General features: G+C 36.5%; 5 protein-coding genes across 9 annotated transcripts; 4 read left to right on the top strand and 1 right to left on the bottom strand.

Annotated features, from left to right (window-relative positions):
- Position 1: 1 nt before the first annotated feature.
- Positions 2-1,518, bottom strand: LOC132110071 (neurogenin-1). The gene is made up of 2 exons (XM_059516660.1): positions 1,373-1,518; positions 2-1,262 (listed from the first exon to the last, which is right to left on the bottom strand). The coding sequence occupies exon 2, from the start codon at positions 1,250-1,252 to the stop codon at positions 626-628; it is 627 nt and encodes a 208-aa protein (XP_059372643.1). The 5' UTR covers positions 1,253-1,262; positions 1,373-1,518; the 3' UTR covers positions 2-625.
- Positions 1,519-9,751: 8,233 nt separating this feature from the next.
- LOC132110072 (DNA-directed RNA polymerase II subunit RPB7) lies at positions 9,752-11,968 on the top strand. The gene is made up of 8 exons (XM_059516661.1): positions 9,752-9,909; positions 10,390-10,499; positions 10,574-10,733; positions 10,833-10,883; positions 10,963-11,028; positions 11,108-11,179; positions 11,284-11,317; positions 11,503-11,968. Exons 1-8 carry the CDS (start codon positions 9,898-9,900, stop codon positions 11,514-11,516), a joined length of 519 nt encoding a protein of 172 aa, XP_059372644.1. The 5' UTR covers positions 9,752-9,897; the 3' UTR covers positions 11,517-11,968.
- A 1,148-nt stretch (positions 11,969-13,116) lies between these two features.
- Positions 13,117-19,859, top strand: LOC132109442 (elongation factor 1-gamma). Of its 2 annotated transcripts, none has more exons than XM_059515506.1 (10): positions 13,117-13,211; positions 13,917-14,075; positions 14,153-14,216; positions 14,808-14,950; positions 15,035-15,178; positions 16,673-16,802; positions 17,560-17,779; positions 17,869-18,041; positions 18,235-18,359; positions 19,575-19,859. In XM_059515506.1, the coding sequence occupies exons 1-10, from the start codon at positions 13,200-13,202 to the stop codon at positions 19,731-19,733; spliced, it is 1,329 nt and encodes a 442-aa protein (XP_059371489.1). In that variant the 5' UTR covers positions 13,117-13,199; the 3' UTR covers positions 19,734-19,859. The 2 variants fall into 2 exon arrangements, with proteins under 2 accessions (XP_059371489.1, XP_059371490.1); XM_059515507.1 differs by lacking the exon at positions 13,117-13,211 and adding an exon at positions 13,822-13,844.
- A 15,110-nt stretch (positions 19,860-34,969) lies between these two features.
- LOC132109444 (neuroblast differentiation-associated protein AHNAK-like) lies at positions 34,970-67,851 on the top strand. Its single transcript, XM_059515512.1, has 10 exons — positions 34,970-35,242; positions 42,636-42,684; positions 45,832-45,893; positions 46,205-46,361; positions 46,618-46,823; positions 46,990-55,653; positions 55,810-57,759; positions 57,916-58,461; positions 58,618-63,835; positions 63,998-67,851. Exons 4-10 carry the CDS (start codon positions 46,205-46,207, stop codon positions 66,790-66,792), a joined length of 19,536 nt encoding a protein of 6,511 aa, XP_059371495.1. The 5' UTR covers positions 34,970-35,242; positions 42,636-42,684; positions 45,832-45,893; the 3' UTR covers positions 66,793-67,851.
- A 141-nt stretch (positions 67,852-67,992) lies between these two features.
- LOC132109443 (kelch-like protein 4) lies at positions 67,993-103,730 on the top strand. 4 transcript variants are annotated; one of them, XM_059515509.1, is made up of 12 exons: positions 70,422-71,114; positions 71,218-71,895; positions 86,243-86,410; positions 87,602-87,738; positions 87,958-88,154; positions 91,966-92,178; positions 92,330-92,501; positions 94,558-94,782; positions 97,575-97,737; positions 100,525-100,737; positions 101,387-101,558; positions 102,858-103,730. In XM_059515509.1, the coding sequence occupies exons 2-12, from the start codon at positions 71,477-71,479 to the stop codon at positions 102,915-102,917; spliced, it is 2,139 nt and encodes a 712-aa protein (XP_059371492.1). In that variant the 5' UTR covers positions 70,422-71,114; positions 71,218-71,476; the 3' UTR covers positions 102,918-103,730. The 4 variants fall into 4 exon arrangements, with proteins under 4 accessions (XP_059371494.1, XP_059371491.1, XP_059371492.1 ...); XM_059515511.1 differs by lacking the exons at positions 70,422-71,114; positions 71,218-71,895 and adding an exon at positions 67,993-68,313; XM_059515508.1 differs by lacking the exon at positions 102,858-103,730 and having other exon boundaries at positions 70,414-71,114; positions 101,387-101,760.
- The last annotated feature ends 40,449 nt before the right edge of the window (positions 103,731-144,179 follow it).

Consider the following 144,179-nt stretch of genomic DNA (forward strand, 5'->3'; position numbering starts at 1 on the left):
ATTTGTACAAACACGTTTGCACCAGATTTATATTTTGAGGTAAATACATAATAGAATAAATCTCTTTATATACAATAAAAATACAATAGCATAAGAAAGTAACAGGTTGAATAAATAAAACAAAAAGAAAGTGGTGGGAAAGCAGTCGTAACTGTACTCTGCTTCGCATCAGCCAGACAGGAGAGGTTTCTTCGGGTCAAAATATATAATGAGTAAGGCCAGATCTTTGTCTTGTCCATTCAGTCTATTGTCACAGCGTTGAAACTGAATTTTCACGCTCGTTTTTCTGCTTTATCGCTCTACAAATTGTAATATTGACTTTTCACCTTGGACTGCAAAGGCCAATCTGTCTTGGTTTAAATTATCATTTTCTCTAACAGACGTTTAAGGTCATGCTCCAAAGAATGCGCAAAAGTGCAAAGGTATCGGAAAAGGCATCAATATCGGTGACAAAACGTACAAAAATAAGAACATTCTGATCTGTGAACTGTCGTTAAGGCAAACAGTGAACACCTAATGTTGTGTGCTCTTGGTTCTATTAGAAAAGTAACAGCAAAGTCCTCTGATTTTACTTTACACGCTTCTGCAGACTCTATACAGACATGATAAGAACGTTTGAGTCACATTAATAGACGCCAGGCACGAAGTTGTGGTAGCTGTAAATTACATCGGTCTGCAAGTATCCAAAATCGTCCATGGCTGCAGGGCTGCCCGGGTCTGAATTGCAGTAAGACGGGGATGAAGACGAGGAGGATGCTCCGGATGGCCAGGAGCAAGAGTCACCTCCGGGGCTGGGCGCATCTTTCATGCAGCTTAGTCCTGGCAGCAGCAGCGCAGGGTCTCTGGGCTTGCTCTGCCGCTGGTCTGCGATCCGGATGGTCTCGGAAAGCGCCCAGATGTAGTTGTGAGCAAAGCGCAGAGTCTCGATTTTGGTCAGCTTCGTGTCGTCGGGAAAGGCAGGCAGCACGCTTCTCAAAGCATCCAGGGCGTCATTGAGGTTGTGCATTCTGTTCCTCTCGCGGTCGTTGGCCTTCATCCGGCGGTTCTTCTTCACCACGTGCACTGTGGCTTCGTTCCTGGCCCGCCCCCTGCGCCTCTTTTTTTGCTGGAGCTCGGCTGGAGACGCAGGCGGCTTGCCGCAGGAGGACGCGGGGGACGCGGAGTGGAGGCTGCTGCGCGAGTCCTCATCATCCGTGTGCGTAAAGGAGTAGTCGCAGCTTGAGGTGTCCATGTCGGAGTAGACAGTCTCCATTATTGGTAACCTGGTGAAATAGCAAGATTCAAGTTAGGAATACGCGAAAAACAAACTCAGAAAGTTATTCCAAGTTCTCTGCGTGCAGCACTGAGGCTACTTAGTCCTGCCAATACACACCTTATGTGGACTGGGAGATGAAACTGGGTGCTCGAGGTCTTGCAGAGTCCTGCAGATAGTTTGTGTTGAAGTTTAAGGCACGCGTCTGTCTTGCTCTTACCCCTCAATCAGCTCGTGCGAGCTTGTGAGCTTGGCACACGACTGGCCTCACCTGCCTTATATACCCTGGTGAGACAATGGACGTGCCCCCCTCGCTTTGGCATTTTTGTTAAGGATGAATGAATGGTTTGCATCAGGTCTGCCCCGTGCCGCACGACCATCTCATTAGCATAATTTATGCCCGTTGTTTGTTCGCCCCTATGAAGCGTGCCTGTAATCACCGCTGGCCAATCAGAGTGCCGGAGAGCTGGCCAGCCACGCGAGCAGAGCTGTTGCTATCTATCCAGCAAGCCCAGTTTAACTTAAATCTCTGGAGGAAAATTAAAAGAAATGACAACACGGAGTGGCCCGAGGATAGATGACAAGGTTTTTTTTTATTTATTTATTGTATTTTGTTCGCTAAGCAATACACAATTATTTTGGTTTGATGCAATATTATAAATGTGACTTTTTAGAAACACATTGTTTATTCCACACAATTAATACAAGGTCAAACGTGCTTATATTTTAATAGGCCTACTTCGACATACAAACTTTTTTTTATTAGTTTGCAAAAAGTGTACTTTACTCAGTGTTGCATATGTTACCCAACCGTTTATGTCATTATGATATGTTAACATACCAACCTATCAGAGTTGATAAATATTTTACAGAATATAGGAAAAAGGTCAATATATGATAAAGTCGATCAGAATATGCCTCTCTGCACACAGCACAGTTTTACCCACACAAATAAAACACTAACTATTTTATACTAAACAATATATGTACAATATGTACATAATATACAATGTATTAAGAACAGAAATGTAAAATTAAGTTAAGCTGGTTTGGGCAAAGCGTTCTGCAAAATGTAATATATCTGCTCATAAATTTTACTAAAGAAACAAAAACCATAAACCATTCTATAATAAAAGGTATTATTTTAATGCACAATGTTTTACTTCTAAAATGTTTTTTAAAACGTTAATACAGTTGTATATATATATATATATATATATATATATATATATATATATATATATATATATATATATATATATATATATATATATATATATATATATATATATATATAATACAACATTAATCTTTAAATTACATTATTTCCCCATTAAAATAACGTTTTCTGCTGTATATTTCCCTTTATTCCACCCTGCTCGCAGCGTGCATCTTGAGTAATAACTCATAAGGAGAAAGATGCAGTTCAGTCAAACTGCTTCACTGTGCCCAGTGCCTTAAGTTTTATTTAAAGACATCTTTATGAGACAGCCATACAATTGTTCATTAATTATTCAATTTATTCAATTGCAAGCAGCTCGCCCCTCTTTGGAAAAAAAAATGAAGAGGCACTATTTAGAAATAGTTTGGGGAGAGACCTGCGGCGCCTTTCTCCGTGCGGTATTATGGCGATAGAGGCACAGTCATTTATAAATAATTACACAATGTTTAAAGTCTCCAGGCATGTATGATATATCAAAGCGATTATAAGGTGAATTGTTCTATTGTGCGACTCTCCTCTCTCTTCTTTTCAGCTCTATACGTCTTGTCCCCCGTCCAAATTCTGCGCCTCTGAGCTTTTGTCACTCTTTTTCTCGGCCTGCGACACTCCAATAGCATTATTCTTATTCAAATAGTCCCAGCGTGAACAAAAACACCCCGCTTCTGAGGCACGTTTGTGCTTTCGCTGGCATCAAGTGAAGCACAAGTGACTAGATGCATCATTTTGGATGCATAAACTCACATGGACTCCTAAAACTTCTCAGAGACCCATCAGAACGTGCTTTGAATTTAAACAGTATATTTAAATATGTATTTTTATTCACATTTGTTAGATGTAATGCATTATATATCGGCGTGCTCTTTCTTGATCTGTTTACGCTTTTATGGCGAATGCATTGGTTTTAAAGCCCCTCTGATGGAGGTCCAGATTGGGGTGATGGGGGAGATCGATTTTACTATTACAACACCAACCTGTCAGTAATAACTTCAAAGAGGGAAAACAGCTTGGATGGCTATTTTGCTTCCAGTCAGAGCATTAGCGTTCTGGTCTGGACCTGGCACTTATTGCTCTTATAAAGTCATAAAAAAGTTATTGTTTTACAATGTTACTTAACATTACTTATTTCCACAGAAGTGATGGATGTGTCAGGGTTTTTTTTCTTCCTCCCTAGAAAGTGGGCGGTGGGGAGGAAGAAGGGCTTCGCCCACAGCTGAGAGATGTTGCCAAGGAGATTTTGACAGGATTAGGCACAAGTGCACGAGACCTGATTGCATTTCAATGGGAGAAACACGTGAGAAAATGAAACAACTGAATTACTTAAAGAGGGTCTGATCTGGACCCCGAAACAATCGTGCACGCTGCACATTTGAAAAAGAAAGCAACGCAACGCACGCGGTTAAGGGTCTGCTGCGAGTAAAGTGAAATATGCGAGCTGAATAGACGTGATATATCAATGCACAATGGCTATTGCAACATTAAAAAGCGAGCAGCATTAAAACGCGCAAGATTTGCATGGCAGGTGTGGAAAGGTGCATTGCTCTTGGATTGGCATGTGACGTGTGAGGCGCAGAACTCTCTTTATTCGCCGGGAGAATGGTCTTTTAGTTTATTTTATATCTGTTTATGCAATTCGAATTAAAATTCAATTTTGCATTCGGCCCAGCATTAATCCCCGGGTATTAACGCGATTACTGTTCGCAAAAGATCTTTGAGTCAGAAAGTCTGATAGAAGTTTTCACATGGTAATCCCCGGAATAATCCTTTCCCCTGGCGCTGAGGCAGGACCGGGGCCAGAGGACCTTTTCTCCTTCTTCAGAATTCAAGCAGGGCAGAATAGGGCCATTACTTTTGAATGATAATTAATTCCTTACTCCAGTGCTTCAATTGTACGGGGATACCACACCCCAAATAAGAAAATCACCCCCACGGCCTCGAGAAGGCCTTCAGAGACTGAACATAAATTCTAGGGTTACAATATAAAGAAACTCCCTGTTCTAATAGTCTTGGAACTTTAATCAAATCTCCATTTATTATTATAATTTTTTTTTTCATTAACTGCAGTACATTTTGTGCAAACAAAATATATTTTATTTTTCAAATGTTGGGAATTGGCAACTCTATTTATTCTTTCTTTCTTTCTTTCTTTCTTTCTTTCTTTCTTTTTTCTTTCTATGTAAACATTCATTCATCCAAATTGTCTTTCTTTTTTTTAAATAACTGGGTGGTTAGCTACTGCATTTTGTGCTGTATTTGCAAGTAAAATTCTAAATTTGTCATATTTCGTCAAAAATGTCTAAGTAAATATGCAGTGATTTATAATATTAATTACTTTACAAAATTACTTTTTATATTTTATTAATTTAAAATACGTAAAATATTTGTAAACATCAAAAACAACATATTACATTGTATTAAATTATATTACATTGTATTATTTACTAAATGAATATTTGTATTTTATTCAATTTAAAATACATAAAACATTTATTAAATAACATTAGGTATTAAATTATATCATTGATTTACAAAATGAATTTTTGTGTTTTTATTTAACTTAAAATAACAACAACATTGTTTACATTTAATGTTATTTTTATGATTTAGACATTTAGAGTGGAATGTGTCCTTTGTCTGAAATGCATTTACACTCTTAAAAATAAACGTGCCTAAAAGGTTCTTCACAACGATGCCATAGAAGAACCATTTCTGGATTTTTCAGAGGTTAAAGTTTCTTTATGTAACCATTTAGACAAAAGGGTTCTTCTATGGCATCGTGAAGCACTTTTATTTTTAAATGTGTATGAAAACTAAAAGCTACATTTGAGAAACATTACATTCCTATATTTAAAATGTATAAATGAACCTGTTTGTCAAATACACACACACACACACACACACACACACACACACACACACACACACACACACACACACACATATATATAGTATTTATTTACAAGATTTCAGAACAGGTGCTATTATAAAAATGCAATGGAATCTCATTACAAGCGCTGTGAATGTAAATTTTCGTCTCTCTTTGTGAGTCAGACACATAATGTACCAGTTCGTGAACCTAGTACTATCAATCAGATGTCCAAGTCTAAATACAAACCCTACGGTGGGGCATTCACTTGTCTTGGTGTGTTTGTGCAAGTGCATAATTTACCTCTAGTTTACCCTGCATCAGCGCTAACAATGAAAGCTGTGTCTCTAAAGACTTTATATTTGAAAGTAACCAGGGCAACTCTTTGGTAAAATGAGAAGAAGCTTTGCACAAGCTACATCAACGTAAAAGGGAGGAAGTATACAGCCATTCCTTGACTAATGATAAGTTCATACACCTGACCTCACCAGACTGTTCCATGCATTTGACTTTTCGCTTAGCAGACCGACTTTCTTTTTTTTTTTTTTTTTGCAACAAATATTAGGCCTATTCATTGACGCATATCAATTTTTTAAACAAGATTTTTTTTTTCTGTTTCTACTTGTATTTCTCAGAAACATAGGTTGAGTTGATGGCATCACTTGTAGGTGTTCAAATCAGCCATATGGTTTTGAGTGCAATAACTTGAATCTCTGGCCAACAATGGAGTAATTGAGAAGGGGAAGAAGTCTGAGCTTGACTCGACAAAGCTGCAAAAACTCCTTCTTTCACTCTAATGAAGCTGTTGTCTGGAGATTCTGTGTGGGGTTGGGAGGGTGGTAGTGGACGTGATTTGTCATACAATCTGAATCTTTAGGAGGGCTGGAGAAAGACCTCCTCTCCATATGTCTGCTTATTTTGCATCTGAAAGCTACCTTTGGCGAGAGCAGGGAGAGGGGGAAGGAGAGTAGTGCGCTGAAGCTCAGGAACAGGGCTTTCTTTCCTTCAGATCAACACCGGAGAAACTACGGCTTTGCTCTCAAAAAAAACAAACAAAACAGAAATACATTTCAAACAGTGTTTTGGTTGAAACACATGACAACTGTTGTAAGTTTGCTTAGAAATGGTTTGTTTCTTTCACATAGTTGTTAAAAAATGACACATAAAAACCAAAAAAAAAAAAAAAAAAAAAAAAAGGCAAAAATATTATTCAATATCACTAAATCAACCTAAATACATTATACCAACAAAACTACATTTTATGGGTTAATCGAAGTCTAATTCAGTTGCAGGTCAACAATTTTTTTCACAGTGTATAATATTTGTTCTATGTTATAAATCAGTCCGAGATAATTAAGGAGAAAAAAGCAAACGAAAAAGGTATATGAGAGTTTTGCATTATGTACTTGTTTCCTTTGAAGGCAGCACTTACTTCTGTGTTGTATGAAGTGATTAAAATATTAAATTATACTGTAATAATATATATATACTTTTTTAAGTATATATGTATATTTTATATATTTATTTATGCATTATGTGTTTTCAAAGCGGAATATTTTTTATACATTTACTATAATTTGTTGATGTGTTTACAAAAGTGATAATTATTTATTATATAAACAATTATATATTTCATGAAATATTATATATACATACATATATATATATATATAGTTTTCTTTGAAATCTGAATTTACTTCTGTGTTGCAGAAAGTGATGAAATATAAATACAATAAAATCTTAAAATAATGCACTTTATGCATTTATTATTTATTTGGCTCAGAAATTACTATACATTTTTACTGATATGTTGTTGTGTCCATAAAAGTAATAATATAATAATATTCTAATAATATATATATATATATATATATATATATATATATATATATATATATATATATATATATATATATATATATATATATATATATATATATATATATTATTTCATGGATTTATTTATTTATTTAGTTTCCTGAAAATGTTGCATATAATAATATATTTTATTAAATCATATATTTTATTCATTTATTATTTATGCATATGTGCATATATTATGCATATATATATGTAGCTGTGGTTCTTTTAAATGCATAATTCATTTCTGTTTTGCCGAAAAGTGATTTAATACAATGTCAGTGTTATTCTTAGAAATAAAAATAAATATAATATGCTAAACTACATTTAATAGCCAAAAACATCTTTGCTGTTACTTTAAGCAACTTACAGAAAATTGCTACATTTCACAGCACAGTTGTTATGTTTCTTTGTATTTGAATGATAATAGATACTCAGTCAGTCCAGCTTCAACGGAGAACAGGTGCAATATTCCGTCTAATGCAGACCTCTTTATAATTTAGATTTTCAGCATGGACTGGTGCTTTTATATACCATTAATATCTGATATATAAGTATGCTTTCACAGAGCTTGTCCAAAATGACTTAATATCTGTAAAATATTTTCTGTGCATTAAGTGAATTATATTTGCACTTCAAAGCACCAATTTGAAACTGATGAATTACTATATGAGTTGATTTATAGGTATGGCAAAATTCCTCAGAAATAGAAAGAGGGACTATGAAGGCTTTGATTAAATGAAGACACCAGGAATGCCATGAACTTGTGACTGTGAGGACATCTGCAACCCTTTTATAATATCAAGGCTTATGTGATGAGTGCCAGCTCTCTGCAAGAATGTGATGTGGACAAAATGAAGAAATCCCCAAGGACCGTCTTGGATTTGGACTGTGTGCATGATGCAAACCCCATCCAGCGTGCTCAGATATTTGTGGACATCTGCCCATGCTCATCAACATGCATGGCTTTAGTCCTCGGCTATCTGACCTGCCTCTGCAACAATAGTGAGACAGTCTGATCTATAGCACTCCACTGCATTTGCTTTTATTTGCTTGTGAAAAGAAGCTTTTAAAATTTGCTATTAAAGATAAACAGCAACAAAACTGCAAGGATACCTTTCAGAAATCTTTTCCTGGATTTGCACATATAAGCTTTATTTGTCACATAACATTTAGGCCAAGGGACCCCTTTACACGTCACACGTTTCATTGCTGGCTTAGCCTTTTATGTTACAATGATCTAGAAGTATATATTAAAGTAATAATTACAGTTACATCTAGTATAATACTTTATTTATTTATTTAAACAAGTTTATTATTGTCAGTCTTTTTCTTAGTTCTGTTCTTATCATACTACAACGAAACCAGTCATTAGTATTTCTTATTTTAATAAGGACATGGGAAAATGAAGAGCATGAAAAGCCAAAAATGTGTTGCTTGGCACAATTTCCGCACTAGTTTCACTTTGGAAGACAATTAACTCAAGTTTAAGGGTACATATATAATCCTTTCTACATCTACAAACTGCTCTCTGTGTCTTCATAGGAGGCATTCATATAAAACCAGACCCTAAACTGTTCGTCCCGTTAAAACAAATAAAAAGTTTCTATAGTCTCACATTGCGTAGCTTTGGAACTGCAGGGACCTCTTGTGGTCATGTTCTGCCTTGCATCGTATGTGTAAGCGTTAAAAAACAAGTCTTGAGATAAAGTTTTATTTTATGACAAAGTTTTGATTGAGTTAAAATCGAAAATAATTGGGAACAAAACAATTACAGTTTACTTATGAAAATCGGTTGCCATATATTCAGATAATATTAGAATGATTATCACTGTGTTTATTTATTATTATTATTATTATTATTATTATTTATTTTTTATTTTTTTAGATAATAGGCTTAAATAAAATATTTTATATTGCAATTCAGCAAACGTCACTATCATGTTTTGTAATATGCATATTCCACTTATCTTTTTCAGGGGTACTATAGTGGGGAAATAAAAAGGGTTTTGCTGTGAGACCTAACTAATATGTAAAATAATAATAATAATAATAATAATAATAATAATAATAATAATAATAATTCATCTCAGCGGTCTCGACCTTTTTTCACTATATCTTACAATCAATGTAGGCTCCTTTACAAAAGTGTCATAATTTTTTACATAATTTGTTGAACTGATTTTAAAATATTTAGTTAAAATAAATAATGATTTTAATGGAAAAAAAACCCCCACAATATTCAGTTGTGCCACATGGCAACATGTTAATAAAAAAATATTAAATTATTAAATGTAGCATTAAATAAAATGTATGAAATGACGGACGGAAATATTAATTAAAGGGGTGACAAGCAAGAAGTAATATCCTTTCGGCCTTAACGCAGCATGAGAGAAAAACATTTAAATAAACTTATTTATAATCATGTTTATTGCTAGAAAATTACAAAATACGGGTTTTTTAAAATGTATTTTTCAAAATTTGAATACCTAAAATAAAAAGTTGTTTTATAAAATAAATATCTCAAGAAATGTTTTGTCTCTTCGAGGAAATTTACTTTTAATTTGAAAGGTCAACCGGAAACACTCTTGTGGCTGGATTCATGCTTTTGAGTCTCGGCGCCTGAACACTCAGAAATTAATACCCGCCGCTTTTTAAAATTAAAATCGAGATATCTGGAAGATAAAAAACTGTTAAGAGATGTTTTATCACGTAAGTTCGTAATTTTTTCGATTTTACGTGAAAAAAGTACATCAGCATGCAGTGTTCTGTTTGTTTTTGTCATGTACAGTATGATGCTGTTTTGTCTCGGCTAACGTTACCTGCACACTCACTAGGATTAGAAAATATTGGATGTAATAAAGCTAAGCTAGCTAGTTAAATCTAGTCATTTTGGAGATTGTGGGATATTATGTTGATATTTTTGTTATTTGATAAGAAAATACGAATCAGTCAATGTAATTGTTAACGTAAACAGATTCTATATACGTACGTTAATGCATTAATTGCATTTACTTTCATGTGACTTGATGTCATGATAGTTATGAACTTCTCTCTCAAAAAAAAAAAATTATATATATATATATATACATACATACGTGTGTATATATATATATATATATATATATATATATATATATATATATATATATATAATATTTATTGTTGTTTTCGAAATATCCATCACAATAGATCTCTTTGGAGCATGAGATTCTCCTGCATCCACGATACTTTGGACCGAATCTTTTGAACACAGTCAAGCAGAAGCTGTTCACTGAGGTGGAGGGAACATGTACGGGGAAGTAAGTCCGACAGAAAGTACCAGATCAGGGAATATTACGAAATATGAATCTCACGTTTCTCTTTTGTTCCACAGGTATGGCTTTGTTATCGCAGTAACCACAATCGATAATATCGGAGCAGGTGTTATACAGCCTGGCAGAGGTTTTGTGCTGTATCCTGTCAAATACAAAGCCATCGTGTTCCGTCCCTTTAAGGGAGAAGTTGTGGATGCTGTCGTCACACAGGTTAACAAAGTACGGTCCATCTTATTTTCATTCTTAGTTCTTGGAGAGCCTTACTTGCACAATGATGTTGAATGAATATAATGTTTTTCTCTCTTTCTTTATTCCCAGGTTGGACTCTTTACAGAAATTGGCCCCATGTCTTGTTTCATTTCTCGTCATGTAGGTTGTTTATATATGTAAATATATATGTAAATCTCAGTCGTAATTGTTTAACATCTGTGTTTTCTTTTATATCTAGTCTATTCCCTCTGAGATGGAGTTTGACCCAAACTCAAATCCTCCGTGTTATAAGACAGTCGATGAGGTAGGATTCAATAAATCAGCTTTAGGAAACGCTTCATTGAGGATAATTCTTCGAGTCCTCCATTTGTTTTCTTCAACAGGACATTGTGATCCAACAAGATGATGAAATTCGACTGAAGATTGTGGGAACTCGAGTGGACAAGAATGATATTGTAAATCACTGTCACTTTGTTGATATTTAGACATTTTCAATTTGGATATAATTCTAAATGTTATTTAATTATTCAAATACCTTTTTTTGTTTCTTTTTTATTAGTTTGCCATCGGATCTCTCATGGATGACTACCTGGGTATGTATTTCTTGTAATGAAAACATCTGTCACAGCTGTGTTTACAGTGCCATATCTTTATTGATTTATAATTTACAATAAACCTTGTACCTGTAATATCAAAAATATATCAAAACAGATTCTTTCCAATTTATTTATAATTTATGTTGTACTATTGTCTAAGAGTTTTATTCTCATTCTTCTAGGTCTTGTGAGCTGATTCTTCTGCCAAGAATATAAGAAATATGAAACTTGATGCTGTGGGGATCCTAAATAGTTTATGTATATACTGTAATTATTTTCCCATTGATTTGAAGTTGTGTTTTTGTCTCCCCCCTTTTTATTGTTATTTTTATCCCCATATGTTAGTATATCCATAGTTTTCCCATAGCAAAAGTTCAGTTGTGGAGAACCATCAAGTTAAATGGGAAGAGCATGTAGCTCTATGTGATGGAAAGGCTTTGAATTGTTTCATTTAAATCTCATCAGCCAGGATCTTCAGATATTGAAAAATCCTGTGAGCAAAAGCAATTCTCAAGCATGTTATGTAAAGTCAAAGGTATCATTCATTACATTTTATCATCTCTTTATTATGCAAGGTCATTTTAGAACATATTTTTCTAAATGCCAGGCTGTCTGTCCTTGAATATATTTCTCTTTTGTAATACAGCACTTCTTGTCTCCGTCTGGTTTTCTTGTTTAAGTTATCGCTTGTTCTGTGATTAATACACAGTACGCAGTGAGCATTGCTGATTTTTGTAAATATTTTGATATCGGTACCCCACTCTGAAAACGATATTATTGCAACAGCTTTGGCAGGAACATTTTTGTACTTCAAACTTTCTTTCATGATAGTCACACAGTGGCTGCCTACTGAAATATTTAAAAATATTTAAATATTTCACCCCATTAAATTAATAAAATAATATTTACTTACCCCTCAGGCTTTTCAAGATGAGTGTTTCTTCTTGGAAACAGAATTTGGATAAATTTAGCATTACACTTGCTCTCCGGTGGATCCAAACGTAATCATCAAGATGCCTAATGAGTAAGTCATAGGCTGCTTTGAGACTGAATATAAACTGTGGTCCTCTGGGAAGGCCTTTATAAATATCAGAGCAACTGCATTTACTTCCCTTAAAAAGGACATTTACAGGCTTTGCTGAGTTGTATAGTGTCCATGCCAAGAGGCTCATGTGATATGGCTACGCTCTTTTTAATATGAAAAAGTAATTAAATCTGCCAAATATGTTTATTTTGTTTTTTTCTAATTCTAAACGGTAGGATATAGTTTGTTATTAGGTGGTTTTTCACTTTTATAAAAATAATTTTACATTTTATTTCCTTACTTTTTCGGATTGGAATACAATGCAGTGAATAAGCTTTATAAACAAAACTTAGAATGACAATATTCTATTAATTCATTCATTCATCCATTTATTAATTATATTTATTCCAAAATGAGACTTCTACCTGAATATCGAAAACTATCACGATGTTCCCTAAAAATAAAAACACGTTTATAATTATTAAACAAGTTAAAAATGAGTCCATATATTTCACAACAGGTGTTAACAAAAAGGAACAAGAAAATTACAATTTATAATACATTCTAAAGAAGTGCACGACATGTCTATTTTTTAAGCTTCTTACGTAATTCAAAGGAGATTCATATAATTTAATTTGTTTTATAAATATCCTTAAAATATTGCTTATATTTAGTTAATTTTCTCACAAGATTCTGATACTTTAAAAACAAAATAAACAAATGTATAAAGAAAAAAGAAAGAAAAAAACACGTCCAGCTCTCACTTTTACGGCTTTATTACGAGTTATTTCTGCGACAGGCCTGGCCTATACGTCAGTACCGCGCGACCCGTTCCTCCTTTCTCTCGTCCTGAAGATGGCGGCAGGGGTGAGTAAGATGGGAGAAAACCCTCAGATGCCTTATATCAGCACATCTCCATCCACAATCACCTCATTATCACGGCAATCCGTGTATTTTTGTACGCGCTTGTTGAGCCGTATTGTTTTAAAGCCTCTTTTGAAGCTCTTATGATGATTATTTTTGCTGTAGCTATTCCCCACACCCCTTTATAAGGTGGTAAGAGTGATGACGGACATAGTGCCACGTTTCTCTTTCTTCCCCGTCCACGCCTTTAACTCTCCGCTTTAAACATTGTTTAGATTCCAGAGTGTCATGTAATGTGCAGTTTCACATTAAATACACGAAAGCGAAGCGCGTGTATCAACAGCGCGAGCTGGTAGAAAAGCGTAGCGAGCTGAGAAGCATTCATTGTGCGGCCGTCAAGACAAAACGAGACATTTTTAAACTATTGACATCCAGTTCTGAAATCTAATGTTGATGTCAAATAGTTTTAGAGTTTTAAAAGTCTTAATCTGAGGTTTCAAAACTTAACAGTATCATATGGTTTACGAATAAATGTACTGAAACATTCAATGTTAGCTGTATATGTGTAAACAAGCCGTTAGGTAATTTATTTCAGGTAAAGTGCTGTGTAATTCTCTGAGAGTGGTCATAATGAAGGCACAGAGCCTGTTATGGATGACGAGCAGCATCAGTTTCAGCAGTGTGATATCAAAGCTTGTGTTTCTGCAGACTCTCTACACATACCCAGAGAACTGGAGGGCCTTCAAGGCTCAGATCGCTGCCCAGTACAGTGGGGCTCGTCTGAAAATTGCCAGTGCCTCCCCTGCCTTCACCTTTGGGCAGACGAACCGATCCCCTGCTTTCCTCAGCAACTTTCCCTTGGGCAAGGTTAGTATTCTGCCTTTTTTTTGCACATGTGTTCTTGATGTAGAATGAATGAATTAATGTTGTTCCTGTCTATTTAGGTTCCTGCTTACCAGGGTGATGATGGCTTCTGTCTGTTTGAGAGCAATGCCATTGCTCACTTCTGTAAGTATGCTTTATAGGGCCTTTTTTGTGCTTGACCACTTCATGCATTTCATTTGATTGGGTAGTGATTTGTTAAAAGGGCTCCATTTGCACTTACACAGAAATTTTTATCCTCAAATGAATATAAAACCATACATTGCATACATCCTCTGATTTCAAAATCTGTAATAGGAGAGTGTGTGCGTTCAGCTGTTTTGATGAAGATGACTGTGTGTTGAGCTTTGGTATGCGATGCTGAATATTACGTTCTCCTAAACTGATCATAAATTCTATTGTTTTTAAATGAGGGTGTATTATAATAATTTATGATCCATAAATATGTTTTATAGGCGTTAATGCACTTGTACATATTGCATTTGAATTTAATATGACCTGCAGTTTTCCTTTTTGTGTGTACATTGATTTAAAAAAAAATATATTTTATCAACCGTTAAATGCCTTTTTAAATGAGGTCTCAGGTCCTTCTCCCGATTAGAGGAAATCCCTGAAGTGGCCAAGTGCAAAGAGACGTGTATATGAACTATTGTGATGCTTTAAAAAACGTTTAGTGTTTTATTGCACACAGTTAATGCTGCTGTTTCCTCCTGACAGTGAGCAATGATGCCCTTCGTGGCAGCACGCCCCAGGCCAGTGCCCAGGTGCTGCAGTGGGTCAGTTTTGCTGACTCTGAGATCATCCCTCCAGCTAGTGCCTGGGTGTTCCCCACCCTGGGTATCATGCAGTTCAACAAACAGGTTAGCTTTGAATATATTTGTGTAACAGTTTCATCTCTCAGGAATTGAATGGTTTTTTTGTAAGTCTGCATGTCTTGTTTGTAGGCCACAGAACAGGCTAAGGAAGAGGTGAAACGTGTCCTCGCTGTCCTCAATCAGCATTTAAACACCCGCACTTTCCTGGTTGGGGAGAGAGTCAGTCTGGCCGACATCACTGTTGTCTGCTCTCTGCTCTGGCTTTACAAACAGGTGAGTCTGCAGGGGGCCAGTATTAATGTATTAATTAGGGCTGTGGATTCACAAAATAGACCCATGTATATCTGATCTTGTCTTAGTTCACCTGAAGCCAGTTTTATAAAAGCTTTAGGCTAGTTTTAAAAGCTAATTAGATTTTTTTTTTTTTTTTAGACGGTCCATTTCTTTAAATTTATTTGTATTACATCGTATGTTAGTCTGATTACCCCATTGCTAATTGCATGTAAATAAAACAGTCTTAACACAGAGGTTTATTTGCAGCTGGCCTCTGATATTAGTGATTTTTCATTTTCAGAATATATTTATTGAAAATTTAAAGGGACAGTTCACCCAAAAATTAAAATGGTCATTACTCGCCTTCATTTCATTCCAAATCTGTAAGACCGTCATTCGTCTTCGGAACACAAATTAAGATATTTTTGATCCGAGCCTCCCATAGATAGCAAGGATCCAAAAATTATCAAGATCCAGAAACTTAGTAAGGTCATTGGAAAAATAATTCTTGTTGATATCAGAATACAATTTGTGCGCAAAGAACATTTTTTATTTTTTATTATTAAACTGTTTGTCTCCTCCGCGTTAACCTTGTGCCATTTTGGAGAGTATCACATACGTAAACAACGTAAGCTGTCCGTGTCAGCAGCACCACACACGGATATGTTTACGCTTTGATCTGAACGTAAACAACGTATCTGTGTACATTCGTTGTTTACATGGGTGATGGGAATTATTATGCGAATTCGGAGACTAATTATTGAATAGTCATTTTCTTTGTGCTCAAAAGGTATTCTCGTGGCTTCATAAAATTACAGTTGATTCATATTTAAATCAACTTTTGCGGCTTAATATTTACAGAAACTATTGATCCATATCATGATTTGATTTTAGTGTAACGATCTGTTTTTGATTAATTCAAAATTTGACAAATTCCATGACATTCCGTATTAAACTGTAAATTCAGTTTTTATGACTGGATTCATCCGTGTTTTCCGCATCGCGGAAATCATAGGGCCCTACACATGGATTATTTTAATGATGTCCTCATGTTTCTGAGCCTTGATTGTGTTGGGATCCTTGCTGTCCATGTGAGGCTCAGAGAACTCAGAATTCATCAAAAATATATTAATTTGTGTTCTGAAGATGAATGAAGATCTTACAGGTTTGGAACAACATGGGGTGAGTAATGACACAATTTTCATTATTGGGTGAACTAACCCTTTAAAACTGATTTCTTCCCATTTAAGCTTACTGAAGAGGCATGAAGATTTAATTTTAAATGGTGTTGTCCTGTTATTATGAAGTTAACTTTTTTTTTTTTAAGGCAATAGTGTCTTAATAGTTTTTTTGTGAATGTCATCTGTTCGTCACTCATTGGCTTGTTGAACCGTTTTAATTTTCATCGTTTCATTGTTCAGTGTTTATTTGGTCCTCAGTAATCTGTACAGGTTTGCTGTTTGCTGATGTCATATTTTGTCTTTCATCTTCTAGGTTCTTGAGCCTGCTTTCCGTCAGCCCTACCCCAATGTCACTCGCTGGTTTTTGACCTGTGTCAACCAGCCTCAGTTCAAGGCTGTTTTGGGCGAGGTCAAGCTCTGTGAGAAAATGGCTCAGTTTGACGGTATGTTTCTCAAACCTCCTTGTGGTGTAGTCTTTGCATTTCAGCTTGAATTACAGGGCAGAAAATAGGTCTGGTTTCAGGGTTTCATCAGCACCAATGATGTTTAATAAATCCATAATACATAGGTCTTCCTAAAATTGACACATACTGTGAATCACTGCAGAACATTATTTAGGCTAAGTAAAATATTAATAAACCCTGTAAAATAATATAATTGTGTGTATTCTAAAAGCAACTTAGAAATGCATTTAGAATATAATCTTGATGAATATATAATGTATAAAATATATAACTTTCCCTATTACCCAGAAGAAAAAAAAAACTATCATTTAAAATGTAGGCTTTTATTTTTTTCTATAGGCTTTACATGAGTTATCTTATCAGTATTTGTAGTGCAACAGTCATGTCATATCCCTCTTTCCTTTTTTCTCACATTTTAACAAAGATAACGTGATATTGAAGCCAGTAGAGCCTTAGGCAAAATTAACCTGAAGCTCTACATACCTCAGCTTCCTCCAAAATAACTGAATGCACAAAACTGACACGGCTTTATTTTGGAAGTTGAAGTGTGCATAGAAATGTGGTTGAGTGTTTTTTTTCTGCTTCAGAGAAGATAAAAACTTGCATAATGAAACTCAAATAATATGCCTTATGTCTTCTAGAAGCATGAATAATAGTGCAGCAGTTCTTGGCATTTTAATATCTTTCTCTTCATGGAGTGTAAATGTGCTTTTATTTAACATCGTCGTTTCCTTAGCTAAGAAGTTTGCTGAGATGCAGCTGAAGAAGGAGGCTCCTGCCAAGAAGGAGAAGGCTGGTAAGGAAGGAGGCAAGCAGCAGCAACCGCAGCAGGAGAAAAAAGAGAAGAAAAAGGAGGACAAGAAAGCCGCCCCTGCTGAAGAGGAGATGGACGAATGCGAGGCCGCATTGGCTTCTGAGCCGAAAGCAAAGGACCCATATGCTCACCTTCCAAAAAGGTACTTTTGACACCTTCACTTTAGAAATAGCTGCTCTCTGAGAGTTTGTTCGCGCTCTAATCAGTCTGCCTTTGTCCTCTTGTCACTAGTTCTTTTGTCATGGATGAGTTCAAGAGAAAATACTCCAATGAGGACACCCTGACCGTGGCGTTGCCTTACTTCTGGGATCACTTTGATCGCGAGGGCTTCTCGATCTGGTATGCCGAGTACCGCTTCCCTGAAGAGCTGACCATGTCCTTCATGAGCTGTAATCTTATCACCGGTACGGTCGGGTCACATTGACTTGATTTCATTTTGTTTGATGTATTTCTCTCTAAACAAAGTGACGGAAGCATTCTTACTTGTTCTTCCAAGTTTGTTCTTTTCAGTTCAGCATGTACTAGTTGCGCAAGAGTGTAGCATTGCATAGTTTTTCCCCACAGTATGTGCAAGTACACTCTTGCTCTTTTTCTCAGGAATGTTCCAGCGACTCGACAAACTGCGTAAAAATGCCTTCGCCAGTGTCATCCTCTTCGGTGCGAACAATGACAGCTGCATCTCTGGTATCTGGGTCTTCAGAGGCCAGGAGCTTGCATTTACTGTGAGTGATTTACATGCATCCATAACCATGTATTTTGTGGATTTATGTTTATAGATAGACTCGGGGGCAATCATCTTATATAAAATGGAAATGTAAGATAAGGTATTGCAACAGCTGCAGATGTCAGATTGTGTAGTATTTCCCAATCAGTGGGACTTGTGTTCCTTTTCTTCAACAACAACGCAAAAATGTTACTGGTTTGCTTTTAAAACCAAAGCTTCCTTTCCCTTAGAGACACCTGAGCTTTTGACAGTCCTGCAGGTGATTTTGTGAAGTTTTACTATCCACATTATTAACACTTCATTTTTTCTGAATGAACTGAATGTTAACATCAAAGAAATTCAATATTCATAATTGAAACCTGTTTATAATAGTTTTGATCAAAATCAGTTTTTTTTTTTTTTTTTTTATAAATTGAATGCATCACATTGATCAGATCAGGTTTTAAAACTGCCAGCCAGATTAGAAGCTTTTATTCCAAGGCGCATGTTGAAAATTGAACTCCAGTGCCTTGCATCATATTTGGGCAAAGCACAGAGTAAGTGGAACATTAGCTGCTTTGAGTTTTGGCCAAATGGGACCAAATAATCTTTCCATCTCAACACAGCTGTAGTGATCGCAAACAACCTGAATATCTTAAGTCTTTCACATAATCTAGTGTTGGTAAATAAAAACCAGCACACCACCGAAGCATATGTTCTCCGAGGAGGAAAACATTCCCTGAATCGTTTGTTGATGATGATGATTCCAATCAAAGAAGCCAATCTGAACGCATTCCTCTGACCATGAACATTAATGCTACATTTTGCTATATAGTCAAAAATATTATTTTTAAATAAAGGACATGTATTACTCTTGTGTGGTTAACATTGGGATTGTTTGGTTGCCAGACAGCACCCTTAATGTCCAGTATGAAATATGGCGCTGAAGCAAAACTAGATTCATTGATTTGTCTGTTCATTTGCAAAATTTGCTTCTTTCAGTCTTGTGCATTTACATCAAGTAGATGGTGAACTGTGTATATTTTGATATGGTTAGTTTGCTTGTTTTTATTAAAAGTTGACCGAGCAAATCAGTTGTCTTCAGCATGCAACTACAAACAAAATGTAACATTTTCAAGTATTACTGGCATTGTTTCAAATAATGTTAAGCAGGTTTTTTTTTTTCTCCGCAAAAATGATTTAATGTGTTCTTTTTTTCCTTGTCTCTTTACAGCTGAGTGAGGATTGGCAGATCGACTATGAGTCCTACACTTGGCGTAAGCTGGATGTGGACAGTGAGGAGTGCAAGACCATGGTGAAGGAGTACTTTGCATGGGAGGGTGAATTCAAGCATGTAGGCAAACCTTTCAACCAGGGCAAGATTTTCAAGTGAGAACATCTTGCACCTAGTATTTATCATCAATCAATGGACATGAAAATTGTTTGCGAATCCCATGTAAAGGCTTTGAGCTGTGTTTGAACGAAAGACTTGAGTTAAGAAAAATAAAACTTTTTTTTTCCACAACCCCACTTGTGTTGGTTTATTTGTGAGGAGTGTTTATATAAGAGACGATTTTTTTGTTGGTTTTACTCGCAAATCTTGTTTTTCTTAAATGCTTAAGCGTGTTTCACTTCACTAGCAGTTATACAATGTTTTATAAATGGTTAATGGTGCAATTCTGCAAGCTTTGAACAAGGTTGAAAGTATAAAACGTGCTTTTAATTTGGTAGCGCTGGTTTTAATGTTCTCGGAAAGTCTTTTTCCACAGTGCGTGATGCTCTCCTGGGATCTGCGATTGAGAAAGCTTATAAATTTTGATGCTCTCCTTGAATCTGGAAGTCATTGAAACTCTGGAAACAAAATGGCGTCTCAGCCATTTAATTAAGAGAATGTTTGCATATTTGGACTTTTGCATTTGGGAACAAAAATGGAAAGATTACTAAAAACCACCAGAGGGCGCCTCAGGTCACGTATAGCATTTATGATTTGATGCCCTAATAGGGACCTAACAAAGCCTGTGGAATGTTAAGCATAATTTAATTACACTTTAGATGGGCTTTTTTTCGTGTTCGTGTATATATTATGTGTGTGTGTATATGTATGTGTATCTCTATCTCTCTCTCTCTCTCTCTCTCTCTCTCTCTCTCTCTCTCTCATATATATATATATATATATATATATATATATATATACACATACTTAGACACACACACACACACACACACAGAGAGAGAGAGAATGTATGAGCGAGATGTATCTCAAATACAATTTTTAGCATTCTGCACCCTGAACTCTATTCAAAATACTTGGCATATTTAATTCCATTTCAAAGTTATGTGAACTTATAAAAATAGATAGTCATAGCTCAATGTATTTAATTATCAGTGCATGAAAGTACATTACATTAAAGTCTTCAGGACATATAAAATCTGGCTCTTTACCATGGGTATTTATTTGCAAGCATCTATTGCCATAGGCTAGACTTTAAGTTGCGAAATTGCTGTAACTAAGGAAAATGATTGGGAGCATAAGCTGTTCAAACATGTCTATCTGTTCTAATGCACCACTAGAATTGCAGTTTTTCTTTTTCTTGTGACAGGATGTGAAATTACTCATTTGCTATTGTCCTTGCACACACTTCTGTTGGCATAGAAGTATGCTGGGTTGTCATGTTCGTTGACACACCTGAAGTAAGACTGTATAAACTTCAGAAGAAAAAAAAAAAAAAAAGAGCCACACCTTACTCATGGGTGTAACTGGTAACTTATCCTTTTATTTTGTTTCCAACGCTTCAGTGATTTCATGTGCTTGAATCTGGTTACTAATCCTCTGTATTTCATATTTGAAAAAGGAAAGGAAAACAAGCTTGATCCGTGTGGGAGAGGTAAATAACATGGCCTGAAATTTGCTGTAAGTACATTAAGCACACACATGGGGGAGCAACGTAATCATATCTAAGAGAGATTGATTGAGCCTAAGTAAATATTTCAGCAAGTAGGTTTACTCTGAAAACAAAAGATGTGATCACTTTAGTGCTAAAGAGTTGGACTGATAAAATTCCTCAGGAGTGGTTCATCTGCTCAATGGTGAGCACTCACTCAGGGTGTGGCCTTGGCTCAAGCACAGCTGAATGCACTGCCCTCACTTAACCTTGTACAACTAGGAGTGTGTTTGCAGGACGTTGTCACATACTCATCGCTGATTCTATTGCATGCCTTTGAAGAGTACAGACATTGATTTCACCCCCATGTTCTCAGATAAAAGCAGTTCTGTGGGCATTTTGTATCATGTGATGGATGCCTGATATTGCAACTCCCTGGAGTGCATGCGTTTTGTTTTAAGGTGCGTATATAGTATCCACTGCCCATTAATTTCACAGACATTTGTAAAATCCTATAACACAATGCAATGAATTTAAAATACAAGTAAAACACCTGTTAAAAATACATATTGTAAACATGGTTCGGCTTGTTAGCATGAGTTAACTAAATTAGTTAACGTGAACTAACAATGGAAAATACTTGTGAAGCATTTATTCATCTTAATGTTAATTTTCAAAATACATTATAAAATTTAAAAGTTGTATTTAATAGTATTTATTTATATATATATATATATATTTATATATTTATATATATATATATATATATATATATATATATATAATAGTTTTCTTTGAAATCTTTTATATACTAACCTGAAGGAAACGCGCTTGTGTTAAGCAATCTTTTTTGGATATGATTTTTATCGATGTGCTATTTTTCTGTGTTGTATTATGTGTTTGATCGGACTAAAAAAGGCATGTTAAAATAATGAATCCGCGCTAACATGAACAGTTCTATTTTCATTGACTCATGTTAACAAAGTGTATATCAAAATGTATTTGAAATATGTTTTTAAAATGTGATTTATTCCTTATGCAAAGCTGATTTTTCAGACTATAGTGTCATATGATCCTTATTTGCTGGTCAAGAAGCATATTAACATTTAAAACAACTATGCTTATGCAAATACTTTTATAAAAATTATTACACTTTTTTTTTGTTGTTATTTTGTTTCTTTAGAATTCCTTGTTGAAAAGAACAGCACTGATCCTAAATGTAAATCTTTTGTAACATTACTGTCACTTTTGGTAAATTTAATCTGTCCTTGCTGAATAGGAGTATTAATCTAAAAAGGATATTCTTTTTCATCATGATCACCTAGTTCTTTATTTGTAAACCTTTAATTCTGTCTTTTCAATAAATTACGAGTCTTACAAGGGAAAATAGGATCCGTGTTAGGAAACACGCAGAAACATGAGAGTAGGGAACTGGAATGTTTGCCAGAAAACCTCCTCTTCCTTTGTATTGGTTGAGAGTTTCTGGAGTTTGAAGGGTCAAACTAAACCAGATTGAAGAACAATATGTGCTGTAATGCCAACAGCAACTGCCAGCTCCCCCTGAAGTTCCCCAGCGCTGTTGCTCCCTCCCCGGCTCTCACAACTCCTTCCGGATTGATTTTATTAGGCTACACCAAGTACATGTGACAGAATGTTACAGAAACCACGAGGCACCCAAGGTCTTATTGTGCATCAAAAAAAAGCCTGGTATGCCGCTGTTTCACACATCTGGAACGAGTGAGGTCTAACAGCAGTTAGGAAAGCAGACTGAGAAACACTCAGCCAGTGTTTGCAGAGTTTTTGAACATGCATCACAATGGTAACTCGAGAGCATTGTCCTGATACAACAGTAGTGCCATGGCAACAATGAGTCAGTACTGAAACCTCAATTTAAGATGAGGAACATAAGTACAGAAACCAGGCTGTGAAAGCGTATCATTGAAAGTGGTTTGTGCTACAGTGTGTTGATACGAGAATTTTCCCCTGGAGTCAGTCTCCATGCTTTTCTGCCAGGAAAAAATAACCACACCATCAGGCTCACCAGAACTCTGCATAGAACCTTACTCTTGCAATTCGATTTCATGCAAAACTACATCATAATGTAACAAAATGCATATGAGAAGGTGAAATACTGCTTTTAATTTGGATACATTGATGTTTCTTAGTGTAGACAGGTATGTGTATGAACTTTAATTGTGGCCTGCATATTTTAATCTCCTCTGCTGATGTGCAGAAGGAATTTTTGGCATTCCAGTGCAGGGGTTAAAGGTCAGAGTGCCAAAGGGAGGACTATGAATGTTGCTGTCAATCACTGACAAACACACCCAAGGTTCATCAGTACTGTATCGGATGATTTTGACTTCTAACATCCCTTTCAGAAGTTTTAAAATCGACCAATGCCTTTCAACGTGTTGGTTAAGAAAGTAACTGGAGGATTTTCATGCAAGGTTTTGCAGAAATCAGAAGGGAGAGCCAAAACAGACAGCCCCTGCATTTTTGGACATGAGACCCCATACATAACTCTGCAAGCTCGGATTACTATTGAGGGAGGTGGAGCGTAGACACTGGTTTCATCCAGAGCTCCACTACAATGCTCAGAAATGTCATGCAGAAGACTATACTTTCATCATTTGTGCTTGATGCAGAAGGCTGAAGCTGGAACTGTGTTATTTTCCTGGTGGATTTGGCCGTGTTTATTTCAGGAAAAATGTGTAAATCACAGCAAAGTATTTTTATTTTTTCATATGCATGCTATATTTAAATGCTCAGTTACTGTACTGACTATTTAGTACAATTATTTCCTAAAGTATTATATAAGGATTACACAATAAATCCACTTTGTAGGCCGTGTCATAATTCAGACACGTCATGGAGTGAAGTCACAGCAAAATATTTCATAGTATTTTTTTTTATGCTTAAGCTAAATAAATATTAGTGTCCAAAAGCCTTTTTTTTGCATCACAGATTATTTTATGAAAGTATCTTTGTATTCAAGAACTTCTGAGAGTTTGTTCATCTGTTTTTCCCATTTGCTCTTTTTACACTGACTGTAACTTTATATAGATTAATACAATCAGATACAAAAAATATATTTATTAAAATATAGACTGATAAATTTAACATTCACTATAAAGGGTTTGAAATGATGCTTGGTTGATGGATGTTGTAGAAAGCTGAAAATATGGATATTTTATTGTAAACATACTTTTTTTCACTCAATGTCATAAAACTAGTGCGCTAAGTCAACAGTAGTACTGATAGTGTCGTGTAAACAAACCGATTCAGCTGAGTGAGTCATTTAGCCTACGATGGAACCACTCCGATTGATTCAAACTGAAACTCGATTCACTATTAAAAACCAGATCAAAAGCATGTCATTTTTGAATTTTGACATTGCTTGTAATGATTTTTAAAAGCATGTAGTGATGGGTGAAATGGAGCTTTTTCGAAATTACCAAGCAGTCAAACCATTACGTTGCGAATTGAATCACTGTTTTGAAGCACTCCAATCGGATCGAGACACAAATTATTTGATTCAGATCGAGACTTCGGAGTACGTATTAACCCACTGGGTTAGTGACTAATGACAAAGGGGTTTAGGAATGACATGGGGGAAAGTGATTCATGACAAAATTTTCATCTTGGGGTGGAGTATTCCTTTAAGGCAATGCAGTTAAAAGAAAAAGAAAATGTAAATAAAGAAATAAATAAAGTATACATCGACTCAAATCCCAATAACATTTACCGGTTAGCTATTATAGTAAAAGTGCAGTAACTGTTTTTTTTTGGCTGAATTATTCTTTGAAAAATATGCTCACATGTAACAGAATATATAACCTAAACGAAGCTCTCTTTATGAATTTTGAATATAGCTATGAGATGACATGAATGTGGTCAAAGGTCTATCATAAATGCAAAAATATTTGTGTGGTTTTATTCATTTTACATTATGACATTTATTTATTTAATTATTAAACTATTTATTTATGTATTCTAAACTCTAAGATGTTCTTTTTATTTTCAATTTTTGATGTTGAATACCAACATTTCATTGTAATCTCAGAAGGGTAAATTATAAAAAGAATGAATCATAAAAAAATTATTTTATTTCATATAAAGTTTTTACATCCCCTTGGTTCTCAGTATTGTGTGTTGCCATGCAGTGACTGTTTGTATTCTTTGTAATAGTTTTGGTTTCCTGGAACGGCATGTGGAGGTTTTTTTTCTTCCTTTTTCATGGCCTTATTTTGTTGAGATACAGCTTTGCCAATAAAGAGACTCAAAAGACTGCAAACCATCACTGATGCTCAAAGATGCAACCGGATTTTAAATGGTAATGTGTGTTAAGTTATTATTTTGTCCTATGAAATATGCTTAATGTCTGTTATTCAGTTTCTTTTGTGCATTGCTAAATTAAAGTAGAATTTAAAATATGCTAAGGATCTTACAAATTATGCAAGGGGTGCGTAAAATTATAAGCACTGTAGTTCATAAAATCATAAATGATAAAATCATATAGCTGCCTGTAGGTGTTAATTTATTATATTGCTCAGTTATTATATAGCAGCCTTTTATATGTGTTAAATTGTTTTATTGCTGCAGTAGAGTCTGAGCCCTTATAACTGCCGGTGCTGTTGTCTGCAGCACACTCTCATTTACAGGCATGCAGCATATCAGACGTTTCATAGGTGAAATAACATGGACCTCAGAGGAATCTGTGGTTCTCACACTCACCTTTGATGTGTCTACCATCCGTCTACAATATGCGGTGTATATTTTGGGATTGACTAGGTTAAACATGTTTGTTTTAGCTGGTTTAAAACGGCAATAACCATGAAACCACAGGACCACATTCTTGTGTGCCATTAGGAATATATATTATGTTATGGTAAACATGTATTGTAAGGTAAGATAACCTCCCTTGTGAAACAAAAACATATGGGAATATACTAGAAAATAAAATATAATGCAATATATTAATGTATTTTCCTATATGTGACCTTGGACCACAAAACCAGTCTTAAGTGTCAATTTTTCAAAATTAAGATATATAAATCATCTGAAAGCTGAATAAATAAGCTATAAATAAGCATTGATGTATGGTTTATTAGGATCAGACAATATTTGAAAATCTGGAATCTGAGGGCGCAAAAAAAAAATACTGAGAAAATTGCTTTTGAAGTTGTCCAAATGAATTCGAAGCAATGCATATTACTAATTAAAAATTAGGTTTTGATATATTTACAGTAGGAAATTTACTAAATATCTTTATGGAACATGATCTTTACTTAATAAACTAATGATTTTTGGCATAAATGAAAAATCGATAATTTTGACTCAAACAATGTCTTTTTTGTCTATTGCTACAAATACACCCCAGCGACTTAAGACTGGTTTTGTCTTACCGGATGTCTTACATTATGGGAAGATGAGTAGAGAGTGACATTTGAGTTTTTAACTTAATAAAGTGAGTGCCTCATGTAATATACAAGTACAAATACATGTATGTACTGTATATCACAATACATTATATAATGTTCCTATGTAAATGTGAATATAAACAGTATATATGTTCAAATATATTTATATGCACAAAGTACCATATTTTATCACATGTATATCTATATATAATGAAGGATATTACTGAATATAAAATTTTAATTTTATAAAATAACATTTCAAAATATAAGGAAATCTATTGTTTATTAATATTATATAATGAAATATGTGTAAAGTGGCAAATCCTTATGTATTATTCAATATATTGTAATATGTTAACACAAGATGTAATCCAGTATATTTTTTTAATATTATTTAATATATAGGGAAATATATTTTCTGTGTGAAAGGTTAAACCCTTGTGTTAAATATATATGAATTAATAAAGCAGTATGTTTTTATTTTATTTGTTTAAAAATATTAATTCTTTAGCACATTAGTTATTTTGTAACTTTGTACTATGTAGTCATATACAGATAAAATAATTCAGTAATGCTTGAATGTATTTTTGCCTGTATTTCTGTTCATTTTTCCTAAAATCTATAATTAACAGTTAGAGTGGTGTTTACTGAAAATAACTGTAAATTGTATATTAATAACTGTAAAAAAATGTAATGTGTAAATATTAAATGTTACTAAATCTTATTATACACTCCCCCCAAAAAAAAGAAGAAGAAAAAAGGTACAAGCACTGGAGTGGTACTTAACTTTATTAAACTCAAAATGGTACATTTTTGTTCTGTGAAAGTACATAGTGGTACCCAAAGTGTATATTAGTGCATATTAATACCTTCCAAAAGGGTCACGCTCGAGTACAGCTTTGTACCTTTTTTCTGAGTGTATATAAGTAAATCATTCTCTATACTGCTGGTTTATTTCTCAATCATCTCAATTATCAGGCTTTTGTTATAAGACCTACTGTTAAATTACACATTGTTCTGCTGAGAAAAGCCTGCTTGTCATTCCTGTATTACCTTGAGCATGAGTTTTGAAACTCGCCCGTGAAAGACTGCGCTGTTGAAACGCTTCACAACTATGAGAGGAATGTAATAATGGTTGCCTATTGCGTCTAAAAACAAGACAAAATGGTATACAGTGAAGTTAACAAAGAAAGCTGCCATGGGGCTGAAATAATGTGGATCATGTCTCCCTGCCAATAATTATAGCGCTCATTAAATAAAATGAACAAAAGCATGTGACTGTGGGACTGAATGTCTCACCGTATACAGAAATGCATGTTGTAAAAAGTTTATACAGCCTTACTGTGGATCTCATAACAACGAATCCCGCTTCTAAGAGCATCTATTTGTCGTTTAGCTTAAATATTAGAAGGAAATGAAACTGTAGATCAATAGATATGTGGATTTTTATTTTTAGCTGGAGCAGCTTTGAGGCACTTTTGCAACCTGTGTGGCTAGAGGTGTGAAACAAGCCGCACTGGTTTTTAAACACAAACCAGTGTTAAAGTGTTACGGAGGCACGTTTAGCAGAAATAAAATCACTTTCAGACTTTTTCGCCTGTGCTTACACCATATTATGACTCTGCTAGCTGCACAGCAACGCAACATGTTACTACTTTTCAAACATTTTGACATGCCATATTTATATACACACCGGGGATCGCCATGGAAACATCCCTGCAATAACCTTCCCCCTTGCTTATTATGTTGCCATGGCAGACATCCCAGAATAGTCCTTTTCAGTTTGTCCCTCCCTCGTGTTTATGACTCACGACCTGCAGGGGAAACCACAATTCAGTCTGTATCTCATGATGTTCCTCCCCTACATTTGCTCTAGAGATTTAGTACTGGATCTCAAAGAGGGGAACTCCATAAAAACACAAAAAATGTTACTATGGAGACCGCGTGTAATCAAAACCATGCGAAAGGGGGCTGGGGCAAGATTTGTTCTATTCAAGAGAGTTTGTAGTATTGCATAAAAGCATATACAAATCCGTAACTAAAACTACAAATTATCAGCCATTTGGCCTTGTCACATAATTATTGTTTCAGAATCTCTGTATTCATACAGTACTCATGCAAAAATGCTCCCATCCTCCATACTAACAGATGTGCCGACTGTAATAATAATAATTGCTGTCTTCAGAAGTAACCTACATACACAGGTAGCCCACACCCTTGCTGTGCAACAAGCCCTCCCACAAAGAACAGGATGGACCTATTGAAAACTCAAAACTTGGTCTTTGTTTGGTGGTGTACTCTAGATACAATAACCAATACGTCTGTTATGCCTCAGCAGCGCTGAAAAACACCTGGCACCTATGTGTGTGGAGTCAACAGTATCTAAATTAATATGCACACCTGTATGTTGAAAGGCATGTGTCTTTTGAAGTAGCGCATGCAGATTATTTTCAGCGGAGTGAATTTATATATATTTTTTTGTCTGACATTTATAGCCTTCAATAATAGCTTAATAATGTCAGAAAATATACTTAAAAATAAAATAAAATAAAATAAATAAATATATATATATATATATATATATATATATAAAATAAAAATGTTTTTAATTTAAAAAATGTTTTTAATTGTTAGGCCATATTAAAATGTCAGATATTTTAAAAGTCAATTTCAATTAATTGCAGATTTTTAAAAACATTTTAAATATCTGTAGTAATCTAAAAATGCAAGATTGCAGATGTTTAAAAAAAGTCAATAAATACAAATTATTGTAGATAATATTATTGTAGGATCAAATCAATTGCAGATATTTAAAAATATATTGTAAATATTTGTAATTCATTTTAAATGGCAGATATTTAAAATACATTTTCTAAATTAATTTAAAATCGGTTGCAGATATTAAAAAGCATGGAAATATCAAAAATAAAATAAAATAATTAAAAAGATAATTTAAATTTAAATAAAAAATATGATTTTTTAAAAGAAAATCAATTAATTGCATCATTTAAAAACATATTTAAAATAGCAGATACTGAAGAAATTAAATAATGATCATTATTATTACTATTAATTAATTACAAAAATTTAAAATACATTAAAAAAATAAATATATTACATAAAATACACCCATAAAATCCTTTACCTATTAAATTCACTGTATCTTCAAATCATGTTTTCTAATTCTACCATTTGCGTTTGGGGAACCAAAACTACCCATCAACTGATCAGTTGTGAAAATTTGTATATTTTCTAACAATGCAATTTTTATTGCTTGGCTGGGCAGGACTATGATTTGTGGCCATAGTGCGGCTGTGGTGAGCATCAATGACAGCTTTCAGGCTTTATATCAGAGAGTATGTGTACTCCCTTCAGTAAACTAGCTGATCTCTGATTTACAAGTAAAAACACAAGCAAGAGTGTTCATTTAAGATCACTTTGTTCTGCTCTGTGTTCTTTAAACTTCAAATAAAGTGGCTCCTCTTATCCTCCAGAGTTGAATCCCAGGACACACCCAATAAATTCATCCTCTCTGCCCCTCCTTGTTCTTTTCCCTTCCTTCGCTTCTCGGTATAGCGCTGCTGCGTGCATTGTAGTCATACGGGATGACTCACCCTGACACACCAACACTGACTGCTGTTACTCACACTAGTTCATACAGGCAGACACACCTATGAGCCACTCACCAGGAAACACCCGTTCCCACATATCCTAGTATTCAACTATTGAGATATTTTTCAGGACTACTCCAGCAACGTTGGGTAACTCGCTTTATCCAAGTGAAAAGCATGAGATCCTCTCGTTTAGCTTACAGTGACTAATCTCTCAAATATGCATTTGCCTCAAACTGCAGCGCTTTGGCCATTTCATGTCTTTTTTTTCTCACATGGTTTTGAGCTCTGCAGAAAAGCATGACTGTTTTGTTCCTTGACATTCTTCGCCTGTTTGTGATCCAAAAGTTTTTATTGCATTGGGGAGACAACACTCCTACACTGACGATAGAAAACACTGGAACTTATGCACACTGTTCCAGTCGTTTCTAGACTCAAAGGTTTTGTGTATTCTTCTGGTTACAGCAAATGCAAGACGGTTTTTAAATACTGATTCCTGCAACTTAATTCTTGTGTATTACCACTTATTTACTCAAAGCACCACGCGCCCCTCCCTTTGTTTCTTCACTGGGCAGACAGTATAACTCCTTTCTGGTTTGGAGATTTCATCTTCTGCTTACCATTACACAGCCCTGAATATGGGTGTGACACATGGATTTGTTCGCAAGTGCCCCAGGGTTCTCTCTCTTTGCCTGTCTTTCTGTCTTTCCGTCTGTCTGTTTGCCTCAAAACCGACCGACCCCCCCAGAACCACATGTGCACACCTACGCTGTTTACCTGCTGCTGAAACAGTATCTCAGTTACTTAAACGAAGTAACCTCAGACGTCTTACTCAATCAAATGCGTTTTTTGTGAGATTAGGGCAGGTTAAAACGAAGCAGAACTATTGTAAAGAGAGCAGAGAGAGGGTTGTGGAGGAACATGTGAGATGATTCGAGAAAAGCAGCTTTTTGATGGGAATGATTGATTGATTGATTGATTGATTGTTTTTGTCGCTGCAAGGTAAAACCTGCAGCAATAGAAAGCCTTGCAGTACACATAACAGAGAGAACTGAAAAAAGTGTCAAAGGCAGGGTACATAGACGGAAAGTCTGTTGAGTTTTCCGGGTCTTCCAGGTATCTCATCAAATCCATGCAAATCCTGTGAAGTTCAGTTGCTTCAGGTTAGGTACTTCACTTTTCTCCTAGGTTTACTTTTTATCTAAAAATTCCATACATTTTAAATGGCCAAAATATATTTTAAATAAATGCATTTTGTTGTAAACAGCTAAGGCCAATGAAATATATATTTGAAATAAAAAACTACATATTTAGTTTCAACATTCATATAACAAAAAATATTTCAAAATGCATCTCCGAGTCAAGAAAATAAATCTAGTGAAAAGCAAATGATCAAAATAGATTCATAATGATTTAATTTTTTATAATGATTTTTTTTCAATATAATGTAATTTTGTCTTTTTATAGAACATTGTAAAGGTATTTTTTATCAAAATATGTTATGAAAGTGAAAAAAAGGGAAGTGACATACAGCCAAGTATGGTGACCCTCAGATACTCAGAATTCATGCTCTGCATTTAACCCATCCAAAGTGCACACACACATCAGTGAACACACACACACACCGTGAACACACACCTGGAGCAGTGGACAGCCATTTATGCTGCGGCGCCTGGGGAGCAGTTGGGGGTAAGTTCAAATGTGTTATTGATAACAAGTGTTACATTTTCTTGGATTGAAATATGCAGATGGAAAAATATATATTTATTATGCATTTTAAAATATATTTATATATTTCAAATACATTTCACAAATATGCAAAAAAATTTATGTATTTATTACATGTATTTTGTTTGTCATTATGACCGTCTGTAATTTGTGTCGGTTTTATACTAATAGTTTTTTTTACTTATCAATCATAATAAATGTGCTAAATACAAATAGGAAGAGTTGATAATATATATTTAAATAATTTCAACTGTAGGATTTTAAGAGAGAAAGAGATGAAGGTCCGCATTATTGTAAAAAAATTCCTGTGTCATTATTCTAGCTTTCTTGACAACAGGGTTCTGACTCATGATTATATAACCTTGTAGAAAAAAATACTGATTGTATTTTAGCGTACCAGTGTTATATTGTCATTTAGGCCTTGTATGTTGCTTTCAATTCCTTTTCCAAATAGCAAACTGAATTACAAATTGGTAGCCTAATTTAGAAGATTAGGGAGAACTGTGTGATCGGTTTGATTAGATGTCTTTGTACCCTGATTAAAATCAAATAAAATTAACAAATAAATGTTTTATGTATTGTTATGTTAACCTTTTAGCAAGAGATATGCACAAACATCATTTGGCAAAATAAATAATACTTAAATAAATAAAATAATAATAAACAATTTTAAAAAGCAGATTTGCACTATAGCACTTTGAACAGATATTAGAAAGAAAAATATTTTACAATTCTAGGATATGCATTTATTGGAAAAAGCCAATTTGTCTAAAAAAAAGTATTTCTAAAATTACTGAAAACAATATGGGCAAATTAAATTGGTTAAACTTAACATCTGATTGCATACTATTTAAATCGTGAGTAACATCTAACATTTTACATTTAGAAAACGAAGTGTAAATGGTTTAACTTTAGAATACTCAACACCTAACAAGCTTTGAAATATTCTTGATCATGTTTTTGCCAGTTTTAGTTTTATATAATTATATATATATATATATATATATATATATATATATATATATATATATATATATATATATATATATATATATATATATATATATATATATATATAACTAAAAATGGCAAAAACATGATATATATAAAACAATTAATCCAGTCATTCAGCTGCAGTGATCAATCCAATGGTCTCAAAATGAGAATGAAACTCTCCTCAGGGATTTAAAATGGATTTTCTATAATGAAAATGGTATGGAAATGATGCCGGACTAGCTCAAAGACAGCACTATATCCATGTTTACAGACACAATGAACACATTATCAATGACAAAAGGCACTTTTTCAAATGTCTACAAATATTTGAAATTTGTCATTAAAAATAAATCTTATAAAAGAGGCTTAGCAAAATTCCTTACATAAACTCTCATAAACAAGTCCTTATACATTAATTCAAGCTTTTTTTTTATCAGAAGAACATGAAGGCTTACTGGATGCACTGTATATGGAGGAACTGCTCTCCAGCAGGGCTGTATTTACATAAGTAAATTGCACATGTAAGTTGTGCAAAATGGCATTTAGTGACCAAACATACCAAACGTATATATACACATTGCACACGACAGTAAGCACAAGGCATTATAAAACATATGACAGCTCAGTATGCATACATAGGACATTGTGGAAATGAGAATATTAACAAAACAGAATGTGATATGAAGGCTAGTTATCACATGGCATAGTCACAAGAGCGATATCTCAGCAACCATAAGATTTAAGGTCAAATTACACAAAAACATGTTTTTAATTTCTTTCTTTTTTCGTCTTTTTTTTTTTTTTTTTTAGAAGGGGATTCATTTTATTTGAACATCAAGTTCAGGGGTGTCCAAACTTTGGGAGGGCCACTGTCCTGCAGAGTTCAGCTACAACTTACCTCGGCACACCTGCCTTGAACTTTCTAGTATGCCTAATATAAGAGCTTGAGTAGCTGGTTCAGGTGTGTTGGGGTTGGAGCTAAATACTGCAGGACAGTGGCCCTCCATGAGCAGGACTGGACAAGTTCAATACCCTCTATATTTTCCTAAATTCTATTCTGCAAATTAAAATGTCATGTTTTTGCTGTATCTGTAATAAACCTTATTTTGCTACATGATGGTGAATGTGCTAGACCATTGATTCATTAGCTGATAAAGTCAAATAACAAAAACGAGGCCATCAGTAAATTGTTAAACGATTTGCGCAACAAACAAATGTGTTTATGATCACGATAATTCATAAATTAATCAATCAATCAATAAAAATAGTATTATAAAAAACGCCCGTTTGGAATATCAAGCAGCATAACGAACTGATTTTGCACAGGTAAAATAACGAAGTGATTAAGTGAACGACACCGGAAGCCCGCACATTATATATAAAAATGGCCACGCCCACTCTTACATTACAAATAAAGTGGACTGAGTAAACAAGTGAGCACTATAAAACCAGACATTAATAAACACTCAAAGATATAATGAAAACAATTTTTTCCTCCTTACTAAGATAATACGATCATGTGCCACTTAATCACATGATACTTTATTTTATGCATTAGTTTGCAAGATCGATGTCACACTTTAGTAGGCAGCCTTCTGTAAGTTTAAATCAATTTCTGCACAGGTACGTAGGCTGCCTTAACATCATGACTATTTCATGACAAAAACTATTTCCATCATTAAGCAGAAAAAATAAAATAAAATCACAGAACAGAACACGCCTTTTATAGGTCCATAAATACACTTAACAAATTGTCTCAATAAAGATGTGACAATTTGCAACAACCTGATAATTAAATTGGCTCTTTTCCTAAAAGGACAGTTCAACCTTTTAGTTAAAATCTGTTTCCAATCTACATTCACGTGCTTTATCGCTGTGTTAAACATACATGTCACTCAAACAGTGGGTGGGCTGGACTAAAATGATAATGGACCACTCCTTGCTCCACCGTTACCCCCGCCTTCCTTCTCCAGAGAAGTACTCCACAGCCCAAGCCCAAACTCTGCCATTCTCCATAGCCCGGAGTTACAAGCACACTGAGAAAACCCAGCACGAACGTGAGAGGAAGAAAGAGACGGAGAGAGCAAGTGACAAAGTAACTAATAAAACCAGAAAAAAATAAATAAAGTGAGGCTTCGCGCCTCGAGAAAGAACGAGAGTACGTTCAAGTTTAGTTTAGAAAGCGTGGTGGAAAACTTTTCTGGGCTGTGGCAGAAAGCTGTGGACCGCGGAAGATGCCAGAGCAAAGGTGTTGAACTTTAACAGGTAGGTTTGTAGCTATATATCTCTTGAAGTTACTTAGTAATGCAGTTGTGGCGTGCGATGCGCACGTTTAAAAAGTAGGTTATTTTTCCAGAGTACTTCTCCAGAGACTGCTTCTTGATTTATTATATGCTCAACTATGTGTAATAACGTTATATATTTGTTTTTTTTGGTTTATTGTGTCAGCTCACAATACAAACTGTGTTGAACATGAAGAGGGTTGGGTGGGTGTGTTTCTCTATCTGCGCATCTGTTGCGCACGTTTTTCCCCAACAATACTAAAGTTTGTCATTGTTAAGAATCAAGCGTTTAGTTTCTTAAACTTGACCTACTAAATCACTCTGAAGAAACAGGATTCACAATTAAGGCAAATTTTCTGGGGTTTTGCATGTCATGCAAAAGATACACCCAAGTTAAAACAGTGCAACGTGGATAAGAAGGTAGCCTGACTTTGGTTGCATGACTTTGCCCACGCTGTAAAATAAAATAATATAGTTGGTTGAAAAGAAAGCTATCTACTCATATTTTATTTATGTATTATTATAATTATTTTTGTATATAAAAAAAATGATATACAGTGAATTAAACTCGTGTCACGTTTGCGTAGATTTATGCCTTTCCCCTTGAAAAGGAGCATTATCCTGCCATACCAAATCTGGTCATAGCTCAAGATTTTTGGACAACGTCATCACATATTCTTACACTGTGGGTGAATTGTTTTCTCATATTTCACTTTTTTATATATGTATGAAATGTTAATTTGTTGGAATCATTTTTGTTAGCCTTATAAAATGTGATGGTTGGTTTTAATTTAGTTTGCAAGTCTTATAACATTTTGCCTTGATTTTCTTAACCTGGAGCCCTGGCCAGGGTGTGTGTAGTGAGTAAGAGGGGTGAAGGGAGGAGGGGGTAATGGAATGTAGTGGTTTGGAAAGACTTACTAATTGAAACCAGGTTTGAAGCGCACAGGGAGAAAGTAAGGCTTGCTATGGAGAAGAAAGAACGAGGTGTTTTATTCACGCCAGACTGCGGCATGACTTTAGATATAGAGCTGTTTTGCAGGAGGATGACTGAAATTTTGTTATGTAAAAGAATAAGAGAATGAAAGGAATAGATAAAGCGTAAGGAGGACAAAAAGGGGGGGAGTTGCAGATAAGCGCTGATAATTTGGAGATGTGTATGGATTGTTGACATCCAAAAATCTGTTTTGCAGTTTATCTGATTTAAGCTATCTTTTAAAAACATTTGTGAGCAGATTTTTCATCAGAGGAACATTCGGAGCCCATCCCCATTTGTCCTGCCACACCCAAATCTTTCTTCTGTAATTTCAGGACCGATGAATCTATAGCAGACTAAAGCAGTCAAACAGTAATAATGTACAGTTTTAAAGTTGTGCTAGAGCAACTTCAAAAATAAAGTTAATTTGAATTGAATATATATATATATATATATATATATATATTTATTTATTTTTTTATTTTTTTATTTTTATTTTTTTCTGTATGTGTTGTTGCCGTATTCATGTTTAGCAATTTCTTTCAACCTTGGTTGTATTTGAAGGTTACAGTGTGTTTTGTTTAAAACAGAACAGAGTTCTGCTTGCTTATCTTGATTGTTTTAGGAATTGAATGTTGAATATAAACAAAGTTTTAGGGTCCGTCTGTCATTTTCTGCTGCAGGATTGTCCTGGAAGTTTACAGTGGAGGCAAAACTTTCTCCTCCTCTGTGTTGATAAGTCCGATTAGTGTGTACTCTGTAGGACCATCTATTCTAGTGTGAAACGGAAAGAGCCTGGACTTGTGCACACTTCCTTTGTCATTTCCTTAAAAGCTTGTCGAGGACTTGCGGTGACAATGCCATGGGGAGGAGTGGCAGGCTTTTGTAGCGGAGCGTTTCACTTGCTGTTTGTTTGATTCTCACATCTCAAATCTATTTGATAGTTTTTTCTGTAAGGGCACCGAATGAAAGAAATCAGTTCTCCGTGAAATTGTGATGATGATCCATCAGAGATAAGTTGTCAGCACGGTGCCTCACAGGATGTCGGGATCATTTGAAGAGTTCTGAAGTATGAAGCCTGAACTTGTATTATCTTAGTACGTGTCTTCCTGTTCAGGCAGACCCTGGAGTTCTCATCATTCCATGGTTGAGAAATACTGGCTTGAAGCTAAAACAGAGACATTGGACAATACACTATCTGTTTGCCAATATGGCTCTGAGTCAGAGTCAGGCATTCATATTTCATCATCTTCCATATTGACAGAGTTGTGTTGTAAGAGTTTGGCACACGTGCCTTAATCATTTTTTTTTTTTTTATTGTAATTGTTGGCACTTCGAATTTGCCATTTACTGACTTTTTTTTTTAAAATAGGCCTACTTATTATTATTATTATTATTTTTTATATTTTTACGTTTTTGTACGATCGCAATTTTGAAATTAATATATGATTTATTCTACATTTTGGACCTCAGATAGTCAGATTTCTTTTTGTACGTGTGCCTATGACTCATGATAAACTGTACTTCCATTGTATTTATGCAATTCAATTTAGATTACTATATTACATTTGTTTTCAGCCTTGAAATAGAAGATACGGTCTGCGTTTCATTAAAGTTTAGTATCCCATGACAGTAAGATGGTTAGGATTCAGTGTCTTTTCAAGGCTGTTTGTTTTTGGCTAGACTTTAATGCTTCAATTATGTATGAGTCCTCTTGTTTTCAGATGGTTACTTTTAGAAATGACGTGCTTCATATTCACAAACCATAATTTAATGAAGCAGCAAGTAAATGGGTTATATTGTAGCCAAGGTGAAATACATGCACCAACTTGCGTGACATGTTATTTCCTGTTAGCCACACCTGGATTTGCAGCATGATATAATGGATTAAATATAGATTTAGGTTTATTGTGCACTTTTTTTATTGACCAAGTACATTATGCAAGTGTGTTTACTGCTAACTAATATTACATATCAATGAATAACAATAAAGATATGCACTGCAGTGACACTTGATATGTTTTCTTGGTTCCAGTGAGTGATGTAAGAGCAGCTTGTGGATGATGAAAGTTGCACACCTATTTAAAAAAGTTATTTTTAAGACAAAGCACATTGCATGATTGTAGTTTACTAGTTCTAATGCGTTCCAAAGTGTGCTGCAAGGCGATTTAATGATCGGCATGTCTTGACGTCGAATAAGTGTTTGACTACAGCTCATACTACATCGCGCCATTTCAGTAATGTAGGTATGCACATTTACTTGTTTACAACACACCAAGGATAGTGACTGCAGAGGTTAGATGGTTCCATGTGCAATCTACGTGAGTTTGTTTCTAGTTGATTGTTGATCTAGTTGATAGAAAAGCAGAGAGATTGATTCAGACTTATTTGGACGTTTCAAACCACATGCCTTTTCACTTCTACAAAGCGCTTGGCAGTGGTGACACAGACCTAACTATAAAACCAGCTGATGGAAAATGAAATATAATGCACTCCGAGCTGGTAAGAGAACCACCTTGCCATCAGTCATTGCTGTGTATTTGATTGCTGACTCATATCCTCTGACTCGGTTTGAAAAGTCTTGTTAACAGGATAATCAAACAAGTCAGAATAGACAAAAACGTGACTCAGTTCAAGTGAAAGCCTTTAGCTAATATACATGTATCTATATGTATACGTTTAAGACTTTATTATGTTATTTAATGCGATTCACCACAGCAGGTTTTTATGGTTTTATCTTTGACTTCTGTTTGTTCCTCTAAATAGGTGATATTTCCACAAAAGATTGAAAGCGTACGTCTTTGCACGAGAGTTTGGTCACTTGTGGTTTTGAATTGAGCGCATGTGGAAGTAAAAGTGGAACTTTTAACCAAATGGTAATTATCCGTTTTCATGTATGAGCTCTCGCTTTGTCAGAAATGAATAATGAGCATTTAATCAAGAAATATGACTTGCACTTGTTGCATTAAACTTTGTATCCTGTAATTTGCTTTGGAAAAAACGTGTCTGCTAATGGGCAGGCAAACCAAGCAACTCCTGTAGGCAAAGCCAAAGGCCACAATTTATGTTACTGCATTGTGTAATGGCTGACTGTATGTGTGTGTGTCTCTTATTAAACATTACAACCCTTTAATGGAAAAAGTGTGGCATGAAACGCTTACAGTGGCTTTTCTATAATTAGTGGTCTGGTTGTTTGCCCAACAATTCTATCACTTATCTAACCCGCGATGTTGCTGAATCTTTATAAATTTAGATTCATAGTTGTACAATATCTCCCATTTGCAATGGAGCACTGAGCTTTCAAACTCTTTTTTTTTTATGACCTGTTTTGCTGTGCATTAATCAGTGTCATGAGGCGTTCCTATTAGTGTTTACAAAATGTGGATTTAAATTTTTTTTAAATGACCCTTCTACATTGGCTGTTAGTTAAAAACCATGAAAGAATCCCCTGTTTTTGTACCCAGCTCAGACCCACTGGGTGATTTGAGTGGTTGGGTAGAGAGTAGGACATTGCTTTGGAGTTAGTCACTGCAGGAGAGGCTGGGCTCTCTTCCAGTTGGCCTGACGGCTCTATCAAGGAATGCGTGTGACTGGAGGCCTGGGTGGGGCTCGCAGCTCACTGTGCGCTATGTGCGGGCTGAGAGATGGTGTGTGTGTAGTTTCTCATTGTACGAAGGGTGTGTCCCCTACTTTGGATTTGCGATTTTTGCAGTCTGTGTTGTGCCATAAACTCTGCTCCTTTTAGAGTTGCACAGTTGTTGCCAAATGACCTCTGCCAGATGGAAGCGTTGCGGTGTCGTCTAACACATTTTTAGTCCTGTGATTGTGGTCACATTTTGTTCTAGTCTTTTTCATGCCCAACAATACGAGCTATATATAAGTGTGTATATTCTTTGAAACTGACTTTTTTTTCCCTTTTTTTTTTTACTTTAACTCTGTCTGAAATATTTTTTTGCTCGGCTGGCTCCACCTTTAGTGAGGTGACAGCAAACTTGATACAACTAAGTACAGGGCTCATAGATGTCACCCGGTTTGAGTGTACACAGCTGCTCTGCCAAATGTTGTTCTTTGCAAACAGTGTGACAGCCTCGTCCAGACTGGCCTTTATCAGAGCGAGCCCATGACTATTTCAGTCACAGCTCAGAAATAACCATCCGTTAATGAAACAACAGGGTAGTGAGAGGTTCTAGCAGTGGTTTCCAAATAAGACGTTGGAAGGAGAACATCTTTTTTTTTTCTACCTATGCCGCTCCACAAACCTGTGAAGAACAGTTTACTTTAAAATAGCTGGTCATTTTCAAGATGTATTGTAACTCCCCAAATGAATGCTTTTGTAAATATTTAGAGCAAAGGTTTGCCCATCCTTTTTGAATGGGACAGAGAGGTACTTTAAGTTTTAAGTTGGGATAAATATACAGTGTTCTTGGGGCAACTTTAAATGATTACTTACTATAGTTGTTTTCTAAACTGTGTCCATAACAGTGAAATAGTACTGAAGAGAACTGATATCAGGGCAGGCCCCCGCAAGCATGTACCTGTCTGAGCTGATTCCAGCATTTGTTTGCAGTGCTAGTGTTACATTAGGACTTTACATGCTTTTCTGCTGTAGGGGAAACCTCTCAATTTCAAGTAACCACATCTGTGATCTGACCCAAGTCGTAGGGTTTTATTACATTTACATTTATGCATTTAGTAGACACTTTTATCCAAAGCAACTTACAGTGCATTCAGTCTATAATTTTTTTTTACCAGTATGTGTGTTCCCTGGGAATTGAACCCACAACCTTTTGCGCTGATAACGCAATGCTCTACCACTGAGCCACATTATTATCATTCTGAGTTATATTATTGTCAACGAAACCACATTTCATTGCTCTTTGTCACAGTGTTCACAAAAATGCACATGTATCTTGTCCTGTCATGCATCGTTGCTATAAAGGCCTGAAAGACATGTTTATGAAACTAAACAAATTCCCAACATTTCTCTAGCCTGGACTGAAAGGCTTTAAACAGATATCTCTTTGTCCTCGGCCTCCTCCATGCAGAAATTATCAGACGCTAAATTGGACGAGAAGCCACGGGACAGCTTCAAAGGCCATGGAGTGTGAAGGACAATGCCACACTTCACAAATGTAAACAATGTGCATTAGTGCTAATGGCACTTGCTCTTTAAAGTTTTTCAGTTGCGGGAGTCTTATATTAGGTGTTTTCGTACAAAGTCATTTGACTTAGTCTTGAAAAAAGCCTTGCAACTTACGACTTGAAACGTCGTAAATTGAACAATTGAAACGTCTAATTTTTGAGTAACTAGAAAAGTACATTATTAGAGCAAATACTGCTTGATAGAGAGTAGTTGTTTTCCACCTGAGTTGACCGTCTAAACCTTTTTATTAAATGAAACAATAATGGACTGAGGAAGATAAGGGTAGAAAATGAAGTTTGATAATTTGGTTTGGGTGAAATTAAATGAGTGAAATCACTGCGTAGTTTAGCCTCCAGTGTCTTCAGCCATAACCATGTGACTTGAGGAGCTTTTAGGCGATCGAATGAGGATTTGCACATGATGTTTGCTTTCCTGTGAGAGAAACTTACTTGAACTTTATTTTAAATGACAGTTTCATGCCATTGGCATGGTTACTATGAATGGCTTCATTCCTCTTAGGTTTTAAGTTTACGGTCATCTTGAATTACTTCTTAACAATAAACGTAGCAATCAAATGCCTAGATGAGAGTGTAAGAGTTTGACTCACTCATATGCGTGTGTAAGGCAACAAAAAAATTTTGAAACACAGTAATATCTGACAGTGACTAGCAATTTCACTCTGTCTGTAGCTGCTCAAAAAGATTCCCAGTGTTTAGAGCACAGGGTGGATTTGCAGCCATGTGAAGCTGTTTATTTTGAGGGAGTGATGCTGTTAATAATATTTAACAGTAATTAGTTATCAAACTTAATATTTAAACACAAAGGTAATTGTGAATTTCAGTTGTCAGACTAGTCAGATAATTATTCAACAGCAACATCCAGAGTAAACGTTTAAGCTTGTGCAGACACGTGTACACTTCTGTCTTTGGTTCTTGCAAAGGAAAACTCCCCGTCCTGTGCGCTCGTATTGTAACCGTTTCAGCCGCTGTCGCCCTCTTAGGGCAAACCAAAGCATAAATCCAACTAGGGTGGGGCTGCATTTTTAAAGGAAATAAGTTCAGTCTGATCCACTAGCTTAAGGTCTCAAAACCATGCAAGCCAACCTATTATTATTATTAGACTTTTTGCTTTAAAAGATAAAAGTGTGATACTTGAGTTGAATGTACATTTTGTAATTGATGGTTTTGGCATCTGTCTGTTGATGAATATTTACTGATATTACATCTGATTTCCCTCTCCTTTCTTGCTTTCTTTCAGAATATAGAGGAAGACGGGAGAGAGTTTCAGCATTAGCCTTGGCAATTCAGTAGGTTCCCTTATCCATTAGTTTGACATGCATAAAAAAATTGCTTTGACAATGGATTGACTGAAAGCATAAGCAGTTACACCCACTTGTCTTTCAGCAAGAATTGTTGGGTGTATGCTATATAACCTAATAATGATTAATATGCAAAAAGTTGCAGCTTATAATGGGTTCCCTCCACTTTTCAGGTCCTCTTGGTCCTTTTTTACTAACATAATTAAAATCTGTGGGATTTCCTTTTTTTTATAGTTTTATTTAAATCTTACACTTTCCATTATGATGCTCTTTGTTGCTAGACCTCAAAGTTTGATTTGCTTAAAAGGTCCCGACTTCAATTCAAGAGTTCCCAGAGATGTGTTCTATTTCAGTGCTGAAGTCTTATGATCGTACAAACACTGGAGATATTTTGAAGCATCTGCTTACATGGATCATATCAGATCATATGATTTTGGGTACGAGCCATCTGCTTTAAGCAAGTACCCTACAGTAATGCTCTGATAGTGACATGGTTTGTTCTCTTGTGAAAGCTAAAGGATATATCACTTATACAAAGAAAGATAATCTGTGCTACACTTGGTGTCAGAGTTGTTTTGAACCCAGTCTCTGTGGTTAAGAGAAAGTAAGGGTGGGAAATGAATATGTTGGGCAATGTTAATGTGACTCTACTGCCTCTTTGGTCCATGATAGTTCCATGTTTCAAAGACACATCTGCCTTTTATCCTTTTTTTTTCTTACCCTCCTACTCAGTTTGCTTCTCCAAAAGTGCACTCTGAGGAATCTGTCAGATTTGTGACAACAACCACTGTGCAAATAGTACCGTGGGCTATATAGGTTTAAAAAAATGTATAGTGGTAGAGGAATGTTGATAGAGGGAGTGGCATCATGTTAAGAGGCAGGAGACAGACCAGGCTGGGAGAGAAATAATAAGCTTTTGCACTGCTTGCTAGGGAGTTCTTAAGTACACAGCAATGTAGGTTTTCCCCTTTTCCTTTTGTAAATATCAGCTTTAGCCAACAATAATAAGGAACTTTTTAGTCTTGGGTTTCACAGCTTTCCACCCCTGTGGACTTTCACTGGTTTCACTGAAATTACATTGATGTCTTAATGTCTATTAAATGAAAAATATTGTGCATTATTCTGTTGCATGTGATGCTGACTAATCCTTTTTAAAGCATTTAGAATTTGTTAACAGTCACATAATCAATGTAGATTTAATATGAAACTAACCTTTGTCTAATTCCAGTTACAGCAACAGTAAAATGTGTTAAATTATTGTAATTGTATTACAATAATTTAATTGTATTGTTTTCTCCTTAGTGTTGTTTATAATGTTAAAATGGTCTATTCTTTTAATATATAACAGCCTCTAATAGTGCTTTAGTATAAATAGAATATTTTGTGTTCAAGTCAAACGCAGGGAAGCACTATTGACTCTCTCAAATGATCTGCTCTGTACTATCCTGTCTTTTGGAGTATAATGGTCGATATGGACACTAGGCTTCTTTCACCCCAATGGGAAGCATATTTAGTGTGTGGTATTTATTAGAGTGGAGAAAATGACTTATTCATAGTCATTTATGAATAATCAGTTTTCAATTTCCAGAACATTTACATGTATGCATTTAGCCGACACTTTTATCCAAAGCGACTTACAGTGCATTCAGGCTACACATTATTTTACCAGTAACAAAACACAGAGTGTGTATATTTTAAATGCATATCTTGATCTTAAATTCATATACTGTATCTGTTCAACTTTGTTAGTGTTTAGATACTTGCATATAGATGAATTCCAAACTAATAGACTGACTAAAAGCAACTTTACCAATTTATTTACATCTCTAAAATTCCTTGATAGCTGCTGAAATAATTTTTATAGAAAAATAAAATAGATTTAACTTTATTTATCATTAGCTTCACGAATGGTTGAGTTACACCTAAGCTTTGAATATTAGCAATGTGGTTTTCTCATTTTATTTTGAGTTGTGTACATTCCTTCAGTAATCCACTAAGGTCAGGGTCAGGCTTATTTCAGAAGCGAGTATACTTACTATTTTGAATCAAGGGAGTATTTGGATTTCCTGAATAACTCTTACATCCCACCAATTCATGATCACATGAGACAAAGCTTTTTCCATTTGCATTTCTTAGACCCTGTATGGCATTCTGGAATACTTTATTCTGACAGATCAGTCATGTTATCGAGCAAACAGATATTTTTGTGTAATGAGGGATGAGCTATATTTTTGGCTGTTGTCCATGTCAACATAATGAGACTACTACTCTTATCTTACTTGGCAACAAAGTGGGACTTGGGACAAATTGACTACACAGCACTTGACTTGAGTTCTGCTTAGATTTTGGTATAGCAAGACATTGATTTATTTATTTGTATTTTTTTTTCTTTGTCATTGGCAAATGTTTCCATAATTAAAATAAACTAGTGCAACACATTTGCCAATGTAGTGCCAATGTAGTGTGTAGTGAAATATGAATGTAGGTGTTTTCATATCCAAGAGGTCCTGTGTAATTACAGGGGGGATGATTGTGAGTGGGTGATATCTCTAAAACAAAGAACTTTCTGTGTTGAAAGCTGCAATTGCAGGCCCATGTCAGCTAAAAAAAAAAAGCTCTGAAGCAATATTCATCAAGGAAAGACCTCCCAGATCTTCAGGCAACAATCTGATTTTCATTTCATGGACATCAGATTTTTAGATATTTAGATACGTTTAATCTGTGTGTTAAACTGAGCTTAATGCATTTAGTGACAGGTTATTACTCTTGATTTAAAGCTTTCTCTCCTCACGCGGCTTAGTGCTTTGTTTTGATGCTGAAGAAAACCATGGTATAAAGATAACTCCGTTCTTGCTAGAAAGATGTAGTTAAACCACTGTTTAAACCCCAAACAGAAATCAGGCTTGTTTACTTTCACTTTGTTGGAGACTATATTGCCATCTGGTGGTCTCAATTTGACACTCATTTACCGTTGTTCAAAAAAACAACAAAAAACAAACCCGTTTTATTATTATTATTATTATTATTATTATTATTATTATTATTATTATATTTATGTATGAACATACTGTTAAACCTATCTGTGAAAGGTTCATCTGAATGCAAGACATTAACTTACTTTCTTTTTTTTTTAAGGAAAGAACAAGGGCTGACACGGTCCACACTAGGGGACAGGTGAAGAAGTAACACATTTAGAGGTATACAGAATGAAAAGTTAGATGTGATTTAGCTGTGATGTTATAAGCTATATGCAATTTACAGCAAAGCACTGCAATTTTCATTTTATTTTTTTTAAATGTTTTTACATTTTTCAGTTACTGAAAATGCTAAGCACTTTTTTAACTGTTTATAAGGTAATTTCTCTTCAGAAAAAAACTTATGCTCATTCAGCTTGAAACTTTATAATAGTCACCATATGTATTTGGTATTGTGTAATTATTTAACTGTTTTACTCTTTCATTTGTGTATTTTATCATTTTATTTTATTAATTTCTCATTTATTTATAAGATGGCTGATGAGCAGGACACAAGGGAAGTGCTTTTCCCACAGTGGACGGGCACTGATAAGCTTGGTCTCACCATAGAACAAAAAGGTCAAGGAGAGATTTTTGTCAAAGAGGTGAAAGATGAGTCCCCTGCTGCTCATACTGGAAAAGTATATGAAGGTATGAAGTCAAAAAAAACCCTGCAGGTTGTAATGTAATGTGCAAACATTTATAAAATACCAAATTTTAAAATACAGAACATTTCTCAAATGTTTTGATTCTCTGAACAACATTTCTCACACCTTTTTGGTGTTTTTAAAAGGTTTTTTTAATGAACTAATGATCATGTAGGTCTTCCAGATATAATTTATCTATTGTAATTCATTTAGTTTGAACATACCGTGTACTGTTTTTTTTTTTTTTTTTTTTGTCACAGGTGACCAAATTGTGGGGGCCACCATTTACTTTGATAACATGAGCTCAGAAGAAACGGCTGAAATATTAAAGACTCTAAATCGACATAAGGTTGGACTAAAATTACAAAATAAGTCTGGAGACAAGTCGCCTTGCCGTTCTCCAATGGGGACACTGTCACGGGAAGGACGTGGAGGGTTAGGAGGTTCTAGTTCAGACATTCTTCTGGTAAGGTGGCCTCGTAAATTGTAGATGTTAGTATGATCAGTACTTCAGTATTTAACAAACTACATTTAAATGAAATGTTTTACACATTTCTTTCTTACATATTTATTTATTTATTTTTTTACACAGAAATGACATGAAATTATTTGTAATATTCTATTTTCTGTAGAGTGGGGATGACGAAGACTACAAGAGAATCTACACTAAGAAGATTAAACCTAGGCTAAAGTCAGAGGATCTTGCTGAGGGTGTTGATGTGCGCACAGAACGTCACAGCAGCACAAGCAGTGATGGTTGCACCATTACTACAATCACTCGTCGAATAACTACCTACACTGTAGACGTGCCTGGGGAGACTAGTCAGCAGATTGATCACTCAAGCCCTGAGTTCAAAATTCAGGTCTTGCAGCATGAGCAGTCGGAGGGGGATTCTACTCCAATTAGATTACCACATAGTAGCCTTGTTAGTGGTGCACATGGAGGTATAAAAAGGGGGGACATAACTCTGAGCGGTCCCCATGTCACTGGCTCCACTGTGAAGCACTCTAGCACAGAATCTGTAAAAGCAACAAGTGTATTAGATGGTAGTGGTAAAGAGATTATAATTAATGTGTCAGACACTGGACTGTCAGGTGGTAGAGGGCCGAAGGGGATAGAACATTTTGGAAGGGCTGAAACTTCTGCAGGTAGTAGTGATCTCTCTGGCAAAGTAACCATGGGGTTGGACAAAGACATGAGAAATATTTCTTCTCCATTGGAAGCTGGTTTTAAAGCTTCAAGTATGATGGGAGGAACGGAGGTTCCTACAGTAAAGGGCCCTGTTCTGAATACTCGTGTTTCAGGTTTTTCCATTAGTGGAGATACAGGGGGCAGTATTGGCAGGGAATCTTTATCTGAAGTGCATAAGGATGGGTCTGCTGATGAAACCAAATTGTCTAAAGTTACCATAGATGTGCAAAGGCCCAAGGAAGTTCAAAATGTGGAAGTGAATTTCAACAATCAAAATCTTAAAGATATTAGTCAGAGAGGTTTCAGCATAACTGGGAATAAAGAAATGTCAGCTAGGGTTCAGGAACCTGATACAGTAGTATGTCTACCCAAAGCTGATGTAAAAATCACACAACCAGATATGGATGTCAGGGGTCTAGAGCTTCACTTTAAAGGACATGAGCATAGAGTCAAAGATGTCAAATTTGATGCACCATCAATCACTGGTCAAATTTCTATGCCAGATATAGATTTAAATCTTAAAGGACAAAAAGTGAAAGGCGATGTTAACGTATCTGTTCCAAAAGTGGAAGGGAATGTTACAACTTCAAAAGTTGAAATTAAAATGCCAGATCTCGAGGGTGTCAAATATGACTTTACTGTTCCAAAGGTCAAAACGTCCTCATTTGGAATGAAAACCTCAGAAGTAAGGGTTCCTGATGCTGATGTAAATCTTGCTAAAGCCAAAATGGACATTAAAGCACCAGATGTGGAAATCAAGAGTCCAGAGTTTAATGTTGAGAGATCTGAAGTTAAAGTCAGAGATCCCGAAATCAAGATACCACCAGTCTCAGGTTCTAAGATTGCAGTGTCTGACGAGAACTTAAATGTAAAAGGGTCAACATTGAATGCACCAGATGTGGGCATCAAAGCTTCTGAGGTTGACATTGAAGGACCTGAGGGAAAAATCAAGGGCCCCAAATTCACGATGCCGTCGATCTCTGGTCCAAAGGTTTCTATGCCAGACGTTGACTTAAATCTGAAAGGTCCTAAACTGAAAGGTGATGTTGACGTGTCCATTCCAAAAGTGGAAGGAGATATTAAAGCACCAAAAGTTGAAATTAAAGGCCCAGAAATGGAAGTATCTGAGGATGGTTTTAAGATACCAAAGATCAAAATGCCATCATTTGGACTGAAGGATCCAAAACTGGAGGGTCCAGATGTAGATGTGAAAATCTCTAAAACTGATATTGACATTAAGGCACCAAATGTGGACATCAAAGCTCCGGAGGTACACCTTGAAGGACCTGAAGGAAATATCAAGGGCCCCAAAGTCAAGATGCCATCAGTCTCTGGTCCAAAGATTTCTATGCCAGATGTTGACTTCAATCTGAAAGGTCCAAAACTGAAAGGTGATGTTGACGTGTCTGTTCCCAAAGTGGAAGGAGATATTAAAGCACCAAAAGTTGAAATTGAAGGCCCAGAAATTGAAGGACCTGAGGGTGGTTTTAAGATTCCAAAAATCAAAATGCCATCATTCGGAATGAAGGGTCCAAAACTGGAGGGTCCAGATGTTGATGTAAAAATCCCTAAAACTGATATTGACATTAAGGCACCAAATGTGGACATCAAAGCTCCAGAGGTTGACATTGAAGGACCTGAGGGAAAAATCAAGGGGTCCAAATTCAAGATTCCATCTGTCTCTGGTCCAAAGATTTCTATGCCAGATGTTGACTTCAATCTGAAAGGTCCAAAACTGAAAGGTGATGTTGACGTGTCTGTTCCCAAAGTGGAAGGAGATATTAAAGCACCGAAAGTTGAAATTGAAGGCCCAGAAATTGAAGGACATGAGGGTGGTTTTAAGATGCCAAAAATCAAAATGCCATCATTCGGAATGAAGGGTCCAAAACTGGAGGGTCCAGATGTTGATGTAAAAATCCCTAAAACTGATATTGACATTAAGGCACCAAATGTGGACATCAAAGCTCCAGAGGTTGACATTGAAGGGCCTGAGGGAAAAATCAAGGGCCCCAAATTCAAGATTCCATCTGTCTCTGGTCCAAAGATTTCTATGCCAGATGTTGACTTCAATCTGAAAGGTCCAAAACTGAAAGGTGATGTTGACGTGTCTGTTCCCAAAGTGGAAGGAGATATTAAAGCACCAAAAGTGGAAATTGAAGGCCCAGAAATTGAAGGACCTGAGGGTGGTTTTAAGATGCCAAAGATCAAAATGCCATCATTCGGAATGAAGGGTCCAAAACTAGAGGGTCCAGATGTTGATGTGAAAATCCCTAAAACTGATATTGACATTAAGGCACCAGATGTGGACATCAAAGCTCAAGAGTTGGACCTTGAAGGACCTGAAGGAAAAATTAAGGGCCCCAAATTCAAGATTCCATCCGTCTCTGGTCCAAAGATTTCTATGCCAGATGTTGACTTAAATCTGAAAGGTCCAAAACTGAAAGGTGATGTTGACATGTCTGTTCCCAAAGTGGAAGGAGATATTAAAACACCAAATGTGGAAATTGAAGGCCCAGAAATTGAAGGACCTGAGGGTGGTTTTAAGATGCCAAAGATCAAAATGCCATCATTCGGAATGAAGGGTCCAAAACTAGAGGGTCCAGATGTTGATGTGAAAATCCTTAAAACTGATATTGACATTAAGGCACCAAATGTGGACATCAAAGCTCCAGAGGTTGACATTGAAGGACCTGAGGGAAAAATCAAGGGCCCCAAATTCAAGATTCCATCTGTCTCTGGTCCAAAGATTTCTATGCCAGATGTTGACTTCAATCTGAAAGGTCCAAAACTGAAAGGTGATGTTGACGTGTCTGTTCCCAAAGTGGAAGGTGACATTAAAGCACCAAAAGTGGAAATTGAAGGCCCAGAAATTGAAGGACCTGAGGGTGGTTTTAAGATGCCAAAGATCAAAATGCCATCATTCGGAATGAAGGGTCCAAAACTGGAGGGTCCAGATGTTGATGTAAAAATCCCTAAAACTGATATTGACATTAAGGCTCCAGATGTGGACATCAAAGCTCCAGAGGTTGATCTTGAAGGACCTGAGGGAAAAATCAAGGGCCCCAAATTCAAGATTCCATCTGTCTCTGGTCCAAAGATTTCTATGCCAGATGTTGACTTAAATCTGAAAGGTCCAAAACTGAAAAGTGATGTTGACATGTCTGTTCCCAAAGTGGAAGGAGATATTAAAGCACCAAAAGTGCAAATTGAAGGCCCAGATTTTGAAGGACCTGAGGGTGGTTTTAAGATGCCAAAGATCAAAATGCCATCATTCGGAATGAAGGGTCCAAAACTGGAGGGTCCAGATGTTGATGTAAAAATCCCTAAAACTGATATTGACATTAAGGCACCAGATGTGGACATCAAAGCTCAAGAGTTGGACCTTGAAGGACCTGAAGGAAAAATTAAGGGCCCCAAATTCAAGATTCCATCCGTCTCTGGTCCAAAGATTTCTATGCCAGATGTTGACTTCAATCTGAAAGGTCCAAAACTGAAAGGTGATGTTGATGTATCCATTCCCAAAGTGGAAGGAGATATTAAAGCGCCAAAAGTGGAAATCGGAGGCCCAGAAATTGAAGGACCTGAGGGTGGTTTTAAGATGCCAAAGATCAAAATGCCATCATTCGGAACGAAGGGTCCAAAACTGGAGGGTCCAGATGTTGATGTGAAAATCCCTAAAGGCGATATTGACATTAAGTCACCAAATGTGGACATCAAAGCTCCTGAGGTTGACATTGAAGGACCTGAGGGAAAAATCAAGGGCCCCAAATTCAAGATGCCATCGATTTCTGCTCCAAAGATTTCTATGCCAGATGTTGACTTCAATCTGAAAGGTCCAAAACTGAAAGGTGATGTTGATGTATCCGTTCCCAAAGTGGAAGGAGATATTAAAGCACCAAAAGTGGAAATTGAAGGCCCAGAAATTGAAGGACCTGAGGGTGGTTTTAAGATGCCAAAGATCAAAATGCCATCATTCGGAATGAAGGGTCCAAAACTGGAGGGTCCACATGTTGATGTGAAAATCCCTAAAGGCGATATTGACATAAAGGCACCTAATGTGGACATCAAAGCTCTTGAGGTTGACATTGAAGGACCTGAGGGAAAAATCAAGGGCCCCAAATTCAAGATCCCCTCGATCTCTGCTCCAAAGATTTCTATGCCAGATGTTGACTTCAATCTGAAAGGTCCAAAACTGAAAGGTGATGTTGACGTGTCTGTTCCCAAAGTGGAAGGAGATATTAAAGCACCAAAAGTTGAAATTGAAGTCCCAGAAATTGAAGGACCTGAGGGTGGTTTTAAGATGCCAAAGATTAAAATGCCATCATTCGGAATGAAGGGTCCAAAACTGGAGGGTCCAGATGTAGATGTGAAAATCCCTAAAACTGATATTGACATTAAGGCACCAGATGTAGACATCAAAGCTCTTGAAGTTGACATTGAAGGACCTGAGGCAAAAATCAAGGGCCCCAAATTCAAGATCCCCTCGATCTCTGCTCCAAAGATTTCTATGCCAGATGTTGACTTCAATCTGAAAGGTCCAAAACTGAAAGGTGATGTTGACGTGTCTGTTCCCAAAGTGGAAGGAGATATTAAAGCACCAAAAGTTGAAATTGAAGTCCCAGAAATTGAAGGACCTGAGGGTGGTTTTAAGATGCCAAAGATTAAAATGCCATCATTCGGAATGAAGGGTCCAAAACTGGAGGGTCCAGATGTAGATGTGAAAATCCCTAAAGGCGATATTGACATAAAGGCACCTAATGTGGACATCAAAGCTCTTGAGGTTGACATTGAAGGACCTGAGGGAAAAATCAAGGGCCCCAAATTCAAGATCCCCTCGATCTCTGCTCCAAAGATTTCTATGCCAGATGTTGACTTCAATCTGAAAGGTCCAAAACTGAAAGGTGATGTTGACGTGTCTGTTCCCAAAGTGGAAGGAGATATTAAAGCACCAAAAGTTGAAATTGAAGTCCCAGAAATTGAAGGACCTGAGGGTGGTTTTAAGATGCCAAAGATTAAAATGCCATCATTCGGAATGAAGGGTCCAAAACTGGAGGGTCCAGATGTAGATGTGAAAATCCCTAAAACTGATATTGACATTAAGGCACCAGATGTGGACATCAAAGCTCTGGAGGTAGACCTTGAAGGACCTGAGGGAAAAATCAAGGGCCCCAAATTCAAGATTCCATCTGTCTCTGGTCCAAAGATTTCTATGCCAGATGTTGACTTCAATCTGAAAGGTCCAAAACTGAAAGGTGATGTTGAGGTCTCCGTTCCCAAAGTGGCAGGAGATATTAAAGCACCAAAAGTGGAAATTGAAGGCCCAGAAATTGAAGGACCTGAGGGTGGTTTTAAGATGCCAAAGATCAAAATGCCATCATTCGGAATGAAGGGTCCAAAACTGGAGGGTCCAGATATTGATTTGAAAATCCCTAAAACTGATATTGACATTAAGGCACCAGATGTGGACATCACAGCTCCAGAGGTAGACCTTGAAGGACCTGAGGGAAAAATCAAGGGCACCAAATTCAAGATGCCATCGATCTCTGGCCCAAATATTTCTATGCCAGATGTTGACTTCAATTTGAAAGGTCCAAAACTGAAAGGCGATGTTAATGTGTCCGTTCCAAAAGTGGCAGGAGATATTAAAGCACCAAAAGTGGAAATTGAAGGCCCAGAATTTGAAGGACCTGAGGGTGGTTTTAAGATGCCTAAGATCAAAATGCCATCATTCGGAATGAAGGGTCCAAAATTGGAGGGTCCAGATGTTGATGTAAAAATCCCTAAAGCAGATATTGACATTAAGGCACCAGATGTGGACATCAAAGCTCCAGAGGTTGACATTGAAGGACCTGAGGGAAAAATCAAGGGCCCCAAATTCAAGATGCCATCAATCTCTGGCCCAAATATTTCTATGCCAGATGTTGACTTCAACTTGAAAGGTCCAAAACTGAAAGGTGATGTTAATGTGTCCATTCCAAAAGTGGCAGGAGATATTAAAGCACCAAAAGTGGAAATTGAAGGCCCAGAAATTGAAGGACCTGAGGGTGGTTTTAAGATGCCAAAGTTCAAAATGCCATCATTCGGAATGAAGGGTCAAAAACTGGAGGGTCCAGATGTTGATGTGAAAATCCCTAAAGCAGATATTGACATTAAAGCACCAGATGTGGACATCAAAGCTCCAGAGGTTGACATTGAAGGACCTGAGGGAAAAATCAAGGGCCCCAAATTCAAGATGCCATCGATCTCTGGCCCAAATATTTCTATGCCAGACATTGACTTCAATCTGAAAGGTCCTAAACTGAAAGGTGATGTTGACATGTCCGTGCCAAAAGTGGAAGGAGATATTAAAGCACCAAAAGTGGAAATTGAAGGCCCAGAATTTGAAGGACCTGAGGGTGGTTTTAAGATGCCTAAGATCAAAATGCCATCATTCGGAATGAAGGGTCCAAAACTGGAGGGTCCAGATGTTGATGTAAAAATCCCTAAAACTGATATTGACATTAAGGCACCAGATGTGCACATCAAAGCTCCAGAGGTTGACATTGAAGGACCTGAGGGAAAAATCAAGGGCCCCAAATTCAAGATGCCATCGATCTCTGGCCCAAATATTTCTATGCCAGATGTTGACTTCAACTTGAAAGGTCCAAAACTGAAAGGTGATGTTAATGTGTCCGTTCCAAAAGTGGCAGGAGATATTAAAGAACCAAAAGTGGAAATTGAAGGCCCAGAAATTGAAGGACCTGAGGGTGGTTTTAAGATGCCAAAGTTCAAAATGCCATCATTCGGAATGAAGGGTCCAAAACTGGAGGGTCCAGATGTTGATGTGAAAATTCCTAAAGCAAATATTGACATTAAGGAACCAGATTTTGACATCAAAGCTCCAGAGGTTGACATTGAAGGACCTGAGGGAAAAATCAAGGGCCCCAAATTCAAGATGCCATCGATCTCTGGCCCAAATATTTCTATGCCAGACATTGACTTCAATTTGAAAGGTCCTAAACTGAAAGGTGATGTTGACATGTCCGTTCCAAAAGTGGAAGGAGATATTAAAGCACCAAAAGTGGAAATTGAAGGCCCAGAAATTGAAGGACCTGAGGGTGGTTTTAAGATGCCAAAGTTCAAAATGCCATCATTTGGAATGAAGGGTCCAAAACTAGAGGCTCCAGATGTTGATGTGAAAATCCCTAAAGCCGATATTGACATAAAGGCACCAGATGTGGACATCAAAGTTCCAGAGGTTGACATTGAAGGACCTGAGGGAAAAATCAAGGGCCCCAAATTCAAGATGCCATCGATCTCTGGCCCAAATATTTCTATGCCAGACATTGACTTCAATCTGAAAGGTCCAAAACTGAAAGGTGATGTGGACATGTCTGCTCCAAAAGTGGCAGGAGATATTAAAGCACCAAAAGTGGAAATTGAAGGCCCAGAATTTGAAGGACCTGAGGGTGGTTTTAAGATGCCTAAGATCAAAATGCCATCATTCGGAATGAAGGGTCAGAAATTGGAGGGTCCAGATGTTGATGTGAAAATCCCTAAAACTGATATTGAGATTAAGGCACCAGATGTGGACATCAAAGCTCCAGAGGTTGACATTGAAGGACCTGAGGGAAAAATCAAGGGCCCCAAATTCAAGATGCCATCAATCTCTGGCCCAAATATTTCTATGCCAGATGTTGACTTCAACTTGAAAGGTCCAAAACTGAAAGGTGATGTTAATGTGTCCGTTCCAAAAGTGGCTGGAAATATTAAAGCACCAAAAGTGGAAATTGAAGGCCCAGAAATTGAAGGACCTGAGGGTGGTTTTAAGATGCCAAAGTTCAAAATGCCATCATTTGGAATGAAGGGTCCAAAACTGGAGGGTCCAGATGTTGATGTGAAAATCCCTAAAGCCGATATTGACATTAAGGCACCAGATGTGGACATCAAAGCTCCTGAGGTTGACATTGAAGGACCTGGGGGAAAAATCAAGGGCCCCAAATTCAAGATGCCATCGATCTCTGGCCCAAATATTTCTATGCCAGATGTTGACTTCAACTTGAAAGGTCCAAAACTGAAAGGTGATGTTAATGTGTCCGTTCCAAAAGTGGCAGGAGATATTAAAGCACCAAAAGTGGAAATTGAAGGCCCAGAAATTGAAGGACCTGAGGGTGGTTTTAAGATGCCAAAGTTCAAAATGCCATCATTTGGAATGAAGGGTCAAAAACTTGAGGGTCCAGATGTTGATGTGAAAATCCCTAAAGCAGATATTGACATTAAGGCACCAGATGTGGACATCAAAGCTCCAGAGGTTGACATTGAAGGACCTGAGGGAAAAATCAAGGGCCCCAAATTCAAGATGCCATCGATCTCTGGCCCAAATATTTCTATGCCAGACATTGACTTCAATTTGAAAAGTCCTAAACTGAAAGGTGATGTTGACATATCCGTTCCAAAAGTGGAAGGAGATATTAAAGCACCAAAAGTGGAAATTGAAGGCCCAGAAATTGAAGGACCTGAGGGTGGTTTTAAGATGCCAAAGTTCAAAATGCCATCATTCGGAATGAAGGGTCAAAAACTGGAGGGTCCAGATGTTGATGTGAAAATCCCTAAAGCAGATATTGACATTAAGGCACCAGATGTGGACATCAAAGCTCCAGAGGTTGACATTGAAGGACCTGAGGGAAAAATCAAGGGCCCCAAATTCAAGATGCCATCGATCTCTGGCCCAAATATTTCTATGCCAGACATTGACTTCAATTTGAAAGGTCCTAAACTGAAAGGTGATGTTGACATGTCCGTTCCAAAAGTGGAAGGATATATTAAAGTACCAAAAGTGGAAATTGAAGGCCCAGAAATTGAAGGACCTGAGGGTGGTTTTAAGATGCCAAAGTTCAAAATGCCATCATTTGGAATGAAGGGTCCAAAACTAGAGGGTCCAGATATTGATGTGAAAATCCCTAAAGCCGATATTGACATAAAGGCACCAGATGTGGACATCAAAGTTCCAGAGGTTGACATTGAAGGACCTGAGGGAAAAATCAAGGGCCCCAAATTCAAGATGCCATCTATCTCTGGCCCAAATATTTCTATGCCAGACATTGACTTCAATCTGAAAGGTCCAAAACTGAAAGGTGATGTTGACATGTCTGCTCCAAAAGTGGAAGGAGATATTAAAGCACCAAAAGTGGAAATTGAAGGCCCAGAATTTGAAGGACCTGAGGGTGGTTTTAAGATGCCTAAGATCAAAATGCCATCATTCGGAATGAAGGGTCAAAAACTGGAGGGTCCAGATGTTGATGTGAAAATCCCTAAAGCAGATATTGACATTAAGGCACCAGATGTGGACATCAAAGCTCCAGAGGTTGACATTGAAGGACCTGAGGGAAAAATCAAGGGCCCCAAATATAAGATGCCATCGATCTCTGGCCCAAATATTTCTATGCCAGACATTGACTTCAATTTGAAAGGTCCTAAACTGAAAGGTGATGTTGACATGTCCGTTCCAAAAGTGGAAGGATGTATTAAAGCACCAAAAGTGGAAATTGAAGGCCCAGAAATTGAAGGACCTGAGGGTGGTTTTAAGATGCCAAAGTTCAAAATGCCATCATTTGGAATGAAGGGTCCAAAACTAGAGGGTCCAGATGTTGATGTGAAAATCCCTAAAGCCGATATTGACATAAAGGCCCCAGATGTGGACATCAAAGTTCCAGAGGTTGACATTGAAGGACCTGAGGGAAAAATCAAGGGCCCCAAATTCAAGATGCCATCTATCTCTGGCCCAAATATTTCTATGCCAGACATTGACTTCAATCTGAAAGGTCCAAAACTGAAAGGTGATGTTGACATGTCTGCTCCAAAAGTGGAAGGAGATATTAAAGCACCAAAAGTGGAAATTGAAGGCCCAGAATTTGAAGGACCTGAGGGTGGTTTTAAGATGCCTAAGATCAAAATGCCATCATTTGGAATGAAGGGTCCAAAATTGGAGGGTCCAGATGTTGATGTGAAAATCCCTAAAACTGATATTGACATTAAGGCACCAGATGTGGACATCAAAGCTCCAGAGGTTGACATTGAAGGACCTGAGGGAAAAATCAAGGGCCCCAAATTCAAGATGCCATCGATCTCTGGCCCAAATATTTCTATGCCAGATGTTGACTTCAACTTGAAAGGTCCAAAACTGAAAGGTGATGTTAATGTGTCCGTTCCAAAAGTGGCAGGAAATATTAAAGCACCAAAAGTGGAAATTGAAGGCCCAGAAATTGAAGGACCTGAGGGTGGTTTTAAGAGGCCAAAGTTCAAAATGCCATCGTTCGGAATGAAGGGTCCAAAACTGGAGGGTCCAGATGTTGATGTGAAAATCCCTAAAGCCGATATTGACATTAAGGCACCAGATGTGGACATCAAAGCTCCAGAGGTTGACATTGAAGGACCTGAGGGAAAAATCAAGGGCCCCAAATTCAAGATGCCATCGATCTCTGGCCCAAATATTTCTATGCCAGACATTGACTTCAATCTGAAAGGTCCAAAACTGAAAGGTGATGTTGACATGTCTGCTCCAAAAGTGGAAGGAGATATTAAAGCACCAAAAGTGGAAATTGAAGGCCCAGAAATTGAAGGACCTGAGGGTGGTTTTAAGATGCCAAAGTTCAAAATGCCATCGTTCGGAATGAAGGGTCCAAAACTGGAGGGTCCAGATGTTGATGTGAAAATCCCTAAAGCCGATATTGACATTAAGGCACCAGATGTGGACATCAAAGCTCCAGAGGTTTACATTGAAGGGCCTGAGGGAAAAATCAAGGGCCCCAAATTTAAGATGCCATCGATTTCTGGCCCAAATTTTTCTATGCCAGACGTTGACTTCAACTTGAAAGGTCCAAAACTGAAAGGTGATGTTAATGTGTCCGTTCCAAAAGTGGCAGGAGATATTAAAGCACCAAAAGTGGAAATTGAAGGCCCAGAAATTGAAGGACCTGAAGGTGGTTTTAAGATGCCAAAGTTCAAAATGCCATCATTTGGAATGAAGGGTCCAAAACTGGAGGGTCCAGATGTTGATGTGAAAATCCCTAAAGCCGATATTGACATTAAGGCACCAGATGTGGATATCAAAGCTCCAGAGGTTGACATTGAAGGACCTGAGGGAAAAATCAAGAGCCCCAAATTCAAGATGCCATCGATCTCTGGCCCAAATATTTCTATGCCAGATGTTGACTTCAACTTGAAAGGTCCAAAACTGAAAGGTGATGTCAATGTGTCCGTTCCAAAAGTGGCAGGAGATATTAAAGCACCAAAAGTGGAAATTGAAGGCCCAGAAATTGAAGGACCTGAGGGTGGTTTTAAGATGCCAAAGTTCAAAATGCCATCATTCGGAATGAAGGGTCAAAAACTGGAGGGTCCAGATGTTGATGTGAAAATCCCTAAAGCAGATATTGACATTAAGGCACAAGATGTGGACATCAAAGCTCCAGAGGTTGACATTGAAGGACCTGAGGGAAAAATCAAGGGCCCCAAATTCAAGATGCCATCGATCTCTGGCCCAAATATTTCTATGCCAGACATTGACTTCAATCTGAAAGGTCCAAAACTGAAAGGTGATGTTGACCTGTCTGTTCCAAAAGTGGAAGGAGATATTAAAGCACCAAAAGTGGAAATTGAAGGCCCTGAAATTGAAGGACCTGAGGGTGGTTTTAAGATGCCAAAGTTCAAAATGCCATCATTTGGAATGAAGGGTCCAAAACTGGAGGGTCCAGATGTTGATGTGAAAATCCCTAAAACTGATATTGACATTAATGCACCAGATGTGGACATCAAAGCTCCTGAGGTTGACATTGAAGGACCTGAGGGAAAAATCAAGGGCCCCAAATTCAAGATGCCATCGATCTCTGGCCCAAATATTTCTATGCCGGATGTTGACTTCAATTTGAAAGGTCCAAAACTGAAAGGTGATGTTAATGTGTCCGTTCCAAAAGTGGAAGGAGATATTAAAGCACCAAAAGTGGAAATTGAAGGCCCAGAAATTGAAGGACCTGAGGGTGGTTTTAAGATGCCAAAGTTCAAAATGCCATCATTCGGAATGAAGGGTCCAAAACTGGAGGGTCCAGATGTTGATTTGAAAATCCCTAAAGCCGATATTGACATTAAGGCACCAGATATGGACATCAAAGCTCCAGAGGTTGAAATTGAAGGACCTGAGGGAAAAATCAAGGGCCCCAAATTCAAGATGCCATCGATCTCTGGCCCAAATATTTCTATGCCAGACATTGACTTCAATCTGAAAGGTCCAAAACTGAAAGGTGATGTTGACATGTCCGTTCCAAAAGTGGAAATTGAAGGCCCAGAAATTGAAGGACCTGAGGGTGGTTTTAAGATGCCTAAGATCAAAATGCCATCATTCGGAATGAAGGGTCCAAAACTGGAGGGTCCAGATGTTGATGTGAAAATCCCTAAAGCCGATATTGACATTAAGGCACCAGATGTGGACATCAAAGCTCCAGAGGTTGACATTGAAGGACCTGAGGGAAAAATCAAAGGCCCCAAATTCAAGATGCCATCGATCTCTGGCCCAAATATTTCTATGCCAGACATTGACTTCAATCTGAAAGGTCCAAAACTGAAAGGTGATGTTGACATGTCCGTTCCAAAAGTGGCAGGAGATATTAAAGCACCAAAAGTGGAAATTGAAGGTCCTGAAATTGAAGGACCTGAGGGTGGTTTTAAGATGCCTAAGATCAAAATGCCATCATTCGGAATGAAGGGTCCGAAACTGGAGGGTCCAGATGTTGATGTGAAAATCCCTAAAGCCGATATTGACATTAAGGCACCAGATGTGGACATCAATTCTCCAGGGGTTGACATTGAAGGACCTGAGGGCAAAATCAAGGGCCCCAAATTCAAGATGCCTTCGATCTCTGGCCCAAATATTTCTATGCCAAACATTGACTTTAATTTGAAAGGTCCAAAACTGAAAGGAGATGTTGACTTGTCCGTTCCAAAAGTGGCAGGAGATATTAAAGCACCAAAAGTGGAAATTGAAGGTCCTGAAATGGAAGGACCTGAGGGTGGTTTTAAGATGCCAAAGATCAAAATGCCATCATTCGGAATGAAAGGTACAAAACTGGAGGGTCCAGATGTTGATGTGAAAATCCCTAAAGCCGGTATTGACATTAAGGCACCAGATATGGACATCAAAGCTCCAGGGCTTGAAATTGATGGACCTGAGGGAAAAATCAAGGGCCCCAAATTCAAGATGCCATCAATCTCTGGTCCAAATATTTCTATGCCAGATGTTGATTTCAATCTGAAAGGACCAAAACTGAAAGGTGATGTTGATGTGTCTGTTCCAAAACTGGAAGGAGAAATTAAAGCACCAGATGTGAATATTAAGGTTCCAGAACTTGATATTGAAGGACCAGTGGGGAAAATCAAGGGCTCTAAATTCAAGATGCCTACCTTCTCTGGACCAAATATTTCTATGCCTGATGTTGATTTCAATATAAAAGGTCCAAAACTGAAAGGTGATGTTGATGTTTCAATTCCAAAAGTTGAAGGAGACATCAAAACACCTGATTTGGGTATCAAGGAGCCCAAACTTGACACAGAATTACCAGAAGGAAAGATCAAGGGCCCAAAAGTCAAGTTGCCATCAATATCTGGTCCTGAAGGTCCAAATGTTGAGGTTAATTTTCCAGAAACAAATGTCAAGAAGTCTAAATTTAAAATGCCCAAGTTTGGATTTAAAGGGCCAAAGATTGAAGCACCTGATGTTGATGTCAAATTTCCGAAAGGATCTAAAGTGAAAGGTCAAGCGGGTGTCAGTTTGGAAGGTGATGTAAATATGCCAAAAGTGGAAGTTGATTCTCCAAGTATAGAAATTAAAAGTCCAGAGGGAGGATTCAAGATGCCAAGATTTAAAATGCCAAAGTTCGGTTTTAAGTCACCCAAAGGAGAAATTGATGTCAGTGTACCTAGTGGTGACATTGGTTTAAAATCATCTGATATTGACATCAAGCCTCCTGATCTAGATGTTGAGGGACAAATCAAGGGCACCAAATTCAAAATGCCTTCTTTATCTGGTCCAAATATTTCTATGCCAGATGTAGACTTCAACTTGAAAAGTCCAAAAGTCAAGGGTGATATTGATGTTTCTGGACCCAATATTGCAGGTGACATAAAGGCTCCGAAAGTGGACATTGAAGGACCTGATGTTCAGATAGAGGGCCCAGAAAGTGGCATCAAAATGCCTAAAATCAAAATGCCATCATTTGGGCTCAAAGGTCCTAAAGTGGAGGGCCCAGATGTTGAAATCAATTTCCCCAAAGCAGATGTTGACATTAAAGGACCTGAAATTGACATCAAAACTCCAGATCTTGACATTGAAGGACCTGAGGGCAAAATCAAAGGTCCCAAGTTTAAAATGCCTTCCGTATCCGGTCCAAAAATCTCTATGCCAGATGTAGATTTCAACTTGAAAAGTCCAAAAGTCAAGGGTGATATGGATGTTTCTGTACCAAAGATTTCAGGCGATGTAAAGGCACCAAAAATAGACATTGAATGTCCTGATGTTGATATTGAGGGCCCAGAAGGTGGCTTCAAGATGCCTAAAATGAAAATTCCATCATCTGGACTCAAAGGTCCTAAAGTGGAGGGCCCAGATGTTGACGTCAATCTCCCCAAAGCAGATGTTGACATTAAAGGACCTGAAATTGACATTAAAGCTCCTGATCTTGACATCGAGGGACCGGAGGGCAAAATCAAAGGTCCCAAGTTTAAAATGCCTACCATATCGGGTCACAAAATGTCTATGCCAGAGGTCAACTTAAAAGGCCCCAAAATAAAAGGTGATATGGATGTTTCAGTACCTAAGATTTCAGGGGACATAAAGGCACCAAAAGTGGACATTGAAGGTCCTGATGTTGATATTGAGGGCCCAGAAGGTGGCTTCAAGATGCCTAAAATCAAAATGCCATCATTTGGACTCAAAGGTCCTAAAGTGGAGGGCCCAGATGTTGACATCAATCTCCCCAAAGCAGATGTTGACATTAAAGGACCTGAAATTGACATTAAAAATCCTGATCTTGACATCGAGGGACCGGAGGGCAAAATCAAAGGTCCCAAGTTTAAAATGCCTTCAATATCAGTTCCAAAAATGTCTATGCCAGAGGTCAACTTAAAAGGCCCCAAAATAAAAGGTGATATGGATGTTTCAGTACCTAAGATTTCAGGGGACATAAAGGCACCAAAAGTGGACAGTGAAGGTCCTGATGTTGATATTGAGGGCCCAGAAGGTGGCTTCAAGATGCCTAAAATGAAAATGCCATCATTTGGACTCAAAGGTCCTAAAGTGGAGGGCCCAGATGTTGACGTCAATCTCCCCAAAGCAGATGTTGACATTAAAGGACCTGAAATTGACATTAAAGCTCCTGATCTTGACATCGAGGGACCGGAGGGCAAAATCAAAGGTCCCAAGTTTAAAATGCCTACCATATCGGGTCACAAAATGTCTATGCCAGAGGTCAACTTAAAAGGCCCCAAAATAAAAGGTGATATGGATGTTTCAGTACCTAAGATTTCAGGGGACATAAAGGCACCAAAACAGGACATTGAAGGTCCTGATGTTGATATTGAGGGCCCAGAAGGTGGCTTCAAGATGCCTAAAATGAAAATGCCATCATTTGGACTCAAAGGTCCTAAAGTGGAGGGCCCAGATGTTGACGTCAATCTCCCCAAAGCAGATGTTGACATTAAAGGACCTGAAATTGACATTAAAGCTCCTGATCTTGACATCGAGGGACCGGAGGGCAAAATCAAAGGTCCCAAGTTTAAAATGCCTACCATATCGGGTCACAAAATGTCTATGCCAGAGGTCAACTTAAAAGGCCCCAAAATAAAAGGTGATATGGATGTTTCAGTACCTAAGATTTCAGGGGACATAAAGGCACCAAAAGTGGACATTGAAGGTCCTGATGTTGATATTGAGGGCCCAGAAGGTGGCTTCAAGATGCCTAAAATCAAAATGCCATCATTTGGACTCAAAGGTCCTAAAGTGGAGGGCCCAGATGTTGACATCAATCTCCCCAAAGCAGATGTTGACATTAAAGGACCTGAAATTGACATTAAAAATCCTGATCTTGACATCGAGGGACCTGAGGGCAAAATCAAAGGTCCCAAGTTTAAAATGCCTTCCATATCCGTTCCAAAAATGTCTATGCCAGAGGTCAACTTAAAAGGCCCCAAAATAAAAGGTGATATGGATGTTTCAGTACCAAAGATTTCAGGCGACATAAAGGCACCAAAAGTGGACATTGAAGGTCCTGATGTTGATATTGAGGGCCCAGAAGGTGGCTTCAAGATGCCTAAAATCAAAATGCCACCATTTGGATTCAGAGGTCCTAATGTGGAGGGCACAGATGTTGACATTAATCTCCCCAAAGCAGATGTTGACATTAAAGGACCTGAAATTGACATTAAAGCTCCCGATCTTGACTTTGAGGGACCTGAGGGCAAAATCAAAGGTCCTAAGTTTAAAATGCCTACCATATCGGGTGCAAAAATGTCTATGCCAGATGTCAACTTAAAAGGCCCCAAAATAAAAGGTGATATGGATGTTTCAGTACCAAAGATTTCAGGAGACATAAAAGCTCCAAAAATGGACATTAAAGGTCCTGATGTTGATATTGAGGGCCCAGAAGGTGGCTTCAGGATGCCTAAAATGAAAATGCCATCATTTGGACTCAAAGGTCCTAAAGTGGAGGGCCCAGATGTTGACATCAATCTCCCCAAAGCAGATGTTGACATTAAAGGACCAGAAATTGACATTAAACCTCTTGATCTTGACATCGAGGGACCTGAGGGCAAAATCAAAGGTCCTAACTTTAAAATGCCTACCATATCGGGTCACAAAATGTCTATGCCAGAGGTCAACTTAAAAGGCCCCAAAATAAAAGGTGATATGGATGTTTCAGTACCTAAGATTTCAGGGGACATAAAGGCACCAAAAGTGGACATTGAAGGTCCTGATGTTGATATAGAGGGCTCAGAAGGTGGCTTCAAGATGCCTAAAATGAAAATGCCATCATTTGGACTCAAAGGTCCTAAAGTGGAGGGCCCAGATGTTGACATAAATCTCCCCAAAGCAGATGTTGACATTAAAGGACCTGAAATTGAAATTAAAGCTCCTGATCTTGACATCAAGGGGCCTGAGGGCAAAATCAAAGGTCCCAAATTCAAAATGCCTTCCGTATCGGATCCAAAGATCTCTATGCCAAATGTCAACTTAAAAGGCCCCAAAGTCAAGGGTGATGTGGATGTTTCAGGTGACATAAAGACACCAAAAGTGGACTTTGAAGGTCCTGATGTTGAAATTGAGGGTCCAGAAGGTGGCATCAAGATGCCTAAAATCAAAATGCCATCATTTGGTCTCAGAGGTCCTAAAGTGGAGGGCCCGGATGTTGACGTCACTCTCCCCAAAGCAGATTTTGACATTAAAGGATCAGAAATTGATATTAAAGCTCCTGATCTTGACATTGAAGGACCTGAGGGTGGTTTAAAACATGTTAAGTTCCCAAAATTCAAAGGTCCCAACTTTGGAATGAAGCCTTCAGATGGCAATCTTTCAATACCTGAAAAAGATATAGGGGCAAGTATTGATGTCAAAAGCCCTGATGTCAACATCAGTGGACCAGATGCAAATATGAAGGTGCCAAAAATGAAGAAATCTAAATTCTCGCTTGGAGTTAAGAGCCCAAAATTAGATGCAGATATTCCTGATGCTGGTGGTAGTGTAGAAGGACCTGATATGAACATAAATGTTAAAGGAAAGAAAGGTAAATTCAAATTGCCCAAAGGGAAGGGGAAGTCTAAAACATTTGATGGTGATATGAAGATTGAAACCATCAAGGTGGAGGCAAATGAACCTGACTTACAGATGAAGTCAACCAAAGTAAAGAAAACTCTTTTTGGAAGGTTACATTTTCCTGATGTGGAATTTGACATCAAATCTTCAAAAGCTAAAGGTAGTTCATCTGCCTCTGGAACTATAAAATCATCTGCTGATTTGCCTTCTGCCAGCCTTAAAACTGATATTCAGACACCAGATGCTAGTTTGGACAGTCCTGATTTCAAAACAAAAGGAGGAAAAATCAAAATACCCAAAGTCGGCATCTCTGGCTCTGAAATAAAAACTCCTGAACTGGTTGTTAGAGATGCAAATTTAGAGGTTCCAGAAAAGACCTTTCAGTCCCCAGATGTCAGTGTAGCAGGATCAGACATTAATGGAAAAGGCAAGGCTAAAATTGACATAGGAGGAAAAATACAGGATGTTGAGTTGAGAGGGCCTACTGTAAATGTCCATGGTGGTGCATTAGATGCTGATTTAAGTCTCATGGAGCAAAAAGGAGTAAAAGGGAGCATTGAAATACCAGGCTTTAATGTAAGAGGACAAAAGGGAGAGACTGCAAGTGGGTTAGACTTGAAGCCAGATGCATCATTATCTGGTGTGATGGAGTACCAAGAAGGTAATGTAACCTTTCCTAAAATCAAAGTACCAAAGTTTGGTGTTGCATTGCCTAAAGTAGATGGAGGCGAGATGAGAGTTAATGTAGGTTCAAGTGAATTGGCTACAGGTTCTAAAGTTTCTTCCCAAAGTCTGGAAATGGAGAACACTGATATGAAAAGCAGTGGTGGAAAAGTGAAAGTCAAAATGCCAAAATTATTTGTCAAATCTAAATCCAAAGGTGGCAGTGCAGCTGATCTTACTGTTGAGGGAGAAGGTGTTGATGTTACAAGTAAAGGTGGTGCAAAGGTGTCTAAAGATTTGAGCCTTAGTTCTGGGGAATTGACAAGTGGCAAGTTAGCAGTAGAGGGAAGCTCTGGGTTTAAAGTTTCACCAAAGAGTAAATCTGCCTCCCTTGACCTCTTCAAAAAAACACATCACTCATCTTCTGTAAGTGACGAGGGAGGTTTAGCTTCCCCTGTTTCTGCTGAAGGCCACTTACAGGCAGAGGGTGGCAACATTTCAGGTGATGTTGGAGAAAAGGCCAAAGGCAAAAAAGGAAAGTTGAAGTTTGCTACAATTGGAGGTTTTAGCTCAAAAAGTAAAGGTTCATATGAAGTGACAGATGAAAGTGAGGTTATGATTGAGGGTGCTGGTGTAGTTGCTCAGTCTTCAAAGAAGTCCAGAATGTCATCATCATCCAGCAGTGATAGTGGTACAAAAGGCAGTTTTCGATTTCCACAACTCGAATTAGCTATGTCACCAAAGAAATAGTTTTTACGCTAGTATCTATATCTATAGACAGTACACACACACACACACACACACACACATTTTTGTCAGTCTAGATGACTATGTAAATCTGCCTTTCATTTAAACAATAGTGCACTGCCATATTGACTTTCTTCACTTGCCACATATGTTCTTTACAGGCATTGGTGTGTGTGTGTGTATATATATATATACTTTTTTCCCTTCTCTGAATCACAATTTAACTGTAAATAAGAGAAATCTGTTATGTAATTTTAATTTTGTTTTGTAGATAGGAAGTTCAAATCCAATCCAACAATGTGTGTAGTTAATATAAAAAATTTGTCATCTGACAACTTGTTCTATTTTTGTACTTTAGAAAGTTTTGGAACTATGTTGTCCTTTCTAAAATTGCATGGACACATTTAAATGCAAGAGGAGTGATTTTAGTTAGATTTAAGAGGTTTTTAAAACTTCAGCTTCACTTACATTAGTAGTGCTGTATCATATGTCATCATTGCATATGATTTACTAATTTGAGTAGTGATAAACTTAATCGTGCTCACTGAGATCTGGTTTAAGGGCTGTACAAACTGTAAATAATTTGAGTCAAAACCAATACATGGGACAACATAATTGTGTGTCTCAAATATTATGACAGTTCAGATATTATGGAATTTACACAGAGATTATAATCTTCTAAAGTATTTATATCTAAGACTGTCTTTTTCAATTATTGCTTGAATATCTTTAAAATGCACAACAAAAAGCAGTTGGCAAAAGCTGTCACTTGCTTTGATTTTTAAATGGTTTCGAAGGTATTTTTCTTGATTATATCATCCACATTTCTTTACATCCGGATGACTCTCTCTCTTCCTCTCACTCAGTTTATGAAATGCTGTGCTGTAATGTGGTGATATAACACAGGAATGCTAATGCCAATGGTAAAACATTAATATTTTGAAAAGGCATAAAATGTGCATTTGCCCTTGTAAATAATGGGACATTTAGGCTGCAAGTTTCTAACTCCCCCCCCCCTTGTATCACTTGCAAAAAAATAAATAAAGTGTACAATTATCAATACATACGTGTTGAATGTGACTCATTTGCATCAAAGTATGAAACATGTACATGATTGTTCATATCCTCTGCATTGTGCTGGAAAACCACACAGGACAGTTGATAACTTGAATATTAATATCACCATACTCCTTAAAACAAAGTTGCATTTTTTCAAATGTGTTGAATCTGGCCGTTATGCTTTCAGCTTTCTTTGAATACTTTTGATAGGAGCCAACACCAAGAAAACAGGAAATGGCTTTCCTGTTCTGATTCTTCAAACCAGTACCAAGGAAGGAAATGATCAGGAAATTCCTTTGAGGGAGGAACGTGTGGTTTGTTATGTATGCAAATATTCGTTAGCAGAACGGGTGAGAAAGAAAAGAGGCCATCTATTTTATGGTTAGCTTGAAACCTATGACAAGTGACTTATAAGCTGAGAGGAATACAGGCAAGCACCCATATTTTTCCTATTCAGTTTGAAAGGTAAGACATAAATGATTGTCTTTTACTATGCTACTGACATTATAAGGGATTGAGTGTATTAGGGTGTATTTCTTTTATCTTTGAACATGTTTGAGTCTTGTGCTGTTTTATACATACACATTCCAAACTTTTTAATGTAACGATATCCTTATGATTTCTGGTCACTCCAGGTTTGTCAATATTATATTATAGAATTTATTAGAAGTAAACTGTTTTCCAATTTGTATGCTTAGCATCGCAGAATTTTTGCTCCTGTCAAGTCAATGCCATGAAAAGAGGCTTTGAAAGGAGGTAAAATTACATGTACTACAGTTATAATAATAAAGGAGTCAAATCTGCATTAACACCGGAAAATAACCAGTGCATTAAGAGAATGGGTTTGGAGTATTGTTCCTTCATGATTAATGATTATTTATGTGTTATGCAGGTAGGAAGAATCTCTCTTTATCTGGTAGGGCAGATGTTTGTGAATAAAACAGGAGCAGTCTAAGCTGACATCTCTTGTATCAAAGAGACTTGAACAGATGGTGTCCTTGACTCTGACAGGAATAATAGGCTAGAGTGTGCTTTTATTTCAGTTCATACTGGTGTGTACTGGTTTTGCTCCTAAATATTCACCTATATATGTCTTATGCCTCAAAATACTTTTCAGAGGATATATATATACTGCGTGTGTGTGTGTGCGTGGATGAACTTTGGACACTTAGGGCTCTCTAAGGGCAGTGAGGACAGAATGTAATAGCAAATGTGTTGAAAGATATAGTTAAAGACAAAAATCTGATTTGACTTTTCTATAGTTTTGAAATAGTTTTACATATAAAGTTTAAAATGTTGGACGTACCTGAGAAAGTATGCTATACAAAAATAAGTACATCTTAGCTTGAAAATTAAAATGGTTTACTCTTTATGCCCTTATATTTGGTACTTATATAAATCTTTGATCATCCTCAATTTATTTATATATTAAGCTTTTTAAATTGTTTTGAGCGATATGAATACTGATAGTAAGTTTTAAAGCAAAAAAATAAAATTGTATATATATATATATATATATATATATATATATATCCAACATTTTAAACTTTATATGTAAAACTATTTCAAAACTATAGAAAAGTCAAATTAGATTTTTATATATATACATTCAAGCCTGTTATTCAACTTATCTGCCACGGTGACTGGAAACTGGATGACAGTCAATTTTGTTTTCTATTCAGAGCAACTAGCAATGGCTGAATTTGACAAATTTGTTGTAGCATTTTGAGCATTTCACAGATTCACTTGTAAATTCAGTACCACTATACAAACAAATAGTATTTTTCAAGTCTTGTAAACGAGAGAACTAATTCTTATTAATAATTCCTCATTAAAAGGACATGACATTCAGCCAAGTATGGTGACCCATACTCTGAATTCGTGCTCTGCATTTAACCCATCCAAAGTGCACACAGACAGCAGTGAACACACACAGAGCAGTTGGGGGTTCAGTGCCTAGGTCAAGGGCATCGCAGTCGTGCTATTGCCGGCCCGAGACTCGAACCCACAACCTTAGGGTTGGGAATCATACTCTCTAACCACTAGGTCACGACCTCTCTATTGAAACACAGGATATAGGATACAGGGTGCAAAATATTTCACATATTGTTCAAATATTCTTATAACAATGTTCTGAAACTATAAGCATAATTGCTATATAAATAAAAAACAAAACAGCAATATCTTAAATATTTAAATTGAACATATTGAAAAAATATTGTAATGAACACTGATTTTGGTACATATTACCTTAAAACAAGACCTGTGGCTCACTCTTTTAATTTTAATTTTAATGTTTTGATTTGCAAATTTGTCAGAGGCTCAAACCCCCTCTGCCACTCTAAGAAATAAAGCAAAGGGAACTTCTCAGCATAAGAGATACCATATAAAGGATTATGGGATGATATCCATATTCACAATAGCAAAAGGACAGCCAACTGAATGCAATGCACATGAACAAATCATTATCAGTATCAGCAGTATAAAACCAGATAATCTTGGGATACAAACAGACAATGAGCAATATGACATACATTGCAGCACATCTAGATCTCCTATTTCTAACAGTTGTACAAGATAAACAAAATCACTCAGATTAAAATAATAATAATAATAATTAGTTAATGTGATCACATACCAACATCAACAAATATTAGTATTGTGATAAATATTTTTTCCCCCCATATTTACAGTTTAAGGGGGATTTTTTCAGTTTGCGTAAAAAAAAAAAAGTGTTACCATCAACGAACATATTTCTCGTAAATTGATGTATTCAGAGTTCAAAGAATGTTTTGGATATATCAATGGAAGATGTATGCATGCATTCTTACCACAATTTCACAGCACAGTCACATACTAACAAACATTACTTGAGATGAAATACTAACTGGTGAAGTCAAAACAGTAAAACACTTTGGTGTTTATCTGTCACTACGGCTTGAGACAGACCGGGAGAGAATATTTTTTCTGCATGGTTTCCTTCGCTGAGAGGCTGAGACTGTCTCCCTGGGGATCCCATCAGATAGGGGGACTGTGCAAGGAGACATGTCTATGTGCATGCGTGAAGAGTGAGAGAGAGCTAGAGCGAGGGAAAGAGCATGTGTGTGCACACAGAAAGGAAAGGGGCAGAGTGTGAGTGCGAGCACAGATGATGCTGCTTGTGGAAGGAGATGGTGCTTTTTTTGGTTTTCCTACCTGGGCTAAACGATTTTCCCTACTAAGGTTTGACCTCTGCGTCCTGTCAGTTTGGCACCTCAGCTTCCCGGGTAAGAGCTGTTCATTATTTGCGACTGGAATCAAAGCAGGATGCTGTAAGCGTTCCTAATTTTCTGTGTTGTGTGTGTATGTGTGTGTGTGTCGTATGTGCAGAGAGACACAGGACGACAAAGGGAAGTGAGGAGGGTTGTACAGACAGAGGATATCATGTGTGCACTATAACTAAGGACAAGGAGCAGACAGAGTTGGAGAAGAGGGGTAATAAGACACAAGGCAGAAGCTGCAGACACCGTCCTTTTATTAGCCAGAACCGGCAACAAAGACAAAAGAGGTGAAGCCTCTGAAGCCGAGACTCAGCCTCGTTATTCCTCTGATTCCATGTGCCACTGGCATTGCATCGAGGGCGAATAGGATGTCTGTGTCTGGAAAAAAGGAGTTTGACGTGAAGCAGATCCTCAGGCTCCGCTGGCGCTGGTTCAGCCACAGTACTCAGACCTCAGCTGGGAATGGGGGCTACATCCAACAGGAAGGTTTCGACCACCGGGGAACACCGGTCCGGCTGAAGAGTCACTCCCGGGACAGAGGAGGATTCCGCAAGAACAACAGCCCTGTGCACAGCATTCTGGCACCGAATCCTGGACCCACGCCTGTTAATGTCAGGCCAGGTGATCAATCATGGCACCAGCAAAACATCATCCAGCACCTTCAAGCCAGCGAGGAGCTTCCCAAGAGCAACTCACCTTGCGGTGCCAGGAAGGAGGAGGCGAAGAGCAGCCATGAGGATTTGAAGAGCAATCTGGAGGAACCCTGTGAGGAGGAAGCCACAGACAGGTAAAAAAAAAAGAAAAAAAAGCTGAGTGCAGAAATAGAACCGTATAACCATATGTGTGAAGAGGTGCCTGCTGCTGTCAGCTAACACATGCAGGGTGCAAGCGACTAAGTTCTGTCTGTAAATGGAAAGACTTGCCGTTTTTAGATGAAAATCCTATTTTTGCCCTTCATGGAGTAATGAAAACAGACAGTACTTTGCCAAGAGATGAGCGAGGTGTTATTTTGGCACGGAGTTGATTTACGTTAAGCCCCAGGGAGCATCAGGATTGAGTACAAGTACAGTATTTAACTGTCATTTTATTCAGGCTTATTACACTAGTGAAATTCACTCAGAAATGACAGTTTGTGTTATTTTCATTGGTTGTGTTGCTAGTACTCAGGGCCGCCGCTTACACGTCGCTTCGGTCTTCAGAGAATATCATTTTTCAATCAACTCCACCATTGCAGCTGCCACCGCTGCTCACCTGGGAATAGTTCATTCACATGGCACATGGGTTGTAGAAGCACAGCTCTGAAATACCCACAGATAAATTATTCATCAAGCAGACATCTCGGAAAACACAGAGGCGTCTGGATATAGCCGGCAGTATAACACATTCTGTGAGCCGTGAGGTGGTTTTAGCAGCCTGCATTTTCATAACCTGAAGCAGGAATATTTCACGGCATGTTAATGCATGCATCCTCTGACTTATAAATGCTACAGAGATGATACCATTACATCAGAGACCATTGGCGCAAGGGCTATAAATTTGGGAAGGGCAACAGGATGAATTATCTTTAGTGGGGATGATATTTACGCAGTTCAAGAGAAAGAGGACATTTAATTTGCTTGCTACGATCGATCGAAATTTATGAGATTATAAAGCCCTACTTCCACAGATGCTTTCAATTCACATCTTAAGTACTGATTGTTTAGGAGAGATAGGTCTTGTTTTTTTCTCTCTGAGTGGCTCTTTCTAGCATAATGTCACCGTCAGGCAGGAAGTAAACATCTTCTCCGATAAGGAAGTGGCAAGACTGACCCACGCTAAAAGATGATGTCATGGGAGATAAAAGCAAAACCTCACACAAAAAATTCACCACATGAATAGTCCATCATGTTCTATACCTGATTAACTTTTATAGTCTTTAATGCATATACAAGCCCCTATGCATGTGAACATAAAACTATAACTGTCCATCAAATGCTTTTGTTTTTCAGAGAGAATTAATATTGAATTTAAATAAGAATAACATATTTGTAGTGTATCAAGTAGTGATTCAAATATGTAATCAAATTAATTGCATGATATGTTGATTAATCACATACATTAATATAGCTGAGAAAAGCATTCTAATGATAATTTAAATGCTTTACATTATTGTTTTCCAATACCTTTTAAAATATGATAATTTCCAGTATTTTTAGTTAACAATTTATGCATGCATAGACTCTCACTGTTATGTCCTGTTTTTCCCCTTCATTTGCAATATAGGGATTTATTTTTTTAACATGGTAAACACCCTGTGTGAATGGATTTTTATTTATTCAGTCTTGCTTGTCCCGGCAAGGAGCATTGCCTGAAGTTGCAACTAGGATTGGACTTACCGCAGACTCACAAACACGTGCGATGCATGCTCCAGGGGCATTAAAAACACTACATTGTACTATATTAACATAGTTAGCCATGGGTTTGTGGCACCCAATGAATCTCTGCTATATCCTCTGCTATAGGCACATCTCCTCATGGATATTTATGAGTCTATTAATATTTTAGAGCATGTTGCTTTTTTTATTTTAAAAGTATGGTAATAGAATCAATTCAGGTCAAAGACAATAAATAAATCGGGTAAATCTGGCAAAAATATTCCTTCTTGAGCCATCTTCACGTCAGTCTTATCTGAATGGCTTATAAATGCAAGACATGAACTCTCAAACATCAAGTTTTGACCCTTTAAAAGCTTATGTTAATTGCTTTGCTGGTCTGAAAGCTTTCTTAGTGTTAATAGCCTTGTCCACTGATTGATATGGTCTTGTGAAGTTAAGTAACATGACTTCATTCTTCATCTAACATGGAAAAAGCTCGATTTTCATTCAGAAATGACATTAGTAGACAAATTGCTAATTTAATCTTATACACTAGAAAATCATTCATAACCCCTGAAAATGAACTGCTGTGTTTTCATGAGTGCCACAGTGAGACTATGATGCATTGTGTTATGAATACTTAATCAGAGATTTAGATAGAAACAAAAGAGATTTGATCCCTAAAGACTCTCCCATCACGTGCTTTAAATCATCATACCTCAGAGCCTCTAGGTATACAATAATACATCTCCTGTTACATTTGTTTGTTATTCTGTGTTTTTCTTCCCCGTCCTTTTATCACTTTTTATTTAAAATGCGTAAATAAAGCATAAATTCCCCTTACAGCACAGTGTAATGGAAATGAGGCCTTTAATGTGCCTCTAGACTAGGGATTTTGTTGTGCATCTCTGTGTGTGAGTTAATAGTGAGTTCAGACCAAGTTCCTCAATGCACATTTTTACCCAAAGGGCAAAAAATAACTGTTCATTGGTTATGCATTTTATTGCCCTGTGTGACATTCATCAGTGAAGGAGAGCTAACTGAAGAGGAGGTTGTAATGCATTAGAGTGCAATTATAAAGCAGAAAAAGAGAACATGTATATAAAATGAGCTGGATATGAATTTTAGTACACATTTGGCCTTAGGAGTTGTTTTGAAAATGCAGAATGAGAACGCTCATCCTCTTGCGGTTTATTATGGGTGAACTATATAGGACTCAACTTCTATCATCTATCAACACAATCATTTAAATACAAAAATGTTCCATACATGTTGTTATCGGCTTGCATTTTTCTGCCAATCCCATTCCCCCCTCCGTCTCCTCTCCTCTCTACACTAGCTAGCACTGCTAATAAAAATGATGAAAAAGCTAGGAAAGTATTTGTATTGACATAAATGTCTCACAACACAATGCACAATTATGTTAACTTTAAAAATGTATTAAAATAAAACACATTACTATGAAATGTGTCAAACATGTCATGTTTAATACTGTATGCTGTATAAGCTATATTCATCTGATATAGTACTCGTGGATTTCATTAGCAGTAAAACGTCAAATCACTGGAACCTCAAAATCTTGTGAGGCAGCCAAGGCAGTAATGAATAAAATATTTTAGGGAAGAAATTAATCTGGATTCAGCCTGGAAGCTGTATCACTATGGGAATTGATGAAAACTGCTGAATACTATGTTTAGAATGTTTCTGTCGATTTTCTGTAATTTTGAGGCTTCAGACCTGGCTCATCATAAATAATTCAAGGCATTGATGAAATATCCATCTCTTTTAGGGCTATTTTTTCAAACAGAAAGCGAGATGAAGAGGAATATAATATATGCTGAAATTAGAGAGGTCATGGTGATTTTGTAATGATGAACTGAACCAGTAAGATGATGTTAGTGGAGGGCATGCTGACACTTCAAGCAGAAATCTGTTAAATGGATTGTTTTTCAATAAATTTTACCTCAAAAACTGGAAAAATATGAACAAGAACTCCAAGCTTCTGCTCTATTTAAACATGCACTCATACCAGTATCTTACTAAATCTGACATGCGGAATCTTTAGTTGGGCTATTAAACTAGGCCTATTGACTATAATAGACACTCATTTCATGTAAATTCATATTTATGTGAAACGTCTGTTTCTGATATTTTCAAAAGGCAGAGCAGAGAGAGAGAGAAAGAGCAATGTTTGGTGTCCTACACATCCCTGCAGGCGTAAAGGGCTCAGGGCCATGTCTGTGATCTGTGTTACCATTTCTTCAACTAGTCTGACAAGCTGACAGCACGCTGGCTTGCAAAGGGTCATGGGGTGTTCATCTACAACTACAACACTGTTATGTGCAAATTAAAGTTCATATCAAGTATTCTTATGAAAATATCACCAGGTCGACTTAACACGACTGTATAGTGCCATAATGACAAAATAACAGCAATGAAATAAGTAGAAAATCATCTTTAGGCATTTTTTAATTCGCCACGACGGCAGACTTGATATCATGTTTGATGAAATGCTAATGACCATTCCCTAAAGTTTTGAAAGCATTGTCTTGAATACACTGTAATTATTTCATGAAATCTGGTGAAAGGTTGAGAGAGTTCAAAAGGAGTATTGTCTAAACACACTGTAATTACTCGCTGGAAGTAATTTTGCTGAAGGATTTTTGGAAATTCTTTGCAGTTTCCGTAGCTGTACACAGAGAAGCCATATACTAGTATACAAATGGATATATGTTGGAATTATGTTGTGTTTTAGATAAGATATATTTAAATACATTTAGATTAAAATGTTTATAGCCCTTGATTATTGTTAATCTGTTAATTAATTAGTGCACATAATAATAATGATTTATTAGTAGGTGTCTTTCAAATAACCACACACAGTACTATATTTACCTGGATTGCATGCCATTTTAACATATTTAAGCTCTCAAAAGCTGTTGTATCAGAAAAATGCATTCTAAAAAATAGTATCCGTGCATTGCTAGCTGAGCAGTCCTTGTGAAAAAAGACCATCCCTTTCTTTTGATGAAACGCTGTCTATAAGAGGAATTTTGGCCGTGACCCTTTAATAAGGAAACAGCAGAGACTTGAGTCAGCAGCCGTTACGTTGAATGATATCTCAATTGCCTTGGAAAATAATGACACCATCTTGTCCCAGGATGAGTAGAGCTTCATTTCAGGGAGAGATTTATGGTATCTTCATATAGCATTGACAGGGCAAGAGACATTGAACAGGTTGAGGAATGGAAATGTAGTGTGAGAGGGGGAAAATACGCAAGAGGAGAGTTCACTGTTGAATGTGTTGTGCAAGAAATTATTACAGCTGGTTTAAAAAATATTAAAAAAACTGAAGTTTAAAGAGATACTATTGAACAAGTAACTATTGAACACAATTTCTAACAAACATTGTATTGAAATGGGACTTTTTCTAAAGATTGCTTTATAGTGTTTATAAATCAAGAATTTGGTTCAAAGCTGGTTGTTTACTGATTAATCAGTGAATTAAGTTTTTATGTTTTCAAAAGAAAACATCCCACAAAAGCCATGGAAATATCTAAACTTCACAAGGGCTTTTATAAAAACTTAAATAAAGGGCAGCAGCAAAAAAAAAAAAAAAGTAATTTTTTTTTAATTAAATCTTATTTTCAAAGGGTGCCAGCAGTTAACATATAAAGATTTATAGTTCAAGACGTCTGTTATTCCAAAAGGCAGAAAGCTCAGTAGCCTTTATAATTAGTTTCATATCACATTAACATGACTATCTAAACAAAACATCTGCTTTACAGTCAACAATCTGCAGTGTTTATAATGTCTACACCACTATAACGCATATACAATGTATTTGTACATATCTGTGTACAGTATTTATTTTTAAAAATCAATATATTTTTCACAGTTAAAAGTGACACTGCATCTATTAGCATAATTATTGATAATTCAGGATTTGTTGTCATTTGAGATCAATACATTATAGCCAGGCAATAAATTATCCTAACAGTGTTCCGCATTCAATCAAATTATAATTCAGCTTTTCAACATGTCTATTAGCCTCAGCATAATTGGTAGATGTTCATAATTTGCATCTTCTGAGAATAGGATATTAGAAAAAAATGCACACTAAGCAAACATCTGGCTTCATTTTCCTACTGAATATGATGGGGAAAAACAGATTCATTTTACAACATAACGGATTCACGCATAGTGTACTGTATATTTTAACAAGCCCATTTAAATAGTGTACAAAGCCACTCTGTCAAATCACTCTTAAAGGCATGTGAGTTTCCTGGGTGCTGAGCTGCAGATTTTCCTTTGAGGTTAAGAATACAGCACTGGTGTAGCGTATTGGAATTTTCTGCACAGTTTTGTAACCCTTGAGGTAAGGACTATTTACCTTGCAGATGTTAGCAAGGTAAATAGGTGATGAGACACTGCACACTGAAGGGGGTAACATAGTCTGAAGATAATGAAAAAAGTGCAATACTTATGATAATAAGCAGGGTCTGACCTGGAGGTTCTTTAGCACTTTGAAAAAACATGCTTTCATCTTTGCACCTGTTCGGCTTCTGAAGAGCTGTGTGTGGTTACGTTTACAAATATCCTCTCTAACTTTATCTTTGTACTGAAGTGTAGCTAAAATGATATCACATGAAAGACAGAAAAGAAAAACAACCCTAAAAGCAAAAACTAAAATTATTAACATATATTGTGTTATCGTGAATAGGACCAGTTCTCTACAAAGGACAATAAATAAAACAATGATCAAAGTAAAAGGTTTTAATGCACTTCACAACGTTTTAACTACCACATGGAGAGGGTAATAACACTGAAAATTAAGACATATTGATACACTAAGTAATTGTGCTTCCACTGTTTCCGCAAGAGGTATGTTTATATTCAGTGCAATCTAATTAAAGGCTCTGAAGATCTGTGACCTGTATTGCTGCTCATAATGTTTTTTGTTGTTGTCTCATTAATAATGCATTCACAGAAGTTGTTTGCAGAATGTGGATTATTAAAAGCCAATTTCAGGCAATTAACCTTTATCTTGAAAATGCAATGCATCATCAGCTGACAATGTTTTGACACTGAATGGGTGCGGGGATATTAATGACTAGTAAAGCTCAGTCTAAGAATCAACATGTTAAAAAAAAAGACACCTTCTTTTGGCATTACCCACTTATTCAAATGTATAAAGCTAAAACTGAATGAAAATCTCAGTTAGTAAATCTATTGATACATCCTTTCTCACTTCAGGCATTAAAGGGATAGTTCACCCAAAAATGTTTATTGTTTATTGTTTATGTTTATTGTCACCCAAAAATTTTATGTTTATCTGCTTACCCCCAGGGCATCCACAATGTAGGTGACTTTGTTTCTTCAGTAGAACACAAACTAAGTTTTTTTTTAAAACTAACTGTTGCAGTGTGCCAGTTATAATGGAGGTGAATGGGAATCATGGCAAAAAAACATAAAAAAAAAAAAAAAACAGAACAAAACAAAAATAAATAAATAAATACATCAAACCGTTTGGATATTGCGTCCTCCAGGGCATGAATCAGAGGTAAAAAACGATAGAAATACCAGTTTCGTTTCTTTTCCAGTTTTCTTTTTTTTAATTGTATGTTTTAGCCATGATTTCCATTCACATCCGTTATAAGACTGACAGACTGCAAAGTTTTTTTTTTAAATCTTTTTTTTTGTGTTCTACTGAAGAAACAAAGTCACCTACATCTTGGATGCCCTGGGGGTAAGCAGATAAACATCACATTTTTATTTTTGGGTGAACTATCCCTTTAACTTTGGGGAAGGAACCAGCCACACCTTCGATCTATTCAGTCTGGGTTGAAAGTATGCCGACTTGACTTTTTGACAAGTGGAATTCATAAATACTGTAGGTAGGCATGTTGAGGCAATAAGTTATTTTGATTGCTATACAGCAGCAGCAATTATGTGTTCACAGTCACAAAGGCCCATAACCGTTCAATAGGCCTAGTATTCATGGCTTTTCTTGTTAAAGAGTTTCGGGGGGCTTATAGCAACAAATTTAGATAGGATCATTATTACAACAAATTTATAAGAAGCCCATAGACTGTGGCTGCCCCCTGTGATATTTCTGTCATTATTTTAGGTAGGCTACCTACCTTAGGAAAATTAGAGAAGATTATCATTGTAGCAAAATAAACTCTGGCAGGTAGCTATCGATTTAAATGCATTTATTTTCCAATAGGCTAATTATGTATGGACCAATGTAAAATAAATAAAAAAACACCTTAGAATTAAGGGGTGAAAGGTAGTCTACACAGAAATAACGTTTGTCACAGTTACTGCACACTGCAGTTTCTAATGCTGTTGTTAATGGGGGAACAGATTTCATACGCTTAAACATTTGAATGCAAAACATGCTAAATATACATTTTACTTTTACTGAGCTCGTATTTTAATGAGGTGCGTCTTGACGCGCACGCGCGCACCGACGCACCTTCGTTGAAGTTTCCGAAACGTCGATTCGGCGTCAGGATGAGCATTTATGCAAAATGGAAATACTCGCGATAATTTCAAACATTTGCAGGTAAGTAGGCCTACACAAATAATGCAAACTGTCACAAACGCATTAATCAACACGCATCTAACAGGAGGGCCAGTCGAGCATGTTTATGATTTAGTTTGAAGCATATTACATCACAAGTCTATAAGACAACGTGTTTCGTGTAGTGTTCCAGGCTGCAGCAGCTCACATTGAGTCCTCTGTGTTCGCAATATTAAAATATATCAGTATAAACGGTAGACTGCTGTCGCCTACAATTTTAAAATCAGAAATCATTCTAAAATTCCGCACATGCATCGATTTAACAAAACTGTAGGCTGTGCGTTTGATACACGCGACGAACCGAAAAATACGTGTACCTTTAAACACCTGCTTAGAATAACATTATCTGTGTTTATTTATTTTCAATTCAGTAAATTCCTCTTTCTTTCAAAGAATCTAATTATTAAATTCTTAATTGTGTCTAAACATGCATTCTAATGTTATAATAATTAAAATAATGCAAAATAAATTTGCATGTGAAATGAAAATCACTTGAAATGTTCATTTTATTTACTTATACTCATGCCCATTTTGACAAATGACTTAAGGAACACTTTCTGAATGCAGATGGTTGGATATTTATCTCTTAAACAGACTTGCTCTTTGATTGCTGGAATTGAGCTATCGAACGGAGAGAAAATAGTTCCTTCAGCACAAATCACGGGGCTTACATGAATACAGATCTATCCAAAAATGATTTTGAGCCCCCACTGTACTCAGTTCATCAGACTTAGAGGACAGTGGGTGAAAATGCTGGAGGAAGGAAGCCCCAGTTAAGCTGTCTGGAGATAAAGATGATTTCTACTCACGGCTATGAGCAAGCACAGATAGCTGTAATCCTCTTTTAGAAGTGAGGTTCATTCATCTCCACTTAGTTTATTGTTGGGAAATTGTCTGTTAGACACACAAGACATATTATTAGGATTCTAAATGTATAAATATGCCAGGTGCTTTAATAGATATGCAAGGCATTTAAGGTCAGAAAATAAAACGCCTTGCAAACATTGGCCTGGTATTTTATTACATTTGTCTCAGTATCCTGATGGTGCTGTTTATGTTTGTAGTACTTGAAATATTGACAAGAATTAGATTAGACTCAAAAGCAGATTTGTTTACATTGACAATGTGGAAAAAAAAGTCCTTTACAATGAAATTTCAAAATGGACGAAAACCCCACAGACACACAGAACTCGTTCAGTTATTCAGTTTTAAGTATGAAAGCACTGTTTTGGAGTTTCAACATAATGTGTGCACTGTGCATCACTGAATAAGAAAGCATGCTTCAGAAATCGAGAAAGAGGCATTGATGTGCTGTTCTATGAGGAATATGATCCTGCCAAATAAAATCGCTTAGGGCTGCTTCAGTATGTTTGCAACCAGTTAGCAGCTTTTTCTCGAAAGGTCAACCAATGCGCATTACGCATGTGAGCAAAGATGCTCATACATATTTTATTATAACATCCTTGAAAAATATTTCAAGAAATGTTTCTAGAAATGCTTTCTAGCAATTTGTATTCATATTTGATTGGCAACTGCACCACTAAAATCGAGAAGACATTAATATTTTTATGCCATTTTTGTTGATTGTATTGATCAAAACACTTAACATATGCAGAGCTAATGCACTTTAACAAATATCATTTTTAAATAATAATAAAAATCTATTTGAAGCAGATGCACTGATAATATTAAGCATCTGTTTCGGAGAGAAAGGGAATGATGTGTGTAAAATCTGGTGAAGCACTTTGCGGTGCTCCACATATAACATGCTCTCTCTGTGTCAGGCTCTTGACATAGCTTTTGAAGAGTCTGTAGGCAGGCTCATGTCAAGAAATGCTCAGGTAACTGCAACAACTGCCCACTTTTTATTGATCTGCGCGAACAGAGTGATACAGCTCAAGTTCAATAACTGCTCAGATGCTGTACTGATACGGAGATATGATGAGTTATGTAATGCACCAGATAACACAACAAATAGATTTCTATAAAAGTCCTCAGAGTATGAAATATGTCATGCAGCAGTTTTAACTGTTGAGCGGTTTATTCTTTCTGTTCACAGTGCATAACGATATGAAGATTTATTTAACCAGAAGCAGTACTCGAACAGCAACAACAAATAAAAGAGAGATATAATGGAAAATAAAATGGATAAACATCAAAACAAGTAATAGAACTGCATAAAATTACGAAAACAAACATTTACATCAATGTTAACACACACATATATAAAAATGTGTAAGAAACTCTTGTTATGTGTCATTCAGGGGTTACAAAAATGTTTTATTTGCTGTGCCTCATGTTTTAGGTGCACTGTGGCTCTTAAAGACCCTTTATATAAAAAGCCAATTTCACAGGCAGAAGGAAAACTTTCAGTAAATTTACAACCTTTCAGAAAGTGATACAGAAGCAATTTGGTTCTTCGATGTTGGTAGACATAAAAGTCCTCTCAGCATTCCTTTGAGCAAAAGTAATGCATCTAGGTTTTACAGCCCTTCTTATGTTGGCTTATTTCTTATTCAATACACCCAGCTCTGTGCCAAATTGTAGTTATAATGTCAGTGAGATAAATCACCCAACTATTTAGCATAAAAAACAACTTTATAATGACCAGAAGGAGTCTGGGACTGGTAGTCTTTGCTGTCCACACAATCTAAACACTGTTTAATTCACAAAAACAAGTTGGCATAATGGAAAGAAAGTAATGTAAATTGAATGTCTTCTTTAACACTTGATTGTATTGTGTATCATCAGCAGACACTTGCTTTAAAACCAATAACCACCACTCTTTCTTTCATTCATTTGGGTTATATAAAGTACCATTACCACAAAACAATGAAAAGGAAACATGCAAACATTTGAAAGGAATAGTTCACCACAAAATTTTGTTGAAACTGTCCTCACCCTCAGGCCACCCAAAATGTACTTTGTTTTGTTCATCAGAATGGATTTGGAGAAATGTAGCATTACATCACTTGGTCACCAATGGATCCTTTGAGGTGAACGGGTGCCGTCAGAATGATTGTCCAAACAGCTGATAAAAACATCACAATAATCCACAAGTAATCGTGTACAATAGTCGAAAACAGTTAGTCAGTGGATTTTGATGTCAGAGGACAACAGGGGATGGACTTTTTAACTGGAAGAAGCGTTATTATGGTGTGGCTAGAAGTGATGATTTTAGGTAATAAATGTTAACGATGGATTTGTTCAGTACAAACTTCCCACTTTTCGCTTCACAAGACTTAAATTTATGGATTGTAGTGGGTGCAGATTTCTTGTGGATTGTTTTTAACAGCTGTTTGGACTAGGGCTACGCAATTAATTGAAATGCAATCTAAATCGTGATTCGACAGAAACTGCGATTTTCATGCATATCACCAGAGGGCGCCCTCGTGCTTAAAATCTAAATATATTTCTGCAGCTGAATAAACAGAAAATTTAACTGCTTTCATTGATTTGACGTGGCTAATAAACACACAACTACGACAATATATGGTTTATCTGAGTTCTTCTTATTTTATATTAAATGAAAGTATATTTATAATGCAGTGCCATTATCAACGCTTAGAATATTATGAATTATGTTGTGTGCCTTCTGTGCAAGAAGTCACATCTTCTCAAAGAAGGATTTATTTTAAACACTCAACTGACGTTATGAAGTGAACTTGGAGTAAAAACGTTATCAAATGTGGTATTTTCACGTGCTCTCAGATGGAACAACATTTACGACACTGAGCCATAGTTCACTGAAAAGCTTCGCAAACTGCTTTCATTATCGCGAATGATTTCGTCGATTCCATTGGTAAGCAAGAGATGCATTGCTACATTTCTCTAAATTTTTCTTGATGAAGAAACAAGCATTACATCTTGGATGCCCTGAGGCTGACTAAATTTTCAGCAAATTAAATTTTTTTGGGGTGAACTGTTTCTTTAAGAATACTGGATGCTTTATATGTAAAGCAGGCTATTTAATATGATCAGTCAGCCAGACAACCTGAGTTTGGCTTTGCATGTGGCATTAGATCAGAGCAACCCCAGGACAATTTTAAATGTTTAGAAGTCCACCCCACTCGGCTTGTAAATATCAGTGCGATCACCTACCCCTGACAGCTGACCAGAGAGAGATAAAGATAATGTATTCCGTATGAGAGTCACCTTGCTCATCAAGCCAACTCACGTCAAGCCAGCTCCATCATACTAAATGCACCAACTGACTACTTATCACATGTAGTCTGCTATAAAGAGAGAGTAGAAGCATGTACTCTGGAATTAATGTGATTTATAAGGCTGTATGCTTAAAAAAACTAGCTTATATGATAGAGCATGTCTGCCTTTAAAGTTGAGGACACAAGGGCAAAATTCTGCTTTATGTGTCCCTCTAAGGACAGAGTCACAAAACCATTGATCCAGTGAGCACAGCTTCCAGTGGGATTTACTCTTAATTAAAACTTTTACGAGATCATATCTTTTTATCAGGTGCTTAATATTCATTCCCAACTTTATGGCTTTGCAACTCTTGTTGAAAGATGAAGTGGACAATAGGACGTGTGGATATTAAAATGATTGTAATGGTCATGCTTTGTTTTTGTTATGCAAATCTTTGTTGACGGCGGTCAACAAACCATAAGAGTTTTTTTAAACGCCCTTCTCTATAGCATATATTTCAGACAATGCACAGCTACAGTACGTCCCTATGGCAGCTACACTTTTTAAACAGTGTTGTGGACTGGTTGAATGTCAGCCATGGATATGTTCTGTGAAGGACAGCAAAATAAAGGGTTTATATTGTTTGCTGCGAGTCAGAGGGATTATTCAGATGCAGCACAATGGCTTGTAATCTAGCGGTCTGCAGGGAGAGCAGCTCAGAATTTACATTATCAAGGCTCTATGAAGAGACCAGATCCCCACAAAGTCCTGTGCTTCCAAAAGAATAAATAAATAAATAAATAAATAAAAACAGCAAAGTTTGTGCAAGTGGTAATCTGCCCCTTTGGAAAACTCTGGCTTTCAATCCACTTATTTACGGAGTTTAGCTCTAATGGTTTCAATTTTAGCTCTCACAAGTGTGAAGGAAGATATACACAGAATGACTAATGTCCAATTGGGAGAGAAAAGAAGTGTTTTTATTACTTCTGCACAATGTATAATTCATGCATACAGAAAACGGCATCCAACAACATGGTGACAGTCGTTGGCAGAGCTTGTTTTGTGGGAGCAAACTCCATAAATTGGTCCAAGCCATCAAATAGAATTAAAATTGCAAAAGTAACAGTGATAGAGCAGATTAAGTTGTGATATCATGCATCATAATCATTGTTTAAAAAGGCTGCAAATGGGTTTCTTTCATTATGACACGAACAGCATGCATGTTACCAAGTAATTATAATTTGTTTTGTTATATTCGGCAGAGGAAATTGATGGAATATGGCACAAAATTGTTCATGACATATTTATTAAGTTTGCTGAAGCTAAGCGCTTTTTCAGAACAATATTACAAATTAATATTAGAAAGCTTCGCCTGTTTAATTTGTCATGGGTAAACCAGTTGAAGTTCCGCTGTAGGAAATAATAGTAGAAGCCACATAATCCATTAAATCTGTATGTCCAAATAATACAAACCTTTACCATACACATATTTAAGGAATGTGTACACAAATAATAAAAAAAATCACCAAAATGTACATTCTGTCATTATTTGCTCAACCTAATTTCTCAATTTCAACTTGTAAGCTATTCTATTCTCAAGAGGCTTTTTGTTTTTGGGCTCCAAAGCATCACCCATTGTTTGGACCAAAGAAAGCAATTCATATTTGTTTGGAATGATATGAGGAAAGTAAATGACAGAATTAGTTTTAGAGTTTTAGAATTATTTTTAGCTGACCTATCTCTGAGTAAAAAGCAGTTAGGTTTAGAACAATGTTCTGTAAACACCACAGTTTGAAATGCACGCGTCCATGACTCATGCTTTGCTGCAACACAAACACATTTTCACCAACATGACCTGTCACTCTGTGGAGCCTCAGGCCTGACGGGTCAATTGAAGGGAAAATAAAAGATAAAGTCACAGGTGGACACAACAGCCTTTGCAGGTGTTGGTTAAGTCACCCGCATAGATCAAACCGTCATATCAAACTGACAGAAGCGCACACCGCTCGGTCCCAGCTCAACTCCGGTCTTCCTCTTTCCCACAGGTTGGCTTTAAGCAGTTTCTCTAGGATGAGCTCCAACTGCTCAGATGAGTTTTTCCAGGCCACAAACCATGCGGAACAGACCTTTCGAAAGATGGAGACCTATCTTCAGCACAAGCAGCTCTGTGATGTACTTTTGATAGCCGGAGATCACAAAATCCCCGCACACAGGTGAGCCTCTGTCGAATCAAGTCTTCCTACTTTCATATGTCCTACTTTCACTTGCAAAAACAGACAGATCAACAGGGCAGAAGGGAACACTGCTTAAAATGCAGTGCAGTAATTCTGCAGAAATCAACAGAAAAGAGATTGATTCACATTTATCGTTCTTAGACAGAATCAAACTATTCGACAGCTACTTAAAACTTAATCCTAGTATTAAAGCTTTCAATTTACTCTTAGTTAACTTTAGAGGAATAGTTCACCTGGCTTTCTTTTACAGAACATGAAAATATACATTTTGAATAAAGTACTGTTTGGGTTTTTTTATGAAATAAATTTGGACTGGAGCTTTTGAGTTTCTGCACAAACACCAAAAAAGTGTTGCTTATGATTCATATGTTATATTCTTATATATCCATCCGAAGTTAGCTTTCTGTGTAAAACTAAATTGTGAAAAAAAAGAAAAAAATATTTACTCAGCCTTGTGTTGTTTCAACCTTTTTTGATGTGTTTTGGTTGAGTGAACTTTCACTGTGTAGATAAAAAGAATGAAAGATGAATAATGATATTCTGTCTATATCTCACACAATAGTACAGCGTCAGAAAAGTAAAAAAAAATATAGCACACAAGGACCATGTTCATTTACATTTTTTGATGCTTCTGCATTATTTTTGAAGCTTGAAAGATCAGGGTCACTTCATTTAAAATTCATGGAAAAGGGCAATGAGCACATTGTTCAAAAAGAAAAAAGAAAAATCTTTGGGTTTGAAGCAACATTAAAGTGAAAACCGAATGTTCTTTTTGTGTGAACTTCTTTAAGGACAGATATGCAAATGGTAGTATCAAGACGTGTCGAAACTGTGCGGCATGCTCCATTTCAAACTACGGAGCATGTTGGACTTTCTTCAAGGACTCTAAAACAGTGTTTATTTAAAGCAATCTCTCGGCCGCTGAGTGTTTTGATGCTATTCTGTTGAAAAATTCTCTGTTGCCAAATCTCTGCTGCGTGTCCCAGTTTGACACTGAGCTCAATCAACATCATCCCAGAGCTGCATGAAACAACCTGGAGAAAATAACTGCGCTGAGATAAGTCTTTTTTTAGGGAGGAATTTTCTACGAAGACTGCTCTCGAGAAGTTGTTTGAGTTGATCTCGAAGTATGCAGTCACATATATAAACCACTTGCACCATTTTTTGCAGACTTGTCCTGAGCGCAGTTTCGGACTACTTTGCTGCCATGTTCACCAATGATGTGAGGGAGGCAAAACAAGAGGAAATTAAAATGGAGGGTGTTGATCCTGGGGCGTTGCGAGCGCTGGTTCATTTCGCATATACTGGTGAGTATCTGCATTCCACTTGCAGACTATTTGAATGTGCTATTTGCAGCAGAAGTGTCACATTCCCCTCAGTTTTTTTTTTGTCAGTGCCGGTGGGCAAAACACTAATTTACAAACCCAAACTAACTGTTTTAACATTCATCAATCTACACAGGTTAAACATAACATTTTGTTCCTAGAGTAATTCTAAAGAGTTTTAATTTTTCTCCAAATGTACAGGAGTCCTGGAGCTAAAAGAGGAGACGATTGAAAGTCTTTTAGCTGCTGCTTGTCTCCTCCAGCTCTCACAAGTTATTCAGGTCTGCTGTAACTTTCTGATGAAACAACTGCACCCATCCAACTGCCTGGGGATCCGTTCGTTTGCTGATGCTCAGGGATGCATGGATCTTTTGAACGTTGCTCACAACTACACTATGGTAGGACCTGCAATAAAGTAGCTTAACATAGTGCTAACATTTGTCCGGACTGCTAGTTGCTGACTTTTCACAGTATTTTCCACTGCAGTAACGGTAGAATTACAATTAAAAGATGGGAGTTGAATGACTGTGATGTAGCAGCTTGGTGTTGTAGAATCCTAATGATTATGTGTCTGCATTACAGTAATCCCTTGTATATTTACAGATTAACTAGTGTATTGTCTACAGTACTATGCTGGCGATGTTCCCAGCATGCAATCTGGCATGAATAAATTATGTGGTGGCATTGTTGTACTATTTGCTGGTTTATATTGCTATTGTTGTTTGGCTTTTAAAATGATGCTTGTTGATTGCCAGTCTCATTAGGTTTTAGTGTGTTTATCTAATACTGAAGGTTCACCAGCGATAATATTGAGTATGGGAATATTCACAGTATGAGATATCACCACTTGGCATACAAAACCCAAAAATAAATTACCACCTTAACTGTAGAAAGATATATTGTAAAGAATAATTACAATTTCATTTACAACATATAATATTTCCACAAAGTATAGGGATATATAGGTTAAATGTTTATGTTATGGTAGAAAATGTCATAACCTGCTCTGACTTCAATACAATAATGTAAAACATGACTGTTAAAGTAATAATTTACTTACTGGCATGTTTCCTTGAAGCCCCTATGACTGACTTTTTCTGTGGAACACAAGAGGAGAAATTTATAGCAGAACATCTGAGCTTCTCTTTTTCATACAAATAAAGTGAACTGTGATCAGGTCTGTCAAGCAAGATTTTGAGTAAATCGCAGACTAAAATGTATATGATTTCAGAGTGCATTAGACATATGGACTTTCTTTATTAAATATATATATTTTCTATTTTCAAGATTGACTACTCGCTCATTGATACACAGATAGCAGCGTGAACATTCTTCATAACATTTCCTTTTCTATAGACTAATACATTCATAAGGGTTTTAAACAATATTAGATTAGTAAATCATGACCAAACTTTCTTTTTGTTCATTAAAACTAATAACCTTCAACGTTTTTTCCTGCATATTAAAAAAGCCACAGGTTTTAAAGCCTTGTCGGACATAAAGAATTCCAAGCATAAAATTATTCGATGTGACATTTTGTATCTCAGCATGTGGTCAGTTGCACAGAGCTCTTTGATGTGTGAGAAATATAGCAAAAGTAGCCTTGGTTAAATAATGGCAATATATTAAGTATTCTCAGGAGCCCAAGGATTCACAGAACACATTTGCTTGATGGACATTTCTCTGCCCAAGTACGGATACAACTTCGGAAGATAGCCGTTATCTCCTGAAGGACATCTGCACAGGCTGTTTACAAAGGGCTTTCCAGAGCAGAGAGGTTAATCTAATCAGAGGACACAAGCAGGACAATTTCCTGTTCGGTCGCTTTGGTAATGAACTCAGCGTTAACAGAGCTTCCTGGTTGGCTCGCCGTGGTGTTCAGATTAAAAACTTCTATTTTGATAAGTGTGTTTTTCCTTGTTTCTGTCTCATCCTGATGTTATTTATTTTTTCTGGTGAGAAGCTGCATACTTGCGTAGGTTAATGTCTTAGTTCAAGATGTCTATGACCTGGAGCATGCTAGAAGTCTAGGTATTTTCTTTTGAATGTAGAAGGCAGATGAGACAATGCTTAGATAAATGACTGACAACACAAACACTGCTCTAGGTCACATTTCTCCTCATGAATACATTAGCTTTTGCACAAGCCATTAAAAATTCTCACATCTTCCCTCACAATTTAATCCATTTAGATCTTACTGAGCCTTTTGCATCTCACACTAATATTGCTGTAGGACCTGTTACTTGCTGTTCAGTTAATGCCCTCCCCTAAAATATATGCCCACGAGAGGCTTCCAAATGAATGTTTGCAGTGGAACAGAATGAATGTATTCAATTAATTGCCAGGGTGCTTGTGATGGTAATTGCGAATAATGAATCTATATCAATGTCACCAGAAGAAGTAGAGTTTAATTCTATATTGAGGAGGGGCTGAAAATCAATGCATGGTACTCATTTAATTACGTGTGTCTGAGCTAAGCTCCAAAAGCCCATGCACGGCTTTAGTAGAGATGCTGCTGTTTAGATCTGATTAATGATCAATAGGATGTTTACTGCCCTTATTTGCAACTGAATCAATGGGGATTACTTCTGATGCACAAAGGAAACTCTAGAAGTGATATAAGTAATGAACAAGCTTGTTAGAGAGATTTCCGGCATCCTCTTCACATGCTACAAGTGGAACCTTGCAAAATGCTTTTATCAGAGAGCAACCTCGGATGTCCTTGTGGATGTGTTGGAGCAGATCATTATATCGCTGAGATGGATGGAGAACAAGACCTCTGTGTTTTTTACAGTTATTAGATTCTCCATAATGGGTTATTCAAAAAAAGATGATATATTAAGTATCAGGGCTATGTGCTTGTTATATCGTGCTGTATCAAATACTGTTGCGGGTCCAAACCTCTAGTCCATTTCAAGTGAAAATGTTATCTCAGCAGCCATTATATTGAGCAATATCCATTTATAGCACACCTTTAAACTAAGCTTTGGCATGTCTACAATCTTTAGATGCACAGTAATATTTTAATGATTTAGAAAAGATGGATCACTGTCTGGCCAGCTGAGAGTTTTATATGGAGATAAAGGTTATATATGGTGACCATACATCCTCTTTTTCCCCAACATGTCCTGACTGGGATTTCTAAATTTCCTAAAATGTCTGTTTTTTTTTTTCTGTTGACATGATCTCTAAAGTCCTTACACATTTTATGTAAATGTATTTGCATTGCTTTGACTTCTTCCTACCTTTACACACCAGATAATTAAGCCAATTTAGAATTCCTGACCAGGACATGACTGGGAAAAACCCTGGCTAACATAGCATTTCCCAGTCATGTGCAGTTTTTCAGTCGCACCACAGCACATTGTAAGTGTCTTTAATCACTGTTTGTAGTTTGGATGGGAATTGGCCCTGGACACTGTGAATTGTAGTCAGACTTAGTCATGAATTACTCACCCTCAGGTCATTCCAAACCCATAAGAACTTGAACTAAACATTGTGTTCGTTGAACAAAGATGAAGATATTTTTGATAAAATCCGAGCGCTTTCTGACCCTGCATAGACCGCAACGTAACGGACACATTCAAGGCAGAAAGGTAGTAATAAGGATATTATTAAAATAGTCCATGTGACATCAGTGGTTCAACCATAATGTTATGAAGCTATGAGAATACTTTTTGAATCATGATACTCTCGTTAACATGCATCGAGGACTGACACAGAAGAGAAGAAATTGTTGAGTAAATTCATTATTTTTGTTTTCCTTGCGCACAAAAGGTGTTCTGGTAGCTTCATAACATCACGGTTGAACCACTGATGTCACATGGACTAGTTTAACAATGTCCCTACTACCTTTCTGAGCCTTGAAATGGTCAGTTGCGTTGCTGTCTATGCAAGGTCAGAAAGCTCTCGAATTTCATCAAAAATATCTTAATTTGTTTCACCTTGGTTTGAAGGTTTGGAACGACATGGGTGAGTAATTAATGACAGAATTGTAATTTTTGGGTGAATTATACCTTTAACAACCGGAATGCTATATTGTGCACATTGAGCAATTATTTATATATTCAAATTAATAACTGATATTTTCATATATATATATATATATATTTTTTTTTTTGTGTTTGTGCATTTTAGTATTTGCAGTTAATGTCTCATTACATTGCAGCACTCAGATTTATAACTAAACAAAATTGCTTAATATTTCAGGAACACTTTCTAGAGGTCATTCAGAATCAGGAGTTCCTCTTGCTGCCCACAACGGAAATTATCAAGCTTTTGGCCAGTGATGACATCAACGTTCCGGATGAAGAAACGATTTTCCAAGCCCTGATGATGTGGGTTCGCTATGATGTGCAGCACCGACAACGGGATCTGGGAGTGTTGCTGGCATATATACGACTTCCCCTTTTACCGCCACAGGTTTGTCAATAGCATTCATATAAGACTCTTGGTCATTTTATTACAATTTAATGCAATCACTGGAAAGTTTCCTGCTCATCTAATTCTTTAACATAGCACTCTTTAGTTCCTTCTTCTGTTGGATGTTAACGCAATGTGGTTTTTTTTTTAGCTTCTTGCTGATTTGGAAAACAATAAGATGTTTTCAGAAGACCTGGAATGCCAGAAGCTCCTGATGGAAGCCATGAAGTACCATCTTTTGCCAGAGCGCCGTCCCATGCTACAGAGCCCAAGAACCAAACCACGGAAATCCACTGTTGGATCGCTCTATGCTGTTGGACAGGGTTCGTACTTTAAAATTGAAGTTTTTGGTTTTCAAGGAGATAGCACTTATCAAACAATATCTTTATTACATTTCAAATTCTAGAAAAGGTAAATAGATAAATAAAAACTTTGTGCTGATACAATTTTTAAATTTAGCTGATGATAAATTGTCTAAAATTAATTATGCTGCTTAATTTCAGTTTTAGGGCTCTGATGATTAATTGTCTTTTTTAGGGCTTTGACATACTTTTTGAATATTTCATTCACTAAATAATTGTGATGAATTTTAATAAATTTTGCAGTGTAAGGTTACAGTTACCCCTTTAAATATTAACGTATTCAGTAAATAACTGAAACGATCACAACAAACTGGTCAATCATAGAAAAGGGCATGAATGTATCATAACAGTCCAGAATGCACTTCATTTATAAAAAAAAACAAATCTTATAATTTCCACATTATGTAATCATTATCAGCTTTAACAAGCTCATTGTTTTTCCCTAAAATTAATACAAGTTAGCTGACTGCATGATTTCTGTTATCCTGAACTGTTAATTTCTGAAAATAATATTACTTTGTCACCTCTTAAGTGTAGTGTATTTTCTGTAAACGTGCAATTTAAATAAATGTGAATGAATAAGCTATGACAAAAAAATCTATCAAATTAGATAAGTGTATAATTCAGCAAAATCTTTGGTGTATAGTATTTGGAAACAGTCTAAAGATGTTAATAAAATTAGTATTTGTATTGTTATAAAATACATTGCACAGCGCACACACAGACATTTGAACAATAAGATAGATATGACAGAATAAAAAAATTGACAGTCCCGGCAGAGGGAGGATGAGTTTCCGCCAGCTTTAATTTAATGACGTTCTTGGGGAAAAAAAACACTATTTTCATATACAGTACACATCAAAAGTTTGGAAACATTACTATTTTTAATGTGTTTGAAAGAGGTTTCTTCTGCTCATCAAGCCTGCATTTATTTGATCAAAAATACAGAAAAAAATGTTTGTGATATATTATTACAATTTAAAATAATTGTTTTTAAATGTATTATACTTTAAATTATCATTTATTTCTGTGATGCAAAGCTGAATTTTTAGGATCATTATCACATGATCCTTTAGAAATTATTCTAATATGATGATTCATTATCAAAGTTGGAAACAGTTCTGCTGCTTAATAATTTTTCAGAACATGTGATACTTTTTTAGGATACTTTGATGAATAAAAAAAAGCTATATTTTTTAAATATAAATATTTTGTTATAACAATATACACTACTGGTCAGTAATTTGGGGTCAGTAATTTTTTTTTCTTTTTTTTTTTAAATAAAATCAATACTTTTATTCAGCAAGGATGAGTTAAATTGATAAAAAGTGATAGTAAAGAAAATATATTATTAGAATTTTTTTTTATTTTGAATAAATGCAGTTCTTTTTAACCTTTTATTCATCAAATATATTAGACAGCAGAACTGTTTCCAACACTCATAATAAATCAGAATATGAGAATGATTTCTAAAGGATCATGTGATAGACTGGATGTTACATGTGACACTGAAGGCTGGAGTAATGATGCTGAAAATTCAGCTTTGCATCACAGGAATAAATTTTTTTTTTTAAAGTATATTAAAATAGAAAACTATTATTTTAAGTTGTAATAATATTTCACAATATTACAGTTTTTTCTGTATCTTTGATCAAATAAATGCAGGCTTGATGAGCAGAAGAAACTTCTTTCAAAAACATTAAAAATAGTAATGTTTCCAAACTTTTGGTCTGTACTGTATATTGTTTTTAACTTTTAAAGTACCTTTTCATAAAGGCTGTTTTCAAGGGGTTTTTCAGGACTTAAATAAGTCAGATTGAAATTCTTAAAGCACCTTTTACAAGCCCTGGTTGGAAGTATGGACGCCTTAAAGGTGGACCATTATTTCTAATACTTTTCTTATAGCAGTACCTCTTTCTGCCATAAAACAGACATTTTGTACAGTAAAATTGCTATTAGCATAGCAGCATGCAACTGTTTAACTAACAATAACTCAAGAGTCTTTGTCTACTCTAAGGTTCTACAACAATAGAGAAATATGACCTTCGCACAAACAGATGGATCCAAGTTGGTAGCATGAATGGGCGAAGACTTCAGTTCGGCGTGGCAGTGATCGATAACAAGCTCTATGTGGTTGGAGGAAGGGATGGACTCAAGACCTCTAACATGGTGGAGTGCTACAACCCAGTCACTAAAGTGTGGTCCACCATGCCACCAATGTCAACCCACAGACACGGATTAGGTGTGTTTTATGAATGCTTCAGATATTTGTGTAATCTTATTACACAGCTTGTGTGAATAATTGTTACATAGTAATGTTTAGTAATTAAATTTGCTTCATTCTGTGTCACTGCATAAATGTGACAAATATGGTATAAATGTACTAAATAAACAACATCAGCACATAACTTTGAAAGTCTAATTAGTCACAAACAAAAATGACAGTTAACATATCAGTCATTTATAAACATTCAAAAATAAAAACAAATTCAAAATTAGCTCGATCGAACTTTTATAATGTCCATATTTCATATATTTTACATTTATTTTAATGAATACTTTAAGCATTAGGTTTGTTAATGTTATTAAAGATATATTTTATAAGGCTTTGTCCTTTAATATTAAATATATGTTCACTTATTAGCGGAAAGAAATACATTGCTAATTAGCTGGTCAAGAAGAAGAAATGCTACTATTATGAGGGCATAGTTTATGAATGAATATTTATTTGGCTAATTGGCTTTACTGTCTAGGTTACCAAGTCATGTCTGCACGACTCAATTAATATTCACACCCAAAACGGTTTTGGTTTCATTGAAATTCACATGGCGTGTCTTGGTTCAACAAAAGGTAGACAGAGTAGAATGGAACAGATCACAGACATGCGTTTTGAAATATTTTGACCCTTGCCACGCTTAGAGACGGTTCACGGTGCAAGATGCTGAAAAGCAGCTGAACGCGAATAAACAGAAAGACGCATCTGCAGATTATAGCCCGAGGAAATTTAAGAACGTGTCTCGTCAACTGAGTTTATCAAAAGCAGTCAATCACAGTCTGAAACCTAATTAGTGTATAAAGTTTGGTGCATTAGGGAGAAATGTTATTTTGTGCCTTACTTTAATGCGAAAACATTGACAATAATATATATTTATAACATGACTTGATATTTGTTACATTTCACATCAAAGCTCCAAAGCTTGTAAAAAAAAGTTTTAAATCAAGTCAGTACTGTATTATTGTAGCTTGAGTCACAAAGCTTGTGATCTCTGACAGAAAATGTATTTTTTTTCTTTCAAAATCATGAAAATTTTACATGAAAAACAAATGCCGTTATAATATTTTTAAAATGCCAACACCTCAAGTCTGGTTTAGTGACTGGATGCTTTTAAAATACTAATGCATAAGACTTGCATAAGAGATTTTGAAACCTTCTTTTTTTGTCTTGAATCAGTGTTTTAGAGGGCATATTAAACTGGCCAAGGCACACGATTTCAGCAGATGTCATGTCATATTTTGTAGAATGCTGGTAACCAAGCAGTTGATGGTAGCCATCTGCTTGTTAAGTCTAATGTCACGCATCACCACTTCAAGGTCCAAATGCTCTATCAGTCAGATGCCTTAACAAAGCAACAAACAGTGCTATTGTACACTCACAATGTGGTGAAATGCTACCAATAATTATAATCCTAACCTTTATCTCCATACCTAAATCCCAGATGGAAAGACAATGATTCATCAAAATATTTTTGCCTGGGATGTTGTGACCACTGAGACTTAGTATACACTGTTGGGGTATTAAATGTGTAATATAAATAAACAGGGATGGATGGCTGTTCAGATAGTGTTCTCAAGTGAAATGAGTAGAGGCTTGGACCCGCAAACAGCTTTCCTTACACCACAACATGCGATTTTGATTTGTATGGAAAATGGAAAGTCACAGACTACCTTCAACTGTTTGGTTACCAGAATTCGGCAAAATATCATGTTTTTTGTTCAACAGAGAAAGGAAACTTATATAGGTTTTGGAACAATTTGGACACTTCTCATTTCATGATTTATAAATTACATCTAATAGACTGAAAATTGTCAATTGGTATGTAAAAGATGTTATGATACATGTTTAGTCCACATTTTTGTGCTGTGTTTTCATTGTATTCGCAAAATCTTTACCACCATGTGCCGCCCAACATGTGGTGCTGTTTAGCATGTTTCCCAAAGATGCATTCTGTAAAAAGAAAATTAGTAATAGTGTTGTAATTGTAACTGTGTTGCCTTTCATGACAAAGAGTTTCACTTGTTCCAGTTAATAATGTAGGCACAAAATTACTTAATTCAGTAGAAAATTGAATTTTATTCATTATAAAACAAAGGGAAAACTTGCTGTGCGTCTGTTTTGATGAACACAAAGGCAAACCGTTTGGGGCATAATAGAAATTGTGTGGCTCAAGTGCCTCAAGAAATAACAAATAAAATAAACGGATGGTCAAACATTAAAGCAAGTGTGTATAAATTAACAAAGGCAATCTGGGCTGCACATAAATGTGTATAAAAAATATGGCAGGTAATTTAAGCTCACAGAGAAAATACACTGTACAATAATCCTGTAAAACTGATACTCAAAGGTTGCTCATTGAGGCCTATAAAGTGCACTCTATCACAACCGAAATGTTGGTCAAGAGACGATTTATATATCAGGACCCCAAAAGCGACAGCCAGAGATTTATAACAGAAACACAAAGAGACCCTTACTGTAAAGGGAGCAGCGAGATGCAGCTTGAATACTTAATGCTTACCACAGCATCCTTAGAGTTCCACCAGGAGAATGTCTTTAGACACTGATATCTGCTAAAAAAAGAAAAGCTCTTGAAATTGATTCCATCACATTACCATTTAAAATTTTGACATTTGCCAGTTTCACCACATCACGGAGACGAAGACGGACACTTGCTATTGAATTGTGCATTTGTCTGATGTATGGCATGCAGCGTCAATGGCCGAGGCCAGTCTTAATTTTTGCTTTATTTGTTGAAAAAGGAATCGCTGTGCTGGAGGGGCCCATGTATGCAGTGGGAGGCCATGACGGATGGAGCTATTTGAACACAGTAGAAAGGTGGGACCCCCAGGCGAGGCAGTGGAATTATGTGGCCAGCATGTCCACTCCACGCAGCACCGTCGGAGTCACTGCTCTCAATGGAAAGTAAGGAATTCATTTTCTCTCATTATATTTTGTAGCATTGTTGAGCTACGATAGAATTTGAAAACATTAACATGTATTTATCTTTTATTCATAACGACATACAAAAGAGGAACAAAGCAATTTGTCAGTAAATTGCTGGAAATCGCTCTACAGCCTGAACTCATTTAGTATATGTAAAATATGCAAATTACTCCCTGCCTCCACTCTTATCATAATTGAGTGTAGAAAAAAGAAATGCTGTTCCTTACACTTCAGTATAACTGAAAATCTAGAAGAACTAAAGACTTGCGGTGAAAATAAAGTACATGTCTGTCTGATGTTTTTAATGATTACATATAAAGCTGTTCAGATTCATCAGTTAACACCACTGCTGAGCATTTTCTCCGTAAAACTGCAGTGAACCAAAGAGTCTCGTTTACTACCGTCACAAACATGTACCCATTCCCGTTCATATCTCTATCATTTCATGATTGATAACATAGTCAAGCCAAATGCTAATGATATTACTTACAGTTATGAGCCTGAGGTTATACATCAGCTACATCAGCTTGTAGATGACCCTGTCCTCTTCTTCTTCCGAATCAGTTTCTGGTTCAAACACATATGGCTGAATTCAAAGTGTAAAAAGACTTTTCTATCAGTAGCAGTATGTGCAGTGTGCTGTGGCTGATGGCTTTCCTCCATGGAGTCTCCTCATGATGAGGTCTGAATTAGGTACTGGATCCAATATACAGCGTAACCCTGTACAGCCAGACGGGAGTTAATAGGCTCTGAGACCAAAGACCCTCTGGAGTCTTTTACATGAAGTCACTTGAGTGGCAGGCGAGCTGCTGTTAGCTCTGTCCAAGAAAACGAAGGCTGGGTTTGAATCTAGCTGAACATTGACTGATGACTCATTGGGCTTTTCTGTAACCAGGTCAAAAACAAACCCTTCAAGCTACCTCTAGAGTCCAGTGTCCTACTTCTCCAAGTGATTAATTGATTGGTCTTTTCACCAGGACATATCATAGGTATCTTTTCGAAGTTCTGTAGGACAGGGTTTGTCAGCCTCTTCTGCCCCAGAGACCCCTTGCCAAGGCTTTTAGTAGAATCTGAGGACCCCATAATATAAAAATGCTTGAAATTCTTGGTTTAAATCTCTTTTATTGATTAGCATTATTGTGTTATGCTAAACCCTAGTTTCTCAGTTAACTACCTTTTTTCCTTGGCCATGTCCAAGTGTCTTGACATCGATGCATTCCAGTCCAACAGAGAGAGATTTACTTTAGTTTATGTCTGGGCGATAAATCGATAACAATAATTATAGCGATATCATTTTCATTAATAAAATGATAACTGTTCGATAAAGAAAAGCTGAGCAAGCTGTAGAATTTACTGTAGTAACACTAACTACACCATGGTGTTGTGGCAGAAATGAGGGATATTCATATTGAATTTTATAATATTATTAATATAGACATTAAAGGAGTAATGGAATATAATTCCAGTATTTTTACGATTAAACTGTAGTGTTTGTGCATTTAAATACTACATGCATTTAGACTACTGTTTTGCATACACATACTATAGAAAGCATACTGTATATTGTAGTTAAATTAGTACCATGTATTGAGGTTCTGCATGTATGGTTCTAACTGGTTATCATGATCTAAATGTATGCTAATATGGAAAACCAATGGTTTAAAAAAAACACCTCAAACAGTCTGAATATTTAGATTGCACCATATAAAAATGAGATTGTTAAAAAAAACTTTACATATGTTACTATTTTTGATAGTGAACATAAATGTACATGTGCATCCTAACTCAAGTTACTACTACTGTCGTCTCAAAGCTGCTGTAAAATGTTAATTTAAAAAAATGTGACGTGAATATTGCAGCTTGCACTGCATAATAAAGCATGCCCTTTATGGTGATAATTATCAATATTGTCAGATATGATGCTAATTGTTTTGGCCATATCGCCCAGTCCTACTTTTAATGGTGTTTTCATGCCCTATAAAATCAATCGGATCATAGAAGTTATTTCTTTTGACCACAATCTTTAGAAACACATTTTGGATATTTTTAAGATATTTTATATATATTTCTGCAGTATTTCTTGGACCTCGAGTTTTTCCACAAGTAATTAATTTTTGTTATATTATTCTCTTTTCAGGCAAGACAATTTTTAGTTTTAAACTCAAACAATACAAAAAGAAAAAAGTTTTTTGTGCTATTTTATTATATATTTTATAAATGGAAGTAGTTACCAATTTTACCACCATATTGCAAAATATACAGTAATTGAGTGAAACAGAAACGAACAAGAAAAAATAACTAGAACAGATATTTTATTTATAAATCGTTGACTGGCTTGTGAAATGTGAGTGTTGCATACAGGATCTCAATGCAATTTGCTTAACTGCAGTGTGGCCTTGCACATGTCACAGACGTCAAGCATATCAGAAGACCCAGTTACAACATTAAAGATCCCAACGTAAAATGCCCAAATAAATTGTTCAAAATAAGACCACAAATTAAGAAAATAAATAGAGTACAGTACATTTTGATTTCATGTCTCCTTATAAATAATGCCTCTTAACAAATATGCATGATGCAGGAGGGAAATAATGCTCTATAATTGAATGTAAACTCATTCAGGGCTGGCCAAAGCTAGTTTTCTCAGCAGCCATCCTGGCAATGACCCCTGCCAAAATATTTCTGCCTAAATAATAATGTACTTGTGTATACACAGTATGGAAGTTAAATACGTTTCGAAAAGCTAAAACCTTTATGTCTTTACAGGTTGTTCGCTGTTGGCGGTCGTGATGGAAGCTCCTGTCTGCGATCGATGGAATGTTTTGATCCTCACACCAATAAATGGAGTATGTGTGCACCCATGTCAAAGAGGAGGGGAGGAGTGGGCGTGGCCACATATAACAGTTTCTTGTATGCAGTCGGAGGACATGATGCACCAGCTTCAAACCATTCCTCACGTCTCTCTGATTGTGTGGAGAGGTAAACTGCCACGGCACAGCATCTGGGAAGAAAAATCCTAATCATAACCACAACAACACCCCACAAAAGCAGACTGAGTCTTGACACATAGTTATGGGTGCCAAGTACTAGTAATGTGCATTCTTATTGGCAAATCTGGACACACATTGTTCCAGTGTGAAACTGTTGGCCACAGTAATTCAGTAATCTGGTGTTAGATGCCCCCTGCTGGTGATGATATGAAACACAGCCTAAAGTTTGTAATAATTAAAATTTAAAGCTCACCAAGACCACATCTATTAAAAAATAAATAAATAAATAAAAAATCTCCAAGTAAAAGGTGACCGTCTAGCTGTAAGTACTTGAGGGAAAAGGCTAAATGAATAATAACTGAAATACAAAGAAGAAATAGACATCCTAAGTGATAAACAACAGCCATCAGAACCTTTTTCAGCTCATTACTCTGTTATTACTCTGCACGCTGAAAGCAGAATAGATTTCATTGTGAGGTATGATAATCATAGTCCTTTCAAAGCATTTACAGACTGTCTGCTTTTTAACCTCTCTATGCAATTATCTTGCATTTTATCCAGTGGCTTGTATTAAAAGTGCTAGCACAGATTTATACTGTTTTGTTCTGTCTCTCATACGTTCTGTTCTGAATTAACAGGTATGACCCCAAAACAGACACGTGGACCACAGTGTCCTCTCTGAGCGTCCCCCGGGACGCAGTGGGGGTGTGTCTGCTGGGAGACAGGTTATATGCAGTCGGAGGATATGACGGTCAGACCTACTTAAACAGTGTCGAGTCCTATGATGCACAGAACAATGAATGGACTGAGGTGAGTCCATCTTCAAATCAGGCTGCCTTTAAAGTAGTGCTTCCACATTTTTGGCTCCGAGGGTCTCATTGTCCACAACAATGTTCAAACGCCCCATGGGTTTTCCTGTTGTTTGTGATATGAATTATGGATAAGAAGAATTAGATCTTTTTTTAGATGTTTCTATGCACAATTTCTACCTAATTAAATATATTAGAGCTTGTCATGACTATACATTCATTATAGTGGAGTGTTAAATTAATTTACCATTCCATTCTAGAAATCACACTTTTAAAATTTGGCTTACTTACTATCCTACTACTTCCTACTATTCATGTGTTTACACCGCAATTAAAATGACATAAATAACACTATGAGATTAATGGTCAAATATAATATTTTGAAAACAGAAATGTGAAATGATTAGGAATTTTAAATCTTTTTAACTATGCAACTAAAACCACTAATAGGTGGTGACTCAATACCTTACTCATCATTTGAGTCATTTGATTCATTCAAAAGGACTGATTCATTAAGAAAATTAAGCAAGTGACTAATGCCTTTATGAATGGGTAATTAAATCATGTGCTCAACCAATATTTCCAAACACTAAATTCCATTCAGGAATGCTTATAGGAGTCCCCCAGCCTCCCCTCAGTTCAAACCCTGATTTTAAGTCATCTTGATGCCCTTAGTGGCCCCTGCTTTAAAACCACTGGTTGATTGGTTTCAATCAATCAATCAATAAAAAAAAAAATCAAGAAATCAGGTTACTGTTACAATACTGCTAAATGGGGCCAGTTTTTTTTTTTTTGGAAGATTTTAAAGTGTGAAGCATATAATTTTTATAAAAACACTTCAGCTCAAATAATACACAAGTGTTAATAGAAGAAGTAAAGTTGCTCTGATAATTATTATTATTTTTTAAATGGAATTTAAGGTTTTTGATGTTACGTTGTCATGGCAACAAAAGATAACTCCATGTAACTTTACCCAGGAAAGGTTAGTGAGGTTTGTGAATGTTTGGATGATGTACGTCTGTGAACGGGAAGTGCAAGCATTTCCTGCCATTCATTTGTTTTCCACCGTGTCACAATGGCTTTGAACACCATGAGGTTAACCGCTCTTTCCTTAGCCAGCCTGAGTTACAAACGCTCTATTCAAGTCTAGTTTGCCTCCTGTCTCAACTTCCCATGGCTCTGTCTTGCGCTCTCTTTCATAAGATTACCTGTTCGACTGAGTGTGACTGAGAGAGCTGCGGAGGAGGGAATTTGCTGCGGTTGGACACTGGTCATTAACCCCTGTCTCTTGTTATTCTAGGAGGTCCCTCTAAACATCGGGAGGGCAGGGGCATGTGTGGTGGTGGTGAAACTGCCTTGAAGGCTCAGAGTCTGAACTGTGACCTCAAGAAGAGGCAACACTTGGAATGCTCTTTTCATGTAGTACACAAAGCTCATCAAAGCTATCGTCAACACTGGATTCATCTCAACAGATTTAGACAGCCGTGTGTGCTCAGATATTCAGCACTATTACAGACGGGAATAAAAGGGAAACAAATTATGCTTATAAGATTTTACTTAATTATAGGAGACATTTTATATTAAAAGAGTACTTTTAAAAAAATGTATCCAAACAGAATTTGTGTTACAATTTTTCATTTTAATATTTACATGGTGTTAACCTCATCACATTTTTGACATTATTATATCTTTTAACTATATGAAAATCAAATGTAATTTTTAAATCAGCAGCATACTTGTTTACTTGTGCAGTTTTGTGGGAAATGTATTTTGATCTTAGATAAATGATTTTAAAAGACACTGTGAATACTTCCAGCTATACGCTTGCAACAGAACACTTTGGTTTATGTTTGTGGACACACTCATGCAGTTCTCATCTGAATACATTTTTTTGGTCCGAGACTAGCTTCAGCACGAAATTATTTTAAGAAACTGTCTCTGAAGTAGAAAAAAAGGAGAAAAAAAAGTAATTAGCACGTATCAGTAAGTCATTAATAAATTGGTAACAAGGTTTACAGTAGAAAATATATTATATCATATTGATATTTCACCTTTATGTAAAAGTTTTGTAATTTGTATTGTACATAGTTCCTGGTGCTGTGTAATTTATTCTCATACTGTACTGGCATGCTACTTCTATGTTTGAATGCCATTATTAAATATTTTAAAAAGACCCTGTGAAATCACCTGATGAATTAAGTTTTGTGTTGACAAATTATATGAACCAGAAATTAGGGTGGGATATATCAAAGGGCTCATCCCCTTTATTCATATCAATAGGCTTTAGTTTTGTCTAGAAGTCTGTAACATGTTTTGTTTAAAAACAGAGTTCATGATTCTCCAGTGATTCAGAATAGACAGCCAGAGGAAAATGGCATGTAATTTGCTAGTAGTGTTGACAAAATGTTGATTACTGCAGTCTTTATATATATATATATATATATACAAATTTGAATTAATCATTTTTTTTTTCAATTTGATTGACTGATTCAATGACTTATTCAAAATATTCATGTTCCATTATTAACCACATCAACTCTGGGGACCCACCGGTGGGTCCAATATTGCATATGCCTAATTCTCAAAAAATCAAAATAACAGCTGAAGTGGTTAAATGAATCTCTTGAATGAATGATTCAAGGCTTATTACATTTTGTAAGTCACTTGTCGCCACCTACTGGTGTACTGATGTAATAATACAATCTTTATTTAAAGTGCCACGTTACTTTTTCAAAAGATTTGAATGCTACATGTAGACATCAGTGTTTATATCCCAAAAATAAACTATTATCCTAGTTCTATGATGATTATGAATGTTTGTAACAGGAAAAAAATGATTTGAATGTGTTTATAAGTTCGCTAACATATAGATGAGTTGGTTTCAAAGGGTCTTTAACCAAGATGTCAAAGTCAGTCATTAAAACTGTTATCCGAATTCTTGCTTTGTGATGTACTGATATTAATTTGCCATACACATGTTTTATTTGACTTAACTGGAATGTACATGCTGATCAATAATAAGTTTACATGCGTAAAACATTTGTAATACAGAAATGCTTTCATTGAATTTTTCATTGTTTTATATCGCATGCTGAAGAAACTTAGAAATAAAAAAGCTATTCTTTTCCCCGAGTTTTTATGTGTCGTACAGTCTGAACAGGCACCACATGTTCATGCATATGCTGTTTCAAGCCCCTTATTTAATTTTTTAATACTCCAGTGTCCTCCAGTGGTTGTCTCTTGTACAGCATTGGATGCATATAACCTCTACAAAACTAATAACTAATTCCATTTGAAAATACAAATACTACCATTGACTCAAGTTACTTAGCATCACTTGTCATCGGCAATAAAATCAACATGTTACCAATGTGGCTAATTTGTTTATGCTAAAAATTATGGATTAAAAGTCAAAATATAACAATAACGATAAGATTACTACAGCGGTTAATAAATCCAGTACATGAGGAGAATCATTATTCTACATGAAGGACATGACTGAATCGATATGAAATGAAAAGAGGCAATAGCACTTCAATCAAACAGAGCCAGAGACCGGTTCAAGTCTAGAAGAAAGACCCTGAATTGTTGCAGTGTAACCTTTAAAAAATTAATGTGTTATTGGTTGATAGTCTGAAATGTCACAAGATGAAAGTGATGCGAAAGGACAGACCGATGTCCAACGCCAGATTGTATCTGATAAAATGGATAGATTGCAATTATAGTCTTTGTTCTCCAACAGAGCAAGAGCAAAACAAAGACTGAGCATTTCAAAGAGAATAAAAATTGATTATTAATGCAGCTCAATTGCCGCAGCACATCAGAAGATGGGTGGAGAGGGAGAGAAAAAGGGCAGAAAGACTGCAGGTGTTGCTTCAGTCCCACCAGATGTTGGAAATGGCAATATCTGAAAAGCTTGAAAGAAATTACCTGACCTCCAGTTCATGGCCTCATGGAAAGCTGTGTCTGCTTCATCCACGCTGGAACTGAGAAATCAATGCCAAGATCTCTGAATGAAGGAAATATATACCCACTCGCAGCATTTCAGGTTTCATCTTATTAGCATTAAAGAAATGTATAATTAGAATATTTAAGCTTTAGCTTTCTGAAATCACAAAACTTCATAATGATCTGACACAAAACGTTCAGCACGCATTCATTTCATCTTGCAATAAAACTGCAAGTGTGATTTTGTTGGACATTACATAAAAGTAATCTACGCTCCTGTCGATATCATCCGGACCATCAAATTACTTTGCATACTGATTGCAGAGTTCAAATAAGAATTCAATATAAACACGACAGCCTGGACTCCATCCAGTAAAAGTTGCAGCAGACCTTGCAATGACTTACAGTGAGACAGACTAAACCCAGCTCTGAAGAACATGCCTTTACATTTTGATGTGTATGCATAATTTGTGTGTTTACAGCAGATGGTGCTGTTGCACTTTTAGTCCCATTAGAAAAAAAAAGAAAAAAATGTGTAGTAATAATTAAAAAGGCTAGTTGTCTATCCCTGCTATGAACAATAAATGTCAACTTGCATCAACTAGGTCAAGGGCAAGTAATTGAGATAATAATGCTGCATAATTATTAGGCCAGGCTGATGAAATATAAAGAAATTATATATGTAAAAAAAAAAACATCCTGCTACTAATGACAAATCACGCTACATCTTTAAAGTCTGTGAATGGATAATGAATTAAAGGACAGTCATGATGCTTTGAATTCCAACTATTCAGCAAAAAAAAGTAAATTCTGTCATATTTACCCACCATCACGTTGTTCAAAACCTGTCTGCTGGAAAACCCGGAAACTATGACAAAAATCAAATAAAAATAAGAAAAATGTCTACAAGTGATAACTTGAAAACTGGTCTGTTTTTCACACAAACCTGTGTTATGATTTCAGAAAAACTGAATTTTTTTAGTGACTGGTATGAAACTTGAGAGAAAGATACTAATAGTTCTGATGAGGAGATTAATAATCTATTGGACCAGCAGATGCATATTTGTTCGGTGTGTAGTGATTGTATGTCAAAAGACATTTTTTTCTAACATTTGATTATTACATTCTGTCTCTACAATAAACACTACAACTCTTCGACAACAAAAATAACTTGGGAGGTTATTTATATGCTGGAAGCTCACGGCAAACAGAATATACAAATAAAGCCACAATACAGTGTATATGATTGTATATACTGTGTAGGCCGGCATATGAAAAAAGATAGTAATTGCTGTCAGAAATGTCAGAAGTGATATGGCAAGAGAGGGAAGAGACAGAGAAAGAAGAACTGCTGGGCCAAAGTCGCCTCAATTGAAAATGTCTTAATTGCTATTCATACATTCTCAAAGGTATTTTCTGTGGTGCCAGAAAATGACACGCCGCATAAGAGGCAAACGGGATGTTCGTCAGATGTTTGGAGCTTGAAATGGGAGGTAGAGACTTTGTCTAAGAGGCTGAAATGATGCACTGATTGTCATTCATTTTAACAAGATATGACTGGGAGGAATGTGCAGATCAACAAGCTTTAGAGAAGAAGAAATGAACCCATCTATCGCTGGCTTGTACCGGCTTTGTGCCGTCTTTGAAATTATGCATGGTAGGCCTGTCCACTGACTTCAGAAGAAATAGACCCTGTCTTTTCATTGTCAGAATATACATTTTCGTTCTTCTCCCTCAAAGGCCGTCTTCTGATGTGTGGTAGACTGCTGCCAACTCGCCCGAGAGCCCAGATTCAACGTTTGTGGATTTTTCACCGGAATGAATGCAATTAGACTGCTTTGTGGGTGTAAACTGTCCCTAAGCATAAACTACGACACAGTGCAATCTATCATTTTAATGGGCTTCAACTTCCAAGGGAGACATTCTGTAATTCAGCGACTACACACACTGAGTCACTATTACAAACACAAGAGGGCTGAACCTCCAAATATGAATGCCAATTTCCCAGACAAGCTCGTAAGTGAACTTTTAACAGAGGTGTGAATGACAAGCGTATCAAATTTACCTGCAGGAAACCTCCTGTATAAATCGCAGTGGACTTTGTTTTGGGAGGCATTTCTAATCATCTGTAACATATGAACCAGGGAAGATTGGGAACACAGAACTAATCACACTTCAGCGAGGAGTGCACAAAGAAAAGAAATACATCAACCTTGTCTCGACAAAATCATCTTCATCCGAACTGAAATACTGATTGTCTTTTAATGTCCTCTCAGGAGCTCAAGCAAAGAGAAAATAGTGCAAAAACGAGGAGTGAAGATGTGAAATACAAAAGAGAAAAGTCTATCAAACATAAGTTTAACACCCTAAACACTTCTAAGAACTTTCGCAACGCTAGTAAATAATACGCTGCAGTTACATCAGAAATGCTCCCCAGGCTGTGTCATGATTATTAATTAAACACCCTTCTAAATTCATCTGTCGTCTGACTCCAGTTTTAGGAACAGTGGCAAGACAAATACAATACATCTCACATTTTCAGAGCAAACTAAATATAAATAGCTTGAAAAGGAGTTTTACATTAACTTACTCTTAAAGGAACAGTACACACAAAAATGAAAATTCTGTCAGCATTTGATGTTCTTTACTGTATGATGTTCTTTCTTCTGTGGAACACAAAAGGAGATATTATGAAGAATCTACAAGTCATTTTTTCATGTTATTGAAATTAACAGCCACTGGCAAAATCACCATGAAATTATTAAAACACATTTTAAATGTGGTCCATACAACTCATGTGCTACATTGCTAAAGTAATATTTGATCAGATTTACAAGATTCAACTGTTATTAGGGCATTATTGACGAAGTCAAAAATTCTAAATTGTCGAAAAAAAGTTTGTTGCATACCTAATTGTTATTCACTGTTAATCTTCTCCTCCATTGAGTGAATAATTTTAGGCTGAGAATAATTTTGATCAGGTTTTGTAAACCAGATTTGGTCATGAATTTCTCATAAATGCACCAAGGAGAGCTATGGATGTCAATACTTTCTCTGAAAAACAACTTTAACGCAGTCTACTCTTCACTCTGTGTTATTTCATGCCTTTAGAAGACTTTAAATATAGTCAACAAATTACTTTCATCATGATGTTATAGTGCCTTTGCAGCCTTTCTGAAGCTTGAAAGTCTATAGTACATTCATTATATACAGGACAAAGAAGACATATCGACAGGAGCGTCGATTTTATATAATGTACATCCTGCAAAAAAAAAAAATAATAATAATAAAAACTAACAAAAAACAGTTACAGTAAGAAAGAATAGTCATACGGATTTGGAACAACATAATGGTGAGTAAATAAAATTTGAAATGAACTTTTAAAAACATTTTTGTTAAGGACACTGAAGGTTAAACAAAGCCAGAAGTAAATGTTAATTAAATCTCATAAAAATGATTGAATCTGTTGATAGATCAACATGTGAAAGCCCTTGGGCGGTTCTTTCGCTCCACACAGCTGCAAAAAGTTGAGAGAGCTTAACACCACCAGTTTAGGCAAAAAGTAGGCATTCTACCGAGACCGCATTGTTAGCTGCTTTTGTTGGTGAAGATGAACTACCCATGACAATTAAAGTTCCAGGCCATTACTTTGCTGAATAAACGGTTAACCGCAATGCTTAACTGTTCTAAAAAGACCTCAGGCAGGGTTAGTCTAGTTCCTTGTCAATTCCCAGAGATATTCCGTTACTCTGAGTTATTTTCCACTAAGTGTGGAAATGCCTCAATAACAGGGCACTGTGTTCAACAAGGTACCAAAACGGCTCAGTAAACAGAAAGATCATTATTACTCTTATCTAACATAATTTAATCATAAATTATATCAAACCACAGGACCACACCAATTTATAGTCCCACTGGTATTTCGGTGCAATCTGCTCCATAGAATTGCACCTAACTTCATAAGCACAGTACAGTGTAGCTACACCTGCGCATTCAGATGCAAAGCAGGTCACTTACAGTTATTCACTTTAGTCAATGGCCCAAAATATTCAGAGGATAATCACAGAAAGCAGGGCAGAGGTGGCAGTGCTTAACCTTTGGGTCGTAGTCTATAGCTTCCAGCCAAGGGACACGAGGACTGCAGCACACCGAGTTAATTTAATCACTTTTATATCGCTTTGTAACTGGGTACCACTGTGGGAAACTGCTTCACAGCGTGTAAGCCCAAAGCTCATACGCACCGCCAGCAGGCCTGCCCACGGCAGCACATACTGCACCTGAGTCTGGATTTCAGCCTATCGCTGTTAACAACTTCAAAAGATTAATTTGATCTTACCGTGCATTTCACAGGAGCACAATGGTGCTTTGCATACGTTGACATACTGTAGTGTAGCCTTCAGCTTGAAAATTTGAGAAGGCAGATTCTCTTTAAACTCATCCTCGGAGCGTCTTTCCCAAACCGCCTTTTTTAATGCGTTGTACAAGCTTTACATCATTGTGTGGATACTCAAATCTGGAAGTGGTAAAGTTCAGTGACTTTTGTTGAGGCAGTCCATTCAGTGGGTTTTCACTATCTAAAGGTTCTCCATAATGTAAAACAAGAAATTCAGCTAAGAAGTGATCCGCTTTCACATCCACCATTCCTGGAGTTTAGCAAAACATATCGGAACTGTCCACTGTTAGGTATTAAAAATAGACTGAATATCGTACTAAACGTTACAAGCATCTAAGCATTCCTAAATCAAGAATGCTTGAGAAGCAACATGAAATGTTCAGCCTTAAAAAAAATAAATACAATTTTACACACTACACACATACACACACACATGGAATATAATACCGAATAGTATAAATACTAATTGGAAATTAAATAGTATTAAAATCATTTTTACAATTAAAAAGACATCTTCCATAAAGACATTTTCAAAAACATAACTAACATTGAAAATCAGGTTGAAACTTCCTGGCTTTCCTAATTCTATGTGAACCGACTATAATAAATAAATAAATAAATAAATAAATAAATAAATAAATAAATAAAATGCTTAAATGCTCAAAAATTACTTTGTTTTGAGCATCTTTAAAAAAAAATAAAAATAAATAAATACTTTTTTTGTGGGGTCTCAGGGATCTGTAATGTAAAACAGTAGTCAGTTAAGTGTCTATATAGAAATAGCACTGAAAGTGTGTGGAGATAAAATCCAGCTTATGAAAACAGACAGCAAGTCTTTTATTTTGTATGTCCTGGCTCTGTATTCAGAAAGCAGATGGTTTTCTTGACTGAATAGCAGCACACATGCACGTCCTTGAAAGAAAACTCTCCACCGTGGTTCACACATGACCTTCATACAACATCTCACTGCTTGAGTCTCCGTCGACCTTAACCCATTCATTGCCCTTGGCAAAACACAAACATGTACACACATTAATCTTTTGCCCCACACAAAATAGAATTTTCTCGCAGCCCTTTGACTTAGACTGAGACAAACTCTTTCAATGCACAGAAAGTCTGCAGAACAAGGGCAACAAATCACTCCAAGATTATATTCAGCCAGGCTCCTGAACAAAGGTGAATGTAGACAGTGTGAAAGATTTCTGGTATAAAAAGCTTGATGAAGGAATGATTATTACAGACTCAATGGCACTTGCCTCTGACCTTCTTTGTTATTATAGTCTTGGGGTTTGACTTCAGAGAGCCCCACACGGCAGTTCATGTCTAGACAGTCAATCATGGGTCTTTTAATGAAATTAGTCACTTCATCACAGTTATGTGGACACAGGCGAGAATTTTAAATAATTTCTGTAATTTGGTTTGAGTGGATGGTACAATTCTTGTCCCTGGGTGCTTTACCAACCTCTAAATTTAAAAACAGACAATTAATTTAGAAATATTACGAGATATTTCTTTTTTTAAATTTCTTTAAAGTAAATATTAAAAACAAATGTGACGCTGGACCATAAGTCCTAAGTCGCTGGGGTATATTTGTAGCAATTGGAAAAAATAAATTGTATGGGTCAAAATGATACATTTTTCTTATATGCAAAAACTCATTAAGAATATTAAGTAAAGATCAAGTTCCATAAAGATATTTTGTAAATTTCCTACTGTAAATATATCAAAACGTATTTTTTGATTAGTAATATGCATTGCTAAGAACTTCTTTTGGACAACTTTAAAGGCGGACAACTTTGCACTATTTTTTTTTATTTCTGCAATATATTGCGATATGAAAAAAAAAATGACAGGAATAAAGGATAGAATTCATCATTTTAGAGTTGGGGGGTTATTTTGTTTGGAAGTGCAACTGTGTAGAAAAAGTTCCAATTATTATTATTATTTTTTACATGCGCTAGTGAAATTTCATTTGACCTGCCACATTTCAGTAAACAAATAAAATAAATTAAAAAAGTTATTGTTTTGACCCATTTAGATACCACAGCAGTTACTACTAACTAATATAAAGCTGAGACTTTATTAATAACGAGTGAACAGTAATAAAATAAGAACAAGTAAACAAACTACAAGCAATAGCACAAATAAACACAGTTCAGACACTAAGGAATATTCAGTGGCTCACGTACATGCATTTTAACATGCACTTATTTAATTAAATCACAGCCTGCACAATGTGACAGTTGCATTTCAATACATTGTGCAGCCCTACAATGTATAAACAATCAAGTTATAGCTGAAGTCCCTGTGCTTGACCAGAGGATATTCTGATAGTCTGCTTATATCCTACAATGGTGGCATGTTCATTTTAAAGTTGCAGAGCTCTAAAGGTACTGCGTAACAGTAATGGCCCTTAAGTTGTTCTGAAATCCATTTAATTTAGGGGAAATTAAAGAGATTTGCACTTATCAGTATAATAGGAAAGGTTTACTCAGGGGGCCCTATAACTTACTGGACTGCATGCTATATAATGAACTGAAAAACTATGCTCAGAATAAAAGAGAAAGCATTAGAAGATGCAATTAAACTCTGCGGAGTTAATAGGTATGATGCCGTGAAGAGGGATAAATTGAAAGGCATGCTGTGTCTGCCAGTGAGGGATTTCTTGCCAATGCCTTTGAGCTTTTCAGTCACAGTCCTGTCACAGGGAGTTGAGCAAGAGAAACCAGCAGCCTCTATGTCAGAAAAGCCACTTTCATTGTGTTTCAAGCTCTAACACTCTCCCAAAACATGCCCTTCACAGTGTTTTCAAGGGAAATAAGCACCTGGATCATGCATTGCCACTTGGAGGACGGGCTACATAAAAGCTAAATCTCCAGTGTGGCATGTTAAGCTCTGATAATCTGCCGCAGCGCACACAAGAAACACCACCGCATAACCAGGCATCACCGTGACACGACACCTGGTCGGAATTTCAGATGACTACGTTCCATTCGGTGCAAAGCAGGAATTCACAGACAGACCGATGTCTTCTCCGTTCCGGTTAAAAATAATCCCTGTTGACACAGCCAACTCATGTCATTAATATCACATTCAAAGGCATTGCAGCAATGTGAGTCATGCCAATGCCAAGAATCTCCTCCAGAAGCGTGCATAAATTACTTTCAATGGCTTGCGCTGGGTTGGTCGGCAAGCGGTCCATCTGCGCTCGGAACAGCTGAGGCTCCCTGCAACAACAAATCGGAGGGCAAGGCTTTCTTCCAGCATGCTCCCATAAGCTTAATAATGTGCCATGCGGAGAATGATGTAACATAAAGACACAGCAAGATGTGCTGCGGCTCAGAAGGATGTACTCAAAGGAGCTGATTACTGTGGATCATCTTGAATGCAACAAGCGCCCAAATCTCCAGCGAGACTCTAAATAGTGTTTGACGATGGTCACAGAAACAAGAGAGGGTTTAAAAACACTCACAACAGCGCTGAGTGTGATCATTACAGCAGCTCCATAAGGCAAACCAATGGCAATGAAAGTTTTTTTTTGTTGTTGTAGCTGTTTTAACTCAAGTTGTCAAGGCTACTTTATAACTCTGTGAAATAAGCCTCTTTAAATCACATTTTCTGAGTCATTCATGTTTATATCCATATAAATAGCTGTATTATATATACTTGGTGTGCTAATTGGGAGCAAGCTGCCATTTTAATTCACATCATTCATCACATATTAAGATATATCTGTTCTCTTTAGACTCTAACAAGAGCCGGTCTTTGCGTGAGGGAGTTGGCCATGTGACTGGATATTTGCCTTCCACAAGATGGCAACATTGACTCATCTTGCTGCTTTTTATAGTGCGCTAGTCTCTCAGGCAGCCCAAGCCTGAAGAACCCTGTGATTTTATGTTGCTATTCCACCTGCTGTGAGCAGGAAGAAAAAGCGTTTGGTTGTTCTTTTGACTTCAGGCTGCCAATATTTGCTAAGTTATTCCGATTCCATTAGAGAAACAAAACGCTGCTTTAGCTGGCCATCGTAGAATACAAGTTTATCACAGAATGTGACCACTTGAATCTCCAGAGTATCTAGATAACTAAATTGTCAGGCATAAAGATCTAAAATGAAATCAGTTGTACATTTCTTCCCTGCACGCTTCTCCAATCAATATTGAGGCAAGAATAAAATTTGCTTTGAAAAATGAAGGACAGTATTAAACATGAATATTGCATGCTTGAACTACGTGGGCTTTCCATAAATCATAGAACAGTTCTGTGTTGGAAAGGCTTTCTTCTTTTTTCAGCACATGTAGTTTTAGATCAAAATCCCCCCAGTCTGGCTATAAAGTTAATATTTATTAATTTCACAATTTGCTTTTAATTCTGCTTCTGTAGATCTCAAAAGTGCAGAGTTAATAATTCATACAAATTTAGCTCGCACCTCTGCTTTAAAAATATTGATCAACGCAAACTCCTTGAAGTCGGCCCGAGGCGAACTTTAACAGCATCTGGATCTACCTGTGGTAGGGAAATTTAACATAGATGAACGTCTAAATTATTCACACAAAAATGAAGGAAAGAAATACATTTATACAATCCTTGAAGCTATGAAAGATCTGGAGACTTTAATAGACAGCGCTGCAATCTGCCACGAAACTTTGCACATTTACAGAGTGCAATTAATGTTTCAAATGTCAGGCTCCTCCCACACAATCTGTTAAATACACTTAAATATACGACTCCTCCCACATATCTTTTTGTGTATTTCGTACTAATCTTTTAAGGTGCCATTTAAGAGAATTTCTTCTTTGACGAGTGAATCATCATCATGCACAGAGCTCATATTATCAAGCTTAACAAAGGTTATTCAGAGGTATTATTCCCTCTGTGTGATAAAATATGTGCTACCTTATGCCATGGACACCACAGAGGAGGTCTTTAGATAAAAAGGCTTTTACACACAGTGGTGAATAGAGACTAGAGCTCTAGAGAGCTTTGAGGAATGATGCTGTACTATCACCGCATTAAAATGTTAAGATTTTATATAGCTGCATCTACACTTGTTACGAGTAAACAGAAACAGAGAGCTTTCTGAAAAGTATGATACGAGCAAGGTAGAGATTTGCAGCACTGTTGCCTTTCAACGCCCAAGCTAAATAATTAAAATTATTCGTAAACCACTTACTGCTTTATCAAACGATGATGATTTGTGCATGTGTCGCAGAAAATGCTGCCAAGATCCTTATCACATGGCATTATATTTCATTATCTTTGGCCTCTCTGGGCAAAAGGCAAAGAGAGGACGGCGAGGCATTTCGTTTTATACTCCAACTCGCAACCTCCAGATGTTCACCTCTAAAACATTTCCACAGATTCAGGTAGAGCTTAATGACCCGAAAATCGCCTGGAGTTCGGGTAATGAAGAGCAAGCCCCGTTCACTTTTAATTGGGGCTTTGAATTGAGATTGCTAGGTAATGTGCTCCATGCATCACAAGTTTAAAGAACAAAAATCTGCCTACAGATATTTTGTTTGTATGAAGCGCAGACCTCCGTGAACCGCACTTCATATAATTGTAAGGGGAGCTGGGCAGTGTCAAAAAGGTGAGTTAGCCGAGTCCACACATCAGCTGCAAAATGTCATCCGGTCTCTGTAATTATTCGGGGCTCTAAAATTAGACATCAAGATTCTTGTGACAAGGACAGAGCACTAAGGGCCCTTTGGGTGAGAGTATGAAACACAATGCCCTTTGAGTCATGCTTGTTATTCCTTTGACTATTGACTGCTTTTTTGAAAACGCTGTCAGCGGGAGCTGAACGGTTTGATCACATTTCTTTTGAACCCATTTCTTACACAGATTATTAGTATGATTGCTTTTTGTCTAAACGATAGTCCATTTGTTATTTTTCAAAATGGTACAAAATCACTCGGGTCTGGGGTAAATTAGTGTTCAGTCATCACAAGAAACTGAAACGCCGTTTATCAAACGAAGCATCCAACGACCTTGGGTGTCCTCAACCCATTCGTCAAGCCTCCATAGAAATAACGATTGTTCCCCTACAGCATAAACGCATAATGCTGGATAGAGTGGGTTTCGCTTGCTAGTTAAGGGGTTTGCGTGACAGGCAGCTGGTGACAACCTCAAGCCCAGATGCTGCTGCCCCGCCTCTGCTCAGCTGTCCACAGTGGAGCCGGCTTTGAACAGCCTATTACCTCCACACAGCACCAGGGAAGGCAATCAGCACCACTGGAGCACTTCTCTTGGACCAGATGGTGAGAAAGATGAATCGCACCATTATATTAGAGCCCAATAATTCTTCAGTTGAAACTAATTAAGCCTTACCTCCCTTCAATCACCAAACAAACCTCAATAAGTTTTGAAGTTCTAATGCTTCTGTAAAGCTTTTGACCTTAGCCCTGCAACACTGGATTGTTAAAGAAAGTGTTTAATCTGAGTATTCATAAAACACATCTACAATGGTTTCTAGACAGGGACATTCATCTCATTCAGAATTTTTGAACTTAACCTTAAATTTGAATCAACCGAAATTTTCAAAAGAAAGGTTTCAATCAGTTTCCTCCAGTGTCTCAAGTGTTTCTTAAAGGGATAGTTAGCCCAAAATAAAAATTCTGTCATGTACTCAGCCTTATGTTAGTAGTCACAGTAGGTGTTCTTGTAATACATGCAACCCAGACTTATTGGGAAACCATGCCTTTTGTGACATTTTTGGAAACTTATATTACACGTTTTTTTTTTTTTACACACTTTTACCCACTTTCGAGACACCTTCAAAAAGAATTGTCTAGTAAGTAAAAAAAAAAAAAAAAAATCATATTTGATCTTGTGGCTGTAAGACACATATAAACAACATATAAATAGATATAAAAAATATTTTAATTTCAACTACAATAGTGATTTGGATCATGCTTGAGAGAATCAGGTTTCATGTTTTGTTTTCATGTTGTCCTATACGGACAATGATTTGTTCTTTGACAGATGGGATTTGTCTTATATTCAAGGGATATTGCTGATATCAAATAAATCATGTAAAATAACACCTTTTTAACATTTAATCTCCAAATGGAGTCCCACACAAATTTAAGTAGATTGAATGCAATGAAATGAAGTTGTGACAAAATGTTGATTTGACTCATTTTTGGCAGCAATTTTTAAATATAGACAACACTGCTGTTATTGTGCTTTTTTCTTCATTTCTGGAGCTTAACTGGCTCTGGTCACCATTTACTTTCATTGTATGAAAGCGAGCAGTGTGACTGTTCTGAAAACATCTCCTTTGTTCTGCAGTTTCCATAAAAGTTGGAAAAACACAAGGGTGAGTAAATGATGAGGATATTCATTTCTGGGTGAACTATCCTTTTAATAACAACAACACTTAAAATATTACAAAGAAACTCTGTTGAGCTTGGACTGCTTTACAATCTGTCATATCCTAATTAGAGCCAAGAGAAAATGGCTTCTTCACACTCTCAGTTAGGTAGTAGCTGTTCTCGAAGCACCCATGCTTGTAACATTCACAGCTATTGCCAACGTAGGACTGGGTAAAGATAAAGACTGCTCAGTTAATTGAATCCAACACAGAACTCTAGGCAGTTTCCAAAGTACTAAACACGACAATATTTGTTTATGTAAGCACACAGTGAAGTAACAAGAAGTTCATCCCACAATCCTCGACATACCGGCAGCATTGAACCGAGCGTACGACAAGACGAAGGCAGTGGCTAGCTTGTCAAAAAAGCAAGATTTCAGGCATTAAGGCCTTCTTTAATATGTCACAATAAAATGTCCCATGTTCTGTGGTGTGTGAAGTACAAGACACAGCAGTGACGCACTTCTTCAGCTTGATGTCAGACACATGGCTTTACCTTTCTCCAGCATGGATGTTATAAAGGGCAGCAAACAAAGGATGGCCGAGCATACCTGAGCCATTTTCAATTCTCCTGGCAAAGCAATGCAATGAGAAAGTGAAGTATTAACACCCTCAAAAACTGTTGCAAATATAGCCATGAGCACTAATAATAGAACAATCACTCTTAAGTGCGTAAGGGGGTAAATACATTCGCATGGAACTGGGAGTAAAATATCCTTAAAGTCCTTATCATCAATTCAATCTGGTTAATCTTCCCTGCTATAAAGAGAGGTAAAACACATGCTGATGGTTTGACTGTACTGCCGCTGGGTATAAATCAACACTGGCAAAAGGACAACAGTAATCACATTCACCTAATCTCCCATGACAGATTCAGTACATGCTTTTCATTATAGCAAAAGTGGATAACTGAGCAATAAGCACTGTTTCAGAGTTTGCTCAAATCCTGCTCAAACTAACAAAGAGATTCATGTTCCTGAGCAGTTGATGACGCACTGGATTTGCTCAGGGTTCAGACAAAGAGAATTTTTACTACTTTCTCATACACCTTTCTTTTTCATCTTATAGATTTAGTTTCTCTGCAGCTGTACTGTTTGTCCAAATAATGAGCTAAATAAAAGATAGCTTTTATATTCCCTTATATAGTTTACTTGATTGTCAGAACTGTTATTGGAACAATATTGATTTATTTTATTAAAATAAAAATGTTTGGCAACAGACATTAAAGGAATAGTTCAACCAAAAGCTCAAATTTGATGAAAATTATTAGGGTTGCAAACAGGTAGAACATTTTTGGAAGCTTTACAAAAGATTCTTAAAATTACCCAAATTTTCTTTAAGTTTCCAAAAAAAAAAAAAAAAAAAAAAACAAATCCCGGAAAGTTTCCAAAATTTCTGAAAAGTTAATTTAGCATTCCATCAATTGCTTACCAATGGATCCTCTGCAGTGAATGGGTGCCGTCAGAATGTCTTTTTATCAGAAGTCCTAAAAACTGATAAAAACATCACAATAATCCATAAGTGATCCATACCACTACAGTCCATCAATCAATGTCTTGTAAAGTGAAAAGCTGTTTGTAAGAAACAAATCCAATATTAAGACGTTTTAACTTTAAATCCAAAAAGCATCCTCCATTAAAAAAGTCCATCACTTGTTGTCTCCTCACATCAAAATCCACCAACATATTTGTTTTAAACTGTTTTGAATGGTTTTATAATCTAAAAGGTTCTTGGTCTGTGCATATTTCTCTCCTGATTCAGACAAGACTCTGAAGTAAAAAACAAAATGATTTAATTATTGATTTGATTCTTACAAATATGACGCTTTTTGCTCAAAAAGATCTTAACTGACAGATCTCTCTTGTGGATTACTGTGATGTTTTTATCAGCTTGTGCTCTCATTCTGACGGCACCCATTCACTGCAGAGGATCCACTGATGATCAAGTGATGTAATGCTAAATTTCTCCAAATCTGTTTGGGTGATCAGACTCATCTAAATTTTGGATTGCCTCATTTTCATTTTAAGGTCATTTTTGTCTCTTAAATAAATTTTAAAGTAAATATAATGTGAACAAATATCTATATTTAGGACATGATCACAATAGGACTACAGAACTTTAGCCTTAAGACATTAATGTAGTATGGCATTCTGAATAATGCTTCTTTCATTTTCTGAATAAATCTAAAAGATTTATTCATTTTTTGCCATATTGTCATCCAGCATGATAAAAATGCAAAATTCATAATCACACACCCTACATCTTTTATGACAGGCACTGGCTTGTAAAGTTATGTTTATGGTCAGTATAACGTATTACGTTCATTCTTCAGTAGTGTGCAGTATAGCCATATTTGAAAGTCATGCTTGTGTTGAATAGATTTACAATAAATACTGTATGTCACAAGCAGCTAGGGGAGTGTGGGAATGATTCATATAAATTGTGGCAAATGGTGGCACAGCTGAAGAACTGGCACCAACATAGGTAATGTCTGAAAGCATATTTTACAGTGGCCTGTCATTCCCTTATAGCCTTTAAAACAAGTCAAATCCATGCTTATGACAGCTGGAGCCTGCTGGCCGAGTCAAAATCCTGCCCATCCACACAATGAGCTGAGGACAAAACAGTTATAGTGATAATGCAGTGCTAACAAAATGCATTTTCAGGACCATTAAAAAAATCAATTGCCACAACTTACAAATAATTGCCCTTAAACACTTTAGCAGTGCAACTTATCTTGCACTGCTGTCCTCCTCGCTGAGCTGAAGGTCTATGCATAACCAAAGTTTCAGTACAAAAGCAATACAAGCTGTGTTTGAAGTTAAATGTAACTGTTATCTATTATTTAAATCAGTGATTTGTTTGTGTGTTATAATACTAGTGGATTCTGTAGAATTAAGTCCTGAGGAGACGTCAATTCTAATGACTTCCTCTGATGGTGCCAGTTGAAGATAAGGATGTTTTCATTTCGGAAGCAAAACATGGAAATGACAATTGGTTTGACATAAGTGTGCTTTCAGCATGTCTTAAAAAAGTGAATTCTTGCTCATGGCTGGTTTACAATTTGAAATTCATAGTGTCAAGTCCAATTTACCCCCATGTTTATAGCCTCCCTTATGTTTTTATAATGGCAGTGTGATTATAACAACAGCATAATAAACAAGCATATTAAAACTTGTTGCAGTTAGGAGATAAATAAACACTGGGGTATGTGAGGTGTAAACCATGTGAGTGTCCTTTACTGCATGCTCAAGACAGGAATACTACTGCAGAATATAATTACATGGCTGTAACTAATAATTACGGAAGCCGCATTGTATCTAATCTATAAATTCTATAACAGCCTTAAGAAAAGAAAATCAAACCGGTGTCTTGGAATATGGTTCTGATTAGGTCAGGGAATTAATTTCAGTTGCACACAGTGCCACACGCTCTAACCTCTGGGGAAAGGAGTGCTAATGACACTAGCTGATGTGATTATTTTTCTTGCAGCAGAGTGTACCTCTAATCATTAAGCCCACTACAAACCATCTCAAATTAATCTCTTGGACAGGTGGCTAAACTTATGATGGGGTCCGGTTGCATTTTCTCAAGGGAAATTCTTGTAACAAAAGTACTTCCCACAAACATACAAAGTTTCAGCCGTGATACATTATACATTTGACAAGAATATGTAACTCTATGCTTGATAATTAAGCAAAGCAGCCTTGTGGAGTATCAAACCCATGCTCGAATTCAGGACGGCACAGTTGCAAGTTTTTCTTTTATACAACAATTCGACAAACACAAAGCTATGAATTTTAAACAACTTGCATTTTAGACACAATATTGCCACTTTGCCTATTTTTGCTCTGCCAAACAAAGTCAAAGCAAAGCAAAGCAATTGTTGTGTCTGCAAGAGAAATACACTTGCTGAATGAATCAGTGTTTTGAACGTATTGGTTGTCAATGACTTGTTCATAAACATACTTGCTATTCGCCATATTTCTGATTGAATCTGTTAAATTAATGATTAAATTCCTCACTCATAAAGAGTCATTTGGTTTTGTTCTCAAACTAATTTGTGTTTTGAATGAATCAAATGAATAAATGATTCAGGTTTTATTCCTGAATTAATGTTTTAAATGACTTATTTAAATAACAATGTTACTTGCAAAGAAAAAATAAAAATAAAATAATAATAATAACAAAATTTACCTGGGCTCATTTCATAAATTTACCTGGGTGGACTTTTTAGCAAGATGCGAAAAACGTACCAATAAGTACATATCACTGCAGTTTCCAAAATAAATGAACACTAGAGGCCGTAAAACTCTGACACCTTTTATTCCTTTTCACAATTTACAGAGTTTCGATTAATAAAGCATTATTTTCGCACAATAGGTTTAGGGTTGGGTTTGGTGTAGGGCATATTTCCAGCATGATAGAGCAGTAACTTTTAGTGATATTTGAATTCTGAACTGCTGCAATATGTATCAGATATATAATACAGATACATAATAAAAACACAGCATTATGCACCTATATCAACATAATAAAACGTGCCAGGGTTCACGAATTGAACCAGTGTTTTAGCGTCACCCAGTGGACATTTCTCTTTGAAACTGCGGCGAAACATGCAGTAAGCTTTTGTTATACAAAAAGTGTACAGAGTTTTGGTGAAGTGAATTTTGTTGTTATTTGGCCGTTATTAGTATTAGGCCTATAATCACATGGGAATTTTCTGAAACTTTTAAAATCTTTTAAAAATTATTTGAATCATTGAAGTCAATAAATAAATAAAATATGTTGGTACAATAATATTTAATATTTTTTCCACGTTTCAAACAAACAACATTTGTTTAAATATAAATTGTACCACATATTCAAATTAGAGCAAAAACTATAAATAAATTAAAAATAAATAAATAAATAAATAATAAATTCAAACTTAAGTGTGTCTATTCTGCACACAATTTATGTGCAGCATATTCAGACATTTCAGTTCATTCATTGCATATCTTTAGAAGACTTGAAGTTGAAATGATCTTCATCAGATGCACATCTATGAGTGGGAAGTTTTAAAATGTGCTTTCCTGGATCAGACCTGCTTCTACTTGCCAACCTCTCAGACATCAATTTCTGTTACATTTATACATCTTTGTGTTGCTGCCACCATTAGTCTAGCTAAAGTACTGTTATATCACAAATTACAAAGCAGTGTCAGGAAGAAAGAGTTTACTCACCTTCTTCAAAACAGCTTTGTCATCTCCTACTCTGAAGTGCCTAATAATCTCTTGGCAGAAAGCACAGTATGAGGGTCTTACAATTCCAGTGTTACTAAATGAAATGACTGCAGGACACAGTGAAAGCTTGCAGTATAATGGTCATTTGATCAAAAGAAATAGAGAATGTATCTGTCGAATAGTGTGCAGCAAATAACATTCTCCCTTCCCTCCAAACAACTGCTTCATTATGAAGTGTGAAAATCAACATGACGGCTAACAACTTTGTACAATCATTCGAGATGTTTTTATGCATACAATACACTGTGTTTTAATGCACAAGAGGAACAGAACTTTTTGTACTCCGAAATGTCCTATTTATTTATTTTTTAAGGCCAAGTAAATGCCCCAACATGTTTGGCTGCTCTCTCTCCCCAAGACTAAATGAGCTTCAAAAATTCATAGAATATTGATCAGCTGGCAAAGTCAAACACGATATCTAAGATCACAAAGACTTGGGGCGAGATGCACTATCAGCTAGAAATAGTTGTGTCACACAGAGTACATAAGAGAGCTTCAAACGAGACACAGATGAGGCCAAGTCAATGGTGTCCGCTATCAGGCCTGATTTGGAAGGTCATCTGTAGGTTGGTTAAATGACGGAAAAAACAAGAACTCCTGGCTGACCTGTGTCGAGATGCCAACTTTTCTGACTTACATTTAAATCATTAAATTTTACTAGCCAAAAGAGAGACAATCAGACTAATTCTGCGCAGGTTTAGTGTTGCTTCTGTAAATAGGCATTTTCACTTTAATCATTTGCTGTGTTTTACAACTCTGTTAGGTGAATTGCTTATTTTTGGCATGTCATGACACATTTGTTACCTTCTTTAAGCTGTGGGACTCGCAATCTGCTTGATTTGTTCCTTAACATCGTGCTCTGTCTTGAACGGCGGCACTATAATTTTGCACAGATTTCCTCAGTGAAAAAAATGGGTGCAGTGGCAAAATAAATACATCTCGCAGAATGGATCAGAAATGATTTGTGTCACTTTCAAGAAGTGAAAATACACAATTGGCTGTAGATTACAACACTCCATATGTTATCAGCAACTGTGCGAAATGCAAGTTGTTGGATGCATGCAAAACACACAATCAATGCAAAAGTCATTCATGAATCAGCTAGGCACTTCCAAGAGGGTGTAATTTCCATTTCAATATGTGATTGCAAAGGCAGTTGAGTGAATTGGATGGTTATTTTGTCTGTTCCATGTAATAGTTGACTTTCGTCTCCAGATCAATTGTTAGGGAATAAAGATTTCAGAATCCTAGACGTGAGCCAAAAACGCTGCAGTTGTCATAGTAAAGAAGGGCCCAATAATATATTAATTGATCAGATACAGCAGAAGAATTGAAGATGGTCGATTTTGTCTGTGAACTACAGATCTATTCTCAGATTTTTTTTTTTTTTTTTTTAAAGCTGTTTGGTATAAGTTTATGCAACTAATTGCAAACATTCTTTATATAGTTTCATATTCTATATACAGTATCATAAATGTTTTTTATTTTCAATTTTGCTAAATTATTGTAAATGATTTTTAATTTGAGTCCAGACAAAAGGCTAATAAAAACGTAATAGCGTTTAATATATACGCTTCAATATATAAAAGCCTTCAACTTATAAAAACATAAAATTGTCTATTCTGCACACAGATTATGTGCAGTGCATTAAAGGAATAGTTGCATGCACTCCATCAATTAAAGTCTTGTGAAGTGAAAACTTGCATGTTTAAAATAAACAGAAACCCATCAATACAGCATGTAAACTTCAAACTATTGCTTTCTTCTAAAATAGTAGAGGAGAGTCCTCTATCCATAATGTTGCTTCCTCCAGTGAAAAAGTCATCTCATTTGAATCAGGAGAGAAATATGCACAGATCAAGCACTGCTTACAGGCAAATCAATCCAAAACATTCTACAGTAGTTCCAAATAAATGTGTCTTTTTGATGTTAGAGCTACCAGGGATGGACTTTTTGACTGGAGGAATTGTTATTATGGATTATTGACTGGTATTTTGGACAGAAGTGACCATTTAAAATGAAAACATCTTAATGATGATTCATTTTTTAAATACAAACACGCAACTTTTCACTTCACAAGACATTAATTGATGGAGGGGTGTAGATTATTGTGATGTATTTAATCAGCTGTTTGGACTCTAATTCTAACGGCACCCATTCACTGTAGAGGTGAGCAAGTGATGTAACGCTACATTTCTCCAAATCTGTTCTGATGAAGAAACAAACTCATCTACATCTTGGAAGCCCTGAGGGTGAGTAAAATTTCCGAAAAAAATGAAATAAATAAATTGTGGGAACTATAATCAGTTCAACTCAGTACACTAAAAAAGCACAAGCATTTTAATAAAATAAACTAAAAACCAAATGAAAAGACATATTTGATTTCTAAAATATCAAACAACGCATATGGATGAAGCTAGCATCCAAAAGACGGGCAAAACTGTGCTCTCAAACCACTGTTCTCTGGGGAACGTGAGCCTTCTGTCTTTCAAGCCACACATGCACAGAGGCAAAGAGAATATTTGCATGCAAAGAACAACTCAGGGCTCTTGAAATGTTTAAAACTTCCCTTGATGTGCACGATACAACTATTGTCCCGTTGGAAAGAACCAAAGGTGTACCTTTGTCATACTGCTGTCACAGCACAATGAAGGCAAGGACTGTTTGATTTGGCTGTAGTGCTTATGCAAAGGAACAGGTTTCTCTAAAGAGGCTTTTATCTGATTCCCTATAGCAGACGGAGATGAGAGACATGACTCATTTGAGGACTGCTTCCAATGCATAAGAAAGCAAAGAGGAGGGGCAGTTGACATGGCAATGCCAGCCCAATTAAATATTACTCATAAGATATTCACCACGAGTTGAGTAACTGTCACCGCTACACAAAAAGAAAGCCTGCAGACAAACTTGCCACTGATGCTCGGTGTAACTCCAGGTTTAAAAAAAGTTGGTCAAGAAGATGCTCTTCACTTTATCAACTCACGCCAGCATGCAAAGTTTGAAATCTTCACAAGTAAGGGCATCTTCGAGTGAATTCAAGACAATGAGCAATTATTTTTACGTGTTTTCTGACACGCTTAGACATTCAAAGACAGCCAATGATGTGATATTAAAGAGTACGTAATTTAGCAGCTGAGGGACTTTAGAGCTTGCACGAGGCCTGGCGACAATACCATGGCAAAGGCTGTGCTGTCTCTTCCATTTAATTTTCCAATCCACTTCCTCCACGTAGTTAGGAGAAGTGAGTTTTGTTCTGGTTTGATACACAGTCTAATGAGAGGTACTAAGAGCTTGTTGAAATTGTTCTTTGGTAATGCATTCTGAAGTCTCCGAATGATGAAAATTTCTGCTATCTTCTCATACTGTGTTTAATATATTCCAGAGCTCCTGACTTCTGCTCTCTTTCAACTTTTTAAATCACCGCAGTCTAACTAGTATGAGAGATTTTACCATAAAATCCTTTTGAAGGCACGGGTGCAGGATGTGAATGTCTTGAGCTGGATATTTGAGCCTTGCATTGGTCTGTTATTTGGGAGTAATAAGTTGCCACATTATTGCAAGCAGAAATTATTCTAGGATGTAAAATATTATGAATGTGACATACTGATGTGGATGGAATAATATAACAAGTATTCCATGCACAATGTGTTTCATGAGAACATGGTGCAGTTTAACCTTGCAGGTTTTTATGTAGAAAGTCTTTCTCATTTGTACTGAATGATTTACTGGAGATTTCAGGAATACAATTCATTTCCATTACAATTATGAAAGTATAAACATAACTTCACAATAGTACAATAAGAAATAAAACAAAAACAAACAAAAAGCAAAACTGTTATTCAAATAAAGCTTAAAACATCTGTCAACATGAAATGGTGGCTATAATTATAAATATGTATTTGATGAAAAGACATTGAAAAGATCTTTTATGAAACTCTGGTGCCTTTATGTTTTGGGGGGATGGTTTTAATTAAATCAACTTACAGCTGTCATTTTGTGTTGTAAGAAAGTCACGTTAAACACACTCATTATGACAAGTTAATTCTGAAAAACAATAACTTTTGCTATTTTACAAAAGACTTTTATTTATTGTTTTTTAACTGGTTTACCCTTGTCACACACCAGTAACCATACAGAATAAAAGATATATAAAAAAGATCAAATATTGATCTTAGACATATAAGATCATCTAAAAGAATAAAATAATAATAATATATCATTTTAATATTTGTATGAAATTTATGACTATTATTTTTTTTCTTTTACACAATTTATCAAATATTAAAAATATCATTTCTATCACAGAATGACATTCAATCCAATATATCAGTTGAAATCCAGTGGAAATATTTAATAAAATGACTCATGTGATGAGTGTATGTCCACTCACTGAATAAACTAGTGAGAATTAATTTCTTTTTCTAAACACCTACCATGTTTTTTTTTAACCTAAAAAAGGCAACCACCTCTTTTTTAATTTTTTTTGTTTTTAAGAATAATGTTCACTCATGCCTATCAGCTAGATACAGTTAGCCACTTTATCTGCTTTCCCAGCACCCCAGGCTATGTGCACTTGTTTCACAGAGCCCGTCTAAGCTTTGAATTCTGGAATTGTGTTTGCACCTTGATGTCTGATTGGATCTTTACAAATGCATGTATATGCAAATGCTGCAATATCAGTCTTTGCTCCAGGCAAAATAAATAGACAGTGGTTGCATCCTAAGAAACATTGTGCCAACTATGTTCTGGCTGTGAGAGCGGCGCTCGCTGAAAGTTAAATCTCTTTACTTCTCCAGCTGACATGTCAGACTGTACATTGTGTATTTTCTCTGAAGGGAAAATCGATAATGTGTGTCAATTTCATCAAACATATATCCACAAGAGCCTACAACTTATTCACTGTGATTCAGCGAGGAGAGCAAGGTTGAGGAGAGCAAGACATATTTCTTAAACAGCATCTTGAAAATGGTTCCATGTATTACGCAGTAGCTCTAGACTAATCTAGTTTAGAAGCATTTGTGATTTTAAGCGTAATCTGGGAAGAAAAACAAGGGTTAACATGAACAATACTGAGATAAGAATGTTACTTGTATTGTGAATATTTCTGATTGTTAGGAAAAGTAAAAACAAACTGCTAAGGTGAATTTCACAGCACTGTATACGGCTCATTTCCTCTTTTAAGAGCCCTTATCAGAAAGTCTTGTTAACTGAAGTTTTGTTGACAACAAGCAGAACTCTGTAGTCATTGAAGCAACATGCTGAGTGATCAAAGCTGTGCAGAAGCATTTAAATTTGATTGCATACAGAGAAATATATATATATATATATATATATATATATATATATATATATATATATATATATATATATATATATAAAATCACAATACAACTCTCTACATTACAGTTAAGATATACAGTCAAGCCACGAAGCTCTGTGATCTTGGCACAAATGCAAATACTTATAATGAGAATGAAGTAGGACTGCTGACAGCATTGTTTATTTGCACACTCTCTGCATTGTTTTAACCCGATTCACTAAAAGAATTATGCAAATCAAGTAACTCCATAAACAATGCCTGCAATCAAGCACTTTTCACAAGTAGAGTTTAAATAATTAGAATTAGTACACTGTTGTGACAGCGTATGAATGGAAATTCAATATTTTATTAACCACAACAAGAGTTATGGTGTTGGTGGTGCACTGAGACACTTCCCTACTATACATAGTAGGCGAAAAGCAGTAGCCTTTATGTGAAATGAGAAGTATGTCTAAATCCATAGCGTTCATAAAACAGTAGGCGAAAAAAGTACAGGAGATTCTGGAATGCATTGACTCCAATCTGATTTCCATGAGGCCATCTGAAAAATGGCAGCAAAGTGACTAACACTGACAGTATAGCAACATGATGGATGTATTATGGCCTGATTCCATTCATATCACAAATGTTTATACTACATATAACATTTTCAGGGGTGTGTAAGAGTTTTTCAGGGCCCTAAGCATGTCTGCACGATCCCCCATGCTAGAAATTGTGTATTTTTGGGGGTGGGGGTGGGAGGGATGCGAAGGGTTTGGGCAGTGGGGTTGCTGCTAAATGTTCAAATACTTGGCTAGTGCTTGCTGTATAAAGTAGAAACCCTTCACCTTCCCCAGCTCCACCTGCATGGATCTGCTAAGGGTTATTTCACATATATGTGCAGCAGAAGTATTTCTTACATTCTCACAGCAGCATGTGTGTGGATGTATTGGCAGTCTTGGTACTTGCTCTGCTGCAGCAGAAGTAGCATAGTATATATATTCTGCCAAGACCAGACACATTAATGTAGTCATGTACATTACCATGCTAAACTTTCTGAGGGTTTACAAGACAGAAGTTAGTTTCTAGCAAAATCGCTCAGCCACAAATAATAGCAGTGTCCCAATTAAGGGGGAGTTCAAGTACAAACTATCTATAAAACCAAGTCAATATTTGAACCAATCGAAAGTGTTCTTAAAGTTTTTTAACATATTGTCATGTATCATCATATTTTCGAGCAAGTTAAAACTTGCAAGTGTTTCTCAGCATTTGTTCTAAAAACAATCCTGTGTTGGTACAAAGTGATTAGCTGAAAACAAAATACAGGTGCTGAAAGGTGAGCACTGGCCAATAGCACTACTGCTTGTGAATTAATCCCACCCACCAGCTGGCAAAAGCTTCTGCTTAGTCTTAAAGCATTTTTTTTTTCATACAAACTGCTATATTTATTTCTCTCACAATGTCTGCTATTCAGCAAAATAATCTTGTGCTATATTGCAAGTGGTTTGCGAATAAAACAAAATTTTTTCCTTCTGTGATTCTACATAGTAGCCTGGGAAAACCCAGACTACTTCCGGCGAATTTCAATTCTCTCTACAGAATAGTCTGGCAAAGAGGACTATCTAGCTCGTTTCTGTGCCGCCGAAATCGCGGCACCAATCAGAAACGTTGAGGCGGGGTTTACACGATGACGACAGCGCAGCGACGGTATAGCAGATTTTGTACATTACAAAGATGGATGCTGCAGAGGAACATTCGTTCGAAACTGTAATCGCGTCTGTTTTAAGTGATTTAAACTTTAACTTTGCGTTAAAACCCGAGCAAAGAACAACACTTGAAGCCTTCAAGTCTGCATACGTCATCTCCTTCATCGCTCTGATTGCTTTTAGGTCTATCCAATTGCGCCCAGAGGCATTTGAACGAGGTCCGTCGGTGACGCCCCTTTAGAAACGAGACGTCTAATAGGCTTTGCCAGACCCTAACTCAGTTTCAACTGAAAAGGGTCTGGTTTTAACCAGGCTATCTACATAGTGCATGCAACATATAAAAACATGTAATCTACTTCACATTACTGCAACGCTCCAATCCTGCAGATTTAAAATTTGCGTTTTTTTAATTCAGCTAATCTATTGGTTGCTCAGGCAGTTCCAGCTTTGGAATGCTGCGAAATTCACATGTACTTATTTTTATTAAAGGGCGTTAATGGAACAAAAAAAAAAAAGTAGTGTGACTGGCCCTTATGGCAGGGAAGTTTTGCACTAAAATACTGCCACAAAAACAATGCATCTTCTTTGTGAATTCATCCCTCAAATCAGCACATCCAAGAAACAGAACAGCACGATTTGAAATCTGAGTTGCCCTTTACACAGAGCTTGCTCAGTGAGTACAGGGAAGGCTGATCTGTAAGATCTTCAAGCATTTGTCACAGACGTCTCTCGCGTTCAAAGCAGCAATGATTATTCCGTAGCACGTGCTATTAATCTACCTTGATGTGATAATTTGTTTCCGCTCTGTTTGGGGTTTATAAGTGAACTTTGCCTCCGCAGGGTGGCTGAGCAGCTCATGACAACCAGACGAACAAGAGGCAGCAGCTTTCCATTCACTTTCTGTCAAAACAATAGCGCCGTTAACAAAGCAGAGGGGGCTTCATGCAGAGTGCGACAGCATTGCTTTTGACAAGTTGAGGAAAATTATTTGATTGATGAACAAAGTCATTTCCCACTTGTAATTAATACTAGTACGCGTGAAGTCCTTTTGAGAGCAGGCGGCGATATTGTATTAATTCAGGGTTTCAGAAGAGGATGGGAATCCCACCAGACAGAAGGGGCAGGATCTCATTTATCAAAGCACACTCTAAATATCCATGACGTTATTAATGGATTCTTTGTTAAAATGAGGCAAAATGATTAAAGAGGTAGAGGAGGAATTATATCTGTTTGTACTTCACAATTTCCACTTATGTCTGGAGTCATGCTCAACACATCTTCATGCCCCTTGCTTTCCACATCATTTTCTCACCATTATAGAGCTATTTTACCCCCCTGTCCAATGGCAAAGAATTGAGATATAATGGCCCAAATTGTATTCGTGATGATACAGTTGACCTGATTCAATTTACGTGACTAAATCTGACTCTCTCTCTCTCTCTCTCTCTCTCATATACACACAGTATGTTGCAAAGTAGTTCAACAACTTAACTTTTTCAATTACGGCTCTCCTACACAAGGAGCTGAAATAAGATGAACTGATTTTTCATCCTCAAGGACACTTCTATTTTCGATACAGATGTTTGTAGCTCTGCCGTGTGTCAGAACTCTTATAATAAAGACATTTTATCTGTATATAAGATATTAATCAACAGAGAATTTGATTTCGGAAACCTTGGAAACCTTAAGAACAGTAGTATCTTGTAAGGATAGATAGATAGATAGATAGATAGATAGATAGATAGATAGATAGATAGATAGATGATAGAGCATTTCAAATTAGTTGCATACAAACTTAAACATAGTACACAATACATCCCAATTATGTGTGTATGTCTTTTTAATCTTCGTAAACCATACCTTAACATGGACTAAGAATAACATTTTATCCACCTTTTGTCAATGGTTCCAGGTCTTTTCAGCATGAAATCATTGCCTATGGTACTGCATAATTTTGATGGCTTTGCACAAGCCAGGTTGGTGCTTATGAATCATTGATTATACATCATTTTAGTATGCCGCACTGCAGATGCCACATTGGGTTCAAATGGAGGAAAGGCAACCTGAAGTCCCTAATCAATATGAGCAAACCTGGGCGAAAGCTGTCAGGTCTAGGCGAAGGACTCCCTTCTGCTCCTCTGGGCTAAGGAGTAACCTTTTCAAAAGCAAGGTGATGAAGAAGCTCATCATTTTTAATGAGGAATTAGCGACCCATCAAGAAAAAAAAAAAGATTATCAAAGGAGCAGCGAGGAGATGGAACAACTGTCTGACTGATGCATGCAACTCATCATTTAAGTCAAAACATATGCTTCCACTTTGGAGAAATTGCAAAAGTGTCAAGTGATGCATTAAAGGATTATATTAATTTGAATGTTTTATTTCAAAGAAACACATAGTCGGTTTTGCATTTTGAACAAGATTGAAAGAATAAGGCAATTTAGTCCTGAGGTAATCAAATTGCCACCTACTATGAAACCTCAGAAGCTAAAACAGATGAGGACCTATTAAACCCCCCCGCCCCCCGTCATGCCTAAAAAAATATATATATGTAAACCGATCCGAGGATACAGATATGTTATTTAATTTGACTGAATGCATCCCGTCTCATATTGTACTGTATATTTCATAAGAAAATGACAAATTGCTGTAATTGACAGAAACAGATTCATGGTTAATTAAAAAAATAATTACATGCACTTAAGCCATTTAGAGTAAGATGAATGTGACATCATTAGGCACACTTTGAAAACCAGATGTTCGTTTAATCAGTTTATACTGGAGACACAGTACAATAGATCGAGACATCCGAGCAGTAAAGCTACCTCCAATCCTACAATGTGCAATCAACTTCACCAACAAAAATGGCCAGCTTCTGCTTTGGAAATACATAAATTGATGTGTCGCTTCATATCTGCCTTGCTCACTTGCACTACTCTATTGCTAATACAAAGGTAGACAGCAAATCCACTTATTTGAGGAAAAGTGATAAAGAAAATGCTTTGCCTTTCAAATTCAACCTATATTTGCTGACATACATGACAGCAGTTACTTTCGACTTGCTTTTATTTGTCAAGGCAGCAGAGCGTCCAGCGCCTGTCCTCCGACATGTGTCTCTGCTGGATGCTAATAATTATGGGTGCGTTTTTCCCTTCCTCAATTAGCACCTGCTGTTTAATTTACAAGGATGATTTAACAACTGCACCAAAGTATGAGTCCGACCATAAATTGAACTGCTTGCCATGGAGAAAAACAAGGACACGCAGTTGTTGTTGTTGCTGTTGTTGGAAACAAACAACAACTTTCCCCTCTTGCCGTAGGCGGTTTGGCCAAGTTCAAAACATAGAGGTCATTTATCTTCACCCATTAGGTTAGTGATTCAATGGCAAGCCTAAGTGCCTCCATGCTGGAACATGGAATTCTGGCGGGAAAAGCTAGCTGCAGTCTACGCAAATACCCCGCTGGGATTAATAAAAATATGATTACCTCTCTGTTTTCTTAACAGATAACACAGGCCGTGCTATAGTTTGCTACTAAAGATCCATTATCAATTCATTTACATGCTGCAGAAGTCTTACCAACGTTCTATTCCTGTAGTCTTCCACTTCTCCATGCTTTAGCTGCCGCCTCTGAGCTCGCTCACACCTGTGTTATTCTTCTCGCACGGCTTTTTTCCTTCATAAAAGCAAAACGGAATTATTTCAATTTTGCTACTTTTATGTTAAGTCCTAATGACAGGTCCCCATTTCCCCTCTTTCACTTTTACACTGGCAGCCACATCAATAGAGCAGATCTGTGATGTGGTATTGATGTAGCCTGCGTTATTGAAAAGGTCTCGCTTATTAGTAAAAATTTTCATGAACGTATTCAAGGAATATTCTGGCTTCGGTAAATTCAAACCCAGTCGACAGAAATTGTGGCGTAATGTTGATTATCATAAAAATCTATTTCCACTTGTCCCTCCTTTTCTTTGAAAAGAAAAGCAAACATCTGGGTTACAGTGAGCCACTCACATTGGAAGTGAATGGAGCCTAACTAGACACCGTTGCTTAGAAAATGCTAGTAAACTTCACTAATAGTTGCAAAAACATGAAATATATGTAGAACTACTGAAATATTATTTTTTCCTGAACTCCTAAAATTGTTTATTACCTTTTTATTTACAGTGTGTTAACATTATTAAGATTATAGTGTGGAAATAAATCACTTGCTAATATTTCCGCATAAAGTTATATATTTTTTTCACTGTGAAATGCAACACAAGCCATTAAAACTGTGAACATAATGAATTAAACGGTTTCAGGGCCCAAATAACACAATTTTCTTTTTTATGAGAAGCATTCATGTGAGCACTTTTATTAAATTATATACTTCACATTCCTGAACTTAAATCCTGCAAAATTGGCCCCATTAACTTTGAATGCAAGAGCCTGTATTGTTTTTATTAATTAATTAATTAATTAATTTGTGTGGGTGTGTGTTGCTGTATTGAACTCAAAACAAACATTATGATGTCGTTAAGCCTTTGTTTAATCAATTTAAATTTGTTTGTGAATAATGAATGTACAGTACTTAGATATATTTGTACCTACAATAATTCTATAAATCATATCATATTATTAAATACAAGTACATTGAATTTGAGTGCAGTGATGGTGGCTATTTTGGATCAAACACAACTCTAATCGAGATTCTTCACGAATGTGTCTTTTCTCATCTCATCTATAGCCAAAGGTGCAAGAACATTTGTCGCAGCACTGTTACACTTCTTACATTACCAGGTGAACTTCAGCTTATAAAGTTGTCCAATTAGGTTGCTTAGTCTGTGCAACCAGCTGCAGTCTGAAAGGAAGAAATATAAGGAAAAATATTTTCTTGAACTGTAGAATTTGGATTTTCATTAAGAACATCATAAAACATTCACAAACACACAAAAATGTTAAGGTACATCATGCTTTATTTATTATTTATTTTTAAAGGAAACCAATGGCAGACCTGGCTCACTTTGCTTACCTAGGCAAGATAAGACATGACTAATTAAAAATAAATAAACTGCACAGTTTATTAGTTCATTAAACACATAAGATATGTTTTAGATAAATCTAGAGCACAGTGTTTGATTAGCAAGTAAGGTGACCTGAGTTCAAATTCCGGTCTAATATACAATTATCATTATTATTTTCAAATAATGTTAAACATATATAAAAATACAATGACAGAATTAAATATATTTCTAAAAATACATTTATCAAATTTTATATAATAATAATAATAATAATAAAAAAAACCTGCAACTCCTATGACAGGTGGTGATCACATGCATTTTTATTATATAGAAATGAACAGCTTTATTCTGTGTCAAGTATCAAGTAAAATGAGCAAGGGTAGATGATGACAAAATGTTCCGTTTTTTGAAAGCAATGATCTGTAGAAAATGAGACTGGATTGGGCTGACCTAATTTACACATGTGAATGGGTGATTTCTGATACAGAGTTCTAGACAAACATGCATTTAAAATCCATTTGGATGAAAATTCTTAGGGCGCACACGCTTCTTCAGTTCCAATGGACATGACGCTGCTTCTGCAAAAGCTTAGATTAGAAGGATAAGATTGCATCGAACTGTGCATGAATCATAATTCACAGTAAAAAATGCATGATATTCCAAGGCTTTTGATTTCTTCTTACATTCGACAATGTAAAGACACCATACATTGTGATGATTATTATTTTTCCAAGATTTGTGTCTTCCAGAAAGCTGTATACACCCCCCACCCCTCAGCCTTTTTTGGATGATGTGACTAACCTGGTCTTGCGCATGTTAACTTGTGCCTTGCAACCATAGCAACATCTAATTGCTTGATCTGATTCCCCACCTAAGATGTCTTGCTTCTGTGGCATTGTAATTAAAGTCATATGAAGAGATTGCAAATAAGTAAATAAAAGGAAAAACTGATTTAAATTAATATGTTTTGATGTTGCTACGCTGGCTTCCATTAGAAAAACTCTGTCGCAGGTCATGGGTCTGCATCAAGAGGATATATGGGGGGATATTGTCCTGGGCCCACTGACAAGAGAAGCTCACTAAGGACTGGACTACTTTTCCTACTTTTCACTGTGATGGGAGTGGAATTTAAGCAAAAGCCTTGTCTCTTGTGCATGTAAACCGTTGATCAAGCACAAGCAAGCAGGGATGAGCCAGTTCCGATTGATGACTAGACTATTGATTGGACATGAAAAATCCCTAAGGTTGTTTCTTAAGTTAAGCTAAGCAAGTCTTACAAACACATCCACAACTCTGAAGATATTAAAAGAGACTCTCATACACTGGGGTCCTTTTGGTATTCACATTAGGCCCTTAGATCTTGTTTTCGGCATTTAAATGCCCAGAAAACATATAGGAAATCTAACTTAAACCAACATTTCTTTCATTCGACTTTACATCAGACATTCAAATATGTTGTCCTAGCTGACAAATTCATTTCTCATGCAGCGCATCATTCATAATAGATTATTACGTCGACATTGCATTATTGTTACATTGATAATCACTTTTCATGCTTAATGCAGTTTCCCAAGTAATAACCTACCGTGTCAATTAATGCACCTCGCAGATTAAAAATGTATTGCAATCCAAGTTATTGTGTAACTTCAGCAAAGAAAACAAGTCTATTTGTGGTGTTTATTACATTGAGCATAATGCAAAATTCAACAGGCTGCATTTCTGAGTAGTTTCAATCACTGCAGATGATGCTTTTCACAATACACCACATTCCTATTTGAATTTTTTTGATAAAAAAGTCTCCTTCATCCTACTTTAAATGCACTGCATCATATGCTGAGTAGCAACTTTCACAGGGAATGTTTTGCCAGCAGTATTTTCTCAATCTCAGATCATTTTTGATCTTTCCGGATAAAAAGGTAAGTGAGTGACCATCACTAGGTGGCAATATAGTGACACAGGAAAAATGAATAGTGTGCCTCCTGCAGTCTGTATGCGTGTCTTGAGAGCAGCTATTTTTTCCAGACCGTCTACAACATCTCCACTAATTTTCTTAATGTAATCTGAGGCATTTCAAAATCGTTTGTTAGACCACTTGACAGGTTCCTCAAACTGATGAAAGATGCATTCAAACACATATATAAATAGCATGCATAACTTACATAAATGGTTGTGCAATGTGTAATTTTTGTCCATTTAACTGTAATATCTCTAATGGATCTTGCAGATTGATGTGTTGAATTTCTAACTATTCAATAACTACATACAAATAAACCAATCAATATATAGATAAATAAATATACCAATGTCTTTCACTCTGAAAATATCTAAATTGTTCATTCCTGTCCGCATCTTTTAAGATCTCGCCATGGACAGCTGGTCTAGGACAAGCATGACGTTCTCACACACCAAGCTTTTTCCAATGTCTCACAAAGCTCTTCTGCTGTCTACAGCATCGGGAACAGTGACAGGCCTGTGTAAGAGAGCTGAACTGGCAAGGCATGTCAGACCTTGCAGTGATTTCTCGGAGAGCTATTTCACATTAGCATTAAAGTGGTCCTTAACAAAAAGGAACAAACAGTCTGAAAAACAGCTACTTGAAAAATGCATTAGTTGCTGTAAAATGTATTTTGACTTAGTGGATGGAAGAAAAAAAAAAAGGTAAAAGGGATGTGAATTTGATTTAACAAAGTTGTTAGTTCTGATTTATTAAAAATGCAGCAGTAAATCAGACAAGTGTCTGAAGTTCGAGATTCTAAAGAGAATGGAGACAAGGGCAAGAAATTGCTACATTAAAAAAAAATAAAAAAAATAATTGCATACACAGCAATGTCACTGTGCCACGCACACTTGCGGCATTAGAACTAAAGCCCCTTTGTGATCTGTGTATGGATGTCAATGTTGACAAGTGCCGCAGACAGAAAATCCTTTCCCTGAGGGAATATGCAAGCTAGGCACTATCATAAAGTGATCTGGCATAAAGCAAAATAAAGGGGTTGTGGGGGTTATCTGGAACACTTCCTCTGCTGCTCGCATCGTCTCATGTACTGTTTCACAGATGGGACCTCTGTGATGTCTGAAGAGTAAAGCGTCCTCTCCCTATGCTTTGGTTGGAGGCTGCCGGTGCCTTTTAACATATCTGTGCTACTTTACCCCTTCACACACCACGGGATAATACATTCTCTAGAATGAAAACAAGTAAAGCACATCAAAGTGCTTTAATAATGCAAATCCCACGGGACACTTTGTCCTATACAAAAAGAGCTCGCAAAATATGAGATGGCAGTAGAAGTTACATATCAGTGAACTACAAGGCTGGAGGAGCTCAAAAACTTGGTTCCTTCTACAGAAGGTCTACAACAAGCATTAATCAAAATACTGTTATTAAAATCATACATCATATACATCATACATCCACAAACACCCACACAAATACATATACATAAACACTGATTTTTCTTCAAAACATTTCACAAAATAGGTTGGTTAGGGTTGAGTAAGTAGATATTAATAATAATGAATTATAATAGAAAAATTGTGTAGTGCTAGGGCACCTGTGTGAGATTTGACTACTCATGTTTTCATTATTTTATTCAGCAAAGATACATTATATTGATCAAAAGTGACAGTAAAGACATTTATAATGTGACAAAAGATTTATATTTCAAATGAATGCTATTCCTCTGAACTTTCTATTCATGACATAATCCTAAGAAAAAAAAAAACCTATCACAGCTTCCAACATTTTTAAACATTGATAAATATTTCCTGAGCATCAAATCAACATACAACACTGTAAAAAAGTTATTAGAGTAGCTACATTTTTAAACTTCAAAATGTTGCATTTAATTCAATAATTCAATGGTTACTTGATGATTCTTTGTGAAATTTACTAGCAGTTTTTGAATGAAAACTGTTTCTGTGACATTCTTTTTCAGTGTAGAATGTTATATAACATTATAATTAATTAAAAATATTACCTTTTTGTATAATAATATTTCTCAGTATTACTGCTGTTATTGTGTTTGCGGTCTAAATAAATGGAGCCTTATATATAATTCTGACAAATTAATTAATATAAATGCTACATTAATTTAGACAATTAACTCTTTGAAATAATAATTTAAGGACAGATGGCAGCAAATCCAATAAAGTAAAATCAAACAAAATAAAGGACAAGCCGGTTAATCTGTTCACACCACTGGTTTTACAAGCCGGGAACTTTTCAATTCAGAGAAGCCGAATGAAGAGAAAGAGGGTTTAGAATAAAGAGAAAAGTGGAAATGAAATCAGCGGGGCATCAGTGGCACAAGCCTTTCCTTAAAAACGGGAAGGAGAGAGCTACTGATGCAAAGACAGAGCTTGTACTTGAATGATTGAGGTTATGCAGGTGACCTCATAAACTAAAATCCATGGCAGCCTCCCAAGGTGAACGCTGAATTATGCTGTCATTAAAGGACAGGCCCTGGCAGCCAAGGTTAGTATGTAAAACATAATCATCTTCTTCCCTCTACCAGTCCGTCATTAGTTGTTCTTATCAAGCAGAATTTATCACACCTTCAGCTAGCTCTGCTATCACAAAGCGAGATGCCGCTGGAAATTGGATTCCAGCAAAGCCACCGAAATTGGATTCGCACATACCAGCCATATTAAGCCCAGTCATGTTAGGTTAAAAAATGATGTCTGATGAGAGAATTATTCTGTCTTGGAGTATCAACAACTTAAAACCTGATTTCTGATCAACACTTAGCTTGAACCGTGGGGGACCCTCCCATTAAATCATGAATATTTGGACACCCGACGCTCCTCACCCAATGAATTACACTGCTGGAGTGAATACAATCCTGTCTGCGTCATATATGGAAAAATGTCAGGAGCTTACAAAGTTGATTTCATGTTACAAGTAATGCAAGAGGGAATGTGGCTCTCAGTCCCAGCCACTAAACGCACTTGTCCTTCATTGATCTTCCCTGCTGACTGCACTGGCGGCACACTGCTGCTTTTCTCTGTTCCAAAGGCTTGCAAATGTGCTAATGGTATTGCCAAACCTAAATCTGCAGTGACTGGGAATGTGCCATCATGTTAAGCAATAATTCTTGCTGAGGCTTTTCAGAGGTCACACAGTATGTGAGAAAATATTACACATAAGACTCCTGCAACACTCTTTATATCATGCGCCAATTAAGAAGCATGCAAGACTTGTGTCAATATGCTATATACTCTTAAACATTTGCTATATTTTCTTACCGTAGATAATGAACTATGGAATATTATGGGTTTAGTTTTGCACATGCCAAACCTTGGTGATAAAAAATAAAATAAAATAAAATAAATAAATAAAAATAACAAAAATAAATAAAGATTTGTCAAGATTGACTTTTCTTTTACTGTGGGTTCTTTATATGTCACTGAGCATGTGAATATAATACAGCCTAGCAGATACAGCATTGCCCTTTGAAGACAAACTTTATGGAAGTAAATGGGTAGCAAAATTCATTTTGAAATGTAATATGCAAAATGATAATGCAATATGTAAAATGGCAATGTATTTCTGTATTTAAAAGTACATTTTCCCATACACATGTGCAACATTTAGTGCAAAATGAAAATTAAACTAATAAACTAGTAAAAATACATTTGCCATTTTCTACACTAGTTTTAATATGTCAATTTAAAACATATTTTAACACTTTATAAGTTGCAAAATTAAAATAAAACTGTATTACCCAAATTTATTAGATATGTTTAACAAGTCCAATAAAATACTGCAACAAAAGTATAATTTAAATGCCATTTTTCCTAAATACATTTAGGCCATAGGGTAGGGCACTTGAGATTGCATTTTTATTGTGATACTAGCAATGCCATGTGAATTTGCAAATGTATTCTGAGCCAAATGTGCAGCAAAAGGGAAGCAAAATGGTTATTAAATGGTGTCTTTTATTTTTCTTTAATGCATTGACACTTACACTTAAGACGTTCCGATTGAATTTTCATTAAATACCCTGCAATAATGTATTTTAAGTCAATGTGGATTTGATAATGCATCCTGAGCTGATCACACCCCCACCCTGTCAATCATTATATAAAGTGGGGCGAGGCAAAAGACGCACAATTGGTCAATATTCCCACTTAACCAAACGCTTTTAACCTGCCTCAACATCTCTCACTGTTTTACACTCCAGTCGATGCACATAAGCAAACAGACAGTGCAGTTCTACTTATTCACTTGCAACCTTATAGCTTGGCTACATTGCGCCACATCCAGTGTAGACAGCATCATTTTCTACAATATTATTTGATGTGAATGTTCCAACAGGGAAAATCCATTGACTGCTATAATAGTTCCAGTCTTCCTATATATACATGGTCATTAGGGCCACCCCACTTGAAAGATAAAAATGGATCGCTCAAGAAGAGAAGTGAACAATACTCCATGAGTCATGCACAAAATGCATTTTTCATTCAATGTGCTGAATGTACTGAAAACCCTCTACATAACTGCTCAGGGGTGAGTGAGTGATATTAGCTTAGTTTTATAGTAGTGGTTTTAATCCACCTAAGGAACATTGTCACATGAACATGATCTGCACTCTTGATGGATGTTTCTATCATGAAGTGAAATTTAAATCTCTTCCATAACTTTATTACTAATGACTGATCTCTTAATGCCAGTGGATCACAACTATTTTCCTGGAGCTCCTCAACACTGCACATATTGAATATTGAACACTTTTGAACTTTTTAACGTAGGTTTGGATTGCCGATGACTGATAGACATCACAATGTCGGTTGCATCCGGTGTAGACAAGGTGTAAGTATTCGTCAGTTGTTTTCCCTTGTAATTTACCCCATGCCCCAAACCCCAAACCCTTCCCACCCCCCGCTTGACCACACCCCTGGCAATGTCATTGTACAATTTCATTGTAGATATCGTCTGATGCCAAATTTGTAGACATCGCCCAACCCTAGTTTAAATCATAGTGTTAGTGCTAAACATCACACTTATGTTTCACAAAAAAGGCAACAAATTATTTCCATTTAAAGCATGAGCATCCAGCTTTGTGTGTTGCAAAGCAACACAGTGATACAACAACTATATAACAGTCCAACAAGTAAAGAAATACAGTGAGTGTCCCGAAGACCCTTTTTAGTGTGAAACTCAAAAATCGCCATTACTAATCAGAAAACGTTACATTATAACTACCAAAATTGGCTTGGACCACTTCTGAGAAGTTATAAGATGGCAGCATAATAGTGTGATACCACTTTCATAAACAGTTCAACAAACAAAACATTTTTATTAACTTAAATTTTAGACACCACAACCACAGTTACTTTGTGTCATTTTGCTCAACCATTGAAAACAGCTCAAAAGAAATTTACATCAGAAATGCTGCAACCAAATTGGTTGAGTAAAGAATTAATTGACTCATTCATAAAGACAGTCACCTATTTAAATCTTGAATTAACAAATCAGTTGAGTGAATGATTCAAATAACTTATCATAAAGACTTGGTTTGGTTGATTTAGTTCCTGAACTAATTTTTAATGGAATGATTTAATGACTTATCATAAAGACTAAAGACCTGCATTTCTGAAAGAATTTGTGCAAATGATTCAATAGCAATGTTTCCATCCACCTATTTTTCTATGCATTTTGGAGTATTGCATAAAAAAAAAAAAAAAAAAACACTGGATGGAAATGCCAAGATGTGGATAAATTCTAAAAATGTGCATAAGAAACTTATGCACACATTTGTGTAGGATAAAAGTTTTACCCAATAACAAAAAATCCACATAAACTAATTTGGAAACACATTTACCGAATAAATTCCTACATTCACATCGAAAAAGTCATGTGACTTTGCATAATGAGATGGGATAACTTGACTAGCTGTGGACTGATCTCATTCCCAGCATCTATATGTTGTTATGGTATTGTGTCTGCTGTCAAAGTATTTCTGAATAATTGTCTTACACGAGCAAACTGCGTTCTCAAACTTTCTCAAATGTTCAATGCGATATTCCAGTTTTGCGCATAAGTTTAATTTGAATTTTTGGATGGAAACTCTATCACCATCCCTGAATGAATCAGCATTGCTGAATGAATTGGTTGAGTGAATAATTCAAATGACTCATTGTTTCTATCAGTGCGACTGAACAAATGGGTTTGAATGACTGATTAAAATAACTCACTTGTAAAGCCAGTCACTTGTTGTCACCTATTTGCAAAACAATGTAAACAGCAAAATCCCCAACACTAATACACACACCGACAGTCTGACTAAAGCAAACAAAAAGTCCCAGTGCTTCACAGAACTCCTGGAATGCAACTTGAAGAATCAGATTAAAGGACATTTGTACAACTGTGTATAAACAGAATCCATACAGAAAGAAGTCACTGGAATTCCTAGCATTTAACAAACTCGGCAGGAAACTACTGATGACATTATTTTATTAATGATTTAGTGCTGAACTTTGCATTGTGCTGACACCTGGGATGTAATGGCTAAGCTGTGAATTAAGTCCCAAATCCCTTTGATTCCTCAAAGCTGCCTGCACATCACCATAACTGATTTTTGCAGGGAGAGCCAACGCTCAAGCCATACTTTGTGAGAGTCCGGCTACTTGTTATAATCCTGTATAATGGAAAGTGGAATGTCACCTTGTCTTGAAGGTATGAGATAGCCTTCTGTAAAAATGTCATTTAGCTCAAGTGCAGATCACATTTAATTAGAAGAGGGGATTTAAATTGCCATGCATCAAACACTGTGGATGACCGAATGGGGGAGAAAACAGGCTTTGGGCCAGACTCCATGAGCTTCTCACAACCGATCAAAATCCCCTGTGCCATAGGGGTCAACAAGCCAACGCCGAGTCGTCATAATTAATGATGACCAAAGCATAAGAGAGAGCAGAATGGTAATGTTCAGCCAAAGAAAGCTGATGAAAAGGACAAGGAGGCATTCCATAAGGAAACAAAAGCACCCTCTATTTATCTCATAAAGTCACGCTGTATCTCTGCAGGTTCCTATGTCAATACATTCTTCACACCCTTCACTGCCTTACTTGAAACACTTCTGTTGATCAATTCAGAGTTCAAGGGGGGTGTTGGGGTGTTTTCAAGGCATCTGTCAAAAAGTGGCAGCTAATTTCTTGATGCTTGTTAACCTGTCAGAAATGGTGCATATTTTTATCACTTTAATACCACCTTTTGTTGTAAAGTAATTCGGCTTTCATTAAGTTCCACGGCACAATCAATAACAGCTACAGAGGTGTCAAAGTCAGTTAGCACACATCTGCTTTCAGTATGATGCGCAAAAACATTCACAGAACTATCTCTTTCACAATGGACTAGACAAAGAAAATGTTCGTTTCAAAATTGGATTATACTGGTGAAAGATTTATCTGATTATGCAAATACAAAAACACGACGTCTTGAACCCAAAAACCCTTAAATCGAGAGCTGGAATTAAAAAGCACATCTAAATATCCTGCTGGGCCCGGCAATCCAAGATCCACTTTACTCTCAGTGCACGCTGAAGGACATTTCAAACGTATAATAATACTGAAGACTGACTCACTGGCAAGCATTTTAAGATTGCAAACATTTTGA

Source organism: Carassius carassius, chromosome 29, assembly GCF_963082965.1.
Source record: "Carassius carassius chromosome 29, fCarCar2.1, whole genome shotgun sequence".
NCBI classification, from domain to species: Eukaryota; Metazoa; Chordata; class Actinopteri; order Cypriniformes; family Cyprinidae; genus Carassius; species Carassius carassius.

Excerpts from the sequence above, each read along its gene's own strand:
- LOC132109442 (XM_059515506.1), top strand. Across the intron at positions 16,803-17,559 it reads GAAAATGGCTCAGTTTGACG|CTAAGAAGTTTGCTGAGATG; the intron begins GTATGTTTCTCA and ends TCGTTTCCTTAG. Across the intron at positions 18,360-19,574 it reads GCCAGGAGCTTGCATTTACT|CTGAGTGAGGATTGGCAGAT; the intron begins GTGAGTGATTTA and ends GTCTCTTTACAG.
- LOC132110072 (XM_059516661.1), top strand. Across the intron at positions 10,734-10,832 it reads TCGTCACACAGGTTAACAAA|GTTGGACTCTTTACAGAAAT; the intron begins GTACGGTCCATC and ends CTTTATTCCCAG. Across the intron at positions 10,884-10,962 it reads CTTGTTTCATTTCTCGTCAT|TCTATTCCCTCTGAGATGGA; the intron begins GTAGGTTGTTTA and ends TTTTATATCTAG.
- LOC132109443 (XM_059515508.1), top strand. The coding sequence starts at position 71,477 with ATGTCTGTGTCTGGAAAAAAGGAGTTTGACGTGAAGCAGATCCTCAGG. Across the intron at positions 92,502-94,557 it reads GCTCTATGCTGTTGGACAGG|GTTCTACAACAATAGAGAAA; the intron begins GTTCGTACTTTA and ends GTCTACTCTAAG. Across the intron at positions 100,738-101,386 it reads CTCTCTGATTGTGTGGAGAG|GTATGACCCCAAAACAGACA; the intron begins GTAAACTGCCAC and ends CTGAATTAACAG.
- LOC132109444 (XM_059515512.1), top strand. The coding sequence starts at position 46,205 with ATGGCTGATGAGCAGGACACAAGGGAAGTGCTTTTCCCACAGTGGACG. Across the intron at positions 55,654-55,809 it reads AAGTGGCAGGAGATATTAAA|GCACCAGATGTGGACATCAA; the intron begins GCACCAAAAGTG and ends ATTGACATTAAG. Across the intron at positions 57,760-57,915 it reads AAGTGGCAGGAAATATTAAA|GCACCAGATGTGGACATCAA; the intron begins GCACCAAAAGTG and ends ATTGACATTAAG.
- LOC132110071 (XM_059516660.1), bottom strand. The coding sequence starts at position 1,252 with ATGGAGACTGTCTACTCCGACATGGACACCTCAAGCTGCGACTACTCC.